At 37.5% G+C, this 144,179-nt stretch overlaps 1 protein-coding gene across 2 annotated transcripts; it reads left to right on the top strand.

Annotated features, from left to right (window-relative positions):
* The first annotated feature begins 23,559 nt into the window (after nt 1–23,559).
* Nucleotides 23,560–102,375, top strand: KCNK2 (potassium two pore domain channel subfamily K member 2). 2 transcript variants are annotated; one of them, XM_088146703.1, is made up of 7 exons: nt 23,560–24,056; nt 26,923–27,233; nt 41,079–41,196; nt 68,128–68,288; nt 74,989–75,175; nt 87,177–87,316; nt 100,085–102,375. In XM_088146703.1, coding segments are annotated over exons 1-7 (1,236 nt in total). In that variant the 5' UTR covers nt 23,560–24,055; the 3' UTR covers nt 100,403–102,375. The 2 variants fall into 2 exon arrangements, with proteins under 2 accessions (XP_088002829.1, XP_088002828.1); XM_088146702.1 differs by having other exon boundaries at nt 68,107–68,288.
* The last annotated feature ends 41,804 nt before the right edge of the window (nt 102,376–144,179 follow it).

Below are 144,179 nucleotides of genomic sequence, written 5' to 3'. Positions count from 1 at the left end.
AACAAGCAGACAGAAAATATTGGCAATGGTTATTGGATATTTCTATTCCCAGCTGGAGCTGGAGCCACCAGTACACCACGTGTGGATGAATAGAGACTCCCTGAACCTTCATGAGCCTTCATAGTTTACAGATACAATTCTGCTTTCTCCAGCCACAGTGATTTACCAGGGAATCACCCAAAGAAGATTCTAAGGACCAAATTAGCTGATCCATAAATTACATATTTGTGTTCTTTATTTCTGAAGTTTATTTATTCTGCTATAAGCACATACCTGATCCCACCAGACATAGGGGAAGAACCTAATCCTTCAACAACCTCACAAGTGTCTATAGGAAGCATCGTGGAACAAATTATGAAATATATACCATTATACCGTTAAAACTATGACTTGCATACTTCTGTCAAACACTGGGATACAAGTGCACAAGGGGAGGGGAGACTTTTTGTGTCATGACTTGTATGTGTGGCCATACCAATCTTTCACTTACTACAATGTTTATTTGTTTTAAACATAAAATAAAACAACCCTGTATATCCATAGGGTGTGCGTGTACATTTTTTCAAACAAAAGGGTGGGGAAAAGAATAGACTTCACCCACTCCATATGTTGGGGTTTCAATCTAGAATAGTACATAAAATCTACAAGTGGAGGACTATAATATACAATTGATACATTCACGTTAGCCTGAGTTCTAGCCCCATAGAGCCCTCTACCTCATGATAATGGGAAACCTGTAGCATAAATGGGTAGCCTGTTTCTGGTGCCCTACTTATAAGAAACACTGAACAATCAGAACAATTGTTTGTTTGTTTATTAGATTTATATAGCTGCCCGATCCACAAGAGTAACTCTCTGCAACTTACAACCTGAAGAAATTGAAAGCAAGGAATTAAACATAATATAATATAATATAATATAATATAATATAATATAATATAATATAATATAATATAATATAACCTTCAGAACTTGAAAATGAACAGGATAATGGAATAACAACAACAACAATAATGCCATGACTCAACTTCCAGACAATTCCACCTGGATGACTGAGAATCTTCATAAACAACAACAAATAGAAGCAACTGAGGCCAACCAACACATCTCATTTAAGGGTCTTGCATTCTATATGGGCTTATCCCACAGTCTGGCTCAATACTCAGGGGAAGAGCTAGCTCTTTAGGGCCTTGCAGAAGTATAGACGATTGGAGCCATCTGAATCTTGGGGGTGGGGCGGGAAGCCAGGAATGATATTCCATGGTACAGGTGCTGTGACAAAGAAGGGAAAAGTGCATACATTTTACAAAATTTTGGAACTCACTATTATTATTCAGCAATTTTTCCACCAACTTTTGTATTATTTGAATTCGTATTACAAAAAAGCTCTTGTAACTGAATCTTTGTTTCTGGAACTGCAGATTTTGTATCTGATGGATTTTTTTTTTTTTAAAGGCCAGATAGCATCAGAGAACTAACCTACCCTTTCAAAGTATTTTGGTGATCCTAGAAGACTTGCCAAGCTAAATAGCCCTGACTCTGAGAAATTAGTATACTAGGTCTACGTCTTTTTTCTAGAGTAAGCTGGGGACTTCCTACCTGGACTAAACTCCTCAAGGATTAAAATCCAAGGAAGGTGTTTAAGACCTACAAGTGTTTGATATTAGTCAAAGACTGGTTGAAGGAAAGCAATATGTTTAATTCAAAAGAGTCAGAAGTACTCCAGGTTAGTTAAAATGTAAACCACGGAATTGCTAGACACTTTGAACATTGTTTTAAAGGGAAAGGCAGGGTAGAAATCAAATGAATAAAGCCTTTCCTTTAAAGCCTTTCCATCAAGTATCTAATGTTATTTGGTCTAGCTTATAGCCTATCCCTTATCTCTGTTTTCTAGATAACACACAAGAGACTCAGATACCTTCGCAACAGAGTTTATTACAATACATGAAAAAACATTCAGCACTAAAGTCTGCTCTAAAAGAGATGGAGAGATCACATAGAGGAGGCATGATGGAATGTGAGGGTGAAACTGATGAGGGTGAAACAATGAAACTGATAAAATAATCAACCCAGGTTATATTATGTTCTGACCCCTGAGAAGTAGAGGAAAGAAAAAGATTAACCAACTAGTATTGTTCTTCCAACTTTAAAAAGCCATGGTTAATGTCTTAGAACCAGCTTTTCATCTTCAGAAGAACCATCCTACTTCTCTGCTATTGTTAGTTGCCTCCCCTGGGAGCAAGTACACCATTTCTGTTATTCAGATGATGTGCTGTTTTGAATCACAAGCAGGGAATTTTCTGTGGCTGAAGGGTACATCAGAGACTGATTCCAAAATTAGATTCAGAGATATAAGCCCTTTTACAATAGGATTACCTTGAGTTGTTTGATGACTGGACAAATACCTTGACCCTTAATTATCGTAGGCTGGCAGGTAAATTTAGGTATTTCACTTTCATCTTAATGTATTTATCTAATGGATTTCAAGGCCATCCAACTCCAAAAAGATTCTGGGCAGCTTACCATCTTAAAAGAATACTTAATATAAAAAGAAAAACATGAAAACATGAACTCCCACACAAATAACAACCAAGAAGTCATTAGGGCCTCCACAAACACCCTAATCCCAGGTCTTCAGAGACTTATGGAACATTTGAAGGGTAGGAGCCACATGCATCCTCAGAGGGAAGCTGAGCCAGAGGGCAAGTGTGGTGATAGGCTGTCTACTGCAGTATGAAATGCAAACACAAACACTGTGTAGGCATTTGAAAAAATATTTTGTAGAATTGTTCTTTATTTTTATCTGGAGCATAGATGGAGGCCAATAATATTATTTTATATTTTTTTCTTAATTTCAGAATTAACATCCTCCTACCTTGTTTTTATTGATCAGCATATTGTAAAATAGATATTTTAATACTGTAAGCATCGTAGACACTGAAGCTTCTCTGTGCTGCATTTGTAAGTTTTCATAATTTAATATTTATAAGTGTTCTTACCTTATAGTTAGATCACTGTAAGGTAAGAAAAAGCATAAAAGTGAAGGTTAAATCACAAGTGTTAATGGAGCAAACCCATTACAATGCTATTGAAATAAATAGCAATTGTAGTAACAAGTGGCAGCCAAGAAGACAATTTACAAGGTGTCTCTTTTTAATATTGCTATGTAATTTCTTTTAATTTGTAAGCTCTAGTATTAAGCAACTATAAGAACAAAAAGGGATGATTTATTTGAAATATCACGCTTGCTTGGCAAGAATTCCCTCAATCTGAAGACTTTTAAAATATATCATATGTCAACCAGTATATTATGTAATTGTAATGTGTTGTTTGGGTACATAACAGAAATGGAAGGATAGGGGGCTAATTGTGTTGCACAAACCATTACTTAGTGCTGTCCTAGTTATGTCCACCATCAGTTCATGTTAAGACCCACGTCTGTATGAAATATAACTATTATTGATAACTAGTGGAACTGATTCTGAGCGGCAGCCACTCTGACAGATATCCTGCAAGGAGAATTTAATGTAGGTGATAAAGAAAGAGAGTTGCTTCTTGAGAAATTAAATGCCCTAGAACCATAAATCAGTCAGCAAAACCCTTTGCAATAAAAGCCAATTTGAGCAGAGTGGAGGTCTCCATTCTCACTGATGAGAATTTACACTATACAGGTAGTCCTTGCTTAATGACCATTCATTTAGCAACTGTTCAAAGTTACGACGGCACTGAAAAAAGCTACTTACAATCAGTCCTTGCACTTACGACTATTGCAGTGCTCCTGCGCTCATGTGATTGCAATCTGGGCGCTTGGCAACCAGCTTGCACTTACAATGGTTTCAGCATCCTGGGGTCACACAGTCATCATTTGCTGCCTTCCCAGATGGCTTCCAGCAAGCAAAATTAATGGGGAACCACATGATTCACTTAACAACTGGAGTGATTTGCTTATCAACCACCACAAAAAATGTCATAAAATTGGGTGCAGTCATGTGATACTTAACTACCACCCTGCTTAACAACAAATTTTCTGGTCCCTGTTGTAGTCCTTAAGCGAGGACTACCTGTATTCAGTGATTCCACAGAAGCTGAAGCAGCATAGAAGGTTCTCCTCTTGTAGTCCCCTGCCTCACTTCACTTGGCAGAAGCATCTAGAAGACAGAAGAATCTGGGTAGCTCCATAAAGGAAGAAGAATTCTTTGAGATACTCTTGTCTCAAGTTTTTCAGACTTCAAAAACCAGCACCAAAATAGCTGCCATTTTGAATGAATACCAATATAATTTTGTGCCTTCAAGTCAGTCCTGACTTCTGGCAACTGCCTGGACAAGTCCTGCAGTTTTCTCGGCAAGATTTTCACAAGCGGTTTGCCATTGCCTTTTTCTGAGGGCTGAGAGAGAGAGAGTGAGTGGCCCAAGGCCTCCCAGCTGGCTTTGTGTCTAAGGAGGGACTAGAACTCAAGGGATACTTTATTCTTGCCTTCAGTGAAATGAAGCACCCTTTTGAAGGTCTGACAGCACTAGTCTCTGGTATCCTGGCTCTTAGCCTTTTGCTTTGTTCTCAGACCACATTAAGGAAACACTGAAAAAGGAAACAGAGAACTTAATTAGCAAGGAATATTAGTGCTGCTTTTGGAATTGGGCCAGTGCCCCATTAGCTTTCTCTTAAAGAGATAATATTAATTCAAAAGTAGTAATGAGCTTTTTCTGCTGCACAACTAATCCATTACAAATACATTCATTAATTTACACTTCTCTGTGAAGGAGACACGCAAATGAAAAAAAAAATCACATCACTACATTTTTTCTGAAACTTTCCAATGATAAAAGATTTGTAAATGCAAATAAATATAAAATATACATTTGATATTATCTATATGTATTAACTGTTTTTAATTAAAGTGATAAATAGGTATAGCTATCCCATAAAATGGATACCATCCAGCAAGAAGTTCCTGAAAGTAATGAAAGCAGCATGCAATTTCGGCTTCTGAATAATAAAGTCTCCTTTGAGCGGAGCTGAGCTCCTGGTGACTTTGGGGACAGGTGTAGGTCCTACTGAGATACAAACTGTATGTAATATTGGAGAACTGTATCTGGATTTCTCAGTGTCTTTTGCTTACATTCAAAGCAGCTGGGGTGGCTACTAATTTTACTATGGATGTACCATTATTACTGAGTGTGAAGCTTTAGAGATGGAAGAGGAACCAGGTATGTATGTGTAAGTACAGGAATTCAAGGAGAGCCAGAGAATGCCAACACCTGTTCATCCATCATTGTTGATGAAGACCTCAACACCATTAACCATGTTAAAACTAAATGTGTCTCCAAAGATGACTGGTCAAGCCAATTCGGGCACGGAATGTCCTGGCACATATTAGCCCAACATGTGTAGACACTGCAGTTGTACTAATGGCTCTAGACTTCTGCAGCTCACACTTATGTTGTTCTTCTGCAGCATACCTTACTTTGTAAGCTTGACAGCCCTTATGGATGAGACCACACCAGGTAGAGAGATTTTGTGCCAGCATTTCCCAGGTGGTCGTGTCTATGTCAAGCAACTTCAGAGAGGCTTTAATATATCTTTGTAATGTTTCTTCTGCTCTCCATGTAAGCGTTTTCCAGCAGAGAGTTCCCCAAAAAGGAGCTGCTTGGGTATGTGGCTCATCTGGCATACAGATGACATGACCTGCCCACTGGGTCCGTGCTCTTATCAGCAGTGTGTGGACTGATGATAGACTTGCTCTAAAGAGAACTTCAGTGTCTTGTACTTTATCTAGCCATCTGATGCCTAATATTCTGTGGAGACTAGTCATGTGGAAATGGTTGAGCTGTCTTGCATGCCTTCAATACACAATCCATGTTTCACAGGCATACAGAAGGGTAGTGAGTAGCACAGCTCTGTAGACCCTCAATTTTGTTGCTGGACTAATTCCTCGACATTCCCACACAGTGGAGAGCAGTCTACTGGAAACAGAACTTGCCTTGGCTATTCTGCAGTTAACTTCTGTATCAATGGTCACTACTCGGGAGAGAGTGCTGCCAAGGTAATTGAACTGGTCCACTACCTGTAGTTTCTGCCTTTTGATTGCGATTTTGGATTCTGTGTACAGTGCATGAGGAGCAAGCTGGTGCATGACTTTGGTCTTTTGAATATTGATTGTGAGTCCAAAATTGTCACAAGCTGTCGAGAATTTGACTTGCATCTCTGGCTCTGAGCCAGCATTCAGGGCACTGTCATTGGCAAACAGGAAGTTTCTCAGAACAGTTTCCTTCACCTTGAAGGACATCTCCCCAGGTTGAATAGCTTGAAGTCTCCTCAGGTTGAATAGCTTCCCATCCACTCTGTATTTGAGGCTGATTTCAGCATCACTGTCCTGAAAGGCATCATTCAGCATGGCAGTAAACATGATGAACAGTGTGGATGCAAGCACAAAGTCCTATTTAACACCATTGGTGACTAGGAATGCCTTAGAGGATTCTCTTCCATCTAGCACTCTGGCCATCATGCGATCATGGAACCAGCATTCCACCTGAATGAATTTGGTGGGGCAGCTGAACGTTGGCATGCCCCTCCACAGGGCTTGTTGGCTGACAGTATTTCATGAGGTCAACAAAGGTTGTATAGAGTACACAATTCTGCTTCTCACATTTCTCCTGAAGTTGGCACATGGCAAAAATCATGTTAATAGTTCTACAACCTCTGTGGAAGCCACACTGTGACTGGCAGCAGGTCCAGCTCCAGATGAGTTGCAGAACTCTTGCAAAGGTTTTTCCTGAGATGGAGAGCAGGGGGATTCCTTGGTGGTTGTCACATACTTGTCAATTGCCCTTCCTCTTGTAGAGGTGTATGATGGATGCATCTTTAAGTTCCTGAGGAATGGATCCTTGCTTCCAAAAAGACTGGAATAACTTGGTGAGTTTCTCTATAAATCCAGGACCACCGACTTTGTATATCTCTGCAGATATGGCATCTGCCCCTGAAGGTTTTGCCATTGGATAGCTGGCTATCCATGACTTCAGCTACTACCAGTGGATCATCCATAGCACTGTTGATGTCGACCTGGGGAATCCTGTCTATCGCCTCATCATTAATAGATGACAGTCAGTTGAGGATAGCTTCAGAGTGTTCAGCCCATCTCTGCAGGATCTGATCCTTCTTTGTAATGAGAGCTATACCTTCTATTCTCAGGAGGAGGGAACTCCTGAGAGACTGAGGTCTGTAGAGAGTGTTAAGGGCTTCATAGAACTGTTTCAAGTTGTTTCTGTCAGCATATCCCTGTATTTTGTTTGCCTTGGTGCTCAGTCAGAATCTTGCATTTAACACAGTTTATTCTGATTGACACAATGAAAGCAAAGCTTTTCAAGAAGTAAAGCCTGTATCTCCTCATCATTCTCATTGAACCAGTCATGCTGCGTGTGAGTAGAGGGCCCTAGCATCTTCAGTGCAGACAACATCCCCGATGTTGCCTTGTCATGCTCTTAGCGTTCCATGATGTTTGTAGAGACTGCTTTCATTACTGTTGGGCCTTCCAATGGCCTCATCTGCTCAATCCACTGGAGTCTGTTGTCACTGAGGGTTTAAGATCCATCAGCTACCCTCACCTGGTTCAGCTGGCTTGTTGAAGCCATTGCCCAGGGTGTGGCCACTGTAACATGCAAACAGCTACGTGGAGCCACAGGTGAGAGCTGAGCACCAGGTGAGGACCAAAGGTGGGTGGAAAGGATGCAACATGTTCTCCCACCAAAAGTGTTACCCCTCCCTGAAAGCCCATACACCCCATACATGCCAATTTCTAAGGGTGCCATGAAGGAGGATAGTTAGTTAGGGAGGTCATAGCATTAGAAGAATGCCCTTGCTGGTCCCATCACCCTCTTCAGACTGACCAAGATTATCACACAAGAAAGGAAAAAGTTGGCAGAATATCAAGATGAGATCCAGAGTGTTTCTTTCACAGTACAGCAGATATTTTGAAGCTTACTTGTGAGAAGAAATAAGTCTGGAGCTTAAATCAGGAAACGGTGGGATAGCAATCTTGTCTAGCTTAGCCATTGCTGAAGCCACATTTTTGGGAAGGGGGTTGCTGTGTTGCATATTGGAGACCTGCCCATTTAAAACATGTTTTTATTCATACAGCAAGGGTGTCAGGCGCAGTGGCAACCCATTTCCCAAATGAACCTTCTCTAAGATTAAAAAAATCAGGCATTATATAACATTCATTTTCTCCAAAGGACTTGTGACAGCCTTGAATGCACTTTATATTTAGGAAATTTCATTTAATTAACAAAACAAATCTAATAAGGGGGTTAAAGGAGCTCCCATGTTTGGCTCAGAGTCCAGTGAGATTAATCTTATGCATGCAGAGAATTGCAGTCATAAGTTAGGACATGGTCTGTTTCCAAACTAGGCATAGGATATGGAATCGTAATGCCTCATTCAATCATGCCCTTACTTTACCCACTCTTCATGGCTAAGGAAGAGACAAAAAGACCTAAAACTCCATCTGTAAATCTATGTCTATCTCATGATGGTTTTTTTTCTTAACTTATTTGGAGAAAAATGGAAAAAATAGTACAATCTGTGTAGGTGTACATGGTCTTCAGTTTTTTTAATTGCTCAATTTTTACATGGACAGTGATTTTCAGCAGAAATGAACTTCTTACATGCATTTATTATTAACTCTGAGTGCATACTATTTTATAATCCTATTTTTAACTGATCTTTTGTGAATGCAAAATTATTTTGACTAATATTAATATTCAGTATTAATAGCATTTTACTTTATTACAATGTTATTATACAGTAGTAGTTACAAGAAGGATTATCTTCTTGTAATTAATTTGTAGTCATTTTTTGTAATTTGCTCCAATCTATTTTATTTTAATTTGTTCTTTTTATGTTGCTTTTTTGTTGGTTGGTATCCAGAGTTGGTTGGATTCGGTGGCATCGAAATGAAATAAATTAATTTTTTTAAAAAGAAATTAAAAACCAATACATTTATTGGTATATACAATGTATTTATTACACACACACACACATACATTTCTAATCCAAAACAAATATAATCATATAAATATAAATAGATACATATAAATTTATAACACCAGTTGGAATTATCTTCACATATTTATCAAATGTATTGGACTTCTTGCTCTGAGCAGATGTTATATCCAGTAGCATGGGAAGCATTTAGTCAAAAAACAAAGAAAAAGTGCAACACTCCTACTTATGAGTCCATATGTTGCAATTCTAGTTGTAAGTTACAGCAAATCAGCAATCATTTATTAGTGCCAGGAACCATTTGCTTGGAAACACATTTAGTTCTGTTAAATTTCACCTGTGATGAACCCAATTTCTGCAGATTTTTAAGGCTAATAACTTGCTGCTTGAACCTGCTGAGGACTATTGATATACTTTTGAAAACCTGGATTTTTCACGTCATGAACAAATACAGTTTCTACACCTGGAAACCAGTTTGAATTTTTGGAATAACAAATCAATTTGTTTGTTTAGGCTTATATTACCACTCTGATCAGAAAGACTTAGAGGAGCTTCACATTCTCTGTTACCATAATCACACTAAAAGCACAGTAACAGTAACAATAACAGAACCAGAATATAACAGTTCGTATTCAAATCATCTCTCATATCACACTATTCATGCAGTTCTGACAATCATCTGGGTCACATTTTTGGAGCAGTAAACTATCCATGCTAAAAAAGGAAGCCCTGATTGTATGGTCATCTATCCGGGCATATTTTATCTGCCTATCAGCACTTCTGATCTCCTTCCAGAACAATAGAGATGGGGCCATAAGAAGAGATTAGCTACTGATAAGACTCACCCTTGGGGACTATGATGATGATCCATTCTTGGATCTTACTGGATGGGTAGATTTCACTTGGAAAAAGCTATTGCAAAGATGCCAGATTCTGAGCCATACAATTTTTACAGGTAACAACCAACATCTTGAATTATACCTGGAAGCCTACTGGCAATCAGCCATACTGAGTGGACCCAGTTGCTCTTTGGGCCTCTGCATTTGGATAATTTATGGCTTCTAAATGAAAGGAGTTGTGGAATCCAATCACAAAATAAGAAGGGATGGTTTGGGTTATAGTGAAGCACATACAATTTTAATAGTGGAAATTATAATTTCCCTTTATATTTTATGAGGGACCTTTATACAATCCTTGAATTGTACAAAAACTGAATTGTTCTACAGAATGGAGAGAGCCAGTTTGGTGTAATGGTTAAAGCACCAGGCTAAAAAAACTGGGAAATCATGAGTTCTAATGCTGCCTTATCAATAGCCAGCTCGTACTGGCTCTCAAGAGCTGGTTGTTAAATTTTCAGGAACTTTGCGAGCCCATTGAGAACAGAACTGAGCTATGACACCTAGTGTGCCGATCAGCTGTTCCACAGCTAGTTGTGCAGCGTGGTGGCAGCAATGAAGCTAGCAGAGCCAGTTCTTCAACACTTATCAGCACACCACTGTGCCTTGGGCACAAAGCCAGTTGAGTGACTTTGGGCCAGTCACTCTTTCTCAGTCCTAGAAAGAAGATAATGTCAAACCACTTCCAAAAATGTTGCCAAAAACCTGCAGGGAGTAGTCCAGGAGTCATTGCTGACTCAAAGGCACAAAAAAACCCAGAAACAAACAAACAAAAACACTGTACAGAGGTATCCACAGAGAAAGTCAAAAAGGCCAAGATGGCAGCTGTGACTGGGTGTTTGAAGCCCTGCCCATTTTTTACATGCATGAAAAGGAGCAGGGCTGGTTAGGTCCTGGTCACAGCTGCTCTCTTGAATGCTGCAGGCCCTATGCTGGCTGCTGATAGGCTTCCAGTTGCAAGTTAAAGCTACTAGAACACAAACTGCATCTAATGCCCACACAAAATTTTGTGCCCAAAGTTTGAAGATTCTTTTTTAATATATAACTTTTATTAAAAGTTTTAGGAGCAATAATAAGAACTAATACAAACTCAATTAGAACAGAGAAAATAGAAAAAGAGAAAGAGAAATCACAGACAAAGCTAAAAGTGCAATAGTAAAAGAAAATAGAAGAAAGTAGGAAAAAAGAAAAAGACATAAAGATAAAAAGGTATAAAGAAGTAGCTTCTGATATTCTTCATAGCAGTTAAGTACAATTATATTTCAACCTCTCTCTAAAGTTACATCATGACTCTCTTCTTTCGGTAATCTAGCCTGTCTAATCACCAAAACCATAAATCACAAGTTCATTTTTTCTCCATTTTTACGCAAAAAGTCCATAAAGGATTTCCAGTCACCAATAAATGTAGATATTGTCCTTTCTCTAATCAAAGAAGTCAGTGAGCCCAAAGCATGAGCAATTTTTATGGAAATGAAAACATATTTTAGAAATGGGTGAAGGGGGCTAAACAAACAGCCTCAAGCAGCATGAATGCAAGTAAAGATACAAGTATGAAACTGAAGCGAGGAACTGTTAGAAGGAATATATCAGGGCTTTTTATGGGAATGATAAAAATGTATTGAATGTTAACATTTTGGACAATAGATGCTATGAGAATGTTGAAAAATTGTACAGCTGCAGGTATAGATGGTATAACTGAAGAAATGGTTTACAGTGGCTGTGTGAGTTTTTTAACATATATGTGAACATTGCATCTGTGCCTGACAGTTGGATGAATACTGTTATTGTTCAATAGAGAAAAAAAAAGTAGAAGTGAATGCAAAAATTACAAGGGAATTAGTTTGATTCCTCCCCCACACCACTTTTTAAAATATTTTTTAAAAATATGTATTTTAAAAGGAAAAGAAGATAGAGAAAAAAGAAAAATATATATAGAAATTACAAAATACAGGTATTACATGGAAAGAATAGTTTAAGATAAAATTAGAAGAAAATAGAAACTATTCCATTGGAAGTAATATCTCATTTTATCCCTATAGATCAATTTGGATTAGAATGTTGTTTTAGTTGTGTTTTTAACTTATGGATTGCACATATTGTGATTCTTTATGGAGTTGGGCAGTGTTAACAAATCTAATGAAGCAAACAAATAAATAAACAAAAACAAGAAAAATAATAATTAAGAAATAGATCATAGACATCCAGAAGAGAACAGAAACTGAACTGAACCACAAAGTACAGGGGCTCAGCAGCCAACTGACCCCAAGGCCTGGGGGAACAGCCAGTTTTTCACAGATTTTTGAAACATCATTTGGGTGGGAAATATACAGATCTGTGGGGAGATATTAGGGAGGTACTGCAGTAAAGAAGGCTTGCTTTCTAGGTCCCAATAGTTGACACTATTTGAGAGGATCTGGAACACACCCACTCTGCCTGATTCATAGAACAGGCAGAAATGATGGAAGTTAAGTGGTCCCTCGAATAAACAGTCCCTATGATGTCTATGTAAATAATAATAATAATAATAATAATAATAATAATAATAATAATAATAGACTACCTTGACGTAGTGGCTGTGGGGCTTATGTGCTCTGAGGGCAATGAGAGCTATGCTAGAGGTTCAACCATTCTGGACAGGTCTCATCACAGGAGCCAGACAAAGAGTGTCTCTCTCATAAACAATATGGTGAGACCTAATTTACAGAAACCTATACCAGATCGGTCATTGATTGGGTCAACAAGAACTGCACTAGGTATTCTAGTTCCTGGACATCTGATGACGAGTGGGCTACAGGACTCAGGACCGTAGGCTGAGGAACCAGGGCCAGCAGCTGCAGGACTACTGGAAGAAAAGTTGTTTACTCGTTGCAAATATACAAAGACTAAAAACAAAGAAATAATGATCTGCTATTACAAATCAAGTCCAATGAGAAGAGGATATCTGAAAAGAATGCACCAGTTCTGAAAAGATCAACATCCAGAAGCAGAAATACCAATAGTAATAGGCACCTTGGCTGCAATCTAAAACATCTGGAGTACTACTTGAAGACCCTCGGCATTGACAAAATCACCATCAGTCAATTGCAAAAGGCAGCTTTACTTGGAACAGCTTACATCCTGTGATGATACCTTTAACACCATCAAACAACATCTGCCTATCCCAGGTCCTTGGGAAGGACTCGATAGGTAGATAAAATTGACAAATCCAGTCTAAACATCTGGCTGAGTGTGCAACCAACAATAAATACATTAAAGAGTTTAGAAACCTTAAGAGAACTGAAACTTTGGATGTGGCAGCAAGCCAAAAACAGATTTTTAAAAAAAATTATTTACTATACTCTGTAAGCTAACATCAGACTTGTTTTTCATGTATGAAGTAATTGGGGACACGGGTGCATCCTCCCACAATTTAAGCTGTCATTCCTCTAATGAGGAAATCAGACAGACTTCCAGTAAAAAGCATACAGTGTCCTGGAGGCAGTTATCATAGATAAAGCCCTTTCAGTGTATTTTAGATATATAACACTTAATACTTAACAGAAAAATATCTGGTAGAAAAGGAAAGTCAAAATTTAGGGCTTGTTGCAACTTGCAGTCGATTGTTTTCCAGAATAATTGAGCTGTCTGACATTTTCACCACATAAAATGTTCCAACCTGATTTTTACATTTCCAATGATTTTCTAAATAGGTATTGTCCAATTTAACAGTAGTCACTGGGGTAATGTACCAGTGGAAGAACATCTTGTATCGATTTTCTCTCAGGATAGTCTTTGCAGTAAATGTGATATTTATCCTTCATTGGTGGTCCCATTTTTGCATGTCAATGGTCCTATTTATTATTTATTATTATTATTTATTTATTTATATTTCAAATTTATCACCACCCACCTCACTGTGGGGTGACTCTGAGCGGTTTGAAAATGAATCACATTCATTTGATCGTGTGATCTTTAACTTGTTCGGTCTCAGAATCATATTTCAGTAGCAACTTATATATAAGGCCTAGTAAGTGTTCTATGTATTTTTAATTTTAACTTATAAAAATTTCAAATTCAGTAAAGCCTCTGAGCCACCTTGTTTTCATAATCCTTCTGGACTATACTGCTCATTTGAAGATATTAAAACTATGAAGGCATTTTTGACCATTCTAAAGTCAAAATGATTTGAATGATTTCATTTTTGTTTTGTTAATGATTAAACCTTGCAGATTGTAAGAGTTTTCTCTCCAGTGATAATATTTTGGCATATTTTTCTTCATGAAAATATACATTTAATATTGAAACCAGATAAGCCTGGACTTACTTTTTTTCATATTTATCCCATAGTTTTAATAAGCTACTTCTAACAGAGTAATTTCTTACATTTATAGTGCTTCTTTTTGTATCTGACCAAAGATATTTAGATATTTATCTATGTATTATGTAGCCTTCTGTGACTCTATAGATGCAATCCAGACATATGGTGCTATAAGCCAGTCTTTATTTCACTTCAAACAGCTGGACTGGTAATAAAACTTCAGATTTGATACAGCCAATCCCCCTCTTTCTTCTACATTTTGTAAAATCTTACATTCGATACTTGATCATTTATTTAATCATATGAAATTATTTGTCTTTGCGTTCATTCAGCATCTTTTCATCAATTAAGAGGATCATTTGGAATAGGAAGGTTGTTCATTTTTACTGTTCAGGTAACATCAGATGTCAAGTTGTCTTGGAAGAAATTATTTAATTCAGATTGGCACTTCAATTTAATATAATTTGTAATAAAGTATTCAGTCTCCAACTTTTTAGACCAACAATTCTCTGCAAATTTAGGATTATTGGATTGTGCTCTTCATACAGTAGGTGAGTGGAACAACTTCTACTTCCATGAATTTGGGTAATAATGAATTCAACAGGGGATTAGTTTGTTAAGTGTGTCAGGGAAAGTGTTTGGAGGAATTCTTATTGAAAATTACATGAGGTAGCAATGAGTCAAATTTAGGAATGCATTGCAGGTTTATGCTGGGGAAGGAGTTATGCAGATCAGAACGTTGGTTTTCAGCAGGTCATTGAGAAGTGTATAAAATGAGAAGCACATGAACGTGAGAAATAAACTTTATTGTAATGTTGTTCATTTAGATAAAAGAAGATAAAATTAATAGGCTTGAATTATGGAATGTTTTGCATGAGTACAAATTGAAGGTTGGTTGCTGAATGCACAAGAACTGTATGTTATAGATATAAACCATGTGTGAGAATAAATTGAGTGTTTAGCAAATAGTTTGACACTGAGCAGGTATTACAGGGGTGTGTAATGTCCTCTTGGTTATTTGGTGAATTTTATTTATTTATTTAATAATATTTACAGTATATAGCTGCCCATCTCACAAAATGTGACTCTGGACAGTGTACAACAAAAACAAATGTATATCTTTGCTAAATGTATAAAAATGCTTGTAGTGATATAACAGGTTTGTTCACTGGAGACATGAAAGTACATAAGTTTATGCAGCAAATATTAGATAGTTTCTATGATGCAACAAATATATATATCTGAAAATTAACATATGAAAAACTAAGGTAGTGTGTTTGACAAGGAAATGGAGTGAACAATTTCAAGTTATATGAACACAGCAAAAAATGTAAGATGCACAAATAAGTAGTGAGTAGTATGTGATCTGTTATGAGGAATACATGTTTATCATTAGAAGGGAAATGGCTGTGTATCAGAGCATGCTTCCATATGGTATAAGTAGTTAACTTGCTGGTTTAGGAATGGGAGACCAGGTTTGATCCTCCCTTAGGCAGAGAAGCCAGCTGCATGACCTTGGGCCAGTCGCTGCCTCTCAGCCATAATCAACATTAGGCTCTGCAACAAGCTGGCTGAAAAGCAAAGAAACCCATTGTCACCTCATGCATTGATAGCTTCGCTATGTAAACTAAAGCAACTGCTGTGCAAAAGAAGCAGACCCAGCAACTAAGCAGGACAAATGCCAGGAAGAACAAACAGCAGCATAAGCACATGTTTCTGCCTCCTTCTTATATAGAAATGTATTTATTTATTTAGAAGATTTGTACAGCTGCCTAACTCATAATTGTGACGCTGGGTGGCATGCATCAAGTAAAAACCAATGATTATAAGTAAAACAAAAAATACAAATCAAAAGAAACGAAACATATTACCAATGTATCATATAACTTACAGCCAATGTCAACCAAGAACATGTTCCACCTCCCAGAAGACCAGTTAATCTATCATTCTAGCCCAATGCTTGGGGAAAACACAAGCATGTAATAGTTTTGTAATAGTTTTAGTAGGTTGTAGTAATTTTCCAGAGAGCTAAAGGGGTGGGGCCATTTAAATCTCAGGGAGACACCATTTCAAAGGCAGGTGCTACCACAGAAAAGGCATATGTCCTAGGTCCCATCAGATGCCATTACCTCAAGGAGGGAAACTGGAGCAAGCCCATCCTATGAGAGAACATGGGATGGGCAGAAACAGAGGGTCTCTCCTCTCCTCTCCTCATATGCCTTTCATTTTTTGTCTTACTATTTTTTACTTTATCAGTTTTCCATACCTTTGCTAAGAAAAGGAAATACTGTGATAGATATGTATCTTTTTAGGTATGCTATTAACACTATCATCTGGTGACCAGGGACACACACACAGAGTATTGGTCTGGGCTGTCCCAACTGGCATGCCTATGCTTTAAAAATGTGATCCTTGTTGCATTAATTCTTGTTGCATAATGTGATCCTTGTTGTATGCTTTTTGTATGAAGAATTTCCGGTTTGTCATAGAAGTGTTCTTATTGCTGTTTGCTTAACATTTGCCTATTTGTATTTATCTATTTAGTTTTTAACTGTTGGAAGACTTGAAGGGCCAGGTTGGGAACAGATTATCCTTGAGAAGGTCTATCTATGTGGTCACTAAGAGTCAATGCCAACTGATGGCACATAATAAATATATTTTTAAAAGTTTTCTATTTTTTCCTTTTAGCTTACAGATCTTTTCATCTACATTTTATTACATCAATCTTCATGTTCAGATTATCATCAGATCTGTTCAGCTCTGGCATAATTTGATTATGAGTAATGATTTTGTATTTAATAATATAATATTCTCCTGAAACCAGTTTCTGGAAATAGTTTCCCTTTTTGTTTTTTAATTAAATATAGCTCATTTCACAGTCTACCCAAATGAGTGTTTCCTATAGATCATTGACTTATAATGAAGGTTGCAGTCTATTGTATCTGGATGGCATTCTCTACCCTAATAGGTTATTTCAGATCTCCAAGAATGGAGCAATGAGAAAAGGTCATTGGAAAGAAAGATCCAGTTTCCTTCTAAGTGCTCTGAAAAACTTTGCAAGAATTTTTAACTTTGATGTCAGCATTCCTACACTGGAAGTAGGGAATGAAATGCATTGACTGTATTCATGTTAACTTGATTACTAAATAAACTGGTTTTCTGGTTCTTACAAAGCACTGAATTATACATTAACCAAACAGATTGTGTTTCTACAGCACATTCATCCAAAATCAAACAAACAAACAAACAAAAAACCTAACCAAAAAAACAAAAAATAAAAAAACCTAACCAAAGTTAAAATAAGATTACCATGTTGTACCAATAAAGTCACTAGCTCTTTCTCTGACCTGGTTAATCTTCACTGTGATGTGAAGCCAACTAAAATGATGTATCAAGAGAATTTATACAATCATACACTTCCCAATGACACATTCAAACCACCAATCTACATTAGCCCTGGAGCTAGTATGGATTTTCTACCACTGGATACAATAAAAAAGAAAAGATCCGAACTGGGAAAAAAATGAAGAAAAAAAAATACTTCTGACCTCCTTGTGGTCCCAGTATGGCTTGAAATAAGATGTACAGTGCCTTAAATATTTCCATTATCACCTGTCACACTTTTTCTGTACTATCTGTTCTGGTAATATACAATACGAACATGATTTCATACAATTTAAATGCAAACATACATACTAAAGAGCAAACTTGGTTAAACATTTTAACCTGGGCATCCTACATTTGGTGGGATTTAAGTGTGCTTGGAATTGCAGTCTTAAGTCAATTGGCATGAGTTGTGGTTGTGTTAAGTTTTGCCTTTAAATCATTCTGTTCATGTAAGGCAGGGTATAGATAGGCTTTTCTGAGCAGCACTGTTTTCTCCTTAATGCAAAACCATCATTGGATGTAATCCTATGGTTTTTATTTCTGGCTGATCCAAGATCAACTAAGCTAAATTTCTTAAATCAAAACAATTAATTGTATTAGCCAGTGAACATTTCATACACCATTAGACTTATGAACATACAACTGATGGACTAGAAGTCCAACAATAAGTCTTGCAAACAGGTAAAGGAGATGATACCTTGGCAGTATTAATAATTCCAACAAATGCTCTGTAAATGCTAAAACTTCCCACTTACTGGAGAAGAAAGAATAAGACAGTTACATAAGTTTGATAGAATCGATAGATTGATTACGTGCCACTCAGTCAGTTTCAACTATTAGTGACCACATGGATAGATCTTTTTTGGGATGATCTGGCCCCAATCTGGCCTTTAAGTCTTCCAATAATATACTCATTGCCACCATAATCGACTTGATGTAGGTCATCTGTTTCTTCTCTTTTCTTTTCTTTCTCAGCATTATGGACTTCTCAAGACAGCTGGGTTCTTTGTAATGTGACTAATATATAATAATTTGAGCTGGTCATTTGTGCCTTGTTAAGTTCTATGATCTACTTGTTTGTTTCCTTGGCTATCCATATCATTCTCAGGAATCTTCTCCAACACCAAAGTTCAATAATCCTTCTATCCTACTTTTCTTTTTTAAACCTTTCCAGTTTTAAAAATGTATAGCTCATTTAAGTACTAATCAAGCTCTATCCTATTTACCTTCCAAACTCAGTCAAGGTCAACCTGGGGTTACTACCATCACAGGTAATATAATGAAGACCCTATTTTTGAAACCAACTTATCTCTAGGCTTCCAACAAGATAGTCTTCCATTGCTTTACTTTGGGAAAAAAAGGGGTGTATTTGTGCAGTTCTATATTACAGTTGCCTACTACCACCTTGGCACTTTTCTCACACTTCCTGGTATGTTTCCTCCTGAGAATCATTGACTTATCTAGCTCACATGGGATCTTTCTGATGTTTCAGAATCATTTTTTGTCATGATATCATACCTTATATATTTTTGATGTTACTGCATAAACTGAATTCCTTCAGAACAAACTTTTTTGTCTCTAAGGCTTGCTTTCAGTGTAAATATAAATGAATTAATATATATGAATACACACCTACACATATCTATTTATTGTCTGTCTATCTCTGGTGCTTTCTTATATATTTCACATTTTAAAAAAAACCTCTGTAAGAGACTCAAATGAGGTATGGGAGAAGGGGTAGTCAAAACAAGCTAAAGAAGTCTAGGCAAAATTCCAACCCCCCAATCCTGCTTCAGAGCCCTGACTCCTGCATGTTTTCCTTGCTGGCTGGTGGCCTGCTAAGGAGTAGCAACAAACCTGAAGTTAAGAACCAATCACCTTGCCTGTAATGACTGTCCAATCACAAATCAGGACAGCACAACTTGGCAATGTCTTGGGACAGATGCTGTAGAGGTAGGATAGGGGCTGTCAATGGATTATGCAAATTTCATGCCAGTTTTCTTTTACACCAACACAAGGAAGAGAGGATAGCACTTTAATTCAGTAGCAGGAAATACCCTTCAAGGCTAATTCTTAAACCCATGTTTTATGAATGTTTTATTGAGTTCACCTGACAGCTCACATTGTTCTTCTTTGTGAAAAATCCCCCCCCACATCTGTATATAAATTATGTAAACTTTCCTAAAAGTGAGATTGTTACAGTTGATGTGCCTTTCAGCCAACTCCTAGATAAAGGAATTTTTTCCACATAACTGTGGAAGGAATTGTAAGACAAGAAACTTTCTCCCTTGGGAGGAACAAACAGTGTTTGTATAGGACCACTGGTAACAAACTTTTCAGAGAAAAAGGAGAGTGACATTTTATGTATGAAATTTTCCAGGCTCTGACGGAAAAGAATTAGGTCATGTAAATATGTTGCTATGCCCTTTTTATCTAGAAGCTTTGCTTCAAATTGTAGAGTTTTGCAGATCCTTTAAACAGTCAGGAGAATTTCAGCCAAAGTCTACAGCCAACTTATGGCTACTCTCCTAAAATAACTCTAGAATATTGGCACAAATGAGAATATTCTAGGGTCTAATGTCAAGAAAAGCATAGATATTTTATTTATGCATGCTTTCTCCATTGCAGAGATCAGTCCTTTAGGGGAAAATGGGGGGATGAAGTGGACTCAGAAGCTAATTCCATTGATTTTAACTGATCTGAGGACTGAAACTCAGTAAACACTTGAGTAAGTGGTGTATGCTGGAGACAGGGGTGTTGCAATATAATTATGGTTAAAACGTTTTAGAAGTTGGTTGAATATGTTACTTGCAGAGACCAGGGCTTCTCGTGTTTCTGATAAGCCAAATTTATAGGAATGTATGAAATGTCATACATCATTTTGTACTCAGAGATGCACTTATAGCACACATTCATCTAGTGGCTTCATTTCATAGGGACTATAGCAGCCTTAACCCATCTAATTACTTGTTTATACATTAAGGTAATTAGTCAATACAGACAAATATATCCATATAGTATTCTAAACAGTAAGGTGGAAATAGCTTGCCATTGCCTTTTTCTGGGATTTTTTTTTTAACAGTTTCCTGGTGGTTTCCTACCCACATACTAATCAGTCTAACTCTGCTTAGGAATTTGGAAGGGGAGGGGAAGAATCAGCCAAAGTCAGCTAGGTGCTGCCACCTGCTTTAAATAATGAGTCAATGGCCTTCTCCAAATAGTGCTTCCATTTGAGACTAGCCTTATTTAGCCTTATTTAGGCTGAAATTTGTTTGGTAGCATTGTCTGAGCTTTGGGATGCTCTCATGCAGAAGTATTAAATATGTTAACTCAATATTTAATTGTAATCTACTTTTTGAGGCATTTTTTTCATCATTTGCTTTAGAGTTTCCTAAGTTTCCTTGACATTAATATAATTCAATGTTTAAATATTCTCATATACAAAGAAATCAGTAATAAATAGCATGGATTATCATCACCTGCTACTGTCCTTTATAGAACTAAAATTATATGATCACTTGAACCATTTAACACGACCTTTATTTGACAACATGACTTAAATTAGGAGAAATAATATGTTTGTATATAACATCCTGCATGGGGAGGTGACCAGTGGGGTGGGGAAAAACAAACTATTGTTTAAGGAAAGCTGGTCTAAACTTAGCATCTTTCCTGAAGTGCTACTTTTATATGTATATGTAACCATGACATTTATTTTAAATAAGGAACCATTTACAGTTTAAGCAAAAGGTTATATATTCTGATGTGGTTTAAATCTACCAGAAATGCACTGGATAATTTTATTGATTATATAGCTTAGTTCTTAACCATGAGGACAATGTGGAAAGATAATACCATAGAAGAAACTTGCCAATATCACATATACTAAAGTTTTCTAGGCACTAAAATAAAGAGATAAATTTGGTCAACCCCTAGTTACAGAAGTGCATAAATTTTCATTAATCAATAAGCTAAGTTAGCCAAATATCTTCTTTTGTACTTGCAGTCTTGCCTATAGATGAATTAGCAACAAACAGAGCTTCAAAGGAACTAATCCTAACGTCATTTGTGAAAACATTTCAGGATCTTTCCCCAATTCTCAACTCATCAGTCCTTATTCATGCTGTTTTTATTTTGTCTCACATTGATATGTATCCTGTTTAAATGTTCAGCCTGTTTAAGGGTCAGGGCAATTTAAGGGTCAGGGCAAAAAAGGGGGAAAATGGCAATGCTGGTGCGTACATTTTCTTCCCTTTTAACATTATTCTCCTTCCCTTTGGACTCATCCTCATGTCCATAAGTACAAGTCACAATGATGTCATCATGAAAATGACAATTACATACTTGCATCATTTTCAGATAAGTAGCTCCCTTCATTTTTGTGATGATGTCAACATGCCTATGCCCCTCTTGCCCTCCCCCACAGATACTCATGTCCCCCAACTGCTGAATGAACATGCTCCAATCATCATTTTGTATATCTCGTCCTCATGGTGTAGCCTTTGTCTTGTACCTGTATCTTTAAAGTCATATTGATCTGTTCCAGTTCTGAAGTAATGTTTTCCCTCTTCTCCTGACACAACATTTGTCATGCATTCTTTGATGCTGCAGTGGATGAAGCTCCTGCTGGTCACTTTTAGGACTTGATGGGGGTGCCCTCCCCCACTTTTGGTCACTGGAAATGATCCTCCATGATCATCTTGGCTTGAGATGCAGGAGAGACTGGAACCCGGCTTCCAACAGTCATCACCATCGGTACATTTCATGTCTGATCAGTGTTTCCCAAAGGGCCTGATGGGTCTCAAACAGGCTCTTCTTTTGACAATGCTAAGCCTATTTTTAAACTCCTGTACCCTAGACAGAAGGTTGATTTAAACTAGGAAAGAATGGAGGTTCTGCCAACTGTATTGCTGGTTCTGTCACCTTTGGATGAATTATTAGTTTCTGCTACTTCTGCCAACAGGGCCATTCTTGTGGCCACACTTTTTTACCATTTTGTTCTGCACACTCCATTCTGGCTTCATGGCTGGCCATCAGCTACTTCCAGGCACTGGTGGCCATGAGGTCAGAACTGGACCTGTATCTAGCACTGCCATTCTCTTGAGCACTCCTAGTCAAGAACAGAACCCACGTGTTATTGATTGCTCCACTTTCTTCCCATCATACCCTGTGACTTGTCAACTGGCTTTTGGGGAACAGATATGATATTCTTTCTGTTAGTGAGGCAACTGACAGGTGGCTAAAGGTGCTATTCCAAGCCCCATCTTCTCTTACCACTTATTAAGGAGAGCAATTGGTGGTTGTTTTTCTTGCCATCAGGTGGTGCTTGGTGAAAGGGAAAACAAAGGCAGGGGAATCCACCCATTGCTCTCCATCAGTTGTCCCCCTTTAAGCAGTAACCTGCCGCATACCTCACTCATTCTGTGGCAGAGTAGGGCTCAACCATCCAGGCAGCCATTGCTATGCCAGTACTGTATACTTGTCTGTGAGTCAAGGACCAGCGGATCACCCTTTAATAGGGGCTATTTGTCTGTGCCCTTTGCCTTTCTCCTCCCGCCCATATAATTTGGAGTCCACAGTCCTTTCAGGCTCCCGGCGCTTCTCTGACTCCGTAGGTGGGTTCACGGGCTACTGAATCTGTAGCCACGTGGAAGCAAACGACATCATGGATAGTATTCGGGGAAATGGGGGAATGGCAGGCACGGTCAGGCGGGAGCTGGACCCATGGGCTCAAGCGGCTCTCGGTCTCTTCGAAGAGCCCACCCTGAGCAGAGGCTGCCTGAGGTCGGCTCCGAAGCCCGCCTAGTATTCATAAGGGGCGTGAGGCTGGCCGTGTCACGCACCGAGGTGGATGAAGAGGCACGACCAGCGGCCCCGCGGTCACCTGTTCCGAGTATCCGAGGGAGGCGGGGCCGGAGGGAGAAGTCCCCTTCCGTTTTACAAACCAAAACGCCGTGCCTGGCAAAAGAGGTCCCTCGCGCCAGGGAGAGACAGCGGGCCGGCCGAACTCCGCCGCGAGTCGCCCACGGGAGAAGCGAGCGAGCCAGCCACGTTCAAGAAGCTCGGGGAGACGGAGGTGGCCGGGAGGGGGTGAGGCGGAAGAAGAGGAGTGTTGTTGAGGGAGTTCCATACATACACACCTTGAGTGGTGCCCAGACACCGCGCGAGACGCACGCACGAGGCGCTACACACACACACGCACAACTAGGCGAGCGCAGGCGGCTCACACACCCCAGCGAGAGGGCGCGCGTGGAATCCGAGCTCAGCATCCAAGCCTTCCCTCCTCTGCCTCTCCCTGTCTCTTTCTGTCTCTGTGGTTCCTCTCCAGTCCCACGCGCTTTCTTGTCCTCTTTTCTCCCCTCCCCTTTCCTCCCTACCCCTCCCACCCCCCACCTCTTTGCTCTCAAACTCTGCCTCCCCGAGCCCTGAAAAAATGCCTGCCCGTGAAGCGAGGAGAGGGCACCGGGTCTGTAAATAAGAAGTGAGTACTCGTACAATGGCGCGTCTCGCTGGCTTGGAAAAAAAAAAAAAAAGAATCCGGCTGCCTGGAAAAATGCTGCATGCTCCTTTGCTTTTGCCGATGCATCTTCGCTCTAGGGCAAAGGAAGCCCCCCCCCCCCAGGTCCTACCCTACCCATTGCAGGCGAACCCGTTTTGCCCATGCCCACCTCCCCGCTGCCTTTCTCTCCCTCCCCCACCCCCTCCCTCCTTCCCTCCTCGCCATCCCTATTGCACGGGCTCTTCCTGCTGCATGCAACACCTTGGCTCAAAAGCGCTAGGTTACACTTCATCTTTGTTTAAGGGGTGCCTAGCTTTGACTGACAAAAAAAGGGGAAACGAAGGGAGGGAGGCTTTTGTTTTGAAGGCTCAAGCAAAAAAGGTGGTATTGCCATTAAAAATTTTTTTAAAAAGATGGGGCTTTTCCAAACTCGTTGCCTGCTATCCTTGTGGACATAGAAGGAAGATGTGCACTGGTGTCTTAGCAAATGATTTCAGGAGCATCTCTTGGGGAGGAGGCAGGGAGGAAACTGGTTGCTTCTTATAAAGAAGAGAGAGGGATGAGGATTAATTTTCCTCCAAACATCCACAGAATTGGGAGGGTTTGTTCATTGCTGTGCGTGTTGCCTGTGTGTGAAAAGGGAACCTTGAATCTTGGCTGGGTGGAAAAGCTTCCTATGAGCTAAAGGAAACAGGGAAGAGTGTGCAGTAGCACCAGTTGGAGCAGTGTAAGAAGACACTTTATGCTTCCATCCCATTCCCATTGTTAGTTTAGCTGCATGCAGCTTCCTAAAGGGGAGTGGATTAAGGCAACTTGGGAACAGCACTTACCCAGGATGCCAAGATTTCCTTGGGAGTGTGGGCGTACACTGCCCCTGAGCAAGAGGGGGGCGCTATTGTTATCACTATGATAAATCACTGTTAAAAAGAGAACAGCAGGTGCAGGTGAATAGAGGAGGGTTTGTTGCACTAAACCTGGATTGCCTCCATTTTGGGGTGGGAAGATGGATGGAAGAGGGTGACAACACACTCAGGGAGAGGAGATCAAAATGGTAGTTGCTGTATCAAATGATAATGGAACAACAGGATTGTTTTGTGTTGCTGCTCCTTCCTTGCTTTTCTTTCCATGATACAATTCTCAAAATAAGCCACCATCCACTTAACATCTCTTTATTCTTGCATACCCAGGAAGTCCACAGGGCTTCACTGCTAGTACTGCAGTTTAATTATCTTGTAGATTGCCTGGTTAAGCTGCCAGACATTACCATCATGAGTCAAAAAGGATCTTACGTGAAAGCCTCTAGGCAGCATCATTTAGTTACAGCTCTCAAACCAATGATTCTGGAATCCTCCCCTAAAATCAGTGGAATTACTTCCATCACATCTACTGCAGGTGGAGATGGTTGTAAGATTGCATTTCTGGGCTCAGAAGGATGGGATTGTATCAGGATCCTTGTTTTGTACCAAAAGTTGTCCCAGAGCCATCATAATATAGGAATTAGGTATCTGATAGTGTCACTCAAGTCCTAGCTTTGTAGGACTTGGGAAATATTAACTACTTGGTGCCACTGTGCAGTAAGTCATGAAGAATATTCATCTGAGGCTTTTCATCTGCAGCTTCTTCCACCTTCTGCCCTTCATTGTGTAGGAGAAAGCTCAAGTGAACTATGCTAATTACATGTTATCTTTGACTTCAAAACTTGTCTTCCTATGCCTCTTTCAACATTTGAAGATGGTGCAAAGTTATAGATTAACATCCTGAAGAACATACTTTGCATATGGAAAATGATGCGCTATGCTCTTTAAGACTTGCCATCTTTCCGAGTGAGTAGTAAGGATGGAAGAGGAGGGAGAGAGATTTATATCTGCTTTTAGGTGTAGGATTTACTTTGACTATCAGGGTCATTGAAAGAAAAGTGAAATGAAGGAGTACACTGAATATTGCCAATATCTTAATGACTTAATAGGTAATGTTATATATCTTCATTGGACATATTGTTTTTGGTAATTATAGGTATGCTGGGACAATGCTTCAGTGCATTATATCAATATCAGTGTCAGTGCATCAATAGGCAGCTGCAAATAAGAGAGTGGGAGGGAAGATCTTTACCTGAAATAGCATCCTATGGTCCTAATTACCTAAAAATGTGGTACTGGCACTTATGATTTATTTATTTATAATTCCCAGATATGGGCATGAATTTTGTAGCACACATTCCTTAAAGGGCTTTCACTTAATAAATAATACCAGTTGGTGATACACTTAATAAATAGTTGAAAGATTTCCATAATAAAAAATATAGAGATAAATGGTTTACTAACACATTTCTGATACACACTGTGTGTGTGTGTGTGTGTGTATATATATATATATATATATATATATATATATATGAGAGAATACATTTTAATTAATATTCAGTATCATTGGTAATATTTAAAATAGAATCAGGATTTGGGAAACAATGTGATAATCTGATGGAATATTAATCGTAAATGACATGTTTAAATAATCAATATTATATCATTAGTTTTATGGCTAATGATTTAGCTGTATAAATATCTGTGATATCTGGATAATATATCTAGTAATAAAGTTATATGCGGGTGTGGAATAGCAAATGTAGTAATTTTGTCACAACAGATTGCTGGAATCCTTGAGCCATAATAAATTCTTCAACAGGTAGACAAGTTGAATTCATTTCCAGAGCTAGAGTCTCTGAAGTTAAATTAGAAGAACAATTCACAGCTTCTCTCTCTCCTCTTCCAGCAGGAAAAATAACTAGGTAAATGTTGACAGGCCTTTTAAAAAATTAACATTGTGTTTCTTCTCCACCCCTTTTTATTAGTGGCGGCACCTGACTTGTTGGATCCCAAATCTGCCACTCAGAACTCCAAGCCACGGCTGTCATTTTCTACCAAACCCACTGTACTTGCTTCACGGGAGGAAAGTGATACAACTATTAATGTTATGAAATGGAAGACGGTGTCAACCATTTTTCTAGTGGTGGTTTTGTATTTAATTATTGGAGCTACTGTATTCAAAGCCCTGGAGCAACCACACGAAACCAGCCAGAGAACAACTATTGTGATCCAGAAGCAAATGTTTGTGTCACAGCATGCCTGTGTGAATGACACAGAACTTGAAGATCTAATTCAGGTAATTCCCTATACAGAAATGTGTTCTTCCCATAGATTTAAGTGAAGCAGTATTGATGTTGCTGTTCTAGCTACAATGTGATAGTGCTGATATTTGGCACAAATAATTTATGTTGTCATGTGTAAAAAGCATTGCTAATCCCAATTTGGATACTAGGCTTGCATTCAACCTAATCTTTTCATTGAATGCTACTCTCGTGTTTTCTGAATTATTCATTGGCAGATGCAATCCAGTGTGCTTCTTTTATATTGGGTCAGTTGCAAACTGATTTACCTGGCAAACGAGGGAAAAGATTATTTCTGGACAAAAGTGGGGTACTGGTTTTAACATCTTGCTTTTTACTTCGATGTTTATAATCTTTCTTTCTTTACTTTTTCTCTGTCACTTAGAATACCACTATTACATGGAAAACAGTGCTGAATCATTATAGTAAAAGTCCCATATGTGTCATTTTCAAATACTCTTGCAAAGTTTACATTGGTCAAAGGAATGTTCTTTACTGTTAAAATGGTTTAATCCTTTTAGAGTACGTGTATTCACAATGTGATATTTCTGTTAGATTCACCTTATGATATCTCCATCGAAAAGATAAAGTGATATTGCCAAAGGTAAAGTACCATGTTTCCTCTAAATGGGTTGGTGGGATACAAAAGGCTTCAGGGGCAAGAGAAGAAGAAAGATTTGTTGTGGAAACTTGTTTTATGCTCACACATTGTTGTTGGATTCATCTCCGAAACTTACATGTTTCTTGTTTTTAGAAATTTGCCCTCTATTTCTACCAACCTCTCATCTTTTCCAATCACTTAATTCTGCTTGAAAATATACTGTGTTGAGGACAGGAGCTGAGTTGTTCATCCATAGTAGTAACAGTTTTGCTTCAGCGATGATGCTTCCCTGTATGATTGAACACATAAACAGTATTTCAGAACTTTTTCAGAAAGATTCTTTGTTCCTGGTGCACTTATGCACCATTTATGAAGTATGCTTCAACAAAATGGGAAATAGCTATTTCTAAATGGGGAATAATTAGCTGAAACAATCATACCAGTTCGAAAAAGTTGCTGAATTTTATTTGTAACATATATTATCAAGGGAAAAATAGCTTGGTTGAAACATCTATCTGTGATGAATCCAGGTTTCCCTTCCCTTCTTACTTCTCTAAACAAAAAATATGTCCAGACATTCTCAAATTAAAGCCACATCAATCCACATTCCAGAATGGCTTTTTTTGATAACTTCACCTTGTGCATGGGTCCTAGAGGTGGCTGCTGAAGAGAGAGATTCAAACTAACCAGTAATGATACTGGAAGACCTGATCAGGATTCTTATAGGAAGTTCCTGTTTAGCAGAGTGCTGAGTCATAAGAAAACCTGCCTGGGAAGCCATTTCATGGGGTTTTTACTGCAGGAATGTCTCTTGTTTAGAGAATGGTCTAGATATGGGGAAGAGAAGACTGGATCTATCAAAGTATCTGCTACCAGTATGCTGTGCTAGCATAGTTCTAGCAAAAGGTAAAAACTGGGAAATAAACATTTGTCAAATTAAAAGTTGAAGTATGTAGAAAGAACACAAAGGACTTCATTTCTTGTTGGGTCTTCAATGCTAGATAATTACCAAAGCTACAGGCTGCCTTCCCAGCTTTTAGTTTTCAGTGTGAAGCGAGGGAAAGGGTCAAGCCATTTATATATGCAGCTGTGGCAACAGGTCTTTGAGGTCTTGGGCTGATCTGGATTACCTGCTTGGCCCAGCACAAATACAGGCCATTGACTATTTCTCAAGGGCAGAAATGTACAACACCAAACAAGTGGTGCCATAGAAGTGCTGTCCGGGCTTGAAGACCTGCTGATTCCAAAGAGATGCTATTATTGGTTCTAAATGGAATTGCATGCCCCTTAGCAGAATTTGTTCACAGTTGGGAAACATCTTGAACTCATAGCTCCTGCTTGAGGAACAAGTGCCAGTTGTGGCCAAAAGGGCCTTTCAACAGCTCCATTGTATGCATCAATTGTGACCTATCCTAGAACAGAAGGCATTACTGTCACTCATACCTTAGTCATCTTGCAAATGGAGCATTTCAACACACTGTACATGGGGCTGCCCTTGAAGACCAGCTACACCTGGTCTAGAGAGTGATGGCTCATCCTGCAGAGTTGGCATGCTCTGGGTTCCTTCAATTAAACCATGCCATCTATTGGGACCTTGGAAGCATGCCTTCTCTGTAGCAGCACTTGCCCTCTGGAACAAGGTCCCCCTGAGACCTGGATGGCTCTCAGTCTGCTGTGTTTGGAAGAGCCGTGAAGACCTGGCTCTCCACCCTTTGGCAAAGGAGAGTAAGACCCCTCACTTCATCATGCATACCATCTTTATCTTTTATTGATTTTATTGTTTCTTTGATTGTTGTGAGCCACCCAGAGTTGTTGAAAGTTGGGCAACATGCAAGTTTAATGAATTATTATTTTTAATATAAACCTCGAGATTGTCATCTACAAGGGCTTTTCATTATTGCCCCTTCGTCTGAAATAATATATCCCCAGATGTTCAAAAGGTACTTCCCTCTTGACATTTGGAAAGTCTGAAAAGTTTTGATTGTTCCATTAAGATTTGGGGGCAGGGTTGTTGTGACTATTCCTTTGCACAATAAACGATTCTATGGTTCTGAATGGTTGGACTTCCATTTTACATATAGTTATAGTGTGATTTATGTTTTTTGAGTTTGGATTTTGATTATGTTGCTGATTACATTATATTTATCTTGTCTATTTATTTTCCCAAGTTCTGAGTTGGGGGAATTTACACTGTTTAGAGTTGGTGTGATTAGAATTAAGAGTCTTGTAAAATAAATGGATGGATGGATGGATGGATGGATGGATGGATGGATGGATGGATGGATGGATGGATGGATGAATGAGTGTATGTTATCCCCTACCTGCCCCCAGCTCTCCAGGAAGGCAGTGTCCACCTGTCTGGTTCACACAGTGCTATCCAGTTCACCTGCTACACTTCATTTCATTGTAGGCAAATGACTCTACTCCAACTGATTACTGTGCTCTGTGGCAGGAATGCCTCTTCCCCTCCAGCCACTGGTTGCTATCCTCATGGCCATTTTTAAAATAATGATAAAAAGCTGTTGTTTCTTTACAAGTTCCCTGATGAAACAATTAAGAGGGGACCTGTCTGGTAAATTGAATGGCAGGTCATCACTGTGGCCAAAATGGAGGAAAATACTGAAATCCAGAAAGGGATATTTTATTTCCAGATAATTTTCTCATGGAAGTCCAGCAGTTTAAGGCCGTGGTGCAGAAAAGCCCTCTGATGAGAGTCTGCAAAGTGGCTGAGCTATTATTATTAAGAAACCCACAACTAGGAATAGAAGAGTTATAAAAGTGATTAAATAGATGTGCTTAGCTTAAGATCTTAGACAGCAACTTTCCAAGGCACTTTATCACCACAACCATTGACATGAAAGCTAGTAATTAATTAGTATGATGAGACTCCTATCAGGCACCAGTATTCTGGGATAAAGGAAGTGTCGGTCATGTCACAGAGATACCACAAGTATCCAGTTGATCTGCCTTGGAACTGGGATGCCTCAAGCCTGGGTTATATTTTTTCCCCAATATTCTGAGTTGGCTAATTTAAAGGAATGCTTGTAGATAACCTGGCAATAAAATAGGCATTTTTATGTAATGCGATTGTCTTTAATGGGAAAAGTTGAATTTTTATAAATTAATTAAAGAAGAAACTGCATGAAGAGTAAGACTTAATCCAGCCTCCCCAGTATGGTTGCCTTTAGATTTTTTAAATTTCTAATTCCAGAAAAACTAGAGAATCATGGGAGCCAAAGATGCATATATAGAAGACATCATACTAAAAAAGGCTTTTCTGATCCCTCTTTTAGGTTTTTACTCTTATTCTTAACAGTCACCAAAACTTACATATCCTAGGAGAAAATGGATTCTTTAGCCAAAATGTCTGGATAACAACAAAGGAAAAAGACAAAGCACAATTATAAATGTATATAAAGCTGGTATATTGGAAGTCTTCTGTAGCAAGGTGTTCTAGTTGGCAGAAGGTTATGTGACTGATCTAGATCTTTGCTGCTGCCGCAGTGTGGAGTTCAAGCAGTGGGTCAGTCAATATGAACTAGCTATCGTATGAACTGGATCAGTGACAATGCTCATATCTTATCAAAAGGACTTTTGGGGAAGTTGGCTTTTCAGGTTTAACTTTTTCTCATAAAGCAGCAGTTATTTATGAACGTAGAAATAACACAAAGAAGTTTCTAATTAGTTTTGAGTTGTGACAATGTTGGCACTCCCACAGATAAGTCTAAAGCCAGCAAACTATAAAATCTCCTGTATATGTTCTTATTTCAGATCAGGATAAGATGAAATATAAGACACTATTAATTAGAATGAATATAATTTTACTATAGCCTCTCTCTATGTTGCTGTCCATATTTCTGGACCACAATTCCCTGACAATTGTCAGGGCTATGGAAACATGCCCTGAGTGGGACTGATGGGAGTTGTAATTCAAACCATCTGGAGAATATCAGGATGGGAGTGGCTATTACATGCTGACTCAAATTAATGCAAAAAGTCTTGATTGAGGCTAACATTTTAACTCCAAAGCAGCTAGATCTGAATTAAAGTTCCTTCGTGGAAAAACTGAGTAAATGTAATCCATGGCAGTTCTTTTATTTTTAAATGTATTTCCTCTTTGAAACACAAATTTATTGATTTCATAATCATACAGATTGTTATTTATTTATTTTTACAAAGCAAAGATTTCAGACAATATTCAAACTTATGAATGGTTATTTTACGCTCTGGTAAATATCTCAAGAAATAGTGAAAGAGTGCGGGAAAATAATTTTCTGTGAACTGTTCTAGATACTTTCTCCACAGTGATTTAGCTATTCTTTTATACAAAGTGCAACAGTTCATTAGTGATCAGCAGAAAATTTCATTTGGTTCCATTTTCTATAAGATCTTATTAAAATGAATAAGTGCTCTGTTCAACCAGACAGCCAGCTTTGAATGAGAGTACTGCACAGGTAATATTTATAGATTTATTAACATTTGCAAATATCTTTATAATGAGCCCCATAGTTGTAGAGCACAATGAATGTAAAGCATGATTATAGCAAACAAAATTATATCACACAGCCATATTCATGAAAGATCTAAGATTTCTGTTTCAGTGAAAAACCAGTTTTTTCTTTCTTTTGCTCTGTGCAATAACTAAAGCAGCATTAAGGACTTTATGAAATAGCTCTGGTCATTTCTGAATGATTAAACACTTTCATTAAAAATTCTGTTTCATTCCTTATCTTTCTAAACTTTCTTTATATCATTTAATATACATCATTAGAAAGTTTATAGAAGTTACACAGAACATGAACTTATGAATGATATATTTTTAGTGATAGATCCTTACTTTACTGGCTAAATTCAACAGCTGAAAACCATAACCCCCAAATTTCCTAGGTTTACCTTTTTTTGCTAGCTTTCTATGAGGACAAATAAATGTAGGCTACAATACCATGGTGCTTGAGAGTGTCCTTAGGCATTATAGTCTTTTTCAGAATTTGTCTGAATTTGGAGAAAACATATAATTACACCCAGGATCTACTCCAGCCACTCTGGTCTGATGTTGGAGCTCTGACATGAAAAAAAGCCAAAAGTACATTTGTCATATGACAATCTTTGTAATTTCTGGACCTAATGCTCCCCCAGCCCCAGACATACTTGCAATACGTGGAGGTCTTTCAACCAATCATGGAGGTGGCATAAAGAATATCCTTCTTCCACAAGAATTTGAGGTGGGAAGAGAGAAATTCCTTTTACTAGTTCCACATCCACATCTCAGGAGGCTCCCAGACTATAGGTTTAGGACTGAACATATGAATACAACAATTTTTTTCTTAATCTGCGCTCAGTCATTACTGATTCTGCAGTGACTGCATACAATAATATGATTATCTAATTTCTGACTTCTGTGATTCACATAGTCAGTGCAGACATTGACTTTTTGTTATGGATGCCTCCATAAAAGAAATGTGTATACTTTTCATTGTATATACTTCCATTAAAAAAATCAGCATCATAATTTGTGACCTCAAATCCTAAACTTAGATTCACGATAATGCTAACAAGTACACAGATGTTAACATCAATTAGAGTAACTACCTTCAGTCATAATGAACAACTGATTAAGAATAATAACTCTTCCAGGCAGCAGTTCTATCATACACAATATACAGCTGTTACTTGTGGCTAATCTGCATGTCTTTCCTTGTGACAAGGACATAATATTTTCCTTGCAATGGACAAGCCCTGTTTATTTATTTATTTCCTAAACACTGTTTTCATTATGCACAATTATCCTAAATTTGAGTTAATTGTATGTGTTCACTACCATTTCTTTAGTGCAGAGCTACAGGATAAACAATGTATAATTAACTGATTTTAGAAATTGGAATGGCACCCACATTCAGGATAGCATCAAAACATGCCAACTAGGATTGTATTGAAATAGTCCTCCTTTTATGGAGCGTAAGAAGAATGATGGAATTGTTAATTCTTCTTACTTTTTATGTTTCATCCTCTTAGATTTATCTTTCTGAAGGTGTGCTTCAATTGTAAAAAGCTATTCTGCTTCTCTGTGTTGTTGCAGATTCTGTCTCTCAGTGCTTTAGCCTCTAAATAACTAAAGACAGCGAAAGGACACTTTAGTTACTGTTATTCTTTTACAACGTTCACTCCAGGGCCAAGACTTTGCTTTCTTCATACTCATTCCCATATGTGCAACAATGAAGGTCAATTGCAGCATTAGAAGCTTTGTGTCTTACTGGGACCCTTTAATAAGCACACACAGAAATGTTGCATACATTTTATATTATCCTTTTAAGGGTTTCTTTGAGTGATCAAAACTGGGGACTTATTTGCAATACATGCTGACATCTTCTTTCTCCCTTTGGACTAAATATGTTGTTAGTGAGCTAGTTAACAGCTTATGGAAAGACTACATTATTTACGACTTTTGTTTATGAAAGTTTTGCCAATGTTTTCTCTTCTTACTAGTGTGGGTGGTTGTTTTTTTTTTTTTTTGTCTCAAGGGCACAGACTCCTTTGCACAGAGGGCTAATAAGATGCATAGTGACAAAAAGCCAATTTTGCTGGATCCACCAACTGAGTCATGATTTACCACTAATATAAGTGGTTAGCACTGGAATGAGTGGTAGATACCTTTAGGCCAGAATATTACTTCTGAAATCAAACAGAAATATGAACAGTTTAAGAAGTTGACCATTTAAGGCTACAAGGAATTTAACATCATGCTAGTTCCCCAAGAAGTTTTACACTAATATGGTGATCGATCATGTCAGATATATCAGAAATTAAATAGTTTAATGGTCTATCAAATTTCATAGGTTCCAGTGACAAAACACATCTGTAAAATCTCAATCAAAATAGAATTTGATGTAATGTATTCAAAGTGACATGCAGAGCTGCGTGAATGCTTTCCATCTCTGGATAGGCTGATGTGCTGCTTCAAAACATGTGGATTGTGACCTGTAATGCCTGATAATGCAGTACTGGAGCCCTATAATAAAACACAAATTATCTTATAAAGTGGTATTGATCTAATGCTTTATCATGCAACATTCTCAGTAGGAAGAATATTGTCATTTATGGGATTTATGACCAGAAATGTTGCCACTGAGAAAATGAAATACATCAGTATCAGGTTTGCTAATGAAATTGCTAATTCATTTTCAATTGCTAAAGGAGTGTACATGTTATTTTGTTGCACAATTCAATTAATATATCACTCTTTAGCTAATCCCTTGTTGTTTTTTACAGTAATGCTGAAATATTAAATATTACAGACTTTAATTATTACAACCTTACCTGAAATATAACATTTTATAACATCCAAACACACATAAATGATGCTTGGAAAGTTTGACTAGTCTGTAGCTTTTTATTTCCTGGACTAATTTGTGGACTAGAAGGCAGTTATTCTTAAACAACATAAACAATTCTTTGAATGTTTTGGTACAATTCTGTAGCAAAATATAAGCAAAACAGCATTGTTTAAGTTAAGATGTGTATGTCAGGATAAACTTAAAAAAAATAAAATAATTTTTACAAAATTATTTGTTTACTTTCTCTACAAGTCTTCCTCTCATAGGAACCCAAAATTTCACAGGAACTCTTCCCCTGAAAAAAATATAATTGATTAATGCAGTAATGGGATGGAATAGATTTATGAACCCATGCAAAACTGAGACAGGTCTGGGTTCTGGAACTGATCCATCCATCCTTAATGGACACTAACATTTTACTTGTTGCCACAGCACATTCCTTATGCTTACTGAGGTGCTCCACTCTTATATTTATTTTATTTGTATTATTCTGTATACAATATCTACAACATTTCCCAACTTGTGAAAATATAACTTTGAAATTAATTGCAGCCAAACAAAGAATATTAGCATTAACAGTTGCATATTTAGGGGTGATACAGAAATTCTAAAATAAATGTATGGATATGGAGGGTCCCTTGACAATGTTTGGGGACTAATAGAAGAGAATATATGTAGCTCAGGGCTGAACTGTGGAGCTCAGAGAACCCCAAGGACTCCAATGTTTGGGGATTTTACCAGCATTCTGGTAGGCGGCTTTGTTGGACACAGAAGGTGACCAGAGTGCTCTACAAATTGCTCCCAAGCGACCTCTTTATGTTGGCAGATACCAAGGAGTTCCAGGAGAAGCAACAGAAACAATGCCAGAAGCACCTGTGGAGAAAGAGTAAAAGTGAACTTGACTGAGCATGGGTAAGAACTCATGTTTGAGCCAAACTCATGGCAATAAGGGAAGTGAAGCATTTTTATTTCTCTACCTTTATTATCCCAGTGGCCCTGTTTAAGATTATTCATTCCCTGCTGGGAGGCTGAGCAGGATCATCTGTCACCTGATCCCTGTGATGATGTTCGTGCCAAAATCTTGACTCATCAAAGGTGGTCTCTATAGTGATGACTGGACAATGTTCTGCATCCTTCTCTGGGATTCATTCCACCTTGTGGACTTTGAAAAAATGGATAGGATCTCTGCAACCTTTAGGCCTTACCTAAAAGAAAAGAATATGGCAGTGGTAACTCATGCCCTTATAGACTACTGCCCTGTAATTTATTTGGGACTGCCTCAGAAGCTGCAACTGATGCAGAATGCAGTGGCTTGCATGCTGATAGGTGAGGCTCATCACAGTCAATTATGTCTTTACTGTGGCCACTGCATTGGTTGTCAGTAGGCTTCTGGGTGCAATTCAGTGTTAGGTTTGACTTTTAAAGCCATTAATAGATTGGCTCCTAGCTACCTGCAGGGCTGCGTTCTCCAAGTAGAAATTATTTGTCCAGTATGCTTGTTCTGAATGGGAATGCTACAGATTCTCACTGCATGAGAGGTGAGGTTGGTGGGGGTATGAAAATATGTTTTTCAGTGGTGATTTGGCATTATAAAATAGACTCCACCTCAGAAGTAATCTTGGTTCTCTTTGGAAAAGCCTTTAAGACAAAGTTATTCCATAAGTCCTTTGGAAGTTGGGGTCACCTGTACTTTGGAAGTTGATGTACCCTGTCTGATTATTGAAACGATCTTTGAATTCTGGCAGTATATAAATATAAATACAGTAAATACATATAAACATAAAGATACATACATCTGGTTAATTCTAATTTTATTTTTCTAAAATGCCAGTTTCAAACAAAATGTCAGTAGCTGCAAAAACTCTGAAATACATGACATTTTTTTCCTTTTTTTTTTTTGTTTGTGAAAAAGTTCTACTATGTGAAAATTTACTACAAATGAAAGCCACTTGGGGAAAAGAAGAGTGCAGTTCATTGGAAGTGTTCTTGCATAACTGCTGATTTTATTAAATTAGTTAACAGATTTATAAATCGTAATTCAACCATAAAAATTCCAAGTGTGGGTTGTTAAGAAAAAGGCATGCGTCCTGTTCTAAGGTTTATAATCTAAAAAGAAAAGGAAATGGAATGGAATAGAGTGGGAAAAGGAAAACCAAGAACATTCTGGTACCAATTCTTAATATTTTTTTCCCACCACGTTTCTCATAGTGGTATATATTTGGAAATATTTTTTGTTAAAATATATCATACTTGTGATTTATGCAAGGTGATCCATTGACTTTATCTCCTAAAAATTTAAATTTTAGCACTTAGATTGTTTTTGAACAAGTTCCATGTTGTTGAATTTCTTGTAATCTCTTGGGTGTGCTAGGCACAGAAAGTCACTGTGCTTTTCCCTTTAAATGAGTTTTTCTTAGCATTTCATATCTATAGCATATGTTCAGACTTCAACTTTTTCAGCTTCTAGAATCCCAGTGTTGTTTGCTCCCAATATATCTTATAGCTGATATGGGGAATTTCAATTTGGGGAAAAGTTCAGGATGAAGTTTTATTTAAATGTAACAAAAACACACATTTCAATATACTGATATTTTATTTATGTAAGCTACTTTCCTCGGAGAGTTGGGCCCTAAAGATAATATAAATGTTAGGTAAATGTAAATATATTAAATATTTCCCCTTGTCTCATGCCAGAATGAACTGAGTAGTTTTAAGTCATTGCAATAGCCTCCTACAGTATAATACTCCATATTATATGACCATGATATATTACTAATGTTATAACGTGTTCATATGAAAATAACAGCCAGTCATAAATGTGCCATAATATAAATGTAGCAACTGATAAATTGCCCTGACCTAATTGTATAACACTTATGAAAACTGGGCAAATATGTATCAATCAAAGTGATGATGTGGTTAATACCACTATATGCCAGAAACAGGATTGGACTAACAGTTGGACTAAGGGAAAAAATATTTTTTTAAAAAATATTTGTTCTAATATACAAAAGAACAAGAATATAAAATTAGGAAAATGCATAAAACATCTAACCCTTTCCCAGTGCATTGTATTAAATAAAATTCTGCTTAACTGTCAATCAAAATAATTAAATCTTGACAGCATGAAAAATATTAATCAGCCCTTCTGTTACGTCTGGTAAGAACCTGCTCATAAATAGAGAGCAGACACATACTGAGATCCTAAATCTGGAGAGCCTAAATCTGGAATAGCCTATTTTTTCAGCCCTGAACTGTGCCTCGGATTTGATAAATTCACACTTTTCATAGAGATGAGTTTGAAATTTTGAGCATGTAATTGAAAAATTACATGCTCAAAATTACACTCACATCTTTAAACTGTAATGATTTAATCTAATCTAATGGATATTGAACCAAAATGGAAGATTAATATGACCGTATCATATGAGTAAGTATCCTCTCATCCATTTTTCATTCCCAACATGATGAAGTAGGTCATGCTCCTCTAGATGAAACTAGTCTATAGAATGTATTGCTAGTTTGCTACTTTAAGTGTACTTATACTTTAATATAATGCTGGATTGTCAAAAAGAACTCAACAATTTTATTTATTTACCAGATTTATTTGTCACCTCAGTTGAGTATGACTAAGTGATGTACAATATCCAAACATGATAAAGCAATATAATAACAATATATAATAACACAAAATAATGCTAATTAGAAAAAAAAACGTTCTGGCACTGGTGACTCCCCATTGATCCATCCCCAAGTCCTTCAAGCAAAATTTTTAGATGTTTCTATAAGGTGGTGATTATGGGAGAGCTACTCTTTCTTGAGGACAGGCTGTTCCAAAGGAGGAGAGTCCTCAAAAACACCCCCAAGACCCTAATTATATTTTGAAATGGGCCCCTCAAGAACAGCAAGAATCTAACTTCATTTTAAAATGACAGGCACAAACCTAAAATGCTATACAGTGGTACCTCTAGTTACGAACTTAATCCATTCCGTGACTCTGGTTGCAACTCGAGTTGGTCTCAAATCGAGGTAAATTTTCCCATAAGGTTCAATGTAAATACGGTTAATCCATTCCGCCCTCCGAATTTGGTCTCACCATGAGGCAAATTTCCCCATAAGGTTCAATGTAAATATGGCTAATCCGCCCTCTGAATTTGGTTGCACCCCGAGGTAAATTTCCCCCATAAGGTTCAATGTAAATACGGCTAAACAGTTCTGAAACATATGCATTTTATTTTTAAACCTCAAAAACCTTCCAAACACCACAAAAACCTTCCAAACGCCACAAAACACACCACAAGCCTCACCGAATGTCTCCTTGCTACCGTGATCTCGCCCACAGGAAGCCGCAATTATTTTGGGATGTACTGTGAAAACATAGGGGAATTGAAGCCTATTAGAGGCAAAACACACCTATTTTATGTATGTGTGTATATTTTTAAAGGCAAAACATTTAAAATTTTAAATGTATATTTTAAAGGCAAAAAATCACATTCTTGAGTTTTGACAATTTGCTGCTGAATTTCAGCAATGTTGGGCAGATTTTAGAGCAGCGTTTCTCAAGCTTGGCAGCTTGTAGATGTGTGGACTTCAACTCCCAGAATTCCCCAGCCAGCATGAGTGAAGTCCACACATTTTCAAGCTGCCAAGGTTGAGAAACACTGCTCTAAAATCTGCCCAAGGCTATAAAAAGGGTTGGGTACCTATGGTCTGTGGCTTAGAAGTTAATCGCTTTAATTGAAGTGAGTGGTTCCTACATCCAAACAGTGTCTTATTTTCAATATATGATCCTAGCATTTTAGGATGAAGGATTGGTAAGACTGTCTCAAATTGAGCTCGACTCTAAGTGACGATATGGATACATTCATGGATTTTTCTTTGCAACAGTATAAAAGTTGTTCGTATTGCCAGGAACAAGAATACATGATTGTAATTCAACATGTACTTGAAATGTGTTCTGCTAATACCTAGTCTATGGGATTTAACATAAAAAATAGCATTTACTAAGGTGCATTTACTAAGGTCCAAATACAGATTCATTAAAATAACACGTCAAATCTTTTAGATTGCAAAATATCTGCTCAGAAAATAAAGATTTGCATCAACAGATAACATCAGTACTTATATGATAATGAAAAAGTAAAAGGTATTGCTGTCTGTATTCCCCCACCCCATCCTTCCATAGGAGCAATATTGTAAACTCTTAACCCAGAAATAAAGCCCATCCTTTAAGGGACTTTTGAGTACACATGTAAGGATAGCAGTGTTTTCTCTGAACATGCACAATTTGACTAGGGGAGGGAATATTCTGAAACCAATAACTGTTTTGTTTCCTATTTACTTTTGTACAAGATATAACTCTGCATTATCTTATTCGTGAGTATTCATGAATCTAGTGCATGAATAAAATTTAGTGTGTAGGAGCTTATTGATTTTATTGTCTATTTCAACACTGAAACCCTTGGTGTCAGGATTTTAATTTTTATCCGTGAGGTGGTAATCAGACTAAGACTTACTAAAGTTGAATCCTAAAATGGTTGCTAATTCAGAACACTGATATACCTATCTTTATATTCTACTAGTATTTTTTTTTTCTGCAAAGCTTACAGAATATTGAAAAGCCAGTGTGCTACAGTGCTTAAGGTGAAGGACTAATTCAAGGCTACCCTTAGCCGTGAACAGTCACTGTCTCTCAGTTTGATCATTTTTATTTAATTATATTTCAGACTTAGATCAGAGGCTCTTGGAACTGAAGCAGTTTCAATATGTTATGAGATTTCCCCTTTTTAAGCTTTTTTTTAAAAAAAAATCAGACAAGTAGATCACTTTCACAAGCATACGGAATAGTGTGTTCTAATATCCTTGTTTATATTTCATAAATACTGAGAAAAATGTCTTTAAATTTTCAGCAAGTTGTGGCAGCAATAAATGCAGGAGTCAATCCTAAAGGAAATATGCCAAATCAAGTCAGTCACTGGGATTTGGGAAGTTCCTTCTTCTTTGCGGGGACTGTTATTACCACCATAGGTAGGACACAATTTATTATTCTCTTTGAACATTGATGACCCAAAATAAATTTAGCTAAAAATATATGTTTATATTCTTATTTGGGAACTTTGTCTCTTTTAATTGTCCTGTTTTTAACAAGGAAATGTTGGCTAGATCTGTGTTCATACATAGTTACAAAAATAAATATCAGTAATCAAAAAGTTGTGTATATTGGATTCAGTTCACATTTTTTTAAACAGAACCCTTGGTTTTTAGCTTGATTTGCTTTCTTTAGCAATAACCATCTTACTTTCATACAATTATTCTCATATATTTTAACTGAGAACTTTATAAAGTTAATCTATTTGGAAAACTTCTTTAAATGTTTAACATGTAAATATAATAAATCTAAATACAGATCTAATCACCTGGCATTTTATTATGTATCGGGTGACTTACAACAGTTTATGATCAAGATTCCTTCTACTATATGGTACACGTATTTTAATGCAAGTACTATATGGATAGTTACACCATGCCAGATTGAACACTGTAACTACATTAAGTTGCTTAAATATCACACTGTTTGACATAAATATTTCAGAATTCCATCATAGGCATCCTTTACTTTTGTCTCACACAAAAATTTACTTAAGGAGAGACAGGTGATATCAGGTGGCGGTACATCCCATCCTATCATTGTCACTATGAAATTGTGTTCCGCACATCATCTTCATCAGAGTGGAAGGGCTGAGAAGATTCTTCCTCCTCTTTCCCCAGTCTAAAATTATCTGCAAAGGGAAAAGTGAGATTGGACCGGCCATGACCCAATTCTCATCACGTTTTGCCTTCCAGAGGACCTTGAATTGAACTGCAAGATAAAGACAACTTTGCCTTCTGCAGCAGATCTTAGATATACAGGTAGTCCCCAGTTTAAGAACAAGTTCTGTTCCCAAGGTCTGTCCTTAAGTTGAATTTGTATGTAAGCCAGAACAGTATTATTGTATAATACTGTATAAGTAGTACTGTGTAATGAACTCAAACCATTGTGTATTTAACTTGAATCATTGTGTACTTAACTTGAATTTTGCCACAATAGGCTCTGTTCTTAACTATGAGTCATCTGTAAACTGGGCATTCTTAACCCGGGGACTACCTGTACATAAATGAGTATCTGTGTGAGAAACAATCATATGATATGATAAACATATTAATGTAGAAATATATTGGAAAGTGCATAAAAAGAGGTATTCTTTTAACTACTCTGTGTGCAAATATGTATATATACTGTTGAAATTTTATCATATCACATGGATGAGGAGAATTCAGCATGTTTTGATTATTTTTTAATGAGCCTGCAAGGCAGCCTTTCTCAGCCTGTGCACCTTAGATGGCTTGTGCTACAGCTGCCACAATTGTGACATATCTAGAAGATATTATGTTGAGAAAAGCTGCCATAGACAGTTCTGAATGAAGTTTGTTGGTTTGTTTATAATTTATATGCTGCTCATATCCCTCAAAGGGTGACTCTGGGTGGCTCACAATTAAAATCAAACATCAAAACAGTAAAAACTTGGTAAACTTGTCTTGTTTGTTTGAGAAGATCATAAACTTCAGAATGTCTTTCATTATTTTCAATAGCTCTAATCTGCTTTTCTAAAAAAAATAAATAAATAAGTTGCTCAATATGGTTAATAGATAAGCATTTGTTACCTCCACCCCACCCCACCCAAAAGAAAAGAAATATAGGCAATCCAAAGCTTTTGAAAGAGAAAGCTTTTGGGAAAACTCTTATTACAAATGACACTGTCTCTTTTTGTCTATACTGATCCATTCCTGAACTAGAATGAATATTTCCTTAACCAATGGGAAATATCAAAAACCAATCCAAAAGGGAGCATTGAATGAAATATACTTGCTTGAAATATCAAAGCAAAGTGTTGTGCTTAACTTGTCAGAGGATTTCAAAAGTACATGTTTACATTGTTTTAGAGTGCAGTCATTCTGCTATTTCCATAGAATTATTTTTGAAGTTTATATTTTGCTGAGTATACAGTATATAAAATTGCCTCCTTACATGCTTTTTTACTGAACTGCAATTGATACAATCAGAGATGACTTTTTGGTATCTTTATATTTTCAATACTCTACACCAGTGTTTCTTAGCCTTAGCAGGTATGGCTGGTATAGTTGGCTGAGCAGAAGTGCACACATCTTAAAGTTGCCAAGGTTGAGAAACACAGGTCTACACATTTCTGAACACCTCATGTCAAAAATACAGATCAGACTAACTAATGTGGTAGAGATATGGAAACATCTCCCTTTCAGAAACCAGTCGTGATTTTTTACATTAAAGTCAATATATTACTATTTTATTTTCCACATTGATATGTCCCATTCACTCTCTAGTAAGTATTTTGAGTGAACAAAAGTAACATGTAAGATGGACACATGTCTGGTCATAGTAATTTTTGAGATTGCTGTTCCATATAACTGCAGCCATAGAGGTTGCTGTATAAAAAAGATCAGAAGTATATATTGGGGGATAGAGGGGGAGCCATATTGAATTCTTAGCTATAAGGAAGCAGAATGTCAGATAAAATGTCTTGACAAACATTTTTATTTCACATAGACAATACTGACAGTCATTTAAGAATAATTTTTGTATAAGGAACTCTTCCCCTTCTTGGCATCCTCTAGATATGATTTTCTTACCCCTTGTGGTTACCTTGTGGTTCTGCTGGGTGTGGATGATGGAGTCCCTGGTCCAAAATATCTGGAAGGGGCAAGACTGGGGAAAGCTGGTATAACTTCCAATTTTATCATTGGCTTGCTTGAACTTCTTATATTCCACTGTCACTTATGGCGAGCATCGGTTGCTTTGAATATGGCATGAATAGCCTTTGGTATTTTATGGAATAATATTTGTTTAAGATTACTCCTGCTTCTGTGCAAGGGGAGCAACTGACCTGTACAAAATATCAAAATCTCCTGCTTTCTTTTGGTGTCATATTATAATGTCAAGCAAAACTATTTTATTTTCTGAAAGTGAAAAGATAGCAAGCAGCTACTGACATTCTGAAAAATATGCCATATTTGATGGCAGGTTTGAGGTAGCACTTAGCAGACTAAAGTAAATCCTTGTAGATTCACATCTGTGATTAAGGTCCTGGTCTCTGAGTTCAAACAAAATTTTTATTGTAAATAATGTTTCTTTCTCCAGTATATGTCCCCTGTAGGCACAAGCCTTTCTTCTGAAGTCAGAACATTTTCTATCTTGTTACTGTATGTAGTTTATTGATTCAGCTGAACAATGGGGAATTGTACTATTAACTCTGTTATTGCTGGCAGAATTTTATTATAATCAAAGAAGCCTGTGTTGAAATGCGCTTTTCACCCGGACATTAACTGTATGATACACAATCTCTCCCTACTTCCATGGAGGCCTGTGTAGGAACAAGAAAGTTTTAACAATGCATGTTGCACGAAAGAAAAAGTATGTGACACCTTTCTAATAGCCAGTGTAATAGGATTATATAAATGCATATTTACTAGATACATACAGTATAATTTTATAAGTTTTATTTTTTTCTCTCTTTCTCTCAGGTATATGTAATTGTCTTTTTGTTACATTCCCATTTTAATCTTTTAAAAATATTTTTAAAATTTGAATAATTGTAGTTGTCAGGACCATGTTCAAGCTATGTATCCTAAAATGCTATCTGTAATCTCTGAAAATGATTCCTGAGATCCACCATAATAGCAGAAAAATTGAGCTGAAAATAGGGCAGCCTGGGTCCTGATCTTGAGCCAGGGTGTTGGTTTTAGGCAGCGATTGATAAGTAAAAGGCAAGAATGGAAAACCATGGACTTAATTCTCCCATTCTGGCCAATCCAAAGAGTCTCTGTTTGCAAATAGCAGGCTTGCATTATCTTTGAGGTCAGGCAAGAGTCTGCAAGGTAAGAAGGAATCTTACCATGATGACGAGAGTGAACAAATTTGTGTCAATCCATGAGAAATACTGTCTACTTGGGAACAATGCCACCAAATATAAATGGTTTTAATTTCACCACTTTCAATGGGAGTGTAAACCCACCTGCTTCATTCTCCCATTAAAATAAATGGGGCATAATAGTGACTTTCCTTTGGCTGGAACCTGCTAAAATATTTATGAATTATTACAATTGATGCCAAAGTTGTCTGTCTGTCTGTCTATCTATATTTATATTTGTAACCTATAAATATTTTATTGAACAAAAGTCCGTAGAAAATATTCTAAGCTAAGCTGAGTAACAAGTTCTCCTGAAGTGTCCCTTTTCTGGATGCAAAGAGTGGATCACTCTGTAAGAGTGCACAAGATGCTGCAATCCTGGAATCGGGAGTTCTGCTGAATAGCTTCATTATGCTATATGCAGTGTGTACAGTTTTATCTGCATTTTTTTTTGTAATACTAAGTGAAAGGTTAGTATTAAAGTGATTTCATTGGTTTCACAATATGTAGTGTAGGAACTTTTATTTTTCCCCCCTCCCACCAGCAATCCCAACAGAATTCCCCACCACTGCCACCACCACATGGCAATTAGGCTTTAAAAAACAAGAAAGAAAAGAAAGCCTTCCATAATCCATTCTTACAGAATACAGAGTTGCAACGATCTCATTTAAGTTCACTGGGAAGAAAGGCCCATGGAGTTGTGCACTGCTTACTTGCAGGAAAGTGCTCTTAAGATTACAGCTCAAATCTGAACGTGTAATTATTTCCTACACCAAAGCCAGTGGTCAGATTGATATACAGTGATGAAAGAAACTCTCATCAGCTACATTGTTCCATTTTAATTCTCACTGTGTTATTATTTAAATAAAAGCAGTAGTCCTGAAAGTTTTTTGTATGAAAGGAAAAGTTGGCATACATATATTTAATACTAAATGCCAAGCCAATTTCAAATGAAGCTATGGAGACATGCCTTCACTTTTGTTGGGATCATCACAGCTATGAAGTAATTCAGCATTTTCCATGTTCTCTCCTTCAACTAAGGCTTATGAGTTGGGTTTTAATTTTTTAGAAGTACAGTTTCCCCATTCTTCAGATGTTGGTCTAAAAGTATGCTTGGCTACTAACATTAGTCTTTCTCAAGTAAGAGTACACAATAAGCCTGAAGAAAGTTGGATTACTTTAATAAGTAGGAGGGAGGACATCTGCCCATATTAGGTCCAAAGTACTTTTTCAAATGATTTTCAAAGTATGCATAGCCTGTTCTCTGTTGCTTCTCTTGCAGTGGAAGAAAAAGAGATACAGTTAAAGATTAGTGAATCTTTAACAAGATGTTACATTAGCTATGCCATTCACATTACTTTTATTATTCTCAAGCTTTTAAAATTTTTTTGTATTGATTCTCTTTTACTTTGTAAACATTGTTTTTGTGCTGTCAAAGTTCACATTCTTCTGAAGAATATAGCCTTCTGAAGGATACTTTCAGACTTGCAAGATTGATATCAGCCTTCCCAGGTAGACCAGACAAGAAACATGATCAGATGAGCTAATTCTACTTTATTGTAAGGCTGCATTAACAGAATCTTGAAAGTCTGAAAGTACAAATCTCCCACTGTTTCTATTACAGCCTGTTAAGCTAGGGAGGTTCCTTTCTGAGTTTCTTTCTCTATCATTATGCAGCTGTGGGCTATCCCCCCCTCTTAACTGACCGTTCCCTAGGCAGCATCTGTTCCCCCCATCTCCAAAGGTCATTCCCACATACCATTACAGTGGGTGATCCACTTAACGACTGCAGCTAGAACTGACAAACTGATGTAAGTAGAGCACAGTCATGTGACTTTTCATTTAACAACCACGTTGCTTAGCAATGGTGTGCTGGGCTCAATTGCAGTCAGTAAGTGAGGACTACCTGTCTAGTTATCACTATTTATTTAAATACGTATAAGGTGCTGACAATACAGCTTATAATAAAAGCAGTTAACAAGAAATGACAGCTGAAGTGCTCAAATCTTCTGCCAATATGCTACTTTCTGTGCTGGCTGCAGATGAGGGATCTTCTCTCCTTGGCAGGCAGCATAAAAATGAGGTGGCTGACTGCCTTTGTAGGCAGGAGCAGGTGTGAGCAGACTAGGAAAGGGAACTGCTGGAAATGGTCTGGGCTGTCCACCCCAAACTTGTTCGGTGTACAGAATCTGTCACCCATGCAAGTGGACTTTCTCATGATATTCCTGACTGAAATAGGAGGAGTAATATTTTAAGCAACCTTATGAAAGTAACATATCTTTGAAGCCTGGTCTGTAGCATTTGGTTGAAAGTTCAGGACTGATGCTCCTATTGAGTTTAGAACTTTTACTCAAACATTATTTTTGGAATGGCCCTTGGTATATTTTAATGCACTGGAAAAAACTATTTAGCAAAACATAATTTAAAATATTATTTTCTTCCTCTGCCTCTCCAATTCATTTACCATCTAATAACTCCAAAAATTGGAATTCAAGGCCTTTAAATTGAAGATAAATGGAGAAAGAAATACCTTAAGACTGAAAATTAATAACTTTCAGTCTTGTTGGGCTAGGTAGGACTGGTAACATCAAGAATGTTTACATTTAACTTATTCTCCGTATCATTAATTTTTCACTACATTTTCAAGGTCTTGATCTTTCAGCAAATGATTGAAAAGTGCAAATTTAAGTATGGTCTAAGTGTTTCAGTGGTTGCAAAACCATGGTCTTAATTGAAACAGCCTTTAAAAATAGAATAGTTTTGTGCTTTACATGAATAAGTTATTTGGCTCTGGGAGTAGTGAGCTTGCTCAGCACTTGAGATGACAATTCTCTTCCTAAGAGATGGTAGGTCTCAAAAGAGCTCGGTGGTACTCGATCTGGTAGAGAGGATGGGTATTGCTGATAAGAATGGAACTGAATCTTATTGAATCTGAGTATTATGAAGGCTAGATACTCTATATTCTAATGCTAGAAAGGGTGGGGAGAAATGATGTTTCCCACTTTAAGCAACTCAAAATAGCTGCACTATTTAGGGAGCAGCCCCATTATTATAAAAATACATAAATATGGACAATACACATCATGCATTTAGATACCATCCTATAAAACACTGACAATTTTGTCACACCTCTATATCCCATTTTATCCTTTCCTCATCAACACCTTGTATTGTATCATTCATTATAAAAAGACTGAAGAAGTGCCATTTAGGTATTGTAGCATTTAAGGCACATGGGTTTGATTTCCAATCATTTCATTAAGCAGCCAATAGTGCAAGTGCTAATTATTAATTATTATCTACAAAAGGGACTTGTGACAGTATTCTTGCTAGCCTTTCCCTTTAGGTGTGATATTCTTTCCAACTCCTGTGTTCTGTTTCTTTTTTCTAAATGATACTCATCACTGGGGCATTTGTTGGATGGGAAGCAGTAGAGGCTCTCCTGCTTTTTAAACATGTCTTTGTACTTTTGCAAACTTTAGAGATCTTTTGAATAGGTTGATATTACTCTCTAATTTCTTAGTGGCCCTGTTTTGGCAGTCCTTTCAGTTCTGACTGCCTGCAAAAGAATAAGTCATAATTCTTAGTAAATAGCAGGAAATGTGCTATATTTTAATGTCTGGTGAGTACAGAATATGCTTTATATCATATAGCCATGGGGTTATGGAAGTGACAGAGTGTAGATCATACAGGTTGCATGCAGAAAGGTCAGCATTAAAACACTGCTTATTTAAACAAAATCAGTGATGTGCATAGATTCATTATTAGAGAAATCGGTGCATTAATAACATATGGAATTTCCAAGTTAAAATTATTAAAACAAAGGCCAATAAACATTCAACAGAAGTCTTGTGTGCGTGTGCGTGTGCAATTGTTGGCTAAGGGGTCATTAAATGTTCTAACACTGAGATAGTAGGATAGTGGGTTTTTCCCCTGAGTTAAGTGAAAGTCCAGGTAGACTTCATGCACAAATGATAATCTCTCTTCATTCTTCCTTTTTTAATGAAGAACATTTGTGTTACTTTTCTGATAAGCATAAATTGTCGTCTTCTCTAACGAAGATCAGATTTTTCCTGTTACCAGCAATCTCTTTTTAGCACTGGAAAATGATTATCCCACTGTCATTTTGTTTGAAGTAAATGCAGTACCATCAGGTCACTTAACCTCATATGATAGATGCTTAGGATGTGTAGTGAAGGAAACATGCCCCCCTGAAGCTCATATTCTTCTCACTCTTATTTTATACAGCTATTTGTAGTTCAACCATATGCTGTTGTGCTAGTGGTATCTAAGAGATGAGATTGTTTTGGAGAATAGTCTCTGATTTGCATCACAGTTGAAATTTACTGTTGTTCTGTTTTCAACACTATATTTTTATTTTTCTTCAGAGTAGTTCAGGATAATTGGTCTTTCAAATTACTCAATGTTAATATATGTTAATATTACTCTGGTGTCTACTGCTCTTCTTTAATTCAGAGAACTATTCTAACTTGGATCGGGAAATACAGGCATAAATATCTGATGGCTAAATCCCAGTGATACAAAACTACTTTGCCAGAACAGCAGACATTGTTGCATAGGGTTCCTTATCCATAGAGATGGGGATTTGGTATTATGGGATCTGGCTAAGCATGGCTGGAAACGTGCATTAGGGATTATGAATGGAGCAAGATTCTACTAGAGCTCTCTTTTCTTTTTCTTTTTCAAATGAATGTGGTTTTTGCTGTTTGAGTGTCCATTTGTTTATTATCCTGTTCTTTTCCTAAAGAGCTTAAGAGTGGCTTATGCACACTTAAGTTATTTGGTTTCAGCAACAGATGATTGATTCCAAAGGCTCCCTCAAAAATGAATTCCAACACACCTAGTGGACATGTGTTTTGAATAAGCTGATGTATGTAAGGTTTACCCCGTTCGTCTCAGAGAAACTCTTGTGACACGTGTGTTCAGCAAAGAAGTTTACTCAAGCGTAACATAAGTAAGTACAGACAAAGCCAGGGTTGGCTTGGCATGGCTTACATGGTATTTTATAGCTTCCCCGTTCCCGCGCTTTACCCGTTGCTTAATTACAAATTACCCGCAGTAATCCCCCCTCGCCCAAATGGCAGATTCAGTCCGGTGCTTTTGTCTTTCTGATTGCAGTCTATGGGTTGTGCTGTTGTTGCCTTTGTTGGGTTTGCCTGTTTGCGCACAAAACTGGGAGTTCTCGATCCTTCATTGATCCTTCATTGATTGCTTCGCTTCCTAGCCTCTGCGCTTTCCTTTGTTTGCAGCGCCCGAAGGGAAGCCAAGCTGATACAAAGTATCGGCTTGCGGTTTTGAGTTAAGTGTCACCACCTGGGCGTAATCAGTTTGCGGTTTCACTTCCCCTTTTTCTCTGCTAGCGCCTGGGCGATGAAATTGACTAGGTGCGGCTGAGCAGCGCTTCACTGTGCCGGGCCGTGCCGGCTGAATCTGACAGCGTAGATGTACTTTCTCAGATTTTTCAGCTTAGCTGGTCTGAATCTTCAAGAGAAGAACCTTGAAACATTGTGAAAGTTTCATTCACAGTTATTCCAGTTTTTCTGCAGTTTGCATTCTGTGTATACTATGCTAGAGCCTTCAAATAAATAGACATAATGGCAGACTGAAGATGGATCTGTGAAGAGTGGAGCTGACAGCTGCGGTGGAAGGAGGAGCTGGTGAATGGATCAGCTGCTCAGAACTCTTCCCCAGATTAAGGAGAGGGCTAGGATCACCCACAACTTTGCTCCCTACAGAGGCTTCCTGTGAAGAGAATGTAAAATAGCAAACTCTGGCAGGTTTTAGAGCTTTGGGAGCTGGGGGCGGGGGAAATCATCTTGCCTAAGCCATGGTTCAGTACCTTCAAAAGGACACTGGGTTGGCCCACTTCCTCTCTTAATCACCTTAGGAAATTGCTTGTTAGTGATTTTTTGGATGTTAAGAATCTCCGGAAGGGCAAGTTTTATTATGCCAGGAGAGTTTCCTTCTATCCTTGATGAAAGAAGTTTCATGTAATTTTAAGGGTTAAAAAGAAAATGTTTTATTTGTGAAAAACAGCAAAAGGGGGACTGATATGTTGATTCTGGAAAGTTAAGAGGCCAGAAGGACTTGAAAGAACATTTCCTCTGGATTGTTTAAAATTTTATAAAAATATATATGAAGATTTTGAAATTAAGTATAAGAAATCCTGTGGGAAAGTTTTGTTGATTGGAAAATAAACATATGATAAGAGAGGACTTTGAAGGTTGACTAGAGGGAACCAGAGAGAACTAAATATTACAATTAAAGGAGAAGAGATCCATTAATACAATGGAGCAATACTATTTGACTATAGAAGAAATCAAGGTTATTTGGGAACAGTGTACCCAGAAATTACTCTTAAGACTGTCAGCTGCTACAAAAATGGATTTAACAGAAGCTACAGAAGAGGAACAGATTTTACTGGACAAGACAGAGACTGATTCTGATCTGAAGGTGGATCTGAAAATGAATTTAAGAATGCCAGACTACAAGAGTGATATGGGAAAAGATGCCACATTGGATTTACAATGAAACTGGCTGATGTCTTAATAATTAAAGGGGACATACAAATAATAAATCAGAAGAGTGAGTTGGAAAGCTTTCTTATCTTGGATTTACAAATCCAAGAGATGTTAAACTAGTGAAGAAGTTTCTGAGAAGAGACAAAGAGAAAATTATAAGAAATCTGCTTATGAGACATTATTAGAAAGGATTAAAGATCAAGCTTTTAAAAGTAAACAGAAGGGATATAACGTGGATTTATTTGACCAGGGTTAATATATATAAGTTGTGGTTTCTGGTAGCTATTAATGGAACTTTTTTTTTTACCAGGACTGAATGATGAGTCTTTAAAGATTTGTTTATAGATAACAGATAAGATATGGGGAGAGATTTCTTTTGCTTTATTTTTTAGGGAAAGTGATAAGTTGGAATATAAAATGCATTTATTTGATTAAGGTTAATATATATATATATGTTATTTCTGGTAGCTCTTAATGGACTTTTGCTGATTAGAAGTGAATGATGAGTTTTTACAATTTGTTTATTGATAAGAGATGAGATATAGGAAGAAGAGACTTTTTAACTGAAATATTAGAGAAGGTGTTACTGAAGTCTATCCTTGTCTGAAGGGAGGAGGCAGTCATTTCTTTAGATATCTTTTTTCTTATTTTTTCCTTATTTCCTTATTTCTTTTCTTCTGCACTTTTTTCTTTTTTCTATTCATCTTAGTTTGTATTGGTCTTTTATCTTTGCATTCGAAAACTTTAATAAAATTATTATTAAAAAGAGAACAGAAATAAATAGTTCTCACTTCCTGTGGTACATCAAAAATACTGCCAGTCTACAGTGGACAATTTAGTTCTTCAATTGCACTTGAATATTCTTAGAAAATTTGTTACATGCCAGCTATTTAAATAAGACAGCTGAAAAAGGGGGTGGGGATCTGGGGCTCAGGGTTTTGGCAGCATTCTTATCTTAATTCTCCATAAAGAATTAATCATCAGTCGTGAGAAAACAGCATGGAAGGACCTTCAGAGTACTGTTCCTTGCTCCTCAGTCTCAAATGCTTGATTCTTCTTTGGGTACATCAATGGCACCATTTCTAGTACTTTTCTTCTCTGGGAGATGGGTAATAGTTATTTGGAAAGAAATCCTCATCAGATATGATTGACAAAATATGGTTCATGCTAAGATGAATTGTATTGCAAGTGTATTGTCAGATAATTACAGTAGATTATGTATATAATATTCATGATCATAATACCACCATTAAATACATAGCAACATTTGATTCCTACATCAGCTTGCAAAGAAACAAGCAAGAAGTAAGAACTTGAGCAGACAGTTTTCAATTAACTTTCAGGCTTTACCACATAGGCAGGAATGAACCATGGAGTCCTTGGGGTTCTCTGAGCTTGGTTGTTTTCTTGCAAACGTTTCGTTACCTGACTAGGTACCACCTTCAGTGTTAGAATGTTACCTAGCCGGCTAGATGTTGCCTAGCCAGGTAATGAAACATTTGCAGGAAAACAGCCAAGCTCAAAGAACCCCAAGGACTCCACAGTTCAGCCTTGAGCTACACATATTGGCTTCTATAGGAATGAACCATTCAGACCAATGCTTCTCAACCTCAGCGACTTTAAGATGTATGGACTTCAACTCCCAGAATTCCCCAAGCCAACGTGCTGGCTGGGGAATTCTGGGAGTTGAAGTCCATACATCTTAAAGTTATTAAAATTTATTATTACTGGCTTCCCTTACTGCTGCTCTTTCCCTAATTTTCCTGTGCTTTAATGATTTACAGGAAGTAGCAAGACCCTGTTTCCTTAATGAAAAAATTGTCCTTGTCCTTGAGTTGCTGAGGTTGAGAAACACTGATTTAGACAGACCCATAAGAAATGCAGAATCACAGATAAATAATAGAAGCAATAGCTGAGCAATTCCAACAACTGCTATAATTCAAGAACAAGCCCTATATAAAGAAACAACGTTGAAATCTTGCATTTCATTTTTCTTCCCACCCTCCATAATGGATGACTTGACCCACATATTTTCCAGGGATTGAGTGGCAAGGTGAAGCTGCTCTAAAAATGTACAGAGAGCTACTCTAGGATATCCTTACATTTTCCAACACACTCTTTTTGCCTTTGAATCCAAAGTGCTCCACAGCCCTATTTTCTGCTGTGTTTCCTTTTTTATTATGCCAAGGTATAAATATTTTTTGAGACTCATTGCACTGATAATTGTGATGATCTTGCAAAACTTAATATTTGATTTAATGTGAGAATATTTTTAGCTTTCACACTACAGAATAAAAAGCATTTTAAAGTGACAAATGTCAACATTTTTTTCTACTTTAACAGAATCATAAATATGCCATCTTCGTAACTAAACTTGCTTTTAAGGATTAATGGCATTGTGCCAAATAACATTTATTTTCTTGCCCTCTTCTTCTTTACACACTGATGCCATTTAAAAGTTATTAAAATTTACTATTACTGGCTTCCAGTACTGCTGCTCTTTCCCTAATTTTCCTGTGCTTTAATGATTTACAGGAAGTAGCAGGACCCTGTTTCCTTAATGAAGAAGTTGTCCTTGACCTTTGGACAAAGATGTGTTCCTCTTACAACCAGACAAAACTCAGTTGTATTGTCAATATATAAAGAGAGAATAAGATTTTGGTGGCACAGCAGTTTGTTTCTGACAACCAAATTATTTCTGACCATCATATGTTGTAGGTCTTACCATTTAAATGTGACCACATGGGCAGCAGTGCTATATTTAGGAAATGTGGAATCCTATATATTGTATTTTCCTGTATCTGGATTGATTGAAGTAAATTATGATGGAAATAAAGAAGAAGAAAATCTAGAGGTATCCTGACAAATCATGACATTGGTAAAGTCAAAATATCTAGTTTTTTTATCCTTATTGGAGCACAAATTAATATAAAATTAGATATTACAGAAAATAGTTTTTTTTTTAAATAGTGATTTGTTTGTATTGTCTGAAGAACACCTGTATTTTAAATACATAACAATTTGTTACACTGGGATTTACAGGAATACAAACATTTTGCTACTCCTAATGTTGAGTTAGGAGAACTTGCCACAAATAACCAGTTACCCTTTTTCTTTCAGAAATTTCATTCTTACTCTTCTTTAAAAAGCTTTGGTGCTGAAAGATTGTAGCATTTGGATCTATTAAGTACAGTGGTACCTCGGGATACGAACGCCTCTACTAACGAACCTTTTGGGTTACGACCAGCTCTGGCCGCAAAAATTTACCTCGATGTATGAACTCCACCTTGGGGTACGGTCATTTTTCCGCCCTGACACGTGGTCCGCGGCCATTTTTCCGCCCCTGACACGTGGTCTGCGGCCGTTTTCCCACCGCGCCGCGCGGTGCCCACCCATTCTCCCGCCACACCGCGCCCAGCCGTTCTCGCGCCATGCCCGGCCTTTCTCGCATTGCGCCGTGCGGCGCCCGGCCGTTCTCCCGCCCCTGACGCGTGATCCGCGGACGCCAGAACGGATTAACGGTAATTACATTGAACCTTATGGGAAAATTTGCTTCGGGGTGCGACCAAATTCGGAGGGCGGAATGGATTAACCGGATTTACATTGAACCCTATGGGGAAATTTGCGTCGGGTTACGACCAACTCGGGATACGCCCAGAGTCAGGGAACGCATTAAGTTCGTATCCCGAGGTACCACTGTATCTATTATCTTAAAATCTCTTTTTTTTTACTTTCATGGAACAGAAGTCCTTAGTTCCACTTCCATTTTAACAGTTACGGTTATAATTAGCAAGCAAATTTAATAGCTAAGAACATGTCACACTGCAAGTTGACATCACATATACCAAAGGGGGGGGGCTTATATTGCAATGCTGCTTCTGCCACCTACCCTTTTTTTGACAGACACATACCATGAATGCCATTGCAAAAATACTGTAATGCAAATAGTCTGATAAAGTCTTGAGTTATCAGACTTTGCAAAAATCTTAAAGACCAGCAGAAGTCAGCAAAGAGTTAGTTTTATATACCTTTTTATATCCATCTGCTGATCATCTGGATTTCTGCAGCCCAGATCTGATAGTCCTAATAAAGTCATTAGATAATCCTGGCTTATCTCAGGAAATACTTTGGACAAGCCTAAGTTTCTTAGAGCTCTGTACTGGATGTACTGAGATTAAGCTATCTGTCTGTTTCTCATTACAGTAAACCAGTCACACAGGCATAGAAGGAGATCGTTAAGAATCAGGAAATATTTCTGAATGGCTCTGAGTTAAGAAACCCTGATTGTATGGAGATGTTGGGTGACTATAATAGATATATTTATCAAATATTTGAACTAATATATAATCAGATGATGCATAATACATTTGGCAGTTGTATTTAATCACAGGAAAATATAAATAAGGTAAATTCTTCTGAGTAAGCCAAGTAGCAGAACACCACATTGGCCTCATCTACAAATTTGATAATCACATTTTCTAGCTCCAAATCTAAATAATTTATAAATATGTTCAATAGCACAGGGGCCTGGAAAGGAGCCCTGCAGTATACCACTTGATACTTCCTTCTAGGCTGAAAGAGAACCACTGATATGCACTTACTGAGTGTGATTATTCAACCAACTCTATACCAATATAATGGCATCATAGTACCACCCACATTTTACTTTATTTTCTACTAGAATCTCATGGGAGATATTTCTGAAATCAAGCTACATTATACCCACTATATCTGCATAGTCAAATAAACTGCTCACTCTGTCCAAAAAGAAGATCAGGTTGGGTCCTTAATAGTTCATGGAAATCCTGAAATCATTGACTTCAGCAACGCATTTGACAAAGAATTCCATGAAATCTTGATTAGTAAATTAGTTTAAATGTGGACTGGATAACATGTCAATTAATTGGATACATGTCTAGCTCAGACAGTGATACCAAGAAGTATTTATCAATGTTTCCTTGTGAGTGAAATTTATTTATAAGTAGTGTTATAATAAGTATAATTAGTATTTATAAGTAATAGTTATAATAAGTAGAATTTATTTATTTATCATCTGTATGGTGTCCCAACCTCTTAGGTAACTCTAAGCAGTATTATGTTAGGATTTAAAAGAAATAACAACAACAGCAACAACAACAACACACCAGACAGTTGAAGAAGAAAAAAGGGCATTGGAAGGATATCTGAAGGACAGTGAAGAAGATGCACTGAAGCTAGTATACCATGAAGGCTTACTGAATACTGAAGAGATTAAACTGGCCTACAAGAAAGACCAAATGAAGAACAGAAAAGAGACATGGCAAGGCAAAGTATTACATGGGCAGTACACACACACACACACACACACACACAAAACTAGCAGGCAAAGCAGATAACAACAGGACCTGGCAGTGGCTAAGAGTAGGAAAGTTGAAAAAAGAGACAGAGGGGCTAATTCTGGCTGCACAAGACCAAGCCTTAAGAACAAATGCATATAAAACCAGAATTGAGAAGACAGCAACAGACAGCTAATGCCGCCTCTGCAAAGAAGCTGAAGAAACAGTGGACCACCTAGACAGCTGCTGCAGCAAGATTGCATAGACTGATTAGAAACAATGGCATGACAAAGTAGCAACAATAGTGCATTGGAATATCTGCAAGAAATACCACTTGCCTGCAAGCAAGAATTGGTGGGACCACAAAACAAAGTAATAGAAAATGAAGAAGCTAAAGTGCTCTGGGACTTTAGAATTCAAACAGACAAGCACCTGCCACACAACATCTCAGACTTAACAACTGTTGATAAGAAACCCAAAAAGGCTAGATAGTAGACATTGCAATACCTGGAGACAGCAGAATAGAAGAGAAAGAACTGGAGAAAATCACAAAATATAAAGACCTGCAAATAGCAGTAGAATGACTATGGCAAAAGAAAGCAAAGATAGTACCAATAGTAATGGCTTCTTAGGTGCAATCCAAAAACATCTGGACCACCACTTGAAGACCATCGGCATTGACAAAACCTCCATCACTCAGTTGCAAAAGGCAGCTTTACTTGGAACAGCTTAGGTCCTGCAATGATACCTTTAACACCATCAAACCATCAAACCACAATATCTGCCTATTCCAGATTCTTGGGAAGGACTCGATAGGTGGATAAAAGTGCCAAATCCAGTTTAAATATCTGGCTGACTGTGCGACCAACCATAATAATAATTTTAAGAAGACCATAATACATGCTATTCGTGTATTGGGGAAGTGGGGAATGACCAATTCAAATGATTATGACAAACAAAATAGACTACCAGGGAACCAATCACTACACCTTACCCCAGGACCTTCTGGAAGATCCAAGTTTTCACAGTTTTATGAAAAATCAACAGGGTCAAAGCCATATGACTTCAGGGGGATGCTGTCCACAGGTCTGTGGCAGCTATGGAGAAGGCATACCGCCTAGGTCTCACAAGATGACAGTGCTTTACAGCTGGGACTTGGAGTGCATCAACTCTTCCAGATCTTATTGGTCAGGCAGAAACAACAAGAGAAGATGTTTCCATAGCTAACCAGGTCCTAAGTCACGTAGAGCTGTATAGGTGACCACCAACACCTTGAATAGCACCTAGAATCCCACTAATAGCCAGTGTAGCTAGAGAAGCAGAAATGTTACATGAACAAAATCAGGAACACCCATAGTTGCTCATGCAGCTGCATTCTGGTCCAGCTGTAATGTCCAAATGGTCTTCAAATGAGCTTGTTGCATTAGTCCATGTAGGGGCTGCTAAGGCTTGAGTGACTATGAGAAGGGCTTCCTGATTCAGGAATGGATGTAATTGGTGCACAAGATGGCTTTGTGCACAGTACCTCCACGCCATGGCTGTCACTTGCTCATTGAGGAAAAGTCAGAAGTCCAGAAGGATCCCCAAATTTCAGTTCTACTTGAGGAATTGTGACCCCACTAAGAACTGAAAATGGTAAATCCCTGTGACCAGAAAGTTTTTGAAACAAAAGCCACTTGGTCTTGTTAGGGTTGAGCCTCAGGCTGTTCCTATCCATCCAGGCACTGGGGCAGGACTTCCACAGGACTGCTTGTCCAGCCAGGGATTGAAATATTAAGCTGGATATCATCTGCAGACTGGTGATTCCTGAACCATTGGTGACAGATAACTTCACCCACTTGCCTCAAGATGCTGAACAGGAGTGGATGTTACAAAATTATGTGGAATGGCTAATACCCTGAAATCTGCAAATCAAATGTTCTTGATATGTTAGATAAATTAGTTGAAAGTAATATAATGAAATGTAACTGATACAAGTATAACGTTTTTTACTTAGGAAACAAAAATTATATGAATAAGTATAGGATGGGAGATACCTGATTTGGTAACGGTACATGTGAAAAAGTTTCTGACTGCAAATTGAATATGAGACAACAATGTGATATGGCTGCAAACAAAGCAAATGCAATTTTACCTTGTATCAGCAGAAGTATAATTTCCCAATCTGGGGAGGTAATCATTCCACTTTATTGTGGTTTAATCAGACCACATCTCAAATGCCACGTCCACTTCTAAGCACTGCACTTTATGAAAGATTCATAGAAAGTGAAATAGATTTAGAGAAAGACAGAATGATCAGGGGACTTGGAATTAAGTTTTATAATGAGAAATTGAAGGAACTGGGGGTGCACAACTTTGAGAAAACATGACTGGCAGGATATAATGGTACTGTTCAAATATCTGAACAGATGTTATGTAGAGGAATGTCAAAACCTGATTTATTTCATTCTAGAGTATAGGACACAGAATGGATTTAAATTACAGAGAGATATGTTCTGGTTGAATATTAAGGGGAAAAAAACTCTAACAATAAGAGAAGTTTGGCAACAGAACCAGTTATCCAGAGAGGTGATGGATTTCCCTTCAGGCTAGACAGTCACCTGTCTGGGGTGCTTTTATCTGAATCATGCACTGAAGAGGAGGTTGGATTCAGTGGCCTAAATGGCCACTTCTAACTCCATGATGTTATAGTTTTATGAGACCATAATGTAAAGAAGTGGATAGTATATTAATAACTGAAAAAGTAATATTTAGGAAGGCTATTATAATGTCACACTTTCACATTAATTGCATGAATAAATAGGATATTCCATAAATAAATAAATAAATAACTTTTAATTCAATTTGTTATTCAGCATCTTTTCTTTTAACATGATTTGTACCCTTTCAGAATAACCTATGTGTCAGCTCACAGGTAACTTTTCTTTTGCATTAGAACATTTCTAGTAAACTTCATTCCTATGCTGCTGGCTTTGGAAGAATACACAGGATCTGTGGAAAATTTTCATTTTCATTATTTCATAGAATTGTCTCTTTTTCAATATGTACATTATTATATAACCTTCCCCAACCTGACTTACTCTGATTTTGAGGGGAGGGGGGCAGAAACTGGTGTCAGCAGCTCATGTAGCAATATAAGTCTTTCCTAGAAATCAGGATTAACGTTATTTCCTAGAATTGCAGCCAGAACTCATGAAGTGGGCAGTGATCCTTAGTCGGTCTATTCAAACAAAGGACTGCTTATTGATTGCACAACAGCTAAAAAGTGCTTAAATGAACAGGAATACAATATAGCCTAGCCTCATAACACAAACTGGAATAAAACATATCCTATTTCTGGCTCACTGTCAAGTTTAAATCTGTTTTATGAATTTCAGAGAATTTTATAGTCTGGTACTTTTTTTATCTTCTAGCTGTGACACTAGAAGAACTCCATGGTGTGATACCGTGTTAGTGTAAGATAGGTATATGTCCTCATATATTTCACACATTTGAGCAAGTGTTGATATGAGACCACTTCAAAAATATATGTATGAAGATGCTTACTTTGATTTATTGACATTACACATTGTCTTACACTGCAGTCCTAAGTATAATACATGGAGGTACCCTTAAATTCAATAAAAGACCTGAGGAATCTTGAACCATGATCCAGAAAACCAGCTATAAGTTCTTTCTGTCACAGTTACTGTTTGCTAGATGAGAAAGCTTGTGATTTATTTGCTGGACACAGTTGCTACCAATGCTGCTAACTAGAAGGAGATCATAACAGAGCTAATCCTTGTTCCAGGCAAGGAGCTGAAGTATGGCCACTTGCTGTTCCAGTTCCTTGACACTCTTTTTCAAGCATTGTACTTCTGAAATATAAGGCATTTTTAGGGAGGAACACAAAATGCCAAAAGCATTGCCAGTCAGGACTGCAGAGTTCTACCTGTTTAATTTCTTTTTGTATGGTGCATACTCTTTGGAACACCATTCCACCTGAGATCAGTATGACCCCCACGCTGGCCCTGTTTAAATGAATCCTTAAAACCCTGCTCTATCCCTAGGCCCTGGTCAGAATGCATGATAGACCTCTTGTGGGTTGCTTTGGTGGATTAATTGATTGTTGATTTTCTCCAGACTCTCTTTTAGATGATATTTTATTGTATTTTATTGTAGAATTTTGTAAGCCATCCACAGTCATAACAGATTGGGGTGGCCTATAAACCTAATAAATGAATGAACAAATAAATAATGTTTTGTTTGTTAATGTATCACCAGTAGAACGGTTTGATTTCTCTTCATTCCATTGTCAGGCTCCCGGCCTAGGCAAATACACACTGCTGACTTAGAAAATTTATTGGAAACTTTTCCAAATTCCTATTTGTTCTTTTGTTCACTTATGTGGTGAACACATTACTAGAAACTATTTGCCTTATGTTCCTCCTATGGTCTTTTTAAGCAAGAAGTGGTTATTCCATCACTTGCTATGGGCAGTCAATCGTTCTGAGGACATAGAAATCTGCAAATTTTCACCCTTCATAGTTTAATATTCAGTTTTTAGTTTATTTTTATGTATCATATTGTTATTCTAACATTCTCCCTACTGCTGTTTTTAGCTTGCTTATTATACTGTCTTCAGTGAGCTGTCTTAAGATTGTTTTTGTTGCAGGATGGTGTAAAGTATCAATAGCAAACAAATAGTGAAACCAGAGAGCAATGATCCCAATATCCCATTTAAAGCTATGTATTGTAGGGAGGCATTGGCTATACGCAGATACAAATTGGCACTCCTTCATAGACTGTTACTTTGTGGTAGTCAGGGGGCTTGTGCATCCCAGTGATGCTATGAGCTATTATGTTAGGAATGTACATTCCCAGCAGGGCCACCCATGACAGCAGATCATAGAAAAGGGGCCAGAGTAAATAGGATCCCCTATGTAAAGAAATGAAAACCCACTTCAGCATTCTGCCAAGAAAACCAAATGTATATTCAGAACCAGGACAATGTCAACATGATACTAGAAGATATGCTCCCAAGGTCAGAAGCTGTTTAGTGTACTACTGTGGCCAAGGCAAAAGGATGGTTCAGTGTTCCCAAAATATGTATACTATTGGTACAAGGAATGTCAAAACCATGAACCAAGACAAACCTGATGTTGTCAGAACAGAAGTAGTGAATTGAAATGAAGTGGAGTGGGTCACTTCACATCAGAGAAGCATCAGATCTACTGTGGAAAAGAAAATTATAGAAGAAACAGAATAGCCATCATTGTTAATAAAAAGATAACAAAATCAGTGCTTGAATACAACTCAAAAATGATAGAACAATTCAAGCTCAAGGCAAACCAGTCTACAATGATCCAAGTCTATGCTCCAATCTCAAATGCAGGGGAAGTGGAAGTTGAACAGTTCCGTGGAGAGTTGCAGCACCTTGTCAACACAACAAAAAAGAAAGGCATCATATTAATTATAGGAGACTGGAATGCCAAGGATGGAAGTAAAATAGCATCTAGAATAATAGGAAAATTTGGACATGGTGTATGAACTGAACCAGGAAACAAACTAATAGAGTTCTGCCAAGAAAATCCGACTTTTATATAAATACTATTTTCTAACCTAAAAGACTTGATAGATGAACATCATGAGACAGACAACACCAAAATCAAATGGACTATATACTTTGTAGCAAAAATGGAAAAGCTCTAATCAGTCAGCAGATCCTGGATTGGTGCTAACTGAGGTTCAAATCACAACCCCCTGTTTGCAAATTAACTAAAGAAAACTAAATAGTTTACAAAACTTAAATTAAAGAAAGCAAAATAACCAGATAACCAGATAACAACCTCAGCATCATTCCATATGATTACATAGTGAAGGTGAAATACCAATTTAATCGATTTGATAAATATAGAAGCTGAAGATCTCAGGACTGAAATTTGTGAGATCGTTAAAGATGAAGCAAATACAAATATCCAGAAATGCAGAAAACAAAAGAAGGCAAAATGGCTGTCTCTTGATACTTTGAAAATAGCTGAAGAAAGGCAGAGGAAAATCTGCCCAACTAAACACTGAGTTCTAGAAAACAGCAAGAAGAGCTAGTTCTAAATAAATAATCCAGTGAAACTGAGGATAATGATCAAATGGGGAAGACAAGAAATAAGTTTAAGAAAATTGGCAAAATTGATGGAAATCGTAGCAGTGGTGAAGGGAACAAAAAAGATCAATTCACATTCTCGTACCAAAAAAGCCTAGAGCTAAAAAATGCTCAAACTACTGAATTGCCCTATCCCACATACTAAAGATAATGCTTTAAATTTTGTAATCCAGACTTCAATAATGCATGGAATGAGAACTGCCAATTTGTCAGCCCTTGAGGCAGGCCATGTCAGGAAATAGATGGAGCATGGATTTCAGAAACATTACCTTACTGTTGTAGGATATAGTAAAATCTTGAAAGTCTGCCAGAATATCCCTCTGCCCCTTATATTCCAAAGACCATCAAGGTGGGGTTATTTTGAGTTTCTTTCTCAAATCATCTTCTTCCCCAGGATTGAATTTTAATTTACTTAATGGTTCTTGCATTCCTTCTTCAATCTCTCTATTCCTCTACACAAACATACAAGTTGGATTCAGAAGATGGAGTAGCACCCAGGATCACATTGCTAACATTCAATGGATATTTTTGCTTTATTGATTAAATTATTTTTGACTGTAGAAAGCCTTAAACAGATGGCTGCAGTGGGCTACCTCATCTGCCCATTGAGGAATCTGTATGTTGGTCTGGAAGCAACAGTTAGAATGGAATATGGAGCAACTGAATAGTTCAAAAGTGGGAAAAGAGTGTGCCAAAGTTGAATACTGTCCCCTTATTTATTTAATCTATGCACAGAATGTATCATGAGAAATACTAGACTAGAAAACTAGAACACTTTTTTTGGAGGGGGTATGTCTTTGAGTCAGTCTTGACTCCTGGTGATTGTCTGGACAAGTCCCTGCAATTTTCTTGACCAGATTTCGGAAGTGGTTTGCCATTGCCTGCTTCCTAAGGCTGAGAGAGACTGGCCCAAGGTCACCCAGCTGGCTTTCATGGCGCGACTAGAACTCACGGTCTCCTAGTTTCTAGCCTGGTGCCTTAACCCCTACACCAAACTGGCTCTCATATATCATAGACCAACTCATACATCATTAAAATGGCTGGATGAAACATTAACAAAATATGCTGATGATAGGTTGATTATATGACTTTTAATGTCTGGAAGAAAGGAAGACTTAAGAAATGCCTTGTTAAAGGCAAAAGGAGGTAGTGCAAACTTGGTCTTCTGCTCAGTATGTGTATTAAGAAACTTAGATTATGTCAACAGGCAATTCAAACAGGAGAGAAGTTGAAGTAGAGTCAGATTTTCTCTTCCTAAGTTCAAACATTCAGGGACAGTGACTGCAGTCATGAAATGAAGAGACATTTTTTTTTTTTTACTTGGGAGAAAGACTATGACAAAGTATTAAAGGCATCACTGAGAGCAAAGTTATGCATTGATCAGCCATGGTTTTCACAGTTATAAAAAATGGCTGTGAAAGCTGGACTGTCAGGAAGGCTAAATAGGGAAAAATTGAAGTCTTTGAATTATGGTGTTGGAAAAAATAGTTGAGAACCCCTTGGACTACCATAGGAATATGTTATTCCATGCTAGATGAAGTAAACTCAGACTGCTTACTAGAAGCACAGGAAATGAAGGTTAAGCTCAAATATTTTGGACACATAAAAAGCCAGAGTCACTAGAGAAGACCCTTATGCTTGGAAAAATTGAAAGGAATTAAAAAAGGTAGTTAGATACTGTTGCTGAAGACACAAACAAGGACTCAGAGAAACAATTATTGACAAACAAGCCTGATGAAATGCTGTCCATCAGGACATGAAGGGTCAGAAGTGACTAAATGATTGAAAAACAACGATAGATAAGGATCTGATTCCTGTCTCAGCATGTGATATTCATATAGAACCTTTCTGGTAGTACTGCTTGCTCAGACAGCACTAATCAGCTACCAATACTTATAATCAACTTGCAGCTTTATCTTTTCTGAGGTTTGGCATTAAAAAAAAAACAACCCAAAGAATTTCTCTTTCTTTCAGGAATGCCTATGGAGTTTATGTGGGGCTCAGGGATCTTCTTGTAGATAAATCTGATTCTAGAGATTAGAAGTTTGCTTTGTTTGTTTGTTCTTAATTTAAACAGTCTGTCAGAAATAATAAAATCTGGTGGGCAGAGAGACTGATAAGAGGCCAAAGAAATTATTGTTAGTGCCAAAAAACATTATAGTTCCTTCTCTCAGGTATATATCCTCATGGTTTAAAGACAGTGTCTTAAGGAGCTTCAGAAGCATCAGAGGGAACTTCCTATCATTTTTCATTCTTCTGGTATAATATTTGATCCAACAACTTATGGTATACATAGGAAGGAATACATAGGATACTGCTTTCATTGTTACACCAAAAACCATGTAAAATCATTGATATATCCTCTTTTAAGCATTTCTGTAACTTGTGAACCATTTTTTTTCCATTCTCAGATGCATCCTGTACTATTTTCTGATTAACAGAACATTGGACTAGGCAGCTCAGGGATCAGTTTAGTCTACTAAGATTATTGTGATGGCCTCATGTTGTATGATTTGCTATGAATTTATGTTGCATATGATCAAGCACCTGGAATGCATGAGCATGTACACCCACAACACACACACAAAGTAAGCTTTATGCTATAATGGAAAGATGAAGCAGTTGTGTTAGAGGAAAATTTACATGGATTATATACATCTATAAACAAACTAATAATATTTTAGAAATATATAATCTATTAGAAACAAGTTATATAATCTTAACTGAAAGTATAGCAAGTGTATTTTCCTTTCAATGTTTCAAGTGGAAGAATGATTTGCAAAGTATGTATTCATGAGGAAAAGAGATTTGCACAATTTATTGTTACAGGCAGTTCTGGAATATTTGATGAAGAATATTTGAACAGATTGTTACTCCATAGCATATGTGAAGTTGCTGAATCTATAAATATTACTGAATATAGAATAATTAAGAATATAGGTGGCTGAAAATCAATAATCCCCAATTAGATATCGTTACAGATAGTATCTAATGAGCCATATGATAGCTAGGACAGCACCACTATTCTATTATTTCTATGCTATAACTTTTCATTGGAAAGCCTAGGAAAGACATCCCATAGTACATAGCTGATATCTAGTATAAGATATATGAAGCCAGGCAACTGATTATGAACCAATTCTAGAAGCAGTTAACACCAGATGACTAGCAAAGCCTTTCAGTTTCATGGAATAAAGAAAAAACAAAGTTAGGCATTTTAATATTGATTCTCAAAAGCAAAAGTTGCTTTTGGTGTTAGATTAATTTACAACAACAGCAGCAACAACAACAACAATTTTTAGGAATTTTTTTTTCTAGAAATAAAGAGAAATAGCAGCAATGAGTCTGTTGTAGAATGAGGAATACAAATATTGTAAGCAAAAAACAGTTGGCTATCAATAGAAAAATGCTGCATAAACCAATATGAAGTTGACACAAATGGTGTCAAAAATTGGTTAATCCTTTGAGGGATAAACTAAAAGAAATTGAATATATAGGTAGTCCTCACTTAATGACCATAATAGGGACTGGAAAATTCATTGTTAAGTGGGGTGGTTGTTAAGTGAGTTGTGCTTGATTTTACAACCTTTTTGCGGTCATTAAGCAAATCACTGGAGCTGTTAAGCGAATCACACAGTTGTTAAGCGAATCATGCAGTTCCCCATTGATTTTGCTTGCTGGAAGCTGGCTGGGAAGGTTGCAAATGGCGATCACATGACCCTGGGATGCTGCAACTGTTGTAAGTGCAAGCTGATTGCCAAGTGCCCGGATTATGATCATGTGACTGTGTGGGTGCTGTGACAGTTGTAAGTGCAAGGACCAGTTGTAAGTTCCTTTGTTCAGCACCGTTGTAACTTTGAACGGTTGCTAAATGAATGGTCATTAAGTGAGGACTACCTGTAGATTATTGCCATTGCTGATTTGAAAAGATATAGTGAAGATGGATAAGTAAGCATGATACTAAGATCATATATGGTAGTTTTGACTCCAGGAGCTCTGTGATTCCCTAACCTTTTTGGGCCAAGGGGCATATTTGGAGTTTGGGGACATATTGTGAGCATTCTCACAAAATAGTTGCTATAGTGGATGTGGCCAGACAAAGCATCTGGATACCAAAAGGCATACAAACCATTGGGCTGGAAGCATCCAACACTTTATTTTCTAAGTATGCCTCTGGAATCTCTCTGGAGGCCAGAGGTATTGTTGGAAATTCAGGGAGACTGGCCTTTGCCACATGCTAGTTGTCCATTCTTTTTAAAATTAAAATGCTTTAAGAGTTCAGTAGAGTAGGCAGCTTGGAGGGTGCCAAGGAATATATGAAAAGTCACATTATTGTCCTCAATATCTTTCTTGACACTTAAGCCATATCCTTTACAGAAAAGAGATATGCAGTCATTTGTACAACAATTTTTTGGGAGGAAAATAGAATATGAGGTTGGAAGGAGATCTTCCAGTCTACAGTAAATGCAGTTAAAGCTGTAAATCTTATAGATGGATCCAGGCTTCCACTCAGCAGCCTGAAAACAGAGGGTTTGAAAGACCCTTGAAACAGTGTGGCAGATGGTACTGGAGACTTAATTTATACAGTAGCTAACAATCTACATATTATTTAGCAACTCTTTCTGAGAACCCAGTACAACGCTGAACATTGCTTATAACAAAACTCTCTCTTTGAAATGAATTGAATATCTTCCTGAATAAATCTCTATAGTGATTGCAATTTGAAGAGAGTAATGGGGCCTTTCCACTATTTGTTCCAGCTGTATTAGAGAGATTGATTCTTTGAAGAACCTCCAGTACAGTTCAATTTGAGATGAATTTAGCAATCCAATTAGTATAGAATCTCTGTATTAATCTTTTAATTAATGGGATTTATATTCCTATGGAACATTTTAAAAGTGTCCTTATCTGCAGTGCTAATTAGATGTGTAATTTAATGCCTTTAACTGATTTATCAACAGCTCAAGTTGTTTGTAATTTAGGATTTGGGAACATCTCACCACGTACAGAAGGTGGAAAAATATTCTGTATCATCTATGCCTTACTGGGAATCCCTCTCTTTGGTTTTCTGTTGGCTGGCGTTGGAGATCAACTAGGGACCATATTTGGGAAAGGGATCGCCAAAGTAGAAGACACATTTGTTGTGAGTATACTAAATACATTATGCTGAAATGTGATTAAGTTCTGTAACTTTGAAAATATTTTACAACAGAAATTTGATTTTGATAGTGTATTTGTGGTGAAAAGGCTGGCATAAAGTAAACTGCATAACAATGTATTATTAAAATATTATTTCTTTCTATAAATAAGCCATAGAAGTTTGTATTATCTTTAATTTTAAAATAAATTTGGTGTTGCATGCAAACACAGGCACTCTTTCCTGTTCATCTTTGTTCTTCTCCACTTTAATATTAAAATATTGATGGAAAAAGAAAAGAAGCTTTTAAATGTTCGCTTTGTCTGCTATTGCTTTTCATCTCTAAATACCCACTCGTTAGCATCAGGAGTTGTATGTCCATGTTTGCAACAAACACATATTTAAGTCAACATGGCCAACTGTGTGTGTGTATGTGTGTACCCATGATGGTAGTAGGGGAAGAATGACATGATTTAGAGCAAAAGAAAAAACAAAGGATTAGTATTCTCACCAGGCTTCTACTTAACAATTTTCCAACTATTTTTTTCAAACCAAGCAAATAAATGGCCATATATTGTGTTCATTTCTCTAAACGTCTAGTTTGACCTAAGACATCCAGGTTTGGAAGCTAAGCAGGGCTGAAGCTGGTTAGTTCTTTTATGGGAGACCTTCAGGGAATACCAGGGCTGTAGGCTAAATGCAAAAATCTGAAAATATCTTGAAAAAGCAATGGGAAAACACTTCTATACTGTTGCCAAGAATAAATATATGGCTGAAGTCCAGGAGCCCTATATTCCTAGAAGTCAAGCCAGATTTGAAAGAGACTTTACTTTTGTTTGTTTGTTTGTTTGTTTTATTTATTTATGTATTTATGCATGCACGCATGCATGCACACATGCCAGAAGCCTTTTATTTTGAAAGTTATAATAATGTATTAACAGTAAAATAAAAGAAAAAGGCAGTTGAGTGAGAAGACAAACTTGGAAATATAGCATAGAAAAAGCAGGAGCTGCAGCAGGAAACACCAGGGAAGTAGCTGAGATTTTTTTATTGAACTTTAGATACATTCCTTGCTCCTCCATCATCTGGACTGCAGCTTGCTTGGCTTCATTGCTCACCAGTTCAAAACCATCTAAAGACCTTTCCCTGTTAGTGTTTGGATACATTTAAGGCCAGCTGGCTTAGGTAAAAGTGCTTCCAGTGTCATATCCCTTAGTTTGTGTAGTGATCGGGGCTGCTCTGGCTGCTAACTAGGAGGAGCTGGCTTCCTGTGAGAGGTAGAGGGATGGGAACTGGCAGCCAAAGTGACAACTTCATGGCCCCTTCAGGGGGTTATATCCAGTTTGCCTGATAGATGGTAAAATAAGTAGAGCAGGGCAGAGGAAATGGATGGGAAGCTGGTATGTTTGGGATACATAAGACCAATGCATGCTTACTAGGACACCAATGAGAAAATCTGATACCAGTGATCAGGACCTCCTCCTCGAGCAGGAGTCGCGAGCCCAGGAGGACCTCCACATTATGCACCAGGTCTGTTTGGGGCAATGCAACCCCATCCCAAACCAAAGATGGTAAATTCTCAGATACAAAGGGGCCTCCAATCCACAGCAGCTCCGTCTTACCAGGGTTCAGCTGAAGCCTGTTGTTCCTCATCCAGACCTCCACAGCCTCCAGGCACTACAACAGTGTGGTTAGGGCATCCCTTAATTTAATAATATTAAAGATATCGTCTCAGGATGTAAGGTGTTTCAAGTAAAGCTGCATTTTGCAACTGAATGATGGTGATTTTGTCAATGCCAATGGTGTTCAAGTGTGCTCCAGATGTTTTGGAATTGCACCCAAGGTGCCTATTACTGTTGGTACTATCTTTGCTTTCTTTTGCCATAATTGTTCCACTGCTATTTGCAGGTCTTTATATTTTGTGATTTTCTCCAGTTCTTTCTCTTCTTTTCTGCTGTCTCCAAGTATTGCAATGTCCACTCTCCAGACCTTTTTGGGTTTCTTATCAACAGTTGATCAGTCTGGGGTGTTGTGTTGCAGGTGCTTGTCTGTTTGAATTCTAAAGTCCCAGAGCACTTTAGCTTCTTCATTTTCTATTACTTTGTTTTGTGGTCCCACCAATTCTTGCTTGCAGGCAAGTGGTATTTCTTGCAGATATTCCAGTGCACTATTGTTGCTACTTTGTCATGCCATTGTTTCTAATCAGTCTATGTAATCTTGCTGCAGCAGCTGTCTAGGTGGTCCACTGTTTCTTCAGCTTCTTTGCAGAGGCAGCATTTGCTGTCTGTTGCTGTCTTCTCAATTCTGGTTTTATATGCATATGTTCTTAAGGCTTGGTCTTGTGCAGCCAGAATTAGCCCCTCTGTCTTTTTCTTCAACTTTCCTGCTCTTAGCCATTGCCAAGTCTTGTTGTTATCTGCTTTGCCTGCTAGTTTTTTTGTGTACTGGCCATGTAATGCTTTGCCTTGTCATGTCTCTTTTCTGTTCTTCATTTGGTCTTTCTTATAGGCCAGTTTGGTTTCTTCAGTGATCAATAAGCCTTCATGCTGTACTAGCTTCAGTGCATCTTCTTCACTGTCCTTCAGATATCCTTCCAATGCCCTTTTTTCTTCTTCAACTGTCTGGTGTACTTGTAACATTCATGCCCACCAATGCGCCTTGATAACTAGAGTCTGTCAACATCACTGCATGGATGAAGGGCATGATTCATTTCATTATTTTTCTGGTCTTCCTGTCCAGGGCTTTTAATTCTGCTTGAGTCCAGTCCACTATTCCAGCTGTATATCTAATGACAGGAATTGCTCAGGTGTTAATCACCTTGATGGTATGGACTTTAAAATCTTATTCACTCTTCTGATGTATTCACTACTAACCTTCTTCTTAACTTCAGTGTGTTTGATGTTGCCAGCCTGAAGGATGCCCAGGTATTTGTACTGATCTTCTTCATCCAGACTCTTGATGTCATTTCCATTGGGCATATTGATTCCTTCAGTTTCCCCTATTTTTCCCCTGTTGATGGTAAGGGTGGCACATTTGTCCAGTCCAAACTCCATTGCAATATCTTGGCTGTATATTTGGACAGTGTTGAGCAGCAATTCTATTTCAGATGGTGTTTTTCCATACAGCTTCAGATCATCTACTTTCTTTGGAGAGCCAAAAATGGTAGAATCCCAGAATCAGTGGACTTCTAAATAAATCCCCATCTTGCTACTATTGAGTCTGAGCCTGATCTTCCTTATCCAGACCCTTACAGCCTCCAATCACCCTATTCCCTATTCAGCTCAGGGTGGAGATGTTCAGCTAGGTATCATCTACATACTGGGGATATCTCACTGCAAACTAGCAAATTTCATATAGATGTTTAACAGAGTATAGGAGAAGACCAAGCTCTGACGTGAGGCATCCCATAATGGAGACCCAAGACCCCAACAATAACCAATGGATCCTTCCATTCAGGAAGGAAAGGAACCATTGTAATTCAGTACCCCAATTCCCAAACTTTGCAGGTGATCCTGAAGAGTACTATGATTGACAGTATCAAAAGCTGCTGAGAAGTTTAGCAAGACAAGAATGGTTGTACTCCCTCCATCCAATTGCTCTCAAGTGCCCTCTCTGACCTGTTTAAAATGTGGCTCTGTGGCATATGTGGGAGCTGAAGCAGCAAGGTAGAATGCTGGAGTACAGGTAGAAGAAGATCCAGCTCAAATCTGATAAAAATCTGCAGGGCTATGCTGTGGCAATACTTGCAGAAAAGAAGCAGTTTTTTCATGCATTTATTCCTTTTACAAACTTGCATCCTGCTGACTTGTTTCAGAGTGTAACTGGGCTGGCCTGTGCTTCCACTTCTTTCCAGAGTTCTATCACAATTACTTTTTTGCAAATGAAATCTCTCATATTTAGGCTAGTCTGGATATTGTTTTAACTTATTCTGTGGGAGTGATGGATGATTTTTGTTGGGGATCAACAAAAAGAGCATTGTGTTTTTTAACCTTTCAACAGCTTTCAATACCATTGTCCATGCTATCCTTCTGGATGACCAGAGAATTTGGGGAATAGGAGCTATGGCTTTGCAGTGGTTCTATTCCCCTCTCTCATGTAGATTCCAGACAGTGTCACTTGTAGACTGTTACTTCTCAAACTAGAAATTATATGGGGTCCTTCAGAGTTCCATTCTGTCTGCAATGCTTTTCAGTATTTACAAGCAATTGGGGAGATCATGAGGACATTTGGAGCTGGATACTATCAGCATGCTAATCACACTCATTTTATCTCATCTTTGGGAAATAATGTAGCCCACCCCCAATGTTTGCCTTGGTCAATGATGGTCTCATGAGAGATAATAAAATGAAACTGAATCTAACCAGGATGGAGGTGAGGGTCCAGAGAGATGGTAGATCTGCCTGTTCTGAATGGGATTATATTCTCCCAGGAGCAGGAAGTGTACACAGTTTGGGAGTGGACCCAAATTTCTTTCTGATTTCCCAGAGTAAGGAAATGGTGAGGAGCACCTTTCATTCGCTTTGGTTGATACCCTGTGTCTGTTTCTGGAATATGACCTCAAAACTGTTGTGTCCATCCTGATAACTTCCAGATATAACTATAATAACACATTTGACGCAGGGCTGCCATTGTATCTAATCCATAACTTTAGCTGGTACAAAACTCAGCAGCCAGGTTCGTCTTGGGAGGCACACAAGGAGAGCGTATTACAGTTTTGCTTTGCATTGACTTCCAGGTCCTCTCCAGGCAAAATACAAAACACTGATAATTACTGATAAAGCTCCACATGAGCTTTAGGTCTGTTGGAGAGCCTGCCTCTTTCTATATGAATCTCCATACTTATTAAGATCATCTGGGGAGGTTCATCTATGGTTGTCATGAGCTTATCTGGCAGCAAGTGAGGATTGAGTATTCCAGGTGAGGTACTCCCTTGCAGAGTTGAGGGGCATCCTATTAATTTTAATCATTTGTAACACCCTATTTTATTTTTTTAATCTGCTGAATGATGTAGTAGTTGATGCTATACCTCAATAGATACATACATATTTTACATTTACTTCAATAAAAGATCAAATCGCATTTACTATTTTACTTCAGTTTCATAACTACCGATAACAGAATAGGAAGGTGCAATCCTAAAATAAAATCCTGAGGAATGTGAAATGAAAAGCAAAAAAAAAAAAAAAAAGCCAAATATACAGATAGACAATTACCATAGGAAGTTCTGGAGATACAGTGGTTTTCCTACAGTGAACATATAACGATAAAGCCCATATACACCAGCTGGTTCCTACACCAATGTGTAGTATGTAGTGTGTGTATGAAGGTGTATATGAAGGTAGTGTGAGATAGAACTTTGTGCTGTGGGCACAGTGCAATTCTATTAATCAGCTAAAGAGGTGATGGGTTTTCCCTCACAATATGTTTTGTTAAATGGTTGCACTATTTGGAAGAGTGTTCTGCGCATACATTTTACAGGTACTGAACCCTTTTCCAGAACTAGGGGATAGTAACTCTTTTCAGCTTTTTGACCTTATTTAATATCTTATTTCAATTTTATGACATTTTCCTAATTATAGTATCAATAGTTCAATGAAACAATATTCTTACCATGACTTTGATGGAAATTGTGTTGCTGCCATTACAGCAATTATCAGTAGAAATAAATTCCCTGAATACAACATGTATTGAAATCAAGACTAATTAATGTAACCAAGCCAACACTTACCATCATGAAATAAAGCATGAACATTGCAGATGACATGCATTTTGGTGTTTTTGTTGTCAGATCATTTTCTTCTTAAGAGAATTACCTACTTTTTATGGGGAGATTCCTTCCTGTCTTGGATGACTGCATATAAAATCTGGTAATTGTAGCTGTTGTATGTTAGCTTCATGCTGTGGGTAGCTTTGCTTACCTCTTGCAGATGGAGCTATTGAAGAAAGGTAGACTATTCTTGATATAAACAATTTGTTGTGAAATGGATCCATATAAATATTCATTTAAATGTTATTTACATCACCTATCCACCTTACACTAGTTCTTTTTTCCTTTCCCCTTTCCTCAAAAGGTGTAGAAAACCTTATTCATTTGCAGAAATGTGTTGACATGATGAATTATGAACTTTCTATATATGAAAGAGAATGGGAGTAACCTTGGAATTTAGCTCCCCTCTACTCCCATTTATTCACAGCACATGGTTGTAATCTTATGCATACTTACTTGGCACTGAATCCCATTGAAATCACTTACTTTCTCCTAGATAAACATCCATGGGAGCAGGCAAATGTTAATGATTGTATGAAAACTTACCCATCCATTTCTTTTTCAGAGGAAACAATTCCATGTAAGCTTAGTGGGGTTGATAGTGATTAAATATCCCTATAGGCCCTTTGTAGATCTGCTAAAACTACTTTACAGAGAAATGTTGAAAAACTTTTTTTTTTACCTTATGATTTTGAAATGGCTTTAATCTATTCTGTCACTCTTTGGCTATACTGTTAGAGCTGTTTTTCCATCTATTTTGATTTAAAACATTTGCAGACTGTGTCAACTGGGTTTTAGTAGAAAGATTTACATATTTTATAAATGCATACCTACATATACATACATGAAATAATATTACTTTACTAATCATGGATTCTTTTTTTCTCTCTTTCTCTCTCTTCTTCCATCCCCTGTGTTTATTCTCTCCACCCACCACAGAAATGGAATGTGAGTCAGACAAAGATCCGCATAATATCAACAATAATATTCATACTGTTTGGCTGTGTTCTGTTTGTTGCTCTTCCGGCAGTCATTTTCAAGCACATAGAAGGCTGGAATACATTAGATGCAATTTATTTTGTAGTTATCACCTTAACAACAATTGGATTTGGGGATTACGTTGCAGGTAATATTTTACCAAGTTCTATATGCAAAGATAAATCATGTACATAAATGACTTATTAATGTACATTGTTGCAAGGAACATTTCCACTAAGCCCGGCCATCAGTATTGATCTAGCAGTATTTTTCCCAGGTTATCAGAAAGGTGTTTTTTCTAGGTTTCCCGGCTAGAATTGAACCAGAGACCCTTTGCATGCAACATAGCTTGCTACATCCTTCCTATTTTAACTCTTCAAAGATTTATTTGTGCCCCAAACCTTAAAGTTGTTTCACGTTTAGCACATGCTTACCAAACATTTTCCATGAGAAAGAATGCCATTCAATTAATTAATTAACTTTAAAACAGTAAAATAGGGTGCCATCAGGTTTTTCAGGTGCTATATGAGATTGTACAATCTGATATGATACAGGCCAATATCCAAAAGTCAAAAATGTCTAATATCTTGAGAAGTCCCTAAACCTTGTGAGATTTCATTGCTCTCATTGCCAAGATCTCTTATGAGATTTTGACATCCTGAAATCTCACAAATTATCCTGAAGCAACTCTGAAATTTCATAATATTTTTACATTTAATATTGGGGTTCTGTGGATGTCATCTGGGAATTTCATGGATGCTCTGGCATTTGTGGGCGCTCTCTTGTCAGCTCTGTCTGGAGACTAAGCTAAATTGCTTTACCTGATTCTGTTCAATATTCAAGTCAGAAGAGGTTAGGATCTCTGTACAAGTTATAGTTTATAAGAGTATATCTTATAAATATGGGTGTAAAGAGTATATGTGCCCCCACTCATGGCCTTCAGGAAAGGTGTGAAATCCTGGCTATGCCAGAAGGCCTGGAGGCTCACACCAGTGGGGGTGGCTTGTGGGGTAATTGACTGTGCCTCCCCATCTTGGATGTTTTTAGTATTTATGTATAGGGTTTGTTTTTATAGTTGATTTTTAACGGATTAACTAATCTTAATTATTTATGGGGTTTTTGATTTTAATTGTGAGCCACCCAGAGTCACCCGTTGGGGGAGATGGGCAGCATACAAATTCAAAAATGAATAAATAAACAAACAAACAAACAAATAAATAAATATCACATCTGCATGGTACTGTAACAGACTGCGCTTAGTTGCTCAATAGTGAGTATGCATAGGCACTGTGGATCCATCTATACTGCTTCTTCATTTTTCCTACTTGTCTACATTCAAGTGATGATTCTTCCCTCCAGCAAATTCTCTTATTTATGCAGATTTATTTTCATGCTGCTACTACATCTTATTATATAAGATGGCGCATAATCAATCAATTTGCAAAAGAGAATGTTGTTTCAGTATGGGCTAGTTACAGTAGGCAGAGGAAGGATATAAGCTTGAAAAACAGTCTCAAATTCATGTCTTATCATTTATATATATGGGACAGATCATAAAAGCCAGTATTTGTGTGTGTGTGTGTGTGTGTGTGTATTTAAGAAGTGCGTACATTTAAGGACTTACTATGCTGTTATATCTTATATTCATACTTGAATATAAAATGTGTTTAGTTTATCGGATGAAAATGGCCTCACTAACATTTTTTACTAGCCTGAATGTTATTTTTTCCTATATATAAAGGTACTAAATAGACACTGGGTTCCATACCTATGTTAAAAAGTTCAGTGACTCTCATGCACTGATATGTATTTATAGAGAAATGGACCTAGTTGGACCTGCTTTAAAACTGGTATCTTTTTCAGAGCAAAAACATTAATATTTTTATCTTGTTTTTATGCACTGACATGTATATCCTGGCTATGTTTATAGTAAGAACACTGTGTACTAAAGGCCACTTAACTGTAACTGGGACACCAAGTACATTAGTAGTCTCTATCATTATACATTTCTGCACATTTTCATGAACCAGTTGATATAATAATTTGGCCCTGCAGCTCTCACTGTTTTTATTGTTTTTATTACTATAAAGAAAAGGCCAGTCGTTAGTATAATTTCTGTGCATCTGTGCTATTAATTGTGCTTTTTCTTTTCTTTTTTTACTGTGCCTTGTCTTCTCCTGAAATAAAAGGAAGGAAGGAAGGAAGGAAGGAAGGAAGGAAGGAAGGAAGGAAGGAAGGAAGGAAGGAAGGAAGGAAGGAAGGAAGGAAGGACTGAAGGACTGAAACAGGGGTGTTATCTAAATTAGAAAAGACCCAGTTCCTAAGCAGGGAAGAAGTGGGATAACCCAAGTGGCAGAAGGTGAGGCTTGGAGACCATCATGCTTAGAGATGGCTCCCCAAAACAAGGGAAGTTGCCCCTCCTCTTCCTCATGTCTCCAGGCAGGGCAAACATCCCACCTTGCGTTTCATTCCTGGGGTATTGACAGGGGTCTTTGCTGCTGTGCCTTCACCCTTCTAAGCATGTTGCTCATCCAGGCTGAGGGAAGAGATGCCCTGTCTTAGAAAAGATTAGTTTCATGAACCTGATAGAATCAGTTAGACAATACCACTGAGGTCAATATCGTAACTCCCAAAATTGTATTTCAAATTCCTAAGTGCCTTAAAAAGAAAGAGAGAGAGAATAGGAAATGTTTAGGCTTCAGACCTCTGTGTAATTAAAAAACAACAGCAAAATCTTTAGGTACATCAGAGTGAGAAATGTCAGATTTCTTATACTGCAATTTTTTGTGTGTGAGAAAGATAAAATATGACTTGAATTGCTGATGTAGATGTCTTGACTTTTCATGGAAGAAAGAGGCCTAAAATCATTTTGTTTACAGGTAGTCCTTGCTTAACGATGGTAATTGGGACAGCAATTTCTCTTGCTAGGTGATGTGGTTATAAAGTGCAATGGCAATCCCAGCAATCCCCATTGCTGTTGTTAAGTGAGAATTGTGGGTTGTTAAGCAAAGACCTCTTCACAACTTCCTGGCAAATTCCCACAACCAAAGTTAGTGGGGAAGCTGGGAGGAAGTTGCAAGTCCCAGACAGCTCACAAGCAGGTAGGTAGATAAGTGGCATGTGCGTGATTTTGGACCTGGGAGGTAGCTGCTGCTGGGTGAGGGAGACTTATCTGAGCAACTTGTGACCTTCCTTGCCAGTCCCCATTGACTTAGCTTGTGGGAAGCCAACAGGTTGCAAATGGCGATCATGTGATTGCAGGGAGCTGCAACCGTCATAAGTGCAAGCTGGTTGCCATGCACCCAAATTGCGAACATGTGACTGCGGGGGTGATGCAATGGCTGGAACTTCAAGGACCGTTCATAAGTACCATTTGTTCAGCACCATTGCAATTTCAAATGGTCACTGAACAAGTGGTTGGTAAACAAGGACTACCTATAATTAGTTACTTTATCTCTCTACTTGCCATTCAGAATAAATAATGTAGATAACTGAGATTACAGCACTATCTAGTTTGAGTTGTGGTCTACATGGGCAGTATGAAAAGAGCTACAGAGCTCTGGGTTGCTATAGTTCAAGCCAAAGAGTAACACTGCAAAGGAAAACAGACTGATGTGAACAAAATGAAAATTCAGTTAAACTGGATTGCTTGTGCTTATAGACCAAAACTATGCAAATGTCATCTTCAGTATAAATAGCATGGAGAAAAGTTGAAGATTTGTTCCCATATGTATGCATATGTGTGCGTGTCTCTATTGAACAGCTAACGTATGTAAGGCAAAATCACTTCTTGCACTGTATATTATCTGTAACATGTAACACAATGGCCCATTTCAAACATGTCCCCAGTTTTTTGAGCAGTGTTTCAATCGAGTGCACATGAGTAATAAGTGGAAAATGCTTCCTTCTTCCTTCATGTGCATGACTTCAGAGCATTAAATTTCACAAGCCTGTTTTCTTTGACCTTCAAACTCCCTACAAACAAAATTAAACCAGAAATAAGCCATGGGCTGCAATTCTGATATACCTTATTAGTTCATAAGTAATGGATAACTATATTTTAGCAAACCAAAAAGTTTTCTCTGAAGTTTAGTGGGTAAGTGAAAGAGAGGAAGAAGTGTTAGTATTTTTGTTTGTTTTTAATCTTCCATCTAAAAAGATAAGTTCTTTACCCCATAGATGAACTTCCAGAATTGGGTACCACTACTGATAATTAGTTCAGTAATTAGCTATGTTTGTGGGGTTAATGTTAGGTAGGTTCATATTTGTGATGGTTCTCATTAAGGTGTAGAGTAATATGCTCCGAATGGTGAAGACCAAACTAGCCTGCAGAGTTTTAACAGAATGTAAGTCACTTTCAGTCAAAATTTATGGTCATTTTTTTCTTCTTCTAAGGAATGGGCATAGATGGCCTACAAGTTAAAATAAGCAAAAGCATATTCTGCTTACATTTGTCATTTGGGTATCTGGGTTTAAAGCCAAGTCCAGAAGCAGTCCTAAACTGAACTTCAAGCAAGGAATCACCTCTTGTATAGGTTGAATTCTGATTCCCAGGTTAACTGCTTTAAATATCATTATCGGATTATATTTCAGATGGTTAATTCTCACACAGCCAATTGTGTACCTCCTTGAAACATGATGGAAATGAAAGATAGAAATGCTCATCTGTTGCATACTGGTCACACCGCACTCCAAAAGCCCAACAGCCAAGGAGTTGAACAGTCATCATAACTTAAAATAGCTTCTCTGTGAAGAACCAGAACCCCTATAAAATTGTGACTTTAAGCTTCATTTCAGGCAGACATTCTGTGCTCAGTTGCACACACATGCACACACGCACACACACACAAACAAACATCCAGTGGAACCATTAAGGATGTCGTCTGTCCAATTTCTACTTTAGATTACAGTCCAGGGTCTGTTCATCCCATAAATCTGTAACTGTGTTACATTTTAATTCATTTTGCAAAACATGAACTATTTTGAAATATTATTCTGCAAATAGTGGACATTAAAGAATAAAATACAATTATACAAATTGGGGCTTCTGCAGGATGTGGACTTTGGATGAAAATGAGTTATGCACGAGGTACAATCAGAGCACTGGCATATGAAATATTCAAATAGTCTCAGCTATCAGGCTTTTACATAATTTTTGTTTTTAAAAATCATGATCCAAGTTTTAAGTTGTCTTTTGCAAGTTATATTACTTATTTGGGATGTTAACATTACTTCTATTTCTCTTTTGTGTGTCAGCTTTTAATTTAAGGCAAATACACAATTTGGATATCTTCCAACAATGATTTCATCTGCTATTAACATGTGTTTTGTAAAAAAAAATTAAATATCTGAAAGACTTGTGTAGATGATTTGGAGAATCCTTATAGAAATAAGTGTTGGAGGAATTTATACATAGTTATAGGTCAAATGGAGAGGCTTGCACCTTCATTAGAAATGCTAGAAATTTTTGAAATAATGGAATGGAAAGATAGGGAAGAAGGATGATGTTGATAGAAAGCTGCTCAGCGTTATGAATATATAGCTTCCAGTTTTCTCTATTCAGTTTAGTGCTGAAACAAGTGGTTTTTTTTGTTTTTTGTTTTATCTGCGCTCAGTCGTTACCGACTCTGCAGTGACTGCTTGGACGAGTCGTTGCAGTTTTCAAGGCAAGTGTTTCGGAAGTGGTTTGCCAGAGCCTCCTTCCTAGAGCAGAGCCCAGCTGGCGAGCTCAGGAGGCGGGGTTTCCGTTGCTTCGCGCCCTTTTCGGGCGCGTGCGGTTTTTCGCACTTACCGGCAACTGCTCCCGACTCCTTTTTGCAAGGCGCCGCCAGCATTTTTCCTCCCACCGGAGTGAGAGTACCCATTTATCTACTCACGTGAGTTTTCGAACTGTTGGGTTGACAGGAACTGGGGAGGAAACAGGAGCTCACCCTGCTAACGCAAAGGCTGGACTGGAACTGCTGAAGCGTCGACCATTTCTGGCCGGCAACTTTCAGCGTCATTAAGCCACTGCGCCACCGCGTACTGCTATTTAAAACTTTTGCATTGTAAACCCTTGATGCAACAAAATGTCAGCAATTTTTGTTGAAATTCTTTTTCCTTCAGTAGGTCCAGTTGCTAAAAGTTGTCTCCTGGTTGTCACAGCATAATGTGTGTGTGTGCAAGTTACTGCTTAAACATGAATGTAAAAAAAAAAAATGTTTGAAAGAATGGAATAAGTGTACCTAGAATATTTGCTGAAAGCATATAATATGCACACAATGAATTTTGGTTGAATTAGACAAATCTTTTGAGTTATGCTTGTATCAGTGAGGCTAACATTTTGCATGTAAATTTAGAAAAGTATGTGAATCTCCCATGCACACATAGGTTTCTTCTAGTATCAGCTGTCCCATTTTTTTCTGAAGAGGTGGCTTTTTCATGTGTACAACAGCTTCTGCATGTTAATTTGCAAACTCCTAGATTTGCATTGTGAATATTTCATATTTTGCCTAAACCCTGTCTTGGAATCTGGAAGCACTTTCACACCACCACCTTTTCCATTCCCCATACTGTCAAAAGCAGCTTGAAAATGACTGCAGTCCTCTTCTCTTCCATATACCTTGACATGCGAGGGAACTTGCACAGACTTATCAGTCAGGACCCCATGTTGAGCCACTGTAAGTTCTGCAGCTCTGCAGTGTTGCAATATAAAATATTGTTTTTGCTCCAGTTTCAGATAAATGGTTCAAATCTCAATAGCTGTCCAATTCTAGATAGGCTTTTTCATAGAAGTTGTCTATTGTGTCCTCCTATGTAGGAAATATTCCTATTTGGATTAGGAGCTTGTTTGAGCAATGAAATCTTCCTGTGATTCTGGTTTATTTCTGTGTCCCTCATCTCTAATTCCTGGCTTAGTACTTCGGATCTCACTTCCTACTCAACTCTTGATTCCTGGTTTTGGTCACATCTTTAACAGCTGTTTGTTGTATAAACTTAATAGCTTGTCTGTAGAGGAAATAGGGAATGGCCTTGAAGGACAGAAGGAAGAGCCACTACCAAGGTGATGGCCAGATTAGCAGGGCTTGAGCCCAGGCCAGAAAAATAACTTGAGACAAGAGGTCCTCCCTACTTCACATGAAGACAAAGTGAGGGAGGGGAAACACATTCTGACTTGCAAAATTCTGTTACTATAGCTATTACAGTAAAAGTAGTCTTGACCTATGTATATGGAATTGGTTTCTTAGTCTGGCCTACCTTGCTGGGGCTGACACTGCCTGTATTTACTATAAAAGCATAATACACTTTGAGTGTTTATATGAACTATCCAGTTCACATTTCCCAAACTGGAACATGCTTTTCCATATATTGCAAGACAGTATGCAAAAATGTATACTATATTAAGGGGAAAATGTTTGTAGTAAAGTGTGCCCCCTAGTAAAGTTACATTTAATGCATAGATAAAGGGGGAAAGTACCAAAAAAATTACATAGGAAAATATATTTTTGAATTTTTTTTTAATAATAATGGTTTTTTATATGTTAACTGCTTTATAGTCTTATTGCATGCCACCCAGAGTAACTTTTTCATGAGATGGGCAGCCATATAAATTTGATGAATAAATGAATAAATAAATAAAATATAAAATAAGAATGTGAATGAACTCAGATGAATAGATTTGTCTGTCTCTATGATACCAGTACCTGTTCTGATTTTCAGTCTCTGATTGTTCCTTAGATGAACAGAAGTGTGAAACAGAAATCAATTTTTAATTTAGCTGATCTTTGGATCAGCTGTGCCTTGCTGGAAAATAGTGCGATCACCTCTAAATATAGGATCAGGTTGCCAAGCAGGTTTTGCCTATTGTTGGTAGCAGACAAAACCTTTTGTTTCCATTTCCAAGATTTTGTTTGAAAGTCTGCTGCATTCTGTTTATAATGCTTCTGACTTATTTATATATTTATTGATTGCATCATTTATACCCTGCCAAATTCAAACACATCTGTGTTTACCATCAGTAGACTGCTTCTTAGGTTCAGTATGCTGGTGCTGATGATGGGATTGCCCACTGGCTGAGGACCATAGCGGTGGCCCAGAATATTACGAGGAAGATTTCAGCAGTTTCACTAATTCACTGGAATGAATGAAATTGTTTAACTTGTAATTGAAAGTACTATTAAACAGGCACGAGAGCTTTCACCTCATGTTGCGATGAAATGCCCAAAACGTTTTGGGCTTCAATCATTGGAGTCAGTTTGGTCTACCACTAGGTGACTTAGAAAATAGGGAGGTGCAGAAACAGGCATCAATCATAAATGCAATGCAGGAAATAATCAGTTTTATATTTTACTTGCAATTTGGGCCCTGCCAATGCTGATATCTTATGATTATGTTGTCCTTGTACATTTTTAGTGGCCAAGGTAAAATATTAAAACAGTACAATTTGTCAGCATAAATGAAGCCCAGATGGGCATTTCCTTCTCTCACCATTCCACTTCAGTACCTGAAAATATCACATCTCTTGTTACAGATTTTACTTTCAGATCCTGCTGCTAATCACTCATGCAGATATCAACTTTTGCTTTCTGAGCTTGCCATTCACTATTCTATGAAGGATGGTGGTCCTATTGGCTGGCCCTACTATGGTATCCTTTTGCAGGCTGCTGTGAATCTTTAACCAACTTCCTGCTATTACTGTTGAGCAACCTCCTTATAATTAAAAATAACACTGTCCTTTCAAGTATAATGGAGGTTCAGCTAAGTAAGATCGTATCTGTTCATATTATTGGCTGTAAATGTGCATATGTCTTTCAATATTTATCACTGAAATAGAAAAGATAAAGAGCAAACCTGAAGACTGTAATTGTAAAATGTTATGTTATTGTGAATATGGTTCCAAAGGAGAAAGAAAGGTTGCTCTTATCCTAACTACTTATCAATCAACCCCCTTATTGCAGTTACTGGCCAAAATTTTGTACAGTTAGATAGCAAGAGTTACAGGATGTAAGGATACAAAAAAAGGTAAACAAATGACAAAAAATTAAAACATAGTGAACCAGAATACAATGTGAATTCAAACACTAAATTACTAAAATGCTTAGGGAGAGAAAAAAGCTAAAATGCTAAAGAGATAAAGTAAATAATTACTAAAGAGCTGAACTAAATAACTAAAATAATAGGCAATCGGAATACAAATGCTTAAATGCTACCCTACGCATCCCCCAAGCATCCTCTTCTTCCTCCTAACCTGTCTTTTCTTCTCTGCAATATCATCTGATCTGTCAGATTGCCAAACAGAATTTTGCTACTTGTCATACAGCTCATGATCCTCAGGTAAATGCCTGAAATAAAAATCTTAGGAATTTCCAGGGAATTCAGAGATTGTAGACATTACCATTTCCTTAGGAGTATCTCTATAAAAAGAGCAATATAAAAGACATATGGCATAGATTCCACCACTCCTATTCCATAGGGACAGAGAACTTTCTTCTGTCTACCTCAAGAATTTCAGAGGGAAGGAGACTGACATGCAACAGTAAATGTTCTCTGTGTTCAAGGCAGAAGTAGAGCCCTCTTGGCCCCAAGACAAGCCTCTTAGATGGGGCCTCTCAGTGATGACAAAGCTCAGGTGTTAAGCTCTAGGCTGCAGCAACTGGGGACAATCAGGAGAAAGGGAGGGTCACACAGCCACTTCTTCCAGCAATGGGCCTTGAGTCCTCAAGGGTATCCCCTCACCACCGCAGTCACTCAAAGTATCCTCTCCCATTCAACCTCACACCACCCCCCCCCCCGATTCTCTCTTGTGCAGATCACATCTGAGTTGCATCTCTCTGTTGCCATGTATTTCTGCAGCCAAATATGGTAGTCCTACCCCAGGTGGTCAGATTTGTTGAATGCTCGGAGCAAGAAATAGGCAGCAAGGGGAGCCCAGAAAGCTTTGTGTGCTTGCAGGCCCCAAAGTGTTTATTTCCCCGCTGCCTTCACCATATTTATGCCATAGTCCACTATCTCAGCAGGCAGCACACTTATACCTTACGATAAGTTCTACCCACTTGTACCAAATATGATGATAGAAAGCTTAATCACAGCTGGAATATAACTGGTTCCCCTGCTGTGGAAGGACAAGTAGTTTCTGAATTCTTTTGTGTGTTCTGAGCAGCATACAGAAATAGCTATCCATTTATCCAAGGCAGTATTTCTCAACCTCAGCAACTTTAAGATGTGTGGACTTCAACTTCAAATCCACACATCTTAAAGTTGCTGAGGTTGAGAAATACTGAACCAAGGAATGAAGATGATGGTGATTGTTTTTTTTATATATATATTTTTATTAGAGTTTTTCAATACAATAAAAATATTAAAAAATTAAAAGAAAAATAAGAAAGAAAAAGATTAAAAAAGAAAAAAGAAAGTGAAAAAAGAAAAAAAACATAGCATTATGACTTCCACCTTTCTTTCTATTGAGCAATTGCCATCTTATACTTTCCTCTCCCTCTTTTAATCCCCAAATCCATAAATCATAAGATGATGATAATGATACCATCCCTGGGCCATTTTTCTTGGTTTTATCTCTTGATTGTATCTCTGTCCATTGATAATTTGATGATTCATGAAGTTTTATTCACTCTTGGTGAATTTGCTAGTATTTAGACAGGAAAACTATCTTTTGCCTCCTACCCTAACAGCAGTATTCTCATGCTCTTAGAGGTAAGAGTAAGCAATTGGCAGTTAATTGATATGGCCTTTAGTTTTCCCATACTTTCTCCCAAGAATGTAGGCACTAAAATCAATAAAAGCAACATAAAGTACAGACCATGGCTTTGTTGTGTACTTCTCTACCTAATGGCTCAGCACAATCCTCTGGCATATTTTGTGTCTTTCATCTCTAAAGCCCTTCACTCCTCAGTGAGAACAGTCTCCATAACAAACAAGTTCATCACCTTTTAGTATAAATGCCTAGTGTAAATCTTACTGACTATGCTAACCAGTTTGATTTGCTAATAACTAGAAGGCAGGTTTTTCCATTCCTTTCTTAAAGTTTGGGAGAGTTACTGTTAATTCCCAGTCTTTTTCCCAGACATATTGTCGATATAAGTACATAAATGAGGTAAAAATGGATGATTCAGGAAAAGGAAGGTTGCTGTGTTCCTATCATTGTCAGTAGAATTGGTGGTTGGTGCTGGCTGATTGGAGGGAGATGTTAGAGAGTTCACAGATCTCATGTTATTAGTGTCATTGGTTTTTGACATTGCTTGTTTGTTAGGTGGTTGTTTGAATGGAGTTGATAGGGGGAAACTGGGTAAAAACATGGGTTGGGGACATGACTGCAAGAGGCTGGCTTTACATGAAAGTGAAAAATGGGAGGTATGATAGTAGGTCTGGCCATGCTGTTATAGAAGGGAGACCACAATTTGAGCAGATCCTCACTTCTGGGCCAGATCCTACCAGTGGGTCTGATCTTGGTCTTGGTCTCAGTAATCTTCACCATTTTAGTAAAGCTTACTCCTCAGTATGAAAGTCCAAAATGAATCTCGAATTGCATGTGACCTCCTTAAGAAAAATAGAAAAAGATAATATCGGGTGTAGTCCTTTCAAAGTTATATAGTTTAAGTGGAATTGGACCTTTTTAGATACAATACTAAATGTGTATCAGTCAACATAAACTCAATGATGTTTATGAGCATATCCAAACTTTTGTTTTAAATCTATCAAGGGTCACTTAAACTATGTTGTTTAAATTAAAGTTGTTCAGACAAATCAGAATCAAACCATGAGCAATAATCCTGGTTTACCATTAATTGGTGTTCAACTAACCAGAGTTCCCCAAACTCTTATTTAATGGATAAACTGTTCCGTTTAAAAGCAGAAGCATATGCTTCTGAAAAGGAGAATGCAAGTTCGTGGAATACCAGATCACAGTTTAGCATGATGTTCAAATAGCCTATTGAGTTCCATGGTAAAGATTTTAGAACAAGTTATCTTGCTTCCTGAAATTGTATTAAAATTCTGAACTTTGCCTGGAATATAATTATATTTGTTGATTTTAATGTTGAATTGACTTCTCTCTAACCTGTGTTGTTCTATGAAGTTCATTTAATAAATAGTAAAGAAATGTAAATGACTGGTAACAGGTATCCAATACAAATCTATATTTATTGATTTCTTTTTAGGGGGATCAGATATTGAATATATTGACTTCTACAAACCAGTTGTGTGGTTCTGGATTCTGGTGGGCCTTGCATATTTTGCTGCTGTCTTGAGCATGATTGGTGATTGGTTAAGAGTTATATCCAAAAAGACCAAGGAAGAGGTAAGCACCTCCCAAGGAATTTGCAGAATTTTTTATTAATACTGTAACATTTTAATGAGTTTTGCTCCTTGTTATTCTCACAAATAGGCTAGATTGGGAATTTATATTTCATCAGTATTATTTGTTTAGTTATGTCATTATTATTATTATTATTATTATTATTATTATTATTGATCAGATTTTTTTACCCCACCATTACAAGTACAATAAACAAAAATATTGAATTTTTTTAAAAAGTGAAAACCCATAAAACTCACAGTACCAAACAAAGAGCGTCATGACTCAAATGCTCTCTGGAAGACATCTTCAACATCTTCTGAAAGGTGTCCAAGGTAAGTGCAGATAGTAATGAGCAGCAGGCAGTCAATATACAAAAAGGAAACCTAACTTGCCTCTGTGGCCCAGCTTCTCACACAGGCGCTCGTACTCCATCATCCTAGGGACAGTGATCTTGGTCTCAAATAAGGTCTCATGAAAGATCAACACCATGCTTCCCCAGCCCTGGATCAAGGCTGGACAAACCTCTGAAAGGGCAGTGTTCCCACCCTCACTCAACCAGGTGTCAGTAATACATGTCTGGTCTTCCCACTTGTCCATCATCAGGTCATGTATAGACATGGTCTTATTAGAAACAGATCTGGCATTAACCAGAAGCAACCTGAGATTAGGTGTCCTGGGAATCAGACCACCAGATCCCCAGGGTGAAGTTGCTGATTCAAAAGAAGACATCACCACTAAGTTGGAGATCTCCCTTCCTTTAGAACAGCCAACTCAGCACCCCCCACAATATCTTCCTTAGTTCGACATCAACAGGATGAAGGAGCTGTGCCCTCTTTCTCCCACTCCAAGTTCCATACACTCTAACATGGGTGGTGATTCTCTTCCTGTAAACATCCCTAATTTCCCCATCCTCTTTTCATCCCAACCATCCAAAGATGGGTTCAGCAATCAGGTACAAACCTCTCACACCGAATCCAAGCCCCCAAAACAAAATTAAGGTCAGTTTAGCACCCTGAGCCTCTCCCACAGGCTTCTGAGCCCCAGTCATTCTTACTGCAGACTAGGCCATCTTCATTCCTAGGCTCTCACCCACTTGGCTGCTTAGCTCCAGGTTGTACAATACAGTCCACTTCTCAGGAATGGGGGAGATCAACCAGAGCACTGGTGGTCCACAGCACTAGCATCATTGGGGACCACCCCAACCTGTCCCTAACCATTGGGTCCCAACACATGAGGTCCCAGTGAAATGTGGTCTCCTGGTCCACTCACTACCTGCATACCCATTGCTGAACCACCTAACTGTTGGTCACTATCTAGGGGCCACTGCATTGACCCAGCCCAGCTCCCTTCTGCCAGGTCACAGTGGCCCCCAAGGAAAAAACCTTGCAGCCTCCCCCAGCAGGAAGGACTTAACCTATCCAGGTGATCTACAATTCAGTCCAAGGGATCCAAAGAGATCTGTTATCAAACACTCCTGCCAAATAGTACTACAAGACTGCACATGGCTGCTTAGCAAAGAATTAGAGTTTTCTGTATGTTTTTGGTCCCTTCTGAATTTTGCAGCCCAAGTCTGGTAGCTTTATTTTCTACTGACAGAGTACTTATTCTCACTATATGCTCTAATACTAAAGGTGACATGACTAATAGCAGGCAACCATGAGTTACAATTTAAAATATGTTTTCTTCTTTGTGGTTGAGAAATATTTACTATCAGTTATGGTAGATTGATTAATTGATTGATTGATTGATTGATTATGTGCCATCAAATTGGTGTCAACTCTTAGTGACTACATAGATAGATTTTCTCCAAGAGGATCTGTTTCCATCCTGGTCCTTCAGATATTCCAACAGTGCACCCATCACCAATGTAATGGAGTCCATCTACCTTGCTGGTGGTTGTCTTCTTCTCTCTTTTCTTCCACCTTTCCCAGAATTCTAGATTTCTCCAGAGGGATAGATCTTCTTATGTGTGCTTAAAATATAGTCAGTATTTTAGTAGCTAAGTAGCTAAGTAGCTATATTTCAGTAGCTCTGAAATGGCTACTTAGAGTTCCTGGGTCTCAGCAAGTGGCAGCATTTAATCTACCAGTATTTAATCTTAAAAGCTAAGCAAGGTCACCCCTAATTAATACTTGGATGGGAGACCACAAAATATTCCAAGGCTGTAGGCTAGACTAGGCATTAAAAAAAAAAAAGATCCAAAGCAAGACAATGGGCACCACTTATCTAATACTACTAAGAAAACTGCATACAAGTGTCCATGGAGTCAAACTCAAATTAAGGGAAATATTCCTTTTAAGTCTTAAGAAAATAAGTTGTTTGCCCAACATACACACAAACACAGAGACACACAAACAAAGTGGTGAAAAGAAAACATAAAGCATAGGTATCTCTGGTGAAGGAATTTCACAACTCTGGTGCCATTACAGAACATGATACTTCTGTGCAGATGAATTATTTTAGTAGCCCATTAGGCAAGTGCTGTACCTCGGGTGAAGGATTCAATCTCAAATTGAGCTCCATTCACTTGTCCTTTTGGTACCTTCCTTCCTGGCATGGTCCCAGAGTCTGGGAATTAAATTATGCACTTTTTTTTAAAAAAAACTATTTTATATACTTTCTAATATAAACCTTTGGGGTCTACCCAAAATAGAGGCTGATCTCAGGCTGATCAGTGAGCTCTTAGGCTGATCAATGAGCTCTGCCCCCTGGGATAGCGTAGCGTGTGGAGAAACTGTTGTAAAGTTGAAGTCCTTGACCTGTGAAAATCAAAAGCTTTAAAGTTTGATGATGAAAATGAGCTGGCAAAATGTGCCCTGAGTGGCAAAACATCTTCTGCACAATGAGCTCATACTTGTGAATCAGGAAGTTTCACTTAGCAAATGAATTCCTCAAAATTTTTCGTTATCACCTACTTAGCATATATTTGATAGGCAAATGATCAAAGCTTATGATTTAGGATGAGTTCAAATATCAGAAGAACTTGAATGCTTCATTTTCTTACTGTGCAGTTTTCAATCATATACTGCAGTTACTTAATGTACTTCATTTTGTAATATTGTGAAGTAATTAACCTCAGGAATGGACCTTTGGGCTCAACTGAAATCAGCCACTAAATTAGATCTAGCTTCAATTCATGTCAGTAGCATTTTTTAAAATACTGACCTGGATAGTACTGGATTGAGCCTTCTGGCTAGATATAGAGCTTACACATCAGTATTTAATTAAAGCTACACATCAGTATTTAATTATAGCTAAATAATATTAAATATTCTCTGAATAACTAGCTACAAATATGTAATTGTACAGTTGGAAATAAGAAATTCCAAATAATCATGCAATTTCAATAAGTCTCACAACTTGCTTTTGTTTTGTTTTTTCAACTGAAGAATATGTAAACTATATCAATTGACAGATTACAGTTGATATAAATCTAACTCACAAATCAGATATTTTGATTAACTCTGAAAGAGATTTCAATTCCAGATGATAATTATAAAGTTAGTAGTTGATGCTAGTTTCTCCCTTTCTCTCTCTCTCGGCACATAACATTAGACAACAATAATTTTACTATGCTTGAATTGTGTGAGAGAAATATTCTCCTGAGAGATGATTGTGCCAGCTGATGTGTTTTGCAGGCTATCTTAAGGGAAGCCTAACACTTTTCAAGCTAATAGAAAAATGGCCATACCAAGATATTGTTAGACCCCATTTAGATTGCAGTAGGCTCTGTATGGATCTGGCTTTCAAAATTGTTCAGAAATTTCCATTGGTCCAGAATGTCAAAGTCAAATTATTGACTAAGACTGGTCATAGGGAATATGTGACTTTATTTGCTGCCTATCTTTCCTGTGTAAAATTCAAAGTGCTGTTACAATTTATAAAGATCTATGTGGCATGAAATTAGTCTATCGAAAGGATCATATTCTTCCTTATTAGCCTGCCCAGACTTTAAGATGCTTGAAAAGGTCTTTTTATTTTATTATCACCACCATCAAAGATATATCCAGAGGCAATGTAAGACAGCACCTTCTCAATTACTTTTTTCTAGGCTTTGGAACTTTCTGTCAAGAGAGATCAATCTTTTCTTTTGTCATCCTTCCATTAGCAGGGAGAAGTGTGTGTGTGTGTGTGTGTGTGTTTTAAATCTAGAGAAGTCTTTGGTATAGAAGTTTGGACTGGTGGTGAGAGGTTACCACTTCCTTTATTGTTAGATTTTTTATTGTTATATTTTAATGGTGTTCCACTATTTTTACTGCTTCTCTTTGATGTCTTTGAATGTTTTTTATTATCACAGGCAATGCAGATTTGAGTCACTGTAATCAGTGAGGATTTCTCAGTTGATTTCAGAAAAATATGAATTTCACACAAGGATTAGCTAAAAGTTATTATAACTACTACTCAAGGGGTCCCACAGGGAGAGGCAAGGAGAGGCAGGAAATATCAAGTGCATTGTGACATCATCATGGTTTCTGCCAGGCACCTATGACACTACTAAGCCCATCTTCATAAAGATTTGTAAAATAGAGTTACAAAAATGTTTTAGGGACTTCAGACTAAGCTCCAATGCCGTCCTTGCTCTCTAATGTTGACAATAACCATTATGATTAAGGTCAAATTCATGGCCAAGGGAGAGGGTAGGTTGGATTTGAACATGGGTTTCTCCAAATCTAATTTGCCAATATCTACTGCAACTCATTATCTCTAAAAACCTTAGTGCTTGCTTGGAGTGGGCAAGTTCCTATGGAATGAAAAGGGGAAAGATTTTGTAAGATTTTTGCTGAGAAAGAAAAAAGGGGACAAGTGAAAGAACTTTTTCATGGCATTAAAATAGTCTCTGAAACAGGGCTTATTTAAAATGTAAAAAAATAACGGACCTTGTTCTTTCTTCCAGAAGAATAGATTGTTTTAAAGTATAGCTATGGACTGTATATACATATTCTTCTCTGAGGTTATGAAATTGTTATTATGATTTTCTGATATTCTATATCAGAAGAATACGGTTGTTTTTAGAATAGCCATGGAATGTAGGTACATATTGTGCCCCCAGAGTCATCCATGTGACTTTGGCTTCAAAACCATTATGAGCTTCAGTCATTATAAAATGGCATAGTCATCTAGGTGGATTATAAAATATAGAGCTTCCTTTATTTGGTTTCTGGGGTATTAGGCCTCATTTTAATATATTGGGGGGGGGGGTACAAGAAGAAAAAAGCCTGGAAAGTTATTAAAGGCCACTAAGAATCTTATATTTTCAGTTTCAAGAAATTCCTCTACTGGCAATCTGCAAAACAAGAGTGCAGCAGCTTTGCTAGGCAAACACCAAATTGGCACAAGAACCCTGCTTTCTAGTGACTCCACCTGAGTCATCTGTTTTTGAAGTAGAAGCACACTCAGCAATTCCTGAGAGATTGAAAAAGTGATTTCAGAAAGCAAAGACAACATGTTCTCCATTCTAGTCTTCTGCATGACTAATGTGACACAACTATTCTTTCTAGTTAGCCTGATGTAGTCTCAGGAGAATAATGGGAAGTTTTATTTTTAAACAACTGACAAAAAACATCAAGGAAAATGATTTCAGAACTTCAGACAATGCATTACTCATAACATTAAGAAATTACAGAAAAGGAAGTAAAGTACATTGAATCCATCTCAGGCCTTCAATAGTTCACCCTGCCCATTGGAGTACTGGAACGGCTTGAACCTACCTGTTTGTTATTTTATTTAATTTTCCACTTACGACAGTAATGGTAGAAGGGTATATAATTCTGCATGAAGAACAATTAATTGAAAAATAATCTGAATCAAGCCTCTGGACTCACATATGCAATAAAATAACTTTACTTCAGTAGAACATTTGTTTTATACTAAATCTACTACTTATCCTACTCTGTCTGTATATCTAGTAAGCTAGTTTATGATGTATCCATTAAATAATGCTTATCATTCAGATCACATAGTCATGAGGTTTATTTTATTTATTTATTTGTCAGATTTGTTATGGCCACCCTTCTCCAGTGAAATCTGGGTGGTGTACAGAACCCAAAAAATAAAAATCCATAAAAACAGATAAAATGTAAAACCATACAAACAGCCTAGACTAAAATGATCTTAAAAGCAGCACAAAACAAATGAAACAGGGGCCCTGAAAATACAGTAATACATTAATCTCAGGCCTGGGACCAAATCCAGGTTTTTGGAGTTTTCTGGAGCCCTGTCCTTATCTCTGATTAATTGTATTGTGAGAGCAAGAGAATCATTTATGGAAGAGTAAAACCAAAGGAGCAGTATTTGTAACCAAATGACAAGAGAGCAAGAATATTTTAATACCTGCATTTAATCTATAACTTTTCCTTCCTTCTTCCAAACAAATTGTCTTTATAGTAGGCTTTAATGGAAACTTCCACGTGAGTTTCATGAGAATTCTGGCCTAAATTAATAGGGTGATATGTAAGAATAGAGCCTGTTAAATGCCAGAATATTTGACTGGATTGAGCTCTTCTAGTCTAAGGAGATAACTATATGTTTGTTTGTTCATTTGTTTCAGATATGAATGGGCCTCACCAGTTAAACATTTTAATTAACCTGTTCATCTTGTACGTAAAATTAATCAATACAAAGTCAATAAATGTTTATGAACATTCAAATACAAGAAAAGTTCAGCCAAATGATTAAAAGTTCCTCCAAAATAAAAAGGTCTTTACAAACTTCTTGAAAGCTGGTAAAGCATATGTTATATAGGTACACATAAAAAGACTATTTTATAAAGGTGTTGTAAGAATAGGAAATTCCCACTCTCCACCAATACTGAATCTCCAGTAGTCAAAGTACTTGAAGCAAATGTTGGGTCGGTATATTGAACAATGTCACTTACTTTGGAAACTGCTCTCTGAACAATTAGAATTTTGCAGACTGGCTCCTAGATGCTTGGAATGGTTGTTTATTAAAACATATTTTAACAATATTTTTTCTCCTCTTAAACAGTAGCAAAAACGTTATTGAAAGAATATGTCCACAAATGATGAAATCCAGTTTATAATAATCAGAGCCTGTTTATGCTGATGAAAATGAGAGGAGGCAGTTCCCCCTCCTTCTGCAGCCCTCCATGTACACTTCAGAAATTTGCTCCAGATGGTTCTCTAAGCTGCCAAATCATTTTTAAGAGTATAAAAGCTTCAAGAGGGAGACGAGGAGCAGAAAGTTCCCTCTCATGCAATACTGGAATGCACTCATTATCTAGAAATAATAATGTGTATGTTAAGTGCAGACAGAAATAATATTATTACTATTCAAAGCACAACAAAAAAGAGAGGTTCTAAAGCACAGTAAGATATGTGGAGTTGCACTTTCGCTTACATAAAGGACTGGAATTTCAATCATGCAGCATCAGTTACTGAGTTACTGCCAGGCTACAGATTAAGATAAAATTGAGTGTAGCTTGAGAAAATGTCATACCTCAAGGACAAAAAAAGGCTGAACAGGCAGTAAACATTTTATAGTAGGAAGAAGAATTAAATTACAATAGTTTGTTGCTTATGTGCTCTGGCAGTCTGAAAATTACATAGTTCTCCGCTCATAACCTTTTGAGCCCATCCAAATTTATCAATCCATGGGAAAGTGAGCTGTATTATGAAAATATAACATTTCTTTAAGTGCATTTTAGGACACAGCAGTCTTGGGAGTCCGAAGAATCTATCTGGACCATTATTATTGCAAACAACTGTGTTCAGATACAGCGGAGAAGAATGATACCACTATATATAGATAGAGTGATATATAATCACTCTTCAAAAAAAGGATCTTACTGTTTCTTGTATTAATTCTGTATTACATATGTAGGGTTTATGAATTGCCTCCATTTAAAGGCATCTAGGGTGATGTTAAAACATCACAATGTTATGGACTATTTCATTTCTAAATTAATATTACATAGACTACAGGCACCCATTGTGACAAAACAATTTGAGTAAATTTATCATAATTTGGGTGCCATTTTGGAATAATTTGTTTATGCGTATCTAAAGAGTTAACTGGTCAGATGTAGGCAAATTTTAGCTGTTGAGACATAAAACATGGACTTCTATACTGCACTCTTGTCATTCTTGGACGATAAGGAGGAATGATACTTCTCAATCTTTTCCTGCCTTTTGGTCCCCCTCTACCCCTAGGTTATGCTGATCATCAGTTGTTTTCTGGGAAAAAAGGTTATTGGAGGGGCTGCTTACCTTTCTCTGGCTTAGCTGATACTAACGTCTACGGAACAGACACATTTAAAGAAGTGTTCTTGTAGAGACTCACTGCCAGCCATCTAGGAAAGGAAGTTTTTTCATTTAATTATTTAACTATGGAAAACATTCCTTTAGGAGTTGTACTTAGCCCATTCCCATTCCCTCCACCTCTTGAAAAGGCTCAAAGTACTTTTCTTCAACCAAGTTTTTTTTTACCCATTTTAGGATGATATTAGTACCTTTCTTCTGCTGTTTTATTATATACAGTATAAAAATCCCCTCTTACCCCTATGGATGATATGTATCTTCCTCAGTGTCAGGTCCTCTATCAGAGGCCTGGGAGTTTGAGGGTTCTGCACAGTATCTTATAAACCTAAATCTAAATCTAAATATAATTATATATTTCATTGGGTTGCTTATCTTAGTCTAAGCTAAGTCTAAGCTGTCCTATATTTTTACTATACGTTTAACTACTTTGATCAACTTACTTGGACAGGAAGGTATTTTATAAATCAAATAAATAAAACTAAGTTTCCTTTTAAAGCTGGCTAAAGCTTTAATACAAGTACTCTCTGAACAAGCCCCATCTCATTTATTTAATTAAATTTTCAACCCACATCAGGGCAACAAAATCCAGAAATTGGTATCCCTAGTATAGACAGCAAAGGGGAGGAAAGAAGAGGGTGTTTCACTACATTCTTTGAGTGAAGGACTCCATAAAACAGGACATGATTTTTAAAAAAGAGTCCAGTTTTGAAAATAATGTGTATGAGAAATTAGAGTAGAAATTTGTAGTATAATAAATTAATATTTATTGTATTTATTATTATTTTATTATTATTATTATTTAATTAGGACTAATCAGTATCTCTCATTTTGATTTAGTCTGGAAAAGCAATATGGACATAATGGTGACTCTGTATTTAAAACCAAATGAGGTAGTTTTTTAATAACATATACTTCTTAATTCATGTCACTTAATTTTTTTTTAAACAACTATGCACATTTAGTACCTACTTGCTTGTCAGTGATTGAATATTTCACGGTTACATTAATTTATTTAAGTGTTTCTAATTTTTATAAAGAGATTCACTTGGAAATAATTCAATTAAGAGTCTATCATTTCTTTTTTGAATGTAATGAACCATGCAAATTGGGGCTGATACAAATATTCAGGCTGTACATGTCTTTGAAAAGGTACTTTGTTTTGTTGAAAATATGAATTGAAACCCTGGTAATTGAAACAGAACACCTCACTGAGGAAGATAGGCCTCAAGAATCTTGGATAATTTATTTGTTTAATTTATATTGCTGCCCATACATATGCATGACTCTGGGCTGCTAACAGTTAATGAAAACTCTATATGATAGAGAGAGATTTGACTTGGGGACAAAGAAGGATGAAAATGCTAGGATGGGATGAGCTCTTACTTGCTCTTTTTCCTCCAGGATGTTTGGGGACTTTTGACTGTAGGTATATATGTACGTATGTGTTACAATATACTGTATATCACACCTTTCCTCCAGGTGTATACTCTCTCCTTCAGTTTTTCCATAAACAAACAAACAAAAAAACTGTTTGTGTGGTCAGCTGTTCTAAAAGAGAGTGGTGGACCCAAAATCTTCCAGTGAAGTTCCATAGCTGAGGATGAGCTTGAACATCCATCTCTCTGGACATAGCCCAATACTTTAATTATTCCACAAGTATATTGGCATCTATTCTGGCAAGTAAGGGTGCTCCTCTCATACTTCTGTTTAGAATCATAGGTGTATGGTATAAACTGGGGGTGGGGGGGGGAAATTCCTAGGTTTTTTCTTGTATCTTTAAATAATTCTAGATTTCCTTCACTATCTTTAAATCATCTTCATCATTAAAAAGTACTAATTAAGATAACAGATGCAATATCAGAATAAAAATAAATGTATAAATACATTCATTTTAGTAGAACCACTTTCTTTTCTGGAAAATTTACTTCTGTAAAACTACCACCACCCCAGCAGAATATTCTAGCTTTCCCCAGCATGTTCTATCTCTTGAATTGTAAAGTTTGCCACATAATTATTAATTAGGATGATTCATTTGAAAAACAATTGACCACATGATTTAAATTTAGGAAAAAGTAGTATCTGAGTAGGACTGGAGAAACAGACTCAAAGCTCTTCTCAGCTGTGGAGCTCCTTGTGGGACCAGGACCAGTTGTGCCTCTCAGATTAACTTTCCTCATAGGATTGTAATGAGGAGAGAACTTTGATTCAATAAAAAGTACTTGAATAAAGCTGCAATAAAAATAATTTTTTAAAAGTTCTCTCAAAAATTACATCTAACACTGACTGTTGTATCTACTCCTGTTTTGAATGAATTAAGTTTAAAATCAGTAATTTCTTGATTTCAATTGTATTTCTTCTATGTTAGGATTTCTAAAGATACTGTGAGATCTTGGTCTATTAAGTATAATAAATAAAAATGATATCTCACGTAGCTACCCTATTTCCTCAAAAGATAGACAGGTCCCCCCCTCCCTCACAATTATCTGTAAATTTGGCAGAAAGATTGTATTCACTAAGAAGAATAGAAGATGCTGCTGAAAAGTGCTATTGGATATGATGTGCAAATAGCTGCAGACACTCCTGCTGGAAAGCAGGGCTGTTTGGGGGGACATAGCAACTCTTGGAAGAAATTTCAGTAACTGTTGTTTGCCACCCAGTCACGTTGTGTGAGATGGGCAGCTATATAAATACAATAAATAAGTAAGTAAGTAAGTCAACCCTTTTTACAATAGATAAACAGGGTTTATCTTGGGTTCCTTCCCTGTGCAGTTACTTCTTCCCCCAGCTTTGTCCTCCTCTTTCTCTTTGCTACCCATTACAATTATACTTTCCTCTTTCTACAATTCCATTGTGTCCACCACCCTTCCCACCCCTTATTTTTGTTTCACTGGAAAGAAGGAGGGAAATGTGTATGGATGTACATTTGTGTATCTGTGAAAGAGTGGTTTGTGTGTGAGGGAATAGTTCATATATATAAATAGGGATCTATTTTACAAATGGAGTACCTTATTTTATAGGAAATTATTTTCAATCAATAGTTATTAATTTCATTAATATCAATTTTTCTTTTGTCCTGGTTTTGGCACATTTTGGAATGTAACTTTTGGAAGGAGTGTGTGCATAGATATACACTTACACACATGAATACAGATCGTCCTCCCTTAGCAACCACAGTTGGGACTGGCAGCTCAGTTGCTAAGTGGAAAATCACCATGACAGGCTTATAATGTTACTTCCCATTTGGTCATTAAGGGAATCGCTACATTCGTTAAGCAAGACATTGTGATTTTACTTCTGCGTTCTTCATTAACTCTGCTTGTCGGAAGCTGGTTGTGAAGCATGCAGATAGCGATTGTGTGACTGCAGGATGCTGTGACAGTTGTAAATGTGAGCACTGGTTGCAAAACTGTTTTTTTACACCTTTGTAACTTTGAAGGGTCGCTAAATGAGGGAGTCAATAAGTGAGGACTACCTCTATGTGCACAAATATAAAAGAGTGTCACACACACCATTTATGGGGAGAGGGTCGTCCAGGACTGGTTTCAATTGAATAAGCAATCCTGTGTTGGCAAAGTGGGGAAAGCTGGGCATTACACAGGAGTTTTGGATTTAGAACATTTCTCTGTCAATTATTCTTTGGAGGGGGGCATTTTAGGTTCCGGGGATTATTCCTTTCAAGTTAATGTCATAATCCAATAATGTCAATGAACTTAATTAGTTAAAGGAATATTTTTCTCATATCATTACATCAATCCTCTGAGCCCTATTTGTGTCAGACTGGAAAATGTTAATCTCAGGAAGCATCTTATTCTAGTATACTGTAAGTTTCACATTATAATGTAATACTGCAGTGGAAGGAAAAGCTGGCAATTGTTCTGCTGACAAGACTAAAACTGTCACTTGCATTAATCCTCAGTTGGAACTGGCACTAAAAATAGAACTGCGACAGCTGACATTTTTCTTTTAAAAGCCCTCTCCATCTAAATATAGAAAGGCCTATGTTGGCTCTCACAGGAATTGTTACATGCACAAGCCATGGCGTCCATAAATAACCATGGCATCTCCCCTGGTAACAATACATAACATGCCCTCTGGATTGCTGGGAATTCAGCTCCCCTGTCCAGCTGGGATTGTCTCAGCTGTCAAGCCTTAATTTTCAAAAGCAATTTCACCTCACTGGCCTATATAACATTATAAAAAGAGCTATGAAATGTTTTAGAGGCAGAGATCTTAGCTATTGCAACGTGTGTCCTTTTTATTAGATGAGCAAGGAATCAGCGCAGTCCTCGGACTGGAACAAAGTAGAGATTAATTAACTATGCAAGGAAATAGCCAAGGCACAGAAGATCTCATAGAAGGGGCAGTTGCTTGCTGTCAGGTTGTTTTTTTTCCCTTTTGCAACTGTATCCACATACACCATTTTTTAAAGGATGTGTGGCAATGCTGACTCTCTCTCTCTCCTCCTTCCTCTTCTTCCCACCTGGTTCCTTAGGTGGGAGAGTTCAGAGCTCATGCAGCTGAGTGGACAGCCAATGTTACTGCAGAGTTCAAAGAAACCCGCCGGCGACTGAGCGTTGAGATCTATGACAAGTTCCAGCGGGCTACCTCCATCAAAAGAAAGCTGTCTGCAGAAATGGCAGTGAATCACAGCCAAGACCTGACTCCTTGCAAAAGAACCTTGTCCGTCAACCACCTCACCAGCGAGAAAGATATCTTGCCTGCCATCACAAAGACAGATAGCATTTATATGAATGGCTTGACTCCTCACTGTGCAGCTGAAGAAATTGCTGTGATTGAGAACATTAAGTAGCAGTGACTTTGAATCCTGATCTTTTAATAAGAAGCCACCTATGGTTTAGACTTATCTTGTAGGTCCTGATTATTTTCCCCTCTGTCCATAACCGATGCCGATAGCATTTTTTAAAAATCATATGCATGAGTTCCAACAGAAATCCGCCCACAATATGGATTCAGAGTCATCATTATATTTCTTGAAAGACACAAGACGAATGGCACTTTGGTCATTGACAAATGCTGGACCAAGCAATGGTCAATGCCTTTTTAAAAAAAATTTGGTGCCCAGACTGGTTTTTGCTTTTGCTTTTGTTTTTTCCATCTCTCCTGTTGTGCCACAAGGCGTTAAGAATGAATAATGCTGGTTTAGGTTAACAATGTAGCTTTGAGAGATCAGTCCTTAAACTTTTCAGGGTCTACCATGCCAAGCCTAGGAATGGACCATACATGGACTACAATCTATATGTAAATGGCAAGAAAATCTTATGCAGCCTTTTACCTAAGAAATTTTTGTCAGTGCCTTATCTTTTAAAGAAACAGAACCTCTATAACTTTCATATGGGTTTTTGTTAGTTTGTTGGTTGGTTCTTGCATGAGTACTATATCTCATGTTTATATTTCCTCTTGCCCTCCCCCTAATCATGTTTTAAGGATGTCTAAAGCCAAGGATACCAGCGTTAAGAAATATGCCAAATCAAGGACATCAAAATGCCACTTCTAATCTAGCTTTAAAGGCACTGCAATTATAAGGGTTGCAAAAGGTGTCCCCTATAAGTTTTTGTTTTTTTTTTTTAAACTCAGGTGCAGATAATACATGTACACTCAATTGATATGTAGAATTTATGGATCCATGTTGGGTCTCATTAGTTATAGTCAACTTTTCATACCCATGCACCATGTACCAAAAATCTTCAGTTTTGTATTAGTAAATTATCTGACAAGAGTTATAACTTGGTGCAATAGATTCCTTTGCATATAAAGAATGCAGAACAATCCTGAATCAGCAGCAGGTCAGTTACTAGTAAATGCAGTGCTGCGGGCAGAAAAGAGTTCAGGTTTTTTTCCTTTGTTTGTTTTAGCTGTGTCATGCTAGATGCTCACTTAGCACAGGGATTGTGCCTGCTGGATTGCTTTCCTTGAATGTTACATCCTACACTTTTGCCCACTGCAGCTGGGCATAAAAGTAGGAATGCAATTGAAACTGGCATCACTGTGACTTTCAACACCAAGGATTTAGAGGGTATCTGAAGACAAATGCAGACATGGAAAATAGTTGATCAATAGCACAATCAGACTACGATTGAACAGACAGTTCTTGGTTGGTTATAATAGGCTGATACGCAGATCTGAAACCAATCCTTAGGATTTCTTTGATTGTTTTAAAGGAAAATAACTTAATTTTATAGCCTCTTGTGTCTTCTGTTTCTAAGTGTGTGTATGAGATTCAGAAGGAACGCAGAATTTAAAATAATGGAATGGAATGGCTTGTCTTTTAAATTGTTTTCAACATTTTATTCTATTGCAACCTGGCTGTATATAAATACCCCTTAAAAGATTAATAGGCAGCCTGATCCTCAAAGCATAACTAAGGTGCAAGACTCCACTGAAATAACAGGAGCTTACACTTACAGAGCTATTTGAGGCCTTCACTCTTGGCTCTGAGTATTTAATACAAAATGGGACTTCAATTGGATTCTGTTCAAATAACAAATCCATATCATTTGATTATTAATAGCAGTATAAACTATGAATGTTAAATTTATGAATGCTTCATTTTTTTCTAACAAATCTAAGTTATAGGTGTAAATAGCGATCAGTGAAGAGTTAACAAGAGTGTACATCTCAGATCAGTAAGGTTCCATTAAATATATATCAGGCCAAGCTCTTCAAAGAAAAGGCCCCATCACCACCATTGACCCCCCAGCACAGTGTTCTGAATGTCAACATGGTAAGAAAAGTTGTCTTACCATGTATAAACTGTGAATTGTAATGAAAATAAAAAAATAATAAAGTTTTTAATTAAAAAAACCTGTCTTCCTGAGTCTCCTACTTGTTGCTATTTTAATGCTGGGAAAATGTTTGTAAAATCAGGACAGTGGAGCTCTGGAATTAGGATGATTTCTACACCCAATTGCAGCCATCTTAATTTTAGCAAATAAAATTATTTTGGCAGATATAAAACAGTCTGTCCTTTCAGAATCATTTTGTTTCTTCTCCGATTAATTGTCTGGGGTTTTTTCCCTGCGGTTACTGCTTTATACCTGCATTTTGTCTTAAACACATTGACCGTAATGCAGCAAGCACAAAGTGATACAATAGAGCATTCTCATTTCTGCCCATAAGAGCTGTCTTGTCTCTAAAGTGCTATTGCAACGCACGACTTTTATCTCTAGAACACACACTCACACACACACATTTAGACATAGCTTAAATGAAGTTGGGTCTAGGAAAAGCTGCTTTATGGAAAGTCTTTTTATAAGCCCAGTTGTATATACTCACACATCTCATGACTGTAACAAAGTAGATTTCTCAGAACACAGCATGGTTCCCAAACAATAGTTATCAGATCCAGCTATTTAGCTTTTGCGGGGAGGGTGGGGGGATGAACTCCAATCCAGATTCATCTCTCTGTAGATCTGGATATGGATTTTTGATAGATCTTGAAGTCTTCATTTTAATAGTGATACATGTCTTGTATTTAATGGAACATGTATACCAGGAAGGCTCCTCTGGCTAAATCAAAAAGGATGCTAGCTATTTCTGATAGGGGAGCTCGATGACTAGATTGAACTATCTTATACATAAAAAACTCTATAGTAATAGAAAAACATCATTACCAGGATAATATTTTACCCTTTCTTCTTTGACCAGGGATTCTGCATTTATTGTTTATTTTGGTATGAAATAGCTTTGTGATGGGTAGCCTGAAACCAAACATCTAGAAACAAGCTGGAGGTTGAGTCATGGCAACTGGACTTCTTTTCTTTTGGTTTGATAGGCTCCTCTGCTTGTCCAAGCAGCTTCTTCAGACCCAAGAATATAGGACAGTATTTACATAAAGCAGATGTTGATCCAGTAGGTGCCTATATATGCAGAAGGATAGTTGTATCCTTCTTTATATGGTTGTTCTTTTTGTACCATCTCCTAACTGGAGGTTGGTGACCATCAAAGCTATGCATTCTTTTGGTGTTGCTCTATTTGCTCACAGCCACTGATGATTTTCTGGGGAAATGTAGTGCTGCAGGGGTTTTCCATTGCCTTCTACAACATTACATGGTTGTTAAAAGAGTTCAGCCCAACTTTGTATGTGATTATATTCTGAAGGGTTATATAACTGCTACATATTATTATTATTAGGAATTCTTTTGAGGCACAGTCAGTCCAGCACAGTCTGTGTCTTTCCAAACTGAACTCAGCCCACTGGATTAAGGCTGAAAAACTAATGAGAACTGGAAAAACAGGTCATTGGGTGCTTCTGACTGGCTGCATTCAGCTTGGAGGGCCAAAAGTTTTACATTATATGTTACAAAGGATAAATGTATTGTTCCATTTAAGGAAGTATTTCAGGGTCAGTATTGTGGCTGAAAGCTATGTGCTTTGTGTTTGATCATTTGCAGGTTCTGCTTATTGTTAAAATCTATAATCTATTTTCTTTTCATTTTTAAAATATCCAAAAGTACATCTACCCAATATATTTGTTGCCTCTGGTTGAGTTTTACTAGCAAAAGTAGTTGATTCCTTGAAAAGGAAGAGTTGTCATAAAAAAGGACATCTGCAGAGTCTGCAATCTGGTTTGACTTTCCTACTGTGGAGAAAAGAATGATTTGGGTTCCTTCTAATTCTCCAGCCTCTGAATTCTTGATCATCAATTTTTGTTCTCCTGACAGGATCTCCTGACAGGAATAGTTCTGGTACATAATACTGGTTCATGATAGTTCCTTTACAAAATAAACAGGGAGATATCCAAAATATGTGGATAATTGGGTCTCTGAATATTACTTTAATAACTGGAAATAGAGTGAATCATACATATGTTCGGATGTAACATATTACTGTCCTCATTCCTGTCACCAGTTTTATAATTCCTCCCTCTTTTATCTGTTTACCCTCTTTCATTTACTTTATTTTTACATCTTTATTTCTACAGAGTTTTGGTCCTTAGACTCAGAGGTTATTTGGAATCACCTGATGCCTAAAAATGATGTTAATTATTTTCATTTCCCCATTGGTAGAATAGTTGTTCAGATGTGAAGAAAGAATGTTTAATAATAGCAATGGTGAAAGTACCCAGTAGAACTCCTGTTATAGTGTGATGTGTATTTATTTATACCACTGATAGATAAACTGACATAAAAGGAAGTAATCAATTTACTGATATAGCCAGGATTAATTACCAAGAATCAGATTATGAAAGGGATATTTTCTCAGAGAAGGCTAATTGTTGAAATCCATATAAACTTTATAATAGCATTATATCTGGAAACTCTTAGCCACAGTACACTGCTTCATGATGCAACCAGGCAAGGCAACAGGTTCTTGAAATGTGAAACGGTGTGCCTTATTACATCACACAGCAGCATGAACTTTTCAGCTTCTCCAGGTTCACTACAAATAACCCATAACTCAAATTCTTTACTGGTGAACATACTCTTCTTGTGTATAGCAATCACTTCCCTAGTATTGTTTGCTAATCAGGAATTGGTGGGTAGGTCAGTAAGCATTTTAAAAGTTCCTTATAAAATGACAGACATTCATGTATATGCAAGCAATCAGAATCACGTTTCTTTTTCTCCAGGATGTCTTAAGTCTCATTTCTTTCCACCTTCCCAGCATTATAGGCTTCTCAAGAGAGTTAACTCTTCACCTAATGTGTCCAAAATATGATAATTTGAGCCTGGTCATTTGTGCCTCAAGTGAGAAGTCTGAATTTTTCTATGATCCATTTTTTCCCCCTTTCCTTGACTATCCATGGAGTCTTCTCCAACACCAAAGTTCAAAAGCATCAATACTCTTTCTATTCTGCTCCTTCAAACTCCAACTTTTACTTTCATGGATTCAATTTTGTCACTGAGAAAACCATTGCCTGCATGATTCTGATGTTTTTAGGTATAGACACATCAGGGTATCTGAATATCTTTTCCAAGGCCTTCATGGCTGCCCTACCAAGTGCTAGTCTGTGGCATGTTTCTTGACTGCTTGTTCCTTTGCAGTTGATGGTTGACCCTAAAGGGCAGAAGCTGTCCACCACTTCAGTATCTTCATTGTCAGTTCTAAGGCTGGTTGCTGTACCTGTTGTCATTAGTTTAATCCACTTATATTTAATCTTAATTCCCATTTTTCACTAAGCTTTTTGAATTAAGAACCTGTGCTATTGGCTAATTGAATTTTTAAGGAAAAGGATGAGAATGTATTTAATTTCTTGGCTATTCTCCCTTAGCAATAACACTTAGGGATGGCTCCACTAGCTTGAAAGCAGAGAAGGCCATTTTCACCAATTCCTGCAATTTGGTCTAACCCATGATAAAAGACAGGACAAGTGACATAATACACAGGTAACAAAGGGGCAATCCCATAATCCCCATGTTCAGGATACTCTCATTGTACATATGATCTGCAGAAAATTCTCAGAGTGAACATATGTTCCTTAAACTTAATCAAGAGAGACAATTTTGAACTAGCGAGGGAAATTAACCCGTCCTTATCAATTACCATCTCTACAACAACAACAAAATTAGCAATGAATGTGACCATCTACTGCCAATTTCAATGTGTAGGAAATTAATATTAGCCTGAATCTTTATTGCTTTATACCTTTGAAGGTAGGAATACTGATAGAAAAGCCTTACAACAACATTCTATTTATTTATTTGTCTGTGCAATTTCTCATCCACCTCAATCCTAATAGACTTTAAGCAGTTTGTAGTGTTGACAAATTAGATCCTTGCACATGCCACCGAATGATAATTAATAATTGTTTTTTATCCCTATAAGTGTTTACTATCTATAGTAAACATTTTTCTCAGATCAAAAAATAAGTTAATAAAATACTTGAATAGTAGCTTAATAGGTTTATTTTGTTTGTCTATTTGTTTGTTTGTTTGCTTATTTATTTATTTATTAAACGAATTTATATAGCCACCCATCTCACCACCGGCAACCCTGGGTGGCATACAACAAAGCTAAAGACAATCAATAAATACATTAGAAATATAAAAAGCAAAATAAAACAGAAACAAAATAAAAAGATGTTAAAAATAAGAGAGCCACCTCACTAATTCCCCTGTCCCCTGGGGTCCCCGGGCCTGCTGGCATAACCAAGTCTTAAGGGACCTCCGGAAACCCAACAATGACTTAGGTTATTGCTACAATGGCATTCATTTGAGTGATATCCTTTCTTTCTGCAAAGGTTTACAAGTTATATATAAAATGAACACCGGAATTAATTAATACTTAAAGCCTGGTAACAGAGATGCATCTTTACAGATTTCTAAAGACTAAGAGGGGCATATATAATTCTTGAGAGAATGCATGCCATAACCTGGGAGCAACACAGGAAAAGTCCTCTCCTGTGTGCTACAACACTGAGCATCTGACAGCAGGAGAATCTCTGAAAAGTTCCTGAAGTTCTTAAGAATTGGGGAGGTTTGTAACAAGATAGGAGATCCCTAGATAATTAGGCTCTATGCCATTCAGGGCTTTAAAATACCAAAATCTTAATTTGTGTCCAGGATCTGATAACTAGACCAGATATTTAAGTGCAGTCATCCTGTGATCCTTGGTCCTTGAAGTGGTTAGCAGTCTAGCTGCCTTCTTTTATACCAATTGCAAATTCCAGACACTTTTCAAGAGAATCACCATGATTCAGCTGTGCTGTAATCTTGACTATGACAGTGATTACCAGTATGTAAATCACTGTTCAGACACCAGTACACTCAGACCTCCGGATTTAGATACTTGTGTCTATGTGTTATATGTTTATGTATCTACAGTATGTGTTAGATACTTGTGTCTATGTGTTATGTTTTCCTAAAACATATCAGTAAGAGAAGGGAAACAAACGTTTAAATGTCCAGTTTATTTATGGCATATCTCATGGGGAAAAACTATACTTGTCACCATACTGTCCTTTAATTTCTTGTTCCAGAGACCAACTGCTGGAACTGCTTCCAGTAATACATTTTCTCTTTGGTAATGACTGCCCAGCTTCTGCTTGTAATAAATGGTCAGAAAATAAAATCATTGAACAAATTTCCAATTTTTTTCTGTTATAATGTTATCTTAACCAATTCTTATAAATTAAATAAGCAAGCTAGGTAAGACATGAAGAAAATCATTCCGCAGGACATAAGCAGGCCTGCAACTGTTCATCAAGATCAGTTCTGACAGTTGTTTATTAATTTTATAAATTATAAGAGTAAACTGAATATAGAATTACATTAGATATATACACCCAGATGAATGAATCTTAAAAAGACAGACATTTTGTTCTGTCACAGTGTCACAACAGGCATATGCCAAAAAGGAACAAAATCACATTTTCTAGACAATGTGATCGAATTATTTCTCCTTCCCACTGATGCTCATACCTTATCCATTGCTATTACATTCTGTATTCTTTCTTTCTGGTAATGAAAGTACTTTCTATAGTTCTGCTAAAATTATACATGACATGCTCATCCATGTCCATAGCCAATACAATGAATGGAATCCAATTGTCCATTTCCATTGATAAAACTTCTTGCAGAAGCTCTCAAATCCACTTATGGAGACCAAGGGACCCTCTAGACCAGGTTTTATTGAATTGTGATGGTTACAGAAGGGGGAGGGAAGGTGAAAGTCAAGTTGCGTCAGCCGATTTATTAACTTGGAAATGTGTTTCATATATCATGGAGTGATTGTTCCTTTACTACCCTTTACAATATGTTCTGGGGAATTAACTGAATATCATAGCCTTTTCTTTTCTTTCTTTTCTTTTTTTTACTAATAACTGTACGGTGATTGTTCCGATCAGATGAAAAGAATAGTGCTGAATGGTGTTTAGCTGCTTCTTTGGGGCAGTACCTCACCCTATGGTTTGCCTGTAATTTGCTGGTATTTTATGTGTTGTCTCTGTTAAAATTTTAGAGTGATGGTAGAAGAGCATCAGAATGGCAATGTTATATGTCATGGCCTGTAACAAAACAGTTTCTTGCATATTCCTCTAGTTTTTACTCCCTTCAAGCTATGAATAGTTGGCTTTTAGTAATTTAAAACCATCAAAAGAGACGATAAAGCAAGATCTTGGCATGTTGAGCACACTCGGCTCTTCTACAGTTGGGAATCCTTTATAAGTGATCCATGTTGGAGCAAAGCTAGGAAACACATTACATTGTTTACCCGTGCAGACTTGAGCTCTTAATGTGCAGAGCGGCAGAGGAGCTGGACCCCTGGCGAAGCCCAGTAGTTTGATATCCACATGTAGCCTTAGGAATAAATCTGACTGAAAGGGGGGAATATAAATATTAAAAAATAGACAAAGTACTAAATGGCCTGAGCAAACCCCAGTGAATGGATACAATAAATTGATACTTTTTCAACTCTTTAAATTCATGACATCCACGCCTTCTATCCAACAGCAATCCTGATGAAATACCAGGATGTAACTTTTGTGATGCTGGGTTTTTTTTGTTTTGTTTTTTTCTGTTGCAAAGTGGCAATATGGCAAGATTACAAAGCACCAAACCACCAGTTACTTCTTGAAAGCATCACTCAGTGTATGGTAGCATGTAGCATGATGGTAGCCACTCGGGTCCATCTGCCCTCATACATAACCAGACACATTGTTCAGGAATGCATGGTGCTGCACATGGGCCACAGAGAATTTATATATATAAATAACTATATAATATAGTTCCATAAATATTTATATATATAAATAACTATATATATATAGTTCCAGTCATGACTACACTATCCAGCTTATTTGTAGTCCATAGTTTAGAGGAAGACCTAACTAAATGTCCTTTAGGAAAGGTAGTTAACAGCACTCTGTATCATACTATGCACTTCTTGTCTATGTAAGTAAAATCTGTATTCTAAAAATAGACTTTGCAAGCACAAGGGAAGAGGGATGTAGCTACAAGCAAGCTCAGAAAAGAACAGCAGTAAGTGTTTGCATGTATCCCCAAAGTAGGAAGCAGTGCAGTGAGAAGGAAATTATGTCAGTCCAACTTTAGAAGTTGTTGTTGTTTGAAGCAAGCCAGCAAATGCAATCCTCTACAGTATTTTCTCTAATCAAATAGTCACAGAAACAAACCAAAAACAGATAGTGCCTTTGTAGCATTTAAGAAGAGTGACCTGTAATACCCATGGAGGCAGCGCTAGATATGGGAGAACATTTGAAGGAGGGATACTTAATAAGATATATACTGTATACAGGAATGCCTATAAGCAGAACTGTGTTAGGCCCAACCAATTCTGAATGAGGGCCCTGCCTCAGTTCTGCATATCCCTTACCCAGTCCTTCACCATTGCTTATACTGCTGCCTTCCTCACATGGGAGAGAAGAAGGGGGGAGGGAAGAATGGCTGTTCAAGAGAGTCTCTATTACCTGCCACATCAAATCACCTATTCTCCCAAATGGATGTCTTTCCCTTAAGGATGGGCTATATTACTGATTGATTGATTGAATTTATATCCCACCACAATCTTACAACTCTTGTTGGTATACAAGTTATGAAAAGAAAACAAACCATCCACTATAAAATATTCCACAAATAATAGAGGATGAATTTAAAAAATAAAATGTGACAACCATATACAGGTGGTCCTCGTTTAATGACCACTCATTCAGTGACCATTTGAACTTACAACAGTGCCGAATGAGTGGTCCTTACAACCGGTCCTTGTATTTATGATGGTTGCAGCATCCCCACAGTCACATGATCACCATTTGCGACCTTCTTTGCCAACTTCCTACAAGCAAAGTCAATGGGGAAGCTGGCAGGAGGTTGGCAAATGCCAACCATGTGATGTCCTCACTTAACAACAGCGCAAGATTTGCTTAACAACAACAACCAAAAGTGCCAAAACTGCCGTTGCTAAGTGGCGCTTTCTGTGATGTTGCACTTTATGACAGCATTGCTTAGTGATGGAAATTCTGGTCCCAATTGCTGTTGTTAAGTGAGCACTACTTATATACCATAACAGTTGAAAAAGAAAAAGAGAAAGAGAAAGAGAAGAGCAGTAGGTGAAAAACACTGGATTACTCTTCAGAAAACTCAGTTTTTAATAACCTTCTGAAAGTCAGAAGGAAGGGACTGGCCTGATCTCTCCACAACACTGGTACCACTATTAAGAAGTGCCTTCCAGCCTCTACTCCCTTCACCTCCTGGAAGCAGTGCTGGCTCAAGGATATATGGCACCCCTGAGCTGCAGTGATGGATGGCACCACTGCCCGCCAATGCAAATATTTATATTTTTTCAAATGATTTGCAAAGAGGTTGGCACCATGAGGCGTTTCTTCCTCAGTGCTCTAATAGGTTAGGCTGTGATAGTCCTACAGATATCCAGCTGCCAAGCCATAAAGGGCTTTTTAGACTAAAAGTATCACTTCAAATTGTACCCAGAACTCCAGAGCCTGGTTGAAGTCCCTCAACAATAAAAGGCAAGGGCTTTCCATCAGTAGCCTGGAGACCAGCTTCATCATCCTGGGGGTCCCATTGGGCAACAGGACAGCTGGTACAGCAGTAGAATCCCAAGAGTGTCTCTACAGCCCAACCTGATGTATAGGCATCCAGGCATCTCAGAGAAAGAGTCCCAGATCATGGGTAAGGGACACACCCAACCTTGGCATCAAGCTGGGCAGATTTCAGGCAAGGTAACATCACTGCTTTTGTCCAGCCAGGTTTCAGTAATGCCCACCAGGTCTGCTGCCTCATCCACCAAGTTATGGATAAAGGTGGTTTTGTTCATTAACCATGATATAGCAAATGTGGGAATGAATATAGGCCACAAATGTTAGATACATTCTCTCATTCATACACAGATGTTTTTACCACAAAACTTGTGTGTGTGAATGAGAGAAAAAGATTGCCACTCACACCATAAGAGATGGAAATATTTTCCCAAGCAGTTCTTTTTGTGTTTCTGATATGCTGATTTTTTTTTTTTTTAAATCAGGGCATCACTGTGACTTAATGATTGTGAATGAGACACCCTCTGCTTTGGCTCTGATGTCCTAGTTGTGACATTTTTCAGAGAAACATCCTGGCACATTACAAGCAAGTAATTTGGATCAAACTCTCTCTAGAAATGTGTCTAAGGATCTGCTGCTTGCATGGAAAGCTCCCCACTAACTCTTCCAAACAGAAATGGTTCCCTTTCACTGTACACCTCCCTGAAGCAGGACTCCAAAATGAACTTCTCTGTCACAGGCCTCACTTTGCTTCATTGAGATACTACCTCAGCCAAGTCATTAAAAATGAATGTCAAAAGAGAGAGAAAGAAAAAAGAAACCTCAGCCCAAATATTGGATGTCTAGAGAGTTAAATAAGACTGTGCTGAAAGAAGGATGGAGATGGGAAGATAATAATCACAACTGGTACAGAGTTTCTAATCATACTGCACTTTTCCTTGGAATCTATCAAGCAGATCAATCCCAACCTCCTCTTTCATATGTGCTTGTTCATGTATGAATGTAAACGCACAAGCTTACATAAAAATCCAAGAAACCCAGAAATGTGGCATGCTCAAAGGAAATTGTCTTCCACACCAAAGCAGGGACCCCAGAATAAATATGGAATGCTGTTCAGAAACTTAATTTGAAAAGGAGAGGCACTGGATGCCTTGAGCCCCAGTTCATCCAAAGAAGCTTCATTCAGAGAAAAAGAAAGGGACTTAGGAAACAAAGGCAAGGGCAGGAAGTTACCCAAGTGTCCGACATTCTGTGAAAAAAAAGGAAATAAACCATTTTGATTAAAGTTAGCCACTCATAGCAATCAGATTGTTTTCTTTCCCTGCAAGATGTGGCTCCCTGAGGAACTAGAAAAGGTCAGTCACCCTGATATTATGGTCAAATATCCAATGTAGGAAGCCCTCAGATGTTCCAGGCAGATTGCTTTAAGCTCACCATGTAATTAGATGGCCACCTAGAAAGCAACAATAAGTTTTACAGGGGAATTTATAGCAATGCACCAAACCTATCCAGGTATATAAGATGGCATACTGCCTTAAGGCATATAAAATGGCTGATGTTGCTTATTAAAACCAACTTTAATTGGTGGAAATAAATGTATGCTGCCAAAATGCAATGATGATTCCCTTTGCACACAAATATCAATGTATCTGCAGCTGTCAAGGAAAGAAGAGCAGAATTCAGTTTTGGATGTTATATTCCTATCAGTCTGGCCTGATGTCGAGGAGTGTGTATGTGTGTGTGCGCGCACATGCATGTGTGCCTTTGAGTCAGTGTTGACTCCTGGCAACTGCCTGGACAAGTCCCTGCAGTTTTCCTGACAAGGTTTCGGAAGTGGTTTGCCCTTGCCTGCTTCCTAGGGCTGAGAGAGAGGGACTGGCCTGAAGTCACCCAGCTGGCTTTGTGCCTAAGGCGGGACTAGAACTCTCAGTCTCCTGGTTTCTAGCCCAGGATATTGAGGTGACAGGTTCTTCAATATTAATATGGCAAAAGCAATACTGAGAAGTTCTACTAATGAAAAAGGAGAAAGTTACTGAGTTGGCTGAATAAGAGAGCTGTCACTCATCAGGAACAGCTCACAACCCAAGTAATATTGTTTCTATCATGAGAAAATTAAGCAAAAAGTCATGACTGAAAAATAAAACCATTGTTCATTAATCGCAACTATCTATCTATCAAAGTCAGATAATCAGAAACAGTAGCTTGAGCTTCACCAAAAGTTGTTTGTGCATAGTAAAAGTAGATCTTGTTGTGATAGAATTAATATTTTGAACATATTAAGGCATTATTGTGCCAACTCTCCTATCAGTTTTCATATGCAGTTTAAACTTTTAAAAATTGGTGGTAACCATTACAGTCCTAAATAGCCATAAGTAAGGCTACCATATCTGGGCTGCAAAAATCCTGATAACCCCTAAAAGACAGTAATGTTAGAGTTATCTTTATCTCTTTGTTCCTTGTGGTCAGCTGGATTTTTGCAGCCCAGATATGGTAGCCTAAGTAAAGGTCTGGTCTACCCAGACAAGTGTCTTTTCCCATTTCTGATTTTTAAGAGTGTATTTGGATGCTGATAGGTGAAAATGCAAATTACAGTATCTCTGAACTCTAATAATGAAAGTCAAGAAGGTACAGTGAAAAAATGGGCCCAAGATGAAATACAAAGAAAACCAAACTAATGTCAACAGATACAGCAGCTAGCCTTAGAACTGACAAGGAAGTTATTGAAGTTTCTGCCTTTTAGGATTGACTACCGATGGTAAAAAAACAAATCATGCAGGAACTCTTTGGAAGCAAAAGTTGGACTTTGAAGAAGTGGGATAGAAAGAGTATTGACACTTTGGAACGTTGGAGTTGGAGAAGATTCCGGAGAACGACACAGGTAGCCGTGTAAACACATGGATCATAGAACAATCCAGGGCTCCCTTGAGGTACAAATAAGCAGGCTCAAATTATATCATATCTTGGACATATTTTGTGAAGGCGTAGCTCTCTTAAGTAATCTATAATACTGGGAAAGGTGGAAGGAAAGAGAAAAAGAGGATGACGAGCAGTAAGGTGGCTGGATTCAGTCTCAGTGGTGATGGGTACACTGTTGAAAGATCCAGAGGGCCAGGCTGGGGACAGATTATCCTGGAGAAAATCTGTGTGGTTGAATTGACACTGCATTGATGGCACATAATCATCAATTAATAATTTGGACATTCGTTTTTGGATGTCTCCTTCTGCATAGTAGCTCCTTCATCCATGGAAGGCTCTCCCAAAGGAGATCTGTCTGGGGTCTATATTACATATACTCAGATGGCAAGATCTTCCTCTTCTAACAGTCATTTAGTATTCTATACAATCAGTTTTCATCTTAGCTTTTTAATATGTTTATTTTTGTCTCAATTTGTTCTTGACTTCGAAGGGCATTTGCCAGTTGGATGGCACATTAATTAATCATATTTATATAGCCCCCATCTCACACAAGGTGACTCTTAGCTCAATTAGCTCAATGATTGATTGATTGATTGATTGATTGATTGATTGATTCATTCATTCATTCATTCATTCATTCATTGTTCTGAGCCTGGTGTCAAACAGGTTAAAAGAAAGATATAAGGTGGATAGAATGAGATACTACATGGATCAGTAATAAGAGATTCTGGAGAATTTCCTAATGCTGACGATGCCTGTAGGCAGCTGGAACACAGGGAGTGGGCTTGTGATAGACTTTAGGCCTGAATCCAAAATAAAAGTGCAAAGCTCCAAATCAACCAATTATTGCACAGCTTTTTAATCATAAACTGTCTTGCCAAGGTAGTTCAGTGCTAAAGCTTTATGAGTCTGGGTAACTTTATTCCCTTCAGCCTTCACTGTTTCTACTGGATGTCTTCTTCAGTGATACATAGTATATCTTCTCTCTACATAGCTTCATTTACTACTTTCTTAGATCAAAGTTTACTATAATACAACACAACATTTCCTTAATGGATTATAATACCAAAAGATCACTACTTAACTAGTTTTCTCTTAAATACAATAGTTAAAACATTTATCTTTCTCTAATTCCAGACTTTTAATTACTAGTAATATTTCTATACTTTCACTTTAATACGTCACATTATATATATATATATATGTTCTGCATTTATTTTATATTGGCGCTGAGACAAACATTTTAGCATTTGTATGATGGTGAGGGAACCAGGATCCCAAAACAAAATTGTCAGATGTAATACAAATATACATTCTCAAAAGAAGAACATTAGTTTTGCCTTCATTTGCTTTTCTTGTAGGAACCTTATCTAATAAGTACTGCTGAAAGGCAGTTTATTTCTTCTTGTTTTCACCTGGCACTTATCTACTTAATTCAGGCAATCTTAAATGTTAGCCAGAATTAAATTATATTACTCTAATATAGTTCTCTATTTTAATCTTGATTAATAAACGTGAAGATTGTTTCATTAATGCATTTACAATTTATAACAAATGTTATAATTAACACCTTTCTCATTACCACAGAAAAAAGAAACAAATGATTTTTCCCCCATAGGATGTACTATATCTATATCATGTTTTTCAACCTTGACAACTTTAAGATGTGTGGACTTCAACTCCCAGAATTCCCCAGCCAGCATGATGGCTGGGGAATTCTGGGAGTTGAAGTCCACACACCTTAAAGTTACCAAGGTTGAGAAACATTGATCTATATGAACATCCCAATAGTTTCCTCTACATAACAATTTTGCACTTACTGGGTTTGGGGATGACTTTCTCCGTGACTAGAACTACTATAAATGGGTTGCCAAATGCAGCCAACACTAGACAGAAAGAAGGGCTTAGAATTTTTGTTCCTTCTTTGCTGCAATCTAATCATCATCTGGAATTTTGCAAGGCAATATGGTAGTCCTGGCAATTTTGTCAGGTCCGCATGATGTTGCCTTCATCTCGTTCTCAGCCCATGACTGAGACTGGCTAAGTCACCCTTAGTTGTTCCAGTTTTAAAGTGGTATTTTACCTTTCACTTGCCAACAACCTGTGATGGTGTATGTTGAAGACATTCTGCCGTGCTTCCCCATCCAAGCTGATGTCAGGTTACATACAGGGGTAAGGATGATCCCATTCCCTGTTGGTCACTTTGGGCTGGTGCTGTGCTAGTTTCTTCTCCTGTGGTCCAGGACACTCTTCTCAGGCCCCATTTTTTTCTTTTCTGATTGGAATGCAATTTAGCACTCTTTCAAAATATTGCTAAAACTTGAGGGAAAATGACCCACTGGAATAGGGAATGCCTAATAAAGACTGCCTTACCAGGGAGACTTCCAACTGACCACCCCTGATCAGCTCTCAGGCAGTTTGCATTGGAGGTAGGAGAGCTGATCCATAGGAAAAACTGGGGGATAAAGCAACTTTTCCTGTTTACTGTGCATCTCCCTCTCCTGCCCCATGGGACAGCTGCAAGCTTACTTGATCTGTGAGATGAGGAAAGGCTGCCCAGGAAAACAGGAGAACCAGGATACCCATGCCATTCCATGGGTCATCTACAAACCCATGGGTCTAGCCATTTATCAAAATCCTTTGCCATTCACACTAGGATAATGACTGGTGAATGGTTTCCATGACTGGTGACACTCAGAAAGAGGGAAGGCAGCAATGCCAGAGAGTTTACCAATGCCTTGTGCACCTTAGATTGAAATAACCTAATCTGGCAGCAAGCCAGAACAGAGGCTGTAAGAGGCAGAGTATGTACTGACTGTGGGGATAACAATTTCTGGCCAATTTTGCTTTCTGCTGGCTGAAGGTAGGGAACACTTTCAGAAAGCCATAAAGGCCTTATGACTCTGCCCTTTAGTTACAGGATCTTAAACTTATAGTTCTTAAAATGTTGCATTAAGGGGACACAGGGCTGGATTAAGGCCAACTGATGCCCTAAGCACAGCCCAACAATGGACGGAAGTGAAACTCTCATACCATGAGATAGAAACAAATGTGATATCTGATGACACCTTCAAATCAAATTTTTAAACTTAAATCATTCACCATGCCAAAGAAAATATTTTTTTAACAATGCAGAATAAAGTCAAATGTGGCAGATAAGGACAATTTTAAAAAATTATACTAGAGCTGAGTATGGCAGTGAAAAAGTAAAGGACATGATAGCTAGGGGAAAAAACTTGATGTCCCCCTTCCCCTGTGCCCTAAGCACATACTTATTTTGTTTAATGGTTAATCCAGGGCTGAAGGGACAGTTTCTACTTGATTATAAATTCACCTTTTGAGCTTCAGCAATCAAATCCTTTCTTGAAATTTGCCCAAGACTTAAAAAGATAATGGTGGCATATTGACACGTAAAGTTAGCTAAACTTTCAATGGCTTCTTGGGCATATTCATAAAATTTTCTTGAGAACTGTATCAGAGTAGTTTGCAATAATCTTTTTCCAGGTTGTTTTGGAATTCCCAGTCTACCACTCCTCTAGTGGTCTCGCATCCAGAGAATAAACAAGGATGACTGGCTTAACTTCTAAGAGTCGACCAGGTTCTGCCACCCATTGCAACAAAATTAAAATTAGTTTTTTCTCTATATCTAGTTATAAACTGTCTTAATATGTTGTCTTTAGAAACTGGATATGTGAAGTATACTGTTGTTTCAAACATTTGACAACATATGGTTTCATATCTGTATTTATAATGAACAATTGCCTCTGGATAGCATTGTCTTGTTTCATATTATTATGCATAGAAGATCTTCTGAGTTATATTTTTTTATAGTTTAGAAGAGAAGATAATTCACAATTCAGTAGCTGACATGCTTTGTACTGGTGTCTCTGGAGCAATTTTTTTGATTGTAGTGGATACTGCCCAAAACTTACTACTGGATTTAGATTTAGGTTGATCATGAAGAAGGTCATGCCTGGGGACCTTATAACTCCACTTTCAGCAGGTAGATCTTCCCCAATCATTTGATAGAAATGTGTCTGATGAACCTATGCCTGATGCCTCTCTACAAAGTATAGTTCTTTTCCCAAATTCCACCTATTATAAGTAGTTGTACAGATGGAAATTTGGCAGGCTTTTTTTTTTTTTGGTTTGTGTATATAGAAGATGCTTTTACTGAGTTAGAATTTTATCCACAATTTAAGAATTAAGAGAAAAAAGGCTTTGATAGTGCTGGAACCATGGAAACAGCATTGGCACCCCCACTGATGATTAATTTATGACTTTAAAAACATCTTACAACATTAAAAGAATACATGGGGAAAGAAAAAAAACCCTGTTCTCCAACATCATCTTTCTTTCCAGTAAATTTTGTGGGTTGTGAAGAGATGGTGTTTTGTCTATTTCTTCACCAGCAGCAATGAGAGCACAAGATGGAACCTCTAGCCACACAAACAATTTCAATTTGTATGATATTATGGCCATTATGTAACTCAGCCAACTCTATGTTAATTGTAAAGAAAAAGAAACCAGAGATAAGTCACATAACACCATCTCTCTCTGAAACATGTTTCTATTTAGCAGAAAGATGTTTTTCCTTAAATGTCATGGGAGAATTTTACATTAATTCTACACAGTTTATTCATAATCAGGCAATATATTATGTAAATATGGGTAACAAGCCAAATGTGCCTCTTCAAAACATTCTGGTTCTAATTTCCAGCCCACTATGTAAAATGTAATGGATGTATGTGTTTTTGTGAAGCTTGGAAGTGTTCAAGAAGTCCTGCTCAGTCTTCAAAGGCCATAAAACAGGTCTTAGATAACTATTTTGTCAAAAGGAAAAGGCAGAAGAAGAAACAATGCCTGCAGACTAGCCAGATGGCTTGGTAATAATTGGGATCTAGGGAGAAGCAGTTTGCAAACATATCTACTGGTGAGTAATATGCATTTAAACTCAAAATGAAGGCAACCAAATAAATGAAAGGAAAAAATTGAAGAAATAGAGAACAGCAGTAAGAATAGAACAGATTTTCAAGCCATGATTTCTAACTCAGAAGTAATTTTAATTTTATTTTTCTATTTTTTTTTTATTTGTTCGTGTTTTTTTTTTATTTTACAAAGAAGAGCACTTTCAGAATTTAAGCTATTTCTGATTTTAGCAATGTCACTGGAGTAGCAACCAGTAATTCTAATAACTGGGGAGATGTTTATCAAAATGTTATGCTCAAAATCCATGGTGATTTTATCAGAGAAAATCTATTATGGACTACTTTCATAAAATTTTAAACAAAAACAGAGAAGGTTCTTTAGCCTTCAAACCCACACTGAATTGCATTGTAAAGTAAATACCAGTTTAGAACAGCATTATCCACTGAAGTATTATAAATAACTAAAATTGAGTATGACCCTATGTACCGTATGAAGAGGCTTACTAGGATATCCACCAGTAATATCCTGGTTTTCTTTCTCTCTGGGACTACAAAATATATTTACCTTCTTTAGGTCAAGTACTTATCAGGCAACCATACTAAGATAGAGAGCTGAATTTAGCTAAGCAATCCACAAGTTGCATTTCCCTTATTGTTAATTAATTGTTCGAACAGTATATGTTAACCAAATGGTTGAATATTTCTGGGACATTCTGTTACACTAACAGCCAAATCTTCAAGAGTTCTTTTTGTCAACAGTTTATCAAAACACATTATTTTTGGTTAAGACAATTCACATAGTCAGCTGAGGCTGAGTTTATACTGCACACTTAAAGATACTGCAATTGGTATTTTTGGGGGTTATTGTAATATGTAAATGTGGTTGATAGTAGCTTATTGAATAAACCATGGCTAAACAATGCATGGTTTGGGTAACATTTGTATGTTACCCAAACAGCCCAGGAATTACTAATGAGACAGCAAGCAGTGTATATCCCCATATAAATATTTTTGAGAGCCAGTTTGGTATAGTGGTTAAGGCATTAGGCTAGAAACCAGGAGACCGTGAGTTCTAGACCCAGTTTAGCCACAAAGCCCGCTGGGTGACCTTGGGCCAGTCACTTTCTCTCAGCCCTAGGAAGGAGGTAATGGCAAACCACTTCTGAAATCTTGCCAAGAAAACTGCAGGGACTTGTTCAGGCAGTTGCCTGGAGTCAAGACGAATTTGAAGACATGCACACACAAATCTATGTGTACTTGAAGATCATTTTTCTCTAGCAAGGTTTTTGGTTTGATGTCCAGTTCACACATTCCCAATTTGCAATATTTTTCATGGCAAATTCCAAGGAAAGAAATGATGGATTGAATAAGGAGCCATTTACACAGATATGTACTCAATGCACTGGCAGCTTTAAAATTAAGAATGAAAGTTTCATGACACAAAAGCCAGTCATACGCCAGTACAATGATTTAAAAATCATATCTGATTCAAAGGAATTACCACTATCATTTACAGAATTTTAGAATACCACTTTTATGGTATGAGTCAGTCTCAATGTGGCTCATAATAAAAAATAAAGTGAATCTGGATCTATTTTAAAAAGCTCAGGTTGAACTGTCAGTGGAATAAACCATAGGAGCTAATAAGGGAGATAAGCAGAGTGTGGACTGGAATTTATCTCAGGGATATACCAAAGATTTGGAAAATATACGAGAAAATATATGAGAAGAAGATGATGACGATGGGGGAACATGAGACATTTACTTCAGATCATCTATTTAAAATGATGAGACTTTTTAGTTATCATTTAAATTTGAGAGGGCAATGAAATATGCAGAGATATTTAGTTGGAGACACCAGAGTGGTAGTAGAAAGTTGAGTGTCCTCAGAGATGGTACTGAAAATCATGAGATTTACTGAGGTGTAGAGAGAAAATAGCAAAGGGAAAGGAGCAGAAACAAGGCAAGCAGGAACCTTCCCTCTGCCAAGAATTGAATGATATTTTTAAATGTATGTATAATATATATAAAATACGACTGCTGGTGACACACACTGCTCTTGCATACAGCTCATTGCAGAAAGGTAACCAATGTGATGGCTAATGGTTCAATTTCATAAAAAGAAATCCCTGCCTAATCTGAGTGAGCCTAACCATGATCCATTTTGTTTCTGTTTTCACACTTTCATCCAGCACTGAGACATCTTAGAAAGCTGGTGCCAGGAGCAGATGCTTGACTTTTCAGTAGAGATTTCCACATAGTCATCAAGCCCTCTGCCTGCCAAGCCAAAGGAAATAGTGCAGAACACATATGTCTCCATGTGGCTAGAAGTTCAGAATCTAAAGGCAGTCAAGCAATTAGCATTTAAAAATTGATTTAGAAGGGGGAAGAGTTTTATTCTTGGATGTTGGCTCTTTAACGTGAAGGAAGAACATAAGGCTAGAAAGGTGGTAAAGAACCATCACAGGCATAACCATGTGTACTTGGATTTATAATGAGTATTTCTACACCACCTTTTCACTGGATTAAAAAAAAAAAAGCCAGTGCTCAAGATGGTTCATAACTGAGTAATAAAACTAACCACAGGTCTTTGAACGATGCAGCTTATATTCAGTATTTGTTGATGTTCGACCAAAATCATGTCCAGACAACATGCCTGGAACACTTCATGTCCATACATGTAAATATGAACCACATGAAGACTAAAAGAAGTGATGCAATCTGCCCCAGAAGTTATCTGCAGTCACTGGACATTGGTTTATGTATGAAAGTAGTTAAGATACTGTGATAACAGAAATTATTGTCTGATCACTGACCTGTGGATAGATCCATTTATTTGTTTATTTGTAAAATCTCAATGCAAATCTTATTATAAATTGTCATGATTGCGAAAGGTCCCATGAGTGATATTTTTATGCAGCATAGCCATTTTAAAGTATTAACAGTTTTATCTATAAAGGAAGACTCATTATAAAGCTTGGATAGAAAAAATATTGCACTAGCAAATATTATTTCTACCTATGCAAGGAAGAATCTCCAACCTTTATTGATTCCTCCATTTCATTTCAACTCTGTATCATCCTAGAGTCTAGGAGGTTTTCCAGCCCTCAGCAGTGTTTGAAGTAGCGGGTTGGAGGTGGAGGTGGAAAATCCCAGTTGTGTAAAAACAACAATTTAGAATTCAAACCTTATGGAAAATAAATAAATTAACATAGGTCCTTAATAACGAACAGTGAAAGAGCATTAAAGGTATCCCCATCAAGATGAAGCTTTCTGATTAATATGAGTGCAAATAAAATTTTATTCATTTCTTTATATTCTTCTTGAATGAATACAAATCTGTAGTATGTTTCTCATTTCTCTCTGAAGCTCAGCACTTATAGGATATTGCAATTGCTCTGCTAGCATCTTCCCCCCACCCCATATGACTGATGTACTGATTGCTCTGTGAAGAACTCAACAGAAGCAAGCTGGATACCTCTGTCTTTAATCTGGCCACTATATGAATAACACAAATAGTGATTATGATTTCTAAGTTTTAATAGCTTGCAGTGTGATTTTAGTTTAGCAATGTTATCAGGTTGTGTATCTGGTTCCAGAAGCAGTTGCTGTCTCTTTCCCTTTATTAAATTATTCTAATTACTTTTCAGTGTGCCAAGAATTTTCATTAGAGGGATCATACACTGTTGCTTAGAACAATGCAAGAGATTTACATGACATTATAGTATAAGTGTGTTTGACTGGCCAAATTTAAGCATGCTTTAGTTCCTGTGATTCCAATGGGAGAGAATGGCATGTATGCTTTGTTTTCCTATGAAAAATTACAGAAATCAGTAGCACACACTCATTGACATGTCTACTAAATCAGTGTTTCTCAACCCCTGCAACTTTAAGATATGTGGACTTCCACTCCCAGAATTCCCCAGCCAATGTGGGTTGAGGAACTCTGGGAATTGAAGTCCACACATCTTAAAGTTGCTGAGGTTGAGAAATACTGTACTAAATCACACTCTATTCATTGAGGCTCCCAGATAGGATTGCATCAGATTGCAGTTAATAGTCTCCACAGTCAAAGCATTTCAGATGCGTAGCAAAATCAGGGCTTAGGAGAGAAATTTTTTCTGATGGCTTGGAGAGATACAGGAAGGGAAAGGCAGGTATGGTCTTACTTCGGGGCAAGCACTAAGGATTCCTTGGGGACTGGGGAATGCTATGGAAGTTTTCAGAAAGTAATAACTGTTTATTTATTTAACAAATGTATATGGTGACCCATCTCATATACATGACTCTTAACAGTTAAAATAGAATAAAAACTGAGTAAAAAAGGAAAATAATCACAATCAGAAACAACATAAATAACATAAAATAGCATCCAATAACACTTATGACATCACACCTTCAGTATAACTATGACCAAGAAATTGGGTTACCCATACTGCCAGAGCCCTAGGCTTCAGGGCGAAACCAGGTTTTTAATACCTTGCAAATGGCCAGCACGGTTGAGGCTAGTCTAATCTCTGGGGGAATGATATTCCACAGGGCGGACATCACAGCAGAAAAGGCTCTCTTCCTGGGCCTCACCAAATGGCACTCTTGCATGGACAGGACCCAGAGTATGCCTCTCCTGCTGGATCTAACAGGTTGGGTAGACACCACTGGAGAGAGACGGTCCTGTAGGTAGCCTGGCCCCAAGCCATGAAGGTAACCACCAGCATCTTGAATTGTACCTGAAAACATACTGGCAACCAGTGCAGCTCGTGGAGCAGAGGTGTCACATGTACCGAACAACTGGCACCTATAACTGCCCACCCTGCCATATTTTGCAGCATCTGAAGCTTCCAAATATTCTTTAAGGGCAGCCCTCTGTAGAGCATATTGCAGCAAACCAATCGGGGCATGATAACTATGATACAGAGTTTGGAAAAAAGTCAATATAAGATGCCCATAATGAATTGTAATAACCTAGCTTGGGAGACTGTGGGCAGTAATTACCAGAACCCTTGGCTAGGATTAATCAGGATGGGGCTTTGAGAAACTGCCTCTAGTCTGTTATCTGAGCTGCATTAGTTAGGCGACCTAGTCTCTCAGCAACTGGTTTTTTTCAGTGGAAAAGACCAGCAAGATCATCACTTATACTTAGGCTTCAACCCCTTCAATTCCATCACATGCAGGAAGAAGCATTATTAAGCCTTATGGGTATCCCTATACTTTGCACAGCCTCAATATCTGTTTGAAATTTGGCAAGGACATTCCCTAAAGAGTGGACTGTTATTGCTGACAATTTCATTAAATTATGTCACATAAAAATATGGGCATTTTAAATTTGGCACATTTCAACAACTCATAAGTATCTAGATTTTTTTATTTTTTATTTTTTTGGTGCCTTCAAGTCAGTCTTGACTCCTGACAACTGTCCAGACATGTCTCTTCAGTTTTATTGGCAAGAAACCTTCCATCTTAAGTATGAAGAATCCTCTAAGGATATTAATTAGACAAGATATTTATCATCTTATCTAGCTGAAGCAAATCTTATCCAATTTGTTTGAGAAATCTAATTAGGCCTAATAAATTCCTGAGTCAGCTAGGGTGAATGCTGTTGTGTTTGTACTTTCCTTTTGATGAACCTTGTAGTCTCAGTCATGATATAATTAGCGGGCCTCCAGAATCTCTATAGATAATCCAATATTTCTAAATCTTAACTATTTTTTAAAGGCATGTAAACCACAACCAGCAATGTGAAAAATCTTTGATGTGTAACATGTATTGACACTTTTACATTAAATAAAATAATTAGCCTCCTACAGGTATTAGTAAAGGAATTAGGAATGCTTACTAAATGAATATTCTCATTAACTCCCACTACCTTCTGACATCACTGGAATGGCATCACTGTCCCTGCAGTATTTAGACATTGAACGTCTGCTGGAACAAAGCTTAATCCATGCAGCCATATGTGCACTAACTTCTTCATAAGCCAGGACCATGTATTAGAAGTGAATACTGTATGTCTTCTCTACTTTTCTCATTGCACTCCCTACAGAACTGCCTACCGGAGAGCCAGGATCAGTGACACCTGCAGGATATGAGATCTCTGGTTTCAAGCCCCGAAATAGGTTCATTGACAACGACAGATTCAAAAGTGAACAGCTCCACTTTCAGTGGTGACAGGCTGAAATAGTAAATGATAGCCATTCATGAAGATTGAGATATACAGTCAGGACCAGAAATATTGGAACAAGGATAACTGTTTTGACATTCAGCCTCTGTACACCACCACATTGAAGTTGAAAGGAAACACACCCAGATGGGAGTGAAGTCAGGACTTTCAGCAGTAATTCAAGGGGTTTGACAAAAGTGGGGCACTAACCATTCAGGAAGTACAGCCAGTGGCATACATCCCCCCCATCATTGGGGGCTTATAAGTAATGGAACGAATGGCTGACAAGCAGCTGCATGGCCAGGTGTGGCCTGTTTCCTGGGTACCCCATGACTAATCAAGCAGATAAAAGGCCTGAAGGTGGTTCTGAGTATTACATTTGCATTTGGTAGCTGTTCACTGGAACTCTCAACATGAGGTCCAAAAAGGTGTCCATGCGAGTGAAGGAGGCCATCATTAGGCTGAGAAAACAAAATAAACCCATCAGAGAGATAGCAAGAACTAGAATAGTTCAGACTGATGACACACACACACATTGATGTCATGATACAATCTCTACCCCTACTACTTGCATCCTGATATCTGATGCAAGTATCTAAGTAGTAAATTTTGTGTTATGACATCATAATGCATGTTTTATCACTTCCCCCCTTGTCCCCATCATGGATGCTATGTTTACTGCTTTCCTATGTTAATGAGATAATCTGGTAGAGATTATCTGGTCTCTGCCACTCTGTAAACACATAATGAGAGCATGAAAATAATGCACTTTGGAGGCATAGGGTCTAATAACTGGAATTTCTATTTCTATTTTATTTATTACTGGCAATTCTATGGTGCTTTACTTTAACTGTCTGAGTAACATACCAGAAACTACAGGTTAAAATAGTAACAAGCAATATACACTGTAATGGCACTAATCAGAAGGGGTAGATTTCCCAAATCTAACATCACTAAAATGCTGTTCCCCAGACCCAAGCTTTCACCTCTTTGCAGAACTCATTAGGGAGGATTTTTGCTCTGCTTCATCATGATTTTATAATTGCAATAGGTCAACAGCTCAGGCAAGAAAATACAAGGTGGATGAATGGTGCAGAGTAGAAACGAAATAGGTTCAGTACCATGGACAGCACTTACTCAGAGATTCAGGACTATGGCTAGCAATTTTATAAAGTTAAGAGCTCTAATGCCAGTCTGAGGAAAATTGTAACATTTGTTCCATTCACTCATGTATTGTACCAGACTTTCCCTTCCCTTCCCTTCCCTTCCCTTCCCTTCCCTTCCCTTCCCTTCCCTTCCCTTCCCTTCCCTTCCCTTCCCTTCCCTTCCCTTCCCTTCCCTTCCCTTCCCTGTCTTTTTTCAGGTCCAACCAATTAGTTTTACTGATCCATTTTCAAATAGACATACATAAAATAATATAAAGTAAAAATAAACAAAAACAAAAGGAAAGAACTTTACATAAGAAAATGCAAACAAAAACTGTTAATTATAACTATATCCTAAGTTGTAATTTTGAGTTTGTAAGTCTTTAAAAATAACAATTAAGCTTTCAATGTTGACCAAACCTGCTCAAAAACATTTCCCAAAGGGAGAAATAATATAACATTTTCTGATTAACATTTTCTCAAAAATTGCTAGATCACACATCTCTGAAATCCAATACTTTATATCTGGAATTACTGTATTTTTCCATGTCCTTAGGATTATTCTTTTTGCTATTGCTAGAGCATGAAAAAAATCATCTTGTTCTGATCAGATTACATTCCAAGTCATTGATATACAGTATACAGTAATTCAGTACAACATACAGTACATGTCTTTAAAAATCAGAGTTTTATCAATAATTCTGTCAACATATTGTATAACATTACTCCAAAAAGTATGTAAGGAAGAACATGAGTATAACATCTGAGTTAAAGTGCCATCAAATTTCTTGCAATGACAACACAAGTAATCATTAGTTCATCCTTTACAAAACATTCTCGATGGTGTTCAGTAGATACAAAAAACAGACTTTTGATGGATTAATTTCAAGTGGCTTAATTGCCAAGTCCAGAAAAGAGGAAGAGGAAAAACAATGAATATGCACCATTTAATACAACTTTTATTAATACGGATCAGGTACATAAAGGAAGAAGTGATTGGACCAGGGTTAAAGATTTGTGATGGCAATTTATCATATGAGACTGCACAGATTGTAGTTTCCTTGGAATAAACTCTGCCTTTTCGTAGGTAAGTGATATTTCAGACATATAAGCTTGTACAGACAGTATGCATTTGCTAAGATTGATAGGAAGATGATTTAAAATTAAATCATAGGAGGTCATGATTGGAAGGATGAATTTTCACTCTCTCATTAATTATTTAGAAATAATTCAGAAACTGTCATTCCTTGTTGTCTCTTGCAGTACTGAGTTGCCCATGAGCTAAAATAATTGTTAAAAAGTCTTCCTGAAGAATTGTAGATAATAATGCAGAAGAGGGTCTTCTGAGTTCTGAGAATCTAGTTATAGAATTCTTTTTCCAAGGAGGTTCATCTATTGTTTAATTTAGTACCAGATATTTCCATAGATTTTTTTAAAATAAAGTGATAATATATAAGCACTGTATTATTTAAATTTTATTTTACAGTTTTTATAGGCCACCCAATAAAATGACTCTCAATAGGCTACAATTTCAAATTATAAGTGCAACCATTAATTAAATCAAAATAAGGAAAAATCTATTTAAAATAAAAAACAGAAGTGAGTTAAATTAGTATCCTTGATTTTAGCAACTTTAGGCTGCAGCCTAAGATTTATTTATTTTATTTATATATATTTCAAATTTAGATACCGCCCATCTCACAAAAAAGTGACTCTGGGTGGTTCACAATAAAACAGCAATAAATATTAAAATACAATAAAAACAGATAATTATTAAGATAATTTTTAATGTAGTTTCATTAGTGCAGTTGTACTTAGATGTTTCATTTGAAATATGATTGATTAAATATGATTTATTAAACAATATTTGACCAACCTACTAAAAATGAAATCGATGCAAAGACTACTATGTCTAAATGGATTATGAACTCTGGCATTTTTATTTAACTCATGAATTCAAGTATAACTTCCATACCTAATAAATGAAATCAAAGCTGATTATTTATAGTGTCTTATTGGAAACACATTGAAATATATTTGGTTTTCAATTAATACTGACAATGTGCCACCTTATTACTTTAAGCCACTTTGAGCACAATTTTCTGAACTCTCAACCATCTTCTACAAAGTAAATGTGTGAAATTCATATCTTCCACTTTCTTTTGAAATTTCACCTAGTGGCTCCTGCTCATGTATATTATCTCCTGACATTTTGAGAGGCAGTAAAATAATTAGTAACCAACTATTGCACATCTCTAAGATTTTATTTTCCCCTCTAGCTGCTTCCAGAATCAAAACTAAATATGGGCTGAGTGTATTCACCCTTTTTTAAATGAATGTTTTATGTCACTGTCTTTCATGATCATATCTTTCATGATCTTACTATGATTCATAATCTGTTTTCATGAAGCACTATTGCTAAATCCAAAGAAACCTATGTATTTAATCTCATTCCCATATTTAATGGAGTCTAAATGCATTCAAACATATTCGTTCACATTGATTTCTTTCTAAACATGTTCACATTTTCCTTGCTTTATTGCTGTTCATGTGCTTCAGAGATAACTTTAAGTTTCTTGGGATAAAGTGCTGGCATTTTACATATATTGCTTTATAAAATTCCATATATGGTGATTAAAGATGAGAAGCATTCAGCTTGACATCTGGATTTCCTGTTCCACTCTTTTCATCAAGAAGGTGGATTTCAATTATCAAAATTGTACTGTGCTCTGTAGTTCCAATAAGTTTTCAAACGCGGTGGACCTAGTGGAGTCAAGATTATACTGCCAAATATGGATAATTTATTCTCAAATATGAGCAATCACCAAGGTGTTGTTTTCTTGGGAGCCGCTTTCAGGATTAAATTAATGCCTGGCCTATTTGCAGGTCACACCAATGTGTGTCTTAAGTGACAAAAGTAACCTTTTTGAAAGTTCTCATACTCTATGTAACTAACCTAATCTATGTGATCATTTTTACGTCTACAAAACCCCAAAATTAAATTAAATTAAATAATTTTTAAAAATGAATTAAAAACATCAAAAGGTCTGCATCTTGCTGCATCACAACATCTTTATTGAAGAAAAATTGTAGCCTTTTCAGATTTCCTGCCTCTAGAAATCACCTGTGCCAAGGTAAAAGCAGCAATGATATAACCTATCAGTCCAAGAGAAAAATGATTGTAAACAAGATAATTATTTAATGGAGTTGTTCTTGCTTTGCTGTATTCTCTTTATATAATGCATTTGATTACATTTATTGCTTTCTGTTCTCCAGATACTATGTTTTCAACTTTGCTACAGTGTTTCTTCCTGCTTATGTATTCAGTTACATGCTTGATTTTCACAATGACTAATTTTATTCCAGACGTTTTATGGTACAGTTGCTGGCAAGTGAACACAAGGTCTGTATTAAGAATAACCTGCATCCTGTGATAAGGTAAAGTAAAGGCACCAGGTATATCTTAGAAGGAGTCAAGAGAAAGGCTTCCTATTGGGTCCAAGATAAAGTAAAAGGTACGTTAGAAGCCCAAAGTAATTATCACATTCTTTTCATCCTGAGTCAAGGGACAATATGGAAAGTGAGCTCCTGTCCAGCCTCTGCTTTCTCCTACATGCTGTCTGCCCAGGCAATCAAGAGAATGAGAAAAATATTATAGGAAATGGGTTGACTTGAGATTGCACAGTATAATCTTATGCACAGAAGAACTAATTTCCCAATAATTTTCTTGAATTTGCAGTCTTATTTAGTAACTTGGTGTACCAGATACACTTTTATTTAAAAGAAAAAGAACCACCAAATCAGTTCCAGAGACTCCATGGAATGACTTTAAGCATATTATTCTCAGAACAACTCTGGTGTAATTTTAGCATTCACTAGCATTAAGAATGGAATATAATGCCTTTCCGTTAAAACATGATGGAGACTTTACACAGTGGAACACTTTTTATACATTCTGTTGAATACCCAACAGAATACAAAAAACTTCTAAACAAAAGTTGCTGTGTTTATCTCTCCTTTCTGAAACTGCATACTTGATATTTTGCTGGAAGCAAGATTTTAATGTCTGATGTGTTTTTTAAAGAAAGCAGTGAACAACCCACTGTAGTTGTTATTTCCAAATGTAGTAAAATAATGTAATAAATTATTGTCATTTCATCGTCTCAACAACTTAAAATGAGAGATGCTTATGCCTGAAAATGGATTCATTACAAAATGCCATGATGAATTATGGCAATTTGGAGAACAAACTTTTAAAGAAAAAAATGCATGGATAATGAAAGGGTAAGCAGGCGTGCAACATTTGAGAGAACAAAACATTGTAAGATAATGAGAAAATTAAAAAGAACACTGGTTTTATATCTTTGTTCAAGCAGAAAATCACTATTATCATTTAATACAGTAATTAACATTGTGATGGGTTTTCTTTTGTCTCCTTTCTTCCTCTTCCTCCTCCTACACTTCTTTTGATCCTTATGCATTGTAGACACGAAAATCAACACTCACAATTTATAGTTTCCCACTATCAGCTACTGAGAATGAGTGATGTGCTCAGGGGTAGCTGTAGGGGGGAGGGATTAAAAAAATCAAGATGGTGGCCATGATCACACAATCGAAGTTCTGCCTCTTTTTAATGTGTGGATAGCCTTGAATGCCCTCGGTGTGTCTTGATTCTCTTTCGTAAATACCAACTGTGGAATGCAGACAGTCAGGTTCATTCCTCTAATAATGATCTTTTAAAAAGCTCTTGCTATTTGTATTTTAAAGGGAACTACTATTAATGTCCATACTTTTGCTCATCTACTATTCTTCAGATAGTAACTATCCAGTTTAGGAAGAGAAAAATGGAAGGAAAACTACATTCTCTGAATGGCTGATGCTGAAGATGGCAATCTTTTCAGCAAGTCTATAATGAGAATGAACTCCAATTGTATTTTTCTGTGCTTACTAAAAACAGCACTGTGCACATAGAGTGAATAAATGCATTTCCCTTCCGAGATTGGAAAACAATGCTGCATTTTACAGAAGTGGCTTGCTCCCCATAAAAGTCCCTTTGGCTAGATCTTAGAGGCAAAATCCATCCACGTGTATTTAGAGGAAATGTTTGTTCCATACCTGGGTCTGAAAGAACATTTTTCTCCCCCCAACCCAGAACAGCTGGTGATTCAGGAAGAGGACTACCCTGGAAGTCATTGGTTCTGCTCTCTTATACGTTTGCTTTACATTCATTTGGCCCTCTTGATTTCTCCATATGTTTTCTTAACTCCCAACACAAAATGCAATGAAACTCAAACATTGAGGTTGCTAAATGGTATGTACATTTATCAGTGAATGAACTGAACAAAATCAACTTTAAGGTCTAATCTCTAAAGAGATGAGAGTGCAAGTTTTCTGACCAGTCATCTAACAGCATTATAGCTGTTGTTATCCAAATTTTTTAACACAGATATTTTCTTTATTGACTGGAGTATGAAGTGATAACATAAGGACATTTATGTCTCCTATGTCAACAGTTCAGCCTTTAGGTTGAAGCTCTCAACCATGAATCAATCCTTACTTGTCAAATAAGGCAGTTCTCACAAACTGCTATTAATGTTTCTGATACTAGTATTATGAAATAGTAAGGGTCTTAATTTTGATGAGCTCTTCCTGCAATTTAGTTAATTAATTAATTAGTTAATTAAATACTTGACAAATAAGGAAACAAATTCAACCCATCAAATATGTAGTGCCAAAGTGATGCTCCCTCAAAAAAACTAAAAATATGATTTGGAGAACATTTTCTATCCCAGAATAAATTCAAAGGTAATTTAGGATAGTAAATCCCCAGATGAAAGCAACAGAGTAGAATTAGGGTTAGATTTTCCTGGATCAGGATTTTCTTGTATATCAATATGTTAATATTGGCTGGAATAAAAAAGCACCTAGTGAAAAAAAATCAGTCAACTTTTCCGAATATTGTTCAGTGTATTGTATATGCATGTGCCTATGATCATAAAGACACCTAGAACTGTGTAATGACTGAGTTTGGGGACACTGCACAACACTAAACAATGTGGTAAGAGGGCAATATTTAAAAACTACCTTTGTATAAATTGGGACAGAGAGCAGACTGAACAGTGTGAGTCTGACACATCTTGTTTGTCATCCTCATTAATTCAGTACTGAATTATGTTCAACAACCAGCATTGAAATAAAATTTAGTCAGCATTTATACATTAAAAAAGAACAAGTATGGCACCATCTTGTCCAGCAACATGCAACCTTCACTCTAATTTCTTATTTTCCTGCCCTAGTTTCAAATGCCCTCTGCAATTAGTTTAAATCTTTGGCAAACTGAACAGAGAGAAAATGTTGTCAGAAAGAGAGAAAATGAGTGGACCTAACCATTTTTGGCCTGTTCCTGCTCACTAATTAAATCTTACCTACCTTTGACATGTAGCCTTCTGAAATTTATTCCTATCTGCATTTGGGGGGAAAAAACTGTTCCTAATCTCACGCTTCACCTAAAACAACCACATTTCTTGAATTATTTAGCCATTTATAATAGTTATGGATTAATTCTGGTTACACTGAGAATGAAACTTAGTTTGCTCAGAGGTTTGTTTGTCATGAGGCAAAAGCTGACTTTGAAGAAGTAGGGTGGAAAGAAAATTGACCCATTTGAACTCAGTATCCTGAGAATACTGTGGACAGCCAAAAAAAAAAAAATGCAAACCGATGGATCATGGATAAAACCATTCAATCCAGAGTTCTCATTTGAAGTACAAATGGCCAGGCTCAAATTATGTGAAGACCCAGCTCCCTTGAGAAATTCAGTATGCTGGGAAAGGTGGAAGAAAGGAGAAGAAAGTGTGACCAGCAACAAGGTGAATGGACTTGATTACAGTGGTAATGGTGCACCACTGGAAGACTGGAGACAAGTCATCCTGGAGAAGGCCTGTCTGTGTGGTTGCTAAGAGCTGAGACTGCCTTGAAGGCACATAATCAATCAATCAAAATGGTCACAATATTACTAAAGAAACACTCAAAGGATGCATAGATGGTGTGATTATCTACATTATCACTAATGTGCCCTTTAGGCCAGCATGTTACCAGAACAGGTAATACTTATCATTGTAGGTGGCCAAATGTCTGTTTCCTCAGTAATTACCATAATGGTATGGAATCAATACTTTAATGGCTAAAATGTCAGAGAGATGAAATTTGAATTCACTATGTCTTGGTGTCTTCTGACTAGCTATTACCACTATCATGTAATGTTCAGTCTGGGAAATAGAAATTGGTAGGTTATTAGGTATCTAGGCAGAGATAAGGCTTAGCACATAGTTAAATTAAGGCAAATGTATTAAATATTCAATAGATTACCACCATTAATAGGATTATAGAATAAACTGCCAGATTTCTGAGCTTCTGCTAAGTTCCTGTGTCTTGAGGAACCCTCACTTCTCTGAAATGGCTGTTGTGGACTTGATTGAACTACAGGAACTTTATATCATTATACCTTAGTAGTTTCATTTTCCCAAAAGACAGGACTGGTAGCTGACAATTCACCATCTATTTTCAGAGGATGCACAGTAACTCAGAATTTTTAGCACCTTTCAAGGCTGAAGATATACAACATTGAAGGTTACACATTCAGCTGCAAGCTACCAGTCAGATACAGAAGAGAAATTAGATTTCAGAGCTGATTAAAAAGGTGAAAGATATCTCTACATAGCAGCAGCATGTTCCCACCGTGGCCATTGCGTACTTCAGTTCTATCATTCTTCAGAATTCATATGCGGAAGGTAAGTACATGCATGCAAAAATCAACTTCTCCAGGTGTAATACACTCACCACCACCATCATCATCGTGATCAAGTTAAGCTACATGCAAAATTCCCTCTAGTAGAAAACACTGCAATATATTCTCTACGTTAGGGCAAACTGAAGGTGACAACAAATGCAGATGAACTTCCTTTTAATTTGCAAAGATATTTAATAGTGGGATAATAAACTGAAACCCTAACTACACGGGCCAGTTTTGACTGATCAAACCATTGCTATGCAGTCCCACCTCTTCGTTGATCACATGTTGCCTCTTGGCTGTCTGGTCATTATGTAGCAAAGTCCCCAATATGCTTAGTTGGAATTTTAATGAGGCTTTTTTTTTAAGAATATTTTTTTTCAAGACTTACGTATGTATGAGGAAATCAAAAATAGCAGCTAGGCTATCAATGCAGGAATTTTCCTGTGGCTGCTGCTGTTGTTTTCAGGGCAAAAGGAATTGCTTGGCCTTTTCTCCTGAGAGAATGACCCCTGTCCATGGCCAAATGGAGATATTTGCAAAGTCATTTTGTCTGATCTTTAGCATGTTCTGCAGGCAAGTCAGACAAGCTTTGTGGAATTCGGGGTTTAATCCACTCTCTGGTCCTGAGTTCAAGGAGATGAATTTCAGTGGCAAATTTATAGTGATCAAATGAATAGAAAATGAAACAGTCATGGATAGTTAACTTTTTTTTCACTCGCATCGTGAAAGTACAAATAAAAAGTATTGAGGATGGAACCTTTCGTTTTTCTTTATTCAGGTCTATCTTAACTTAAACCGTCTCTTTTTAATTTATAAGCAGTTTTTTGTTGTTTTATCTCCTGATAACTTTTATGAAAAGTTGTGGAAGTGAAAAGTTCCATCTCTGGAACACAAATAGACAGAACTGCTTTGAGATTTGCTTTGCTCACAATAATTTTCCAATTGTTTTAGTTTTTATTGTTGTTTTTCCACAACATTTGCACAACTCTGATCAGTCTACCTTCCTTCTTTGGGGGTATTCTTTCTTCCTTGTAAGAACTGATATACAGAGCATTTTTGTTTCGGTGGGATAGATTTTTAGCTTCCAGACCGATTTGAGTACAAGTTTGCTTGTTTGTTTATTTAAAACATTTGTATAGCCACCCATCTTAAAACTAAAACTCTGGGTGGTTTATAACCCAAGAATAAAACAATGTATATAACAATAAAAGCAAGAGAAACAACAGTTGTTTTCCTTTCCTTTTATTTCATTTTTGACTGGACTTTACATTTCCCTCTTTTATTTTTATTTTAATTCCTACATGGATTAATTTTCGGTTGGATTCTGCTGGACTTCATGCCTGGGATTTCTCAGTAAGATTACATAAGCTTGTTTTCTTTATTTGGAATAAGAGTCAGTCTTTGTTCTTCTATCTTAAGCTTAAATAGCTGTACAACTGTGAAGGTGCTAAGCTTCCTCTAGAAGGCTGGTAGAAGATTCGGCACAAATGTAGATCTTGTTTTAATGTATGATTTGCATGCTGCAATAAATTTCTCTGCATGATTAATATGCAGAATAGAGCATTAATCTGTTATTGGGAACAGAATAGTTCTCTCAAGCCAGCTTCCACAGGCCGAGAAATTTCTAATCTAAACATCCAATCATGCAGAAGAAAGCTTCACAGTCCATAAAATGATGGCGAAGAGAGAAAGTGGGAGACCCTGGTTCCTTACACCCTGCTGTAAATTGGTAGGGAGGAGGAAACGCTGGTGTCTCATACCTATTATCTGTCATCCTTGGATACTACAGGCAATTTGCTTTATGATGCTACTGCCATTTGACTCATCCACTAATAGCTCAACCATTGGATCAATGAAGCCATTGGTTATTATCACCCAATCTAACAAATATATCTCTAAAGTGCTTCAGTAATAACCTGTCCCAGCACCAGGGGTTGGCACTATCTGGCCCCTGTGGTTGGCTTGAGACCTTAAGGGGACCTATTGGCGTCATTGCTACTATGCCTGTTAGTTTCCTTTGCATCAAGACTCCCAACATTTTTTATTCCCAGCCATGGAGTTTGTTGCAAATTGAGAAAACTTACGATGCTTTTATGCATTCTATCCTTAGAGGTATGAATTATGTCCTCCAGTTATAAGGAAAAGCCTGGCTTTGTAGGAGCTGTTTTAATGAACCAATGAGGTATGAGTATAAATTTCTGAAATAGCCACAATGAAGCTGGGAAAATGCTGAAAGCAGACAATGCAAAACGCAAAAGCAAGTAGAATGAAAGAAGAAGAGAGAGGAATGTCAAGAACTATATGAAATATCAGGACAATATAGCGTAAGGCATACACCAATATCGTGCTTCTAAACCACCTTCTGGAGAAGAAAAGGGAACTAATCAGAAGCACAGAGCCATGTCCCTATCAGGTAATGTCCCTATCAGCTGATACCAACCCAGGGAAATGGCAAATGCAGTGACTGGGTAGAAGTAAAGAAAGAGCCATCTTAGAATGTTGTGAGGAAAAAAAAAAGACAATAAAATACAACGAGCTGGCAAAGTGTGCAGAGTAACAACATTGTGTTCAGGACTTCTGAACAACCAACATGGACAGTTTCCTAGGCATAAAACCAGTTAAGGGAAAAGTAGGACTGCCTCTCAAATGTAAAGAAGTATATTTGGGAGCTAACTGACAATAGAACAGATGAAACACTGTAGAACTTTGTCCTTTTTTCTTCCTGGATTTAATATGTACCTGTAAGTAAGAGATCCCTATTATAATAATGAGTGTGAACAGGGAAAATCAAAACTATTTAAGCTATGAGATCTTTCATATTAAGTCACATTCTATCCTGCAATCATAAAATATTTATTTATTCAATCTGATTTGCAAGGCTGCCCATCTCATGACAGTGACTCTGGGTGGCTAAAACATATGAAAAAGAATAAAAACCTTAAAGAAGCACCAAATCCTCCCACTCTCTCTCTTATCTATCATCTATCTATCAATCTTCTATCTATGAAAATGTTGTATCAGTTAGAAAGCCCCATTTCATGTTGGAATCACACACATATTAACTGACAAGTATGTGGTTCCAAATTTATTTAAAGAAATCAAAAGTCATTCATCACAAAAAAATACCGCTTTTATGGAATAACGTTCACTGTGGAGTCCTTGGTGCTCTCTGAACTTAGTTGTTTGCTTGCAGACCTTTCATGACCCAACTAGGTAACGGCACCAATGCTAGTGCGTGTGGGGTTTGCCCTGCCAGTGTTGGTAGGGGTGTGGCTTTGTCCTTGGCAGTTCCTTGATGATGTTACTTGTAATGAAAGGTCTGCAAGCAAACAACCAAGCTCAGAGAACACCAGGGTCACAAAAAACCAACATGGAGCTGTCCTCTGGGGGATGCATAAGCACTGGTAAACTCTCTGTCAATTGGCCTCTCTTGACTTGATGGATATATCTACTTGGTTGGGTGTTTTTACAACAAGAGAGAACAACTGTGCTCTTGCCTTCTTCACAGGGTTTTCCCTGCCCCCAACCTTCTAGCATAATCTACAACCCTGAGCTTTCCTAGTAGGCCCCATCCAACTATTACAGGTCTGATCTAGCTTAGCTTTTTTTAAGATTAGCTGCAATCCATTGAATGCTCCCACCTGCTGTGATAGGGATTGATCATAATGAATAAAGCTCAGTTCTCTCTGCCTGAGCCAACTTTAAAAAACAGAGTTAACTATATAATATGAGGATATACTTCAGACTGAGACCTCTCTTAATAGTGCTAACTATAGCTGAGGATTTTAACCCTAGGATTTAGAAACAGTTTACTGTGTGTTTATTTATCTCAAGTAAGTATTGTTGAAATGTATAAAGAAAAATAATATTGAACAAACAGGTAATACAACAGATACAGGGGCATATTTTACTATGTACCATGAATTCCAATACACATTATGTCATCTACAATTTGATGTCTACTTATTTGGGATCAGGCTCCTTTTTTTCTGTATTTCTGTTTTTAAAATGCTGTATAGATCACAGGATTAATCCAAGGATTAAATAGAACTTTTGCCTTACAAAGCAATACATACTGAGGGGTTACTATTCCAAATTAATGATGGAATGGATTGAGGAGGATTTGACAAAATGACAGTGTCAATGAAGTTTATCTGTACAAGTTCACAGAGCTTCTGTAAAAATAAGTACAGGCTGGATTTATGGCCTGGCCCCAGGCAAATTTCTCCCCTTCCCCTTGTAGAAATTGTTATCCAATCACTTCCCACTCTTTGGGATGCTATAGACATCAATTCATCAGGGCTCTCTGTTTATTACTACTTTTCTGAGTTCATGTAAACTCACATTTGCCATCATCTAGCCATCTTGTTATCAGTCAGCCTCTTTTTCGATTTTTTTTTTTTTTGGTTTTTCTGAACATCAGGGTCTTCTCCAAAGACTCTCACCTCCACATTAAGAGTCCAGAATAGTTAAGCTTTAGCTTCATTAATGATGCTTCCAGTGAGCAACCTGGTTTTACTACATCTAGTATTCAATCATTTGTTCTTTTTGAGGTCCAAAGTATTCTCAACAAATTTCTCCAGAACCACAATTCAAAGGCATCCATTTTTCTTTATTCACCCTTTGTGAATAAAGCTTTCACTCCCATAAATTATAACTGAGAAAACTATGGCCTTGACAATGTCACTATGATGTCTTTCACATACACCTAATTGTACAGAAATTAGAATTACCTTTTTTTTTAATTTCAAAAGTTCTGATGCCTGGATAATCTAAGGCAAGGAGAAGGAAGGAAGAGCATAACATTTTAGGAAAGGAAAAAAAAATCTTTTTAATCTGGGCATATATGTTCTTTTCTTTTTTTATTCTTCTTCTCTTCCCTTTTAATTATGTAAGCTTTCTGGAGTCATTTTGGAATTGGGCAGCCTTCTAAATCAAATAAATAAATATATAAGTTCTCAGAAGCCATTATTTCACCTGCTACCAGTTTGGGGCTGTTTGTGCTTTGCATGGCAATCTGGGAGCTAGAAACATTGTGCTGTGATGAAAATGCATTTCCTCTGCAGATAAATATGTGTCAAGGTATACTTGGAGAAGTTTCACTTGGAATGAATCCTCTCCAGATTGTATGCATAAGAAGCAAACATAACATTCTATTTGTTGATCTTATAATTTGCTATTATACTTTTATTCATCTTCAAAGAAAAAAAATGAGTGGGAACAGATTCCATGAAGGAATACCAGACCAAGCTGTGTATGTTATTCTTTTTTAAGCCTGGTGATCAGTTAACCAGGAAACCAGTAATTGGAGCCCTAAAACATATTAAACAACTAATTCCTAATGTATTGTCGAAGGCTTTCATGGCCGGCATACGATGGCTGGTGTGGGTCTTCCGGGCTGTGTGGCCGGGTTCTGGAAGTTTTGTTTCCTAACGTTTCGCCAGCACCTGTGACCGGCATCTTCAGAGTGCAGGAGCACAGACAGGAGCAGTTCTCTCTGTGCCCAGGGTGATGTGACCCTTCTGTGGGTATTTATAGAGATCTGAGGGGGGAAGGGGGGATTGGGGGGTGGGGGGTTAGGGGTGTGTGGGGGTGTGTGGGGTTTGGGTTAACGAGTGGCTGCTTGTTTTGGTGTCAGAATACGTGTGTATCTTCCTGGGGATTAGGCAGGGTTTTTTCTTTTTTCACCACACACCCCAATCCCCCTTCCCCCCTCAGATCTCTATAAATACCCACAAAAGGGCCCCATCACCCTGGGCACAGAGAGAACTGCTCCTGTCTGTGCTCCTGCACTCTGAAGATGCCGGTCACAGGTGCTGGCGAAACGTGAGGAAACAAAGCTTCCAGAACACGGCCACACAGCCCGGAAGACCCACACCAGCCAACTAATTCCTAAGCTGAAACATGAGTTCATGTCATTATGAGCCACACAACTTGAAAGGCACTCAAAACTGTCTACTGAATTCTGTCTTGGGGAAAGCTACAGTTTTTATTGTATTTTGAGTTGTCTGGAATCTTTTTTTAAAATCAAATGTCAGTCCTGGAATTAACTAAGCCAAAACTTCATTATTTTCAGACACGTCTGAGTAAGTTAACATGCCTGGATAAGGAAATGATGGAGGAGCTGGCCTTGATATCCGACTGCTTTTGGCTTTTTGAGTAGCTAGCCTTATGGCATAGTGAAATCTCATGTGAAAGACCAAAGCTTTCATTTGAGTTGTGAATCCCATTTCTAGCTCAGGAAGCTCTCAAACGTCTGGCTTCCCCTTTGTTGTGCTCTAATTTCTCCCAGAATTACTTTCTATTTGCCAAAGTTCTAATGACAGCTTAAATTTCTCTACAGTTGTACTGGGAATATCACCCTTAGCTAATTGAATTACTGGGGTGGTGACTTCTTTAAGATGGGTGGATAACTTGCACTTCTTGCTGCCAGACTAAGGCAAAGCTTCCTGAAGTGAGGTCTTATATATGTCTTATCAAAGTTTTTTCACCCCACACGCCAATTTTCTTAGACGTATAAATCCCACAACCTCCATAACTTCCCCATTTTATTCAGACTCTTAGCCACTAGAAGATTCCCCATCCTCAGTGCTGAGAAGGCCAATTCTAATTATCCATTATGCTCTACTATTATGTGCCAATTCTCATTCATTGGGAATCATGGAATTCATCTGGCAACAATTCTTCTACTGTACTTCTTTCCCCTTCCTGCAAATAACGCAGGATCAGGAGCAACAGCATAGAAGGCTTATGGTAGTTTTCCAATATGTTTACTAGATCTATATTCAGGAACTCAAGGTGTCATATGGAGCACTCACTCCTAGTTGCTAACTCCATCATAATTTCCAAGCATTTTCATTCAAATACCAAGCATGTGAGATTTATGAGGATGCTTTTGAAGAGGAGCAGGGAGGTTTTCTTCACCATTTTCATCCCTCTGAAAAGTACTTTCTGTTGAATGAATTTTGGTAGAAGTCATGAAAGTGAAGAGTATTTTTTGTGAGGTCTCTCCTTTTGAGGGAACTGGTAACTGCCTTCTGCTTTTTCAGTGCAGAACATCACTAGTGGTATGCATTCTGTTTCCTCCGGAAGGCAAGGAAATGTCCCTGTTGCCAAGACAAACATGTTGTATTGCTTTGCTCTCAGCCTCTTTACTTTGGCAAGGGTGATGTTTCTTCCTCTTTCTACGTCAGCTGGGACTGAGAGCAACATAGTCCTGCCTTGGCTCTGCCTTATTGCCTGCATCTGATAGGCTGAGTGGCATTATGATGTCATTTATGTTCTTTAAAAGATCAGCAATCTGCTTGGATCTCCCAGAGAAAAGAAGGTCTAGGAAAAATAAAAGACACAGGAGCAACAATAGAAGGAGAAGCAAGACATAGAAACAAAAGAGCAGTAACTTTATTATCAATGAACAAAATATACAAACACATATATGATTATAAATGAACAAATGAATCTCTGGAATTAGGTTCCCCTTAAGATTTGAACGGCCCCCACCCTACTGGCATTTTGAAGGGCTCTGAAGATGTCAAGGAGTAATCGGAATAACAGGCAAATTTGGCCTTGGAGTACAAAATGAAGCAGGGCAAAGGCTAATAGAGTTCTGTCAAGAGAACAAGCTAGTCATAGCAAACACTCTTTTCCAACAACACAAGAGACGACTCTACACATGGACATCACCAGATGGTCAATACCGAAACCAGATTGATTATATACTTTGCAGCCAAAGATGGAGAAGCTCTATACAGACAGCAAAAACAAGACCAGGAGCTGACTGTGGCTCAGATCATGAGCTTCTTACTGCAAAATTTAGGCTTAAATTGAAGAATGTAGGGAAAACCACTAGACCACTCAGGTATGACTTAGATCATATTCCTTGTGAGTACACAGTGAAGGTGATGAATAGATTTAGAGGATTAGATTTGGTAGACAGAGTGCCTGAAGAACTATGGACGGAGGTCCGTAACATTGTACAGGAGGCAGCAACTAAAACCATCCCAAAGAAAAAGAAATGCAAGAAAGCAAAATGGCTGTCTGATGAGGCTTTACAAATAGCTGTGGAAAGAAGGAATGCGAAAAGCAAGGGTGAAAGGGAAAGATATAAGCAACTGAATGCAGATTTCCAGAGAATAGCCAGGAGAGATAAGAAGGCCTTCTTAAATGAACAATGCAAAGAAATTGAGGAAAACAATAGAATGGGGAAGACTAGAGATCTCTACAAGAAAATTGGAGATATGAAAGGAACGTTTAGTGCAAAGATGGGCATGATAAAGGACAAAAAGGCAGGGACCTAACAGAAGCAGAAGAGATTAAGAAGAGGTGGCAAGAATACACAGAAGAACTCTACAAGAAAGATCTTAATGTCCCTGATGTCCACGCTGGTGTGATCACTGACCTTGAGCCAGACATCCTAGAGAGTGAAGTCAAGTGGGCCTTAGGAAGCATTGCTAACAACAAAGCTAGTGGAGATGACAGTATTCCAGCTGAGTTATTTAAAATACTAAAAGATGATGGTGTTAAAGTGCTGCACTCAATATGCCAGCAAGTTTGGAAAACGCAACAGTGGCCACGGGATTGGAAAAGGTCAGTTTACGTTCCAATTCCAAAGAAGGGCAACGCCAAAGAATGCTCAAACTATCGCACAATTGCACTTATTTCACATGCTAGCAAGGTTATGCTCAAAATCCTACAAGCTAGGCTTCAGCAATACATGAACCGAGAACTACCGGATGTACAAGCTGGGTTTCAAAGAGGCAGAGGAACTAGAGATCAAATCGCCAACATTCGCTGGATCATGGAGAAAGCACGAGAGTTCCAGAAAAATATCTACTTCTGCTTCATTGACTATGCAAAAGCCTTCGATTGTGTGGATCACAACAAACTGTGGCAAATTCTTAAAAAGATGGGAATACCAGACCACCTTACCTGTCTCCTGAGAAATCTGTATGCGGGCCAAGAAGCAACAGTTAGAACCGGTCATGGAACAACCGATTGGTTCAAAATAGGGAAAGGTGTACGACAAGGCTGTATACTGTCACCCTGCTTATTTAACCTATATGCAGAGTACATCATGAGAAATGCCAGGCTGGAAGAATCACAAGCCGGAATTAAGATTGCAGGGAGAATCATCAACAACCTCAGATATGCGGACGATACCACCCTAATGGCAGAAAGTGAAGAAGAACTAAAGAGCCTCTTGATGAGGGTGAAAGAGGAGAGTGCAAAAGCTGGCTTGAAACTCAACATTAAAAAAACTAAGATCATGGCATCTGGACCCATCAATTCCTGGCAAATAGAAGGGGTAGAAATGGAAGCAGTAACAGACTTCATTTATTTGGGCTCCAAGATCACCGCAGACGGAGACTGCAGCCATGAAATTAAAAGACGCTTGCTCCTTGGGAGGAAAGCTATGGCAAGCCTAGATAGCATATTAAAAAGCAGAGACGTCACCTTGCCGACAAAGATCCGCATAGTCAAAGCTATGGTTTTTCCAGTAGTAATGTATGGCTGTGAGAGCTGGACCATAAAAAGGCCGAGCGCCGAAGAATTGATGCCTTTGAACTGTGGTGCTGGAGAAGACTCTTGAGAGTCCCCTGGACTGCTAGGAGGTCAAACCAGTCAATCTTAAAGGAAATCAACCCTGATTGCTCATTGGAAGGATCGATAATGAAGCTCAAGCTCAGATATTTTGGCCACCTAATGCAAAGAGAGATCTCTTTGGAGAAGACCCTGATGCTGGGAAAGATTGAAGGCAAAAGGAGAAGAGGACGGCAGAGGATGAGATGGTTAGATAGCATCACTGAAGCAATGAGCATGAAACTGAGCAAACTCAGGGAGGCAGTGAAGGACAGGAAGGCCTGGCGCAATATGGTTCATGGGGTCACGAAGAGTCGGACACGACTTAACGACTAAACAACAACAACAACGAAGATGTGGCTCTTTGCCCAGGCCTTTTCTTTGTTCCCATCTGGGTTTGTTTTATTTGCCATCTTTGTTCCGTTGCATTGTGTTGTTTTGTGTTGTGTCTTTTATATTGTTCCTTGCCATCTTTGTTCTGTTGCTTTTGTGTTGTGTTGTGTCTTTTATATTGTTCCTTGTTTTTAAATGTTTTTAACAATTTGTAAACCACGCAGAGTCACTGGCAGTCAAGCAGCTTATATGTTTAATTAATTATTAA

The sequence above is a fragment of the Python bivittatus genome, unplaced genomic scaffold (assembly GCF_059951505.1).
Source record: "Python bivittatus isolate LINGU-HERP-01145 unplaced genomic scaffold, Pbiv_v1 ctg000020_np1212, whole genome shotgun sequence".
NCBI lineage: Eukaryota > Metazoa > Chordata > Lepidosauria > Squamata > Pythonidae > Python > Python bivittatus.
The sequence above is the reverse complement of the archived record's forward strand: the minus strand, read 5'-3'. Positions and strand labels throughout refer to the sequence as shown.

Coding starts and splice junctions, on each gene's coding strand:
- KCNK2 (XM_088146702.1), top strand. Junction 27,234..41,078: donor AACTTGAAGATCTAATTCAG/GTAATTCCCTAT, acceptor TTAAATTTTCAG/CAAGTTGTGGCAGCAATAAA. Junction 87,317..100,084: donor CCAAAAAGACCAAGGAAGAG/GTAAGCACCTCC, acceptor CTGGTTCCTTAG/GTGGGAGAGTTCAGAGCTCA.